This window comes from Pomacea canaliculata, linkage group LG2 (assembly GCF_003073045.1).
Source record: "Pomacea canaliculata isolate SZHN2017 linkage group LG2, ASM307304v1, whole genome shotgun sequence".
NCBI lineage: Eukaryota > Metazoa > Mollusca > Gastropoda > Architaenioglossa > Ampullariidae > Pomacea > Pomacea canaliculata.
In genome coordinates, this window is record NC_037591.1 from 8,753,916 (window position 1) to 8,875,811 (window position 121,896).

General features: G+C 39.3%; 6 protein-coding genes and 1 long non-coding RNA gene across 22 annotated transcripts; 4 read left to right on the plus strand and 3 right to left on the minus strand.

The window, feature by feature from the left end:
* The first annotated feature begins 45,761 nt into the window (after nt 1-45,761).
* Nucleotides 45,762-77,872, plus strand: LOC112556965 (myc box-dependent-interacting protein 1-like). 6 transcript variants are annotated; one of them, XM_025226476.1, is made up of 16 exons: nt 45,762-45,898; nt 49,734-49,814; nt 50,221-50,275; nt 54,810-54,904; nt 55,813-55,908; nt 56,249-56,356; nt 56,652-56,737; nt 56,981-57,056; nt 57,291-57,391; nt 57,660-57,677; nt 60,289-60,318; nt 62,274-62,380; nt 63,050-63,123; nt 69,914-70,096; nt 70,334-70,435; nt 71,416-77,872. In XM_025226476.1, exons 1-16 carry the CDS (start codon nt 45,830-45,832, stop codon nt 71,494-71,496), a joined length of 1,362 nt encoding a protein of 453 aa, XP_025082261.1. In that variant the 5' UTR covers nt 45,762-45,829; the 3' UTR covers nt 71,497-77,872. The 6 variants fall into 6 exon arrangements, with proteins under 6 accessions (XP_025082261.1, XP_025082263.1, XP_025082262.1 ...); XM_025226478.1 differs by lacking the exon at nt 60,289-60,318; XM_025226477.1 differs by lacking the exon at nt 57,660-57,677.
* A 617-nt stretch (nt 77,873-78,489) lies between these two features.
* On the minus strand, nt 78,490-87,374 carry LOC112556966 (T-complex protein 1 subunit epsilon-like). The gene is made up of 10 exons (XM_025226481.1): nt 87,146-87,374; nt 86,287-86,512; nt 85,806-86,004; nt 85,031-85,223; nt 84,342-84,491; nt 82,404-82,523; nt 81,781-81,966; nt 80,961-81,098; nt 80,414-80,594; nt 78,490-79,869 (listed from the first exon to the last, which is right to left on the minus strand). The coding sequence occupies exons 1-10, from the start codon at nt 87,245-87,247 to the stop codon at nt 79,748-79,750; spliced, it is 1,617 nt and encodes a 538-aa protein (XP_025082266.1). The 5' UTR covers nt 87,248-87,374; the 3' UTR covers nt 78,490-79,747.
* Nucleotides 87,375-87,400: 26 nt separating this feature from the next.
* LOC112556969 (testis-expressed protein 49-like) lies at nt 87,401-90,224 on the plus strand. The gene is made up of 3 exons (XM_025226483.1): nt 87,401-87,881; nt 88,296-88,431; nt 89,024-90,224. The coding sequence occupies exons 1-3, from the start codon at nt 87,632-87,634 to the stop codon at nt 89,070-89,072; spliced, it is 435 nt and encodes a 144-aa protein (XP_025082268.1). The 5' UTR covers nt 87,401-87,631; the 3' UTR covers nt 89,073-90,224.
* Nucleotides 90,130-92,516, minus strand: LOC112556970. Its single transcript, XR_003097877.1, has 3 exons — nt 92,406-92,516; nt 91,208-91,265; nt 90,130-90,285 (listed from the first exon to the last, which is right to left on the minus strand). It is a non-coding gene; the product is annotated as an uncharacterized LOC112556970 (long non-coding RNA).
* Nucleotides 92,517-92,653: 137 nt separating this feature from the next.
* Nucleotides 92,654-99,803, plus strand: LOC112556968. The gene is made up of 10 exons (XM_025226482.1): nt 92,654-92,902; nt 93,226-93,465; nt 94,301-94,434; nt 95,110-95,236; nt 95,647-95,796; nt 96,114-96,347; nt 96,865-97,005; nt 97,421-97,507; nt 97,831-97,914; nt 98,241-99,803. The coding sequence occupies exons 1-9, from the start codon at nt 92,791-92,793 to the stop codon at nt 97,881-97,883; spliced, it is 1,278 nt and encodes a 425-aa protein (XP_025082267.1). The 5' UTR covers nt 92,654-92,790; the 3' UTR covers nt 97,884-97,914; nt 98,241-99,803.
* A 2,835-nt stretch (nt 99,804-102,638) lies between these two features.
* Nucleotides 102,639-108,061, plus strand: LOC112556971 (heterogeneous nuclear ribonucleoprotein A3 homolog 1-like). 8 transcript variants are annotated; one of them, XM_025226485.1, is made up of 11 exons: nt 102,639-102,662; nt 103,094-103,317; nt 103,466-103,586; nt 103,724-103,934; nt 104,056-104,130; nt 105,242-105,313; nt 105,682-105,753; nt 106,454-106,546; nt 106,841-106,942; nt 107,084-107,193; nt 107,493-108,061. In XM_025226485.1, the coding sequence occupies exons 1-10, from the start codon at nt 102,654-102,656 to the stop codon at nt 107,149-107,151; spliced, it is 1,047 nt and encodes a 348-aa protein (XP_025082270.1). In that variant the 5' UTR covers nt 102,639-102,653; the 3' UTR covers nt 107,152-107,193; nt 107,493-108,061. The 8 variants fall into 8 exon arrangements, with proteins under 8 accessions (XP_025082270.1, XP_025082271.1, XP_025082272.1 ...); XM_025226486.1 differs by having other exon boundaries at nt 107,087-107,193; XM_025226487.1 differs by having other exon boundaries at nt 106,454-106,525.
* Nucleotides 108,062-112,780: 4,719 nt separating this feature from the next.
* LOC112556972 (heterogeneous nuclear ribonucleoprotein A2 homolog 1-like) lies at nt 112,781-121,588 on the minus strand. Of its 4 annotated transcripts, XM_025226493.1 has the most exons (10): nt 121,496-121,588; nt 120,255-120,448; nt 119,900-120,021; nt 119,404-119,599; nt 118,961-119,035; nt 117,617-117,718; nt 115,708-115,812; nt 115,458-115,526; nt 114,628-114,700; nt 112,781-114,192 (listed from the first exon to the last, which is right to left on the minus strand). In XM_025226493.1, exons 3-9 carry the CDS (start codon nt 119,909-119,911, stop codon nt 114,663-114,665), a joined length of 597 nt encoding a protein of 198 aa, XP_025082278.1. In that variant the 5' UTR covers nt 119,912-120,021; nt 120,255-120,448; nt 121,496-121,588; the 3' UTR covers nt 112,781-114,192; nt 114,628-114,662. The 4 variants fall into 4 exon arrangements, with proteins under 4 accessions (XP_025082278.1, XP_025082281.1, XP_025082282.1 ...); XM_025226496.1 differs by lacking the exon at nt 117,617-117,718; XM_025226497.1 differs by lacking the exon at nt 115,708-115,812.
* Nucleotides 121,589-121,896: the final 308 nt, after the last annotated feature.

A 121,896-nucleotide genomic window follows, 5' to 3' on the forward strand; every position in this document is an offset into this window, starting at 1 on the left:
TTTGCTTTTATTTTCCTGACGGTTATTTAGGCTCCACCTACTCATCATAAGTTTTTATTCTTGTTTGTTGGGGCTGTTTCATGATCAGCCCACACAGTTATTCAGACAACAAAAGTTTCAGACGCTCTGACTATTTTTTTTTAATTATTATTTATTATTATTTTCCTTTCCGGCCACATCAGTCAACAAATTGAAATTACTGAATGTTTCCTCCATTTCGACCTTTCAACCTAGGCTAAAACTAAATCCTTTAATGACTGGTGTAAACAATAATTTATTTAATAAATATACACCTAAATCAACCTGGAGAGAAAGGTATTAAGATGAAAGAAATAAAGAGTAAGTTAAAAGGGAGACAAAATTTAATCTCTGTTCCGATGAATATAAAGGGAGCGGAGAGAAATTATGCAAAAGCAATATACTTTGATCTCTGCATCCTCTTCCCACGTCGCGTGAAAACAATAAAACTATTTTCCCACCCACTTCCCCTTGCTTCAATCCCTCAGTATCTCCTCTACTCGTTACCTCCCTCATGCCACCTCTTTTTAAAAGAGATTTATTTGTTATTTCGATGCGTCATATCCTATTGATCTACTTGCTTGTGTTTTTCTAAGCTTTTCTGATTTTTCTTGTTTGTGAAGATTTCTGTATTTTTGCAGGCTGGTGAGAATGCATGGGTGTGCGCTTAAATAATATATATGTATATCAAGACTGGTTGTTCTGCTCACTAATCACTGTGAATGTCATGCGCCATGTGTTATTCATGAGCACGTGGTCCATTGATAAATTTGATTTTTAGGATGGAGTCATCCCCCGACTGGCATTAAATGATTACACTTTCAGATAGATAGATATTTAGATAGATATATATATTTAGATAGATAGATAGTTAGATAGATGGATGAATGGATAGACAGATAGATATTTAGATAGATATATAAATATTTAGATAGATAGATATTTTTTTCTTGCTAGTTCTTCGACAAATCGTTGACATCTGCTTGCTTTCAGGCATGGTCTCATGTTTTACTGCAACACTTTCCTAGCATCTTAGATGAAAGGAAGATAAAAGAGGTGCGAGACGAGTTATACCGATGCTAAATAACACATCCACCCTGCAAAATCAGGGTGCTTTTATAATCAGTCGTCACAAAACTGTTAAAACCAAACTGAAAGTTGTCTAAGCACAGACTACGATGAGCCTGCAACTCGTCTCCACACAGTAAGTGCTACAGAGAACTGCTACTGAATGTCTCTCAGACTTTTGATTTTTCTCCTCAAGCTGCTGAGATAAAAGCCTCGTGGCTTCCGGTATCTGTTTGCTGCTTCTCTGTTTTGCAACTTTCATCGAGAGATTTCCTCTGTGAAAATACACAGGTGGCTGATTTTCTTTGGAAGACGATTTGAGCTTTAAAGTCTTCAGAATTGAGGACGTGGGAGATTACATTTCTTTGCTGCTTTGTGTTCTCGTGAAGAACAGTGATGTTTGTTGTTGTTTTTTAATCTTTGAGATAACCTACATAGATGTAGGATACAAAAGATCGTTTAATTAATTACTGAGCCCAAAAAATGAGTTATGCCCACGTCAGTTGTCCTGTGGTTTATCAATGACTTATTCTTAATGTTTCTGGTTGCTGATTACATGCCGGCCTGTTTGTCTTCCTGTCTTCCTGTCTGTCTTCCTGCCTTCCTGTCCGTTTGTCTGTCGTGTTTTACATGTTGTTTTACATTTCAAGTATGCTGAAGCTTTCGTCATGTTATAACGACTGTTATTCATGGACAGTAACGTGTCAGATGTTTCTCATTCCGCCTCCATGCCTATATTTCTGTCATTCCTTTTTTCATTCTTTTTTTTTTTCGCTGTCACTTTTTCATTCTTTCTGTTTCTCTATCTGTCTCCCGTTTACATTCCTTATTTCGTTTTCATTCCTGCTTTTATTCGGCTTTTTTCCTGTCTTTGCATGTGTTCCATTTTCTTAATTATTATTGGGTTTTTTTTTCTTTGTATTTTCTTTCTTTGTATTTTTTTTTTTTCGTTTTTTTTTTTTTTTTTTGCAATAATTTTTTTTCTTCATTTAATTCAGTCCCCTTTTTTACTTCTTTCTTTTCCATCTTTTCTTTCTTTTAATGTCTTTCATCTCTTGATTTGACACACTCTTTCTCTCTCTTTCCTTGCTTGGATCATGAGATACGTGGGTACCACAAACTCAACTGTGCCAACCGCATGTGAACTCGACGCCGTAGACAAGCGAAGGAGGCTGTGTTCAGAAAAGATGCACAATCCACAGGGGGCACGATCAATTTAGATTAGCATGCCGATCATCGCAGCACATTTCCTTCTTCTAGGTTCTGGTCATGAAGAATACATTGCATCGACTCATCATTTCTAGGCTTTGGCCGCTGTTTGTCAGCCTGAAAGATACCTCGGCATTTGATGGAGACGTCGTTGTCCTCTGTCTGAGACCTTGCTTCATTTATATTTGCATTCGCATTCTAAGTTTTTCTTCTTCGTCTTCATCATCTTTATCTTCATCTTCATCTTCATCTTTATTATCTTTCATCTTCATTCATCTTCATCTTTATCATCTTCATCTTCCTCTTCATCTTCCTCTTCATCTTCCTTCATCTTCATCATCTTCATCTTCATCACCTTCCTCTTCATCTTCGTCTTCATCATCTTCATCTTCATCATCTTCTTCGTCTTCTTCTTCTTTGATTAGTTTCATTTGATATAAAGTGACAATGTTGTAGAACCCTCTGTATTTATAACCCTGAATATTTTAGACTATTTATATTTCTGATTCAAATAATAGCACAAGGTTCAAAATTGTTAAATACTCGTCACACTCTGCAACTACTTTTGAAATCCACACCGTACATCTCTCGGCAAACTTTTCTCGAGCGTTTAGTACAGTGAGTTTGATGGTGCTTTAAACTGTATTTAGAGAAACTGTTTAAAGAGAAAGCGAGAGATATAGATAAAGAGAGAAGACAAGCTAGACTCTAGCCACGAACTTGTATTGCTGGACTGCTGGCAGACGATTTTTTTCAGTTAACTACTAAAACGAGGCAGGAGTGTACAAAGTTTCCGGTTTAGTCATTGCTTAGGCTCGCCGAGACTAACAGCGGAGAACTTCGTAAGAAGCGAAGCGTTGGTCTCGGCAGACAGACAGCAGTCCACCTATACACGTCTGTGCTCTAGCTGAGTAAAGGGAAAGGGAGCAACCTTCGACAATGAACACTTTCGAAATTTTCAGCAGCAAACCATTAAACCAAGAGGTTTCTCGAGCATTTTTATCCCTGTGCGTGTGCTGGTCTTTAAAACCTGTATTTGCAGCTCGTAAAGCTTGGAGAAGAGAGGACAGGCCCAGACAAGCTATAGAAAGGAGTAATTAACCAAAATTATTTAATTAAAAAGGATTGACTGTCACAGACCATGGTTATCGTCACTGGTTGGTTGAAAACCGGAAGTGCTCGTCTAACCAGCACTAGTTGCCGTGTCTTACTAAAAGTACAAATGTTTATCTCCGTCAGCCGGGAGTAGTAGCGGCGGAGCACCTTCCCCAGCAACGATGACCACAGTGGGCGGATCATCCAGTGCAAGACGATACATTGTCGTCATGGTAGATAATTCCGGGAGTAGGTGTCTGTAGTTGTGTGACATGTGGATATATTCGATGACTCCACAAACTCATTCGGGATGCTTCGAAATGTAAGTCTTGATTAATTTTATCTTGATGACAGTATTTGGACCTAGTTCCAAAGGTAACCATCATCAGGGTGTGCTTTCACGTTTGTGACATTTTGTCACACTTTGCCAGCTAAGAAAACGCTCTCATCTTTAGTTTTCTTTCGGGTCGTTGGGTTTCTTTTTTGTTTTTAGTTTGTTTGTTTCTTTCTTTCTTTCTTTCTTTCTTTCTTTTGTTGTTGTTGTTTTGTTTTGTTTTTTTTTTTGTTTTTTTTTGGGGGGGGGGTTGGTTGGTTGTGATAAAATCAAATGTTAAAACGTTCTCGAGCGCATAATATGTAATAAGTCGCAGTTCATCGCTTAGGGGAGTAGAGGGTATATCGTTGCCCCTGTGTAATGGGAAAATCAAGAGAGAGTTGGTGCCTTTCTCGTAAAGCGGTGTCCTAACCCACGCAAATTTCGCTTTACCCCTAGGTCTGTAAGTTCTAAAGGATGGGGCAAAAAATACCCTGGGATGAAGTAGCATAAAGCTAAATCCGCGGGGTCTGGACACCGGCATCGTGCACAAGATGCTTTCCTTGATTTCCCCATTTAACCCCAAGACGAGTTACTCTCACTTCAAAAGATATCGTGATTTCTTTTAAGTCCTATCAGATTTCATTTTAAGAATAAACTGGTGTGTTAAAGGTTAATTCGAGCTAAAAATAAAACTTCAAAGCTCCTGCACGTTAACAAACAAAGTTTTATTATTAGTTTATTCCAAAAATGAGTTGTGGCTGATTAACTATTTTTAAATATGTATGTGGATTGACAATAAATTATAACTTCTTCCGCTAATAAAAGCCGGAGCAAATGTAAGAGTTTTGCTCATATGCTAATAAGGTGTTGCTCAGTCAGTGCACAGACTTTTTTACGATATTCGAATATCTGTTGGGTTTTTTTAACAAGAAACAAAGTTTTTTCACTCAAATTTCCGGAATCAGCATCTCATGATGAATTAAGATCATTCGTTAGAAAGTAATTTTGTACTCGGGTTGGCCTTTAAATAGACAGCTAGACTTCTACAAAGTATTATCAAACTTCACCCTTAACCAGGCATTTTTGCCGTTATCAGTTGCAAATATTTTTAACAAATAAAATAGTTTGCAGCATTATTTATTGAAGAATTTATGTTAAGTCTTTGGTTTTTCAGCTTGTTTGTATTTTTCGTTTTGCCTTTGATAGACTTTCTAAATCATTCTTAGAACGACCATATTAAAAATTTATGGCGCAATCACTGTAGAGGATTTGCAAGGATGCGTTTGCGAGGAAATACAAGAAATATCTGACAGTGCTGTAGTTAGATAGAATAAAATATCTCTGGTGGGTTTCATGGCAGTCTCTCCCACCGACCCACTCCAAGAAAAAGTGTCTTATTTCTACGAATCCGCCATCATGTCTGGGCAGAGAATTTCACAGCAACCTTAGGAAGTAACCCCTATCAATCATCAGAATTTAATTCCAATTTCACTGCGGGCCATCAGTCAACCCGCCATCTGTCGACTTCGCCATTGTCCGGCCTTTCCTTCTTCCGGTACAACAGAGAGGAGTCCAGAGATTAATGGCGGACCTCAATATCTAGGACAGGCCCATGAAGCAGCTTCGGCTGATGTCAAGCGGGCAGCACTTGCTGGATGGCATAGTCATCTCATCAGTTGTCGAGGGATGCTCTGCATGGTTTTGCTTCACAGACATGCACGTGCTTCATTTCTGTCCCTGAGGATCCACAGACGTCACAATAGTGTCAGCCTCGTCTTCAAAAGACGAAACGAAAATTCTCATGCCCTAGGCATTGCATCCAGCTTCTAAAAGCTGCAGAACAACAAAGAATCACTAAATTAGAGAAAGTTTTAAAGTATTTCACTTTTATTAATGAATGCTCTGTTTCGTGGTTCACTTTCAGTTTCTTGTCAGACACTAGGATCGGGACAAGATTGATAACGACTAACGACAAGAGCAATGATAGGACAATGGCAAGCACAAGAATAACAAGGACATGGACAAAGACAATAATAATGACACAAGACAAGAAATATAAGGACCATAAATAGTGTCAGGACAAATAAAATATACCTCAGCAGTTTTGTTATCCAATCATTCTCGGCTCCTCTGCGATCTGGCCTCAGACACCGACTTCGCTCTCACTCATGACAATGACGGTTACAGTTTTTTATTTACGGTAGGTAATAAAGTAAGGTCGATCCAACAAGCCAAATCACCCATTAACAGTTCCTCGGCGTTCCTTGAAATTGGCTTGTCGCTGTTTGTGTGGCTTTTCTTGCTCACCATTCTGTGTCCATCCCATCTGCGCGATGTTAGAAGGGTTAGACCCGTTGTTTACATTTAATCTGTCGCAGAAAAAAGGGCCACGCCAGCGCCAGGCCAATGGAGCTAACTGGATCCCGCGTCGACCAGACAATTACAGTGTCCAGTCGATAAGTCGTGGTCACGTATGTGTCTGTCATGTCCGGGGTCCGTGGACGGCCGACCCCCTACAGCCTCACGTCCAGCTGTCATTAGTGGTCAACAGCCAGAACCCTTGGTCTCGTGGTGAGTCCGCTGTCCTGCTCTACCCCACCCATCACAGTTCCCACACACTCTTCCTTTTTTGTTTTTTTTTGGGAAGTGTGAAACACCCTCCCATGAAGATATTTTCAAGAAACTGGGGCAATTTCGTGACCTTATTCGGATTCTCAAGCTTTACAAGAATAATACGGATTTTTTTTTTCCTTCAAACCCTCAAATATTATCTTGGTTTACTCTCGGAGACAGTAGTTAGGACACAGATGTACATCCGTACTTCCACTGTTGCTTTACCTTCGCTAAATACCTCAAACCGTAGCCATGGCCGTAAACCGTACGTACGACTAGGGCGAGTAGTTCACCAGCTTCGAGCTCAAAATAACTCTGAGATAAAGTTACCTCGGTTTTATGGCTGCAGCCCCAGGTCATCATGGTCACGTGATAACGCAGCTGCCGCCACAGTCTTATCGATATCATGCTTGCGTCTCAAAAACGGCCACCAGGCCAATCAGAGGTTGTGATACAGTACAGGTATCCCCTCACCTTTCGAAAGATCGTTATATGCCACTTGGCTTTTATGAAATACATTAATAACTGTTTTTGCCAATAGAAAAAAAAATGCAAAGAGGATTTTCGCTTTTATGAAATAAGACAAAACAAAACAAAAAAATCCTTCCCATTTATAAAATTTCCCTCTTCGCTTCTCGCCATCGTGGCGAACCTATGGTGTTAGTATCTAATGGTCTTTCAAAGAAAAATAAAAGCAAAGTTCAGGTGGTGCTTTAAGGGTCTTTGACAGAGGCCTCATCACCGTGCGGTGTGCACAGTCAGCGCAGACAGGCTCTTCTTGGCTCTAGACCAATGTCAAGGAGGCTATGGAGGGTGAGGGCTTCACTCGAGGAAATGGAGTGGTGGGTAGGTGAGGGCAGCAAGGAGCTGAGGAGACAAGGGGGATGAGGTGTGGGGTGGGGGAGTGAGTAGCCATCATGCCTCTCTTAGGCCGTCGACAGAAGGACGCGGATGAGGCCAGACTCTGACAGCCAGCCCCGCTGATGAGGCCAAGTTTTGTGCCTGAAGTTTACTAAGTAGTTCGCTCGAAACTTGATGACTGATGGCGGTCCTCGCGTCTAAGATGGCTGCTGTTACAATTGTTTGTTTGTTTGTTTGTTTTTTGTTTTGTTTTGTTTTTTTTTTGTTTTGTTTTGTTTTGTTTTGTTTTGGTTTGGTTTGTTTTGTTTTGTTTTGTTTTGTTTTGTTAGCGTCCTTCAACCTTGGTCTGGTCATCAGTATTATCTTTGAGGTAACTTGCAACTTGAATTTGCTGAACAGACGACGGCACATAAGAAAACGGACGAGACACTTCTCTCTCTCTCTTCACGAGCAATGCGTTAATCACGTTGATCACGTGACCTGAATTTATTCAACTATTTGCCAATTAAGTTCATGTTTGTGATTAGGAAATTGACTGATTTTAGTCTTGACTCGCCTTGACAATATAAGAATTATGACTGCTAGGATACGCCGTAGTGAGTGACAATTAACTCACAGTACAGACTACGTCTTTACGTTCTGGAGTGATGAACATACAGGCTTCACGTAAGCGTGTCATGAAGTGTTACCTGTTATGTCACAAAAAACACAAACAGAAAATGCTCAAACTGTTAACATGCTCAAACATAAAATGTTCAAACTCAAAACCTTTAAGCATAAAATAAGCAATATAACAAAGATGTAAATAGTAAAGACTGTCTTGTGAGATTTTCTCGGCATAATCAGACAAAATAAATAAAATGCATATTTTCTTTTGTCACTTCCCTTTATCTCAAAATAATGCAAAAGATTATTTTGAGTGTTGTGAGACTTAATAATTTATTGATGTTTTCGTCTTTTTATTTGGCAGTTGGCCATTTTCTTTGTGCTCTCTTTGCGATGAACTTAAAGAACTTGACTGTCCATAAGAGCTATTTGAGGCGTCTGCAGGGATTTCTAGGTTTTCAGTGCATTTTGTATTTTCTGGGGGTTTTTTTTTTGGCTTTTGTTGTTTCCTTCTTTTGTGCTCGTGTTTGCTGACATTTAAAATTATTTAAAGACTCCTGAAGTATAAGGTAAGGAAATTTTGATATTTGGGGAAAACATGCGTCTTACATGACTGAAATTTTTCATAATGCATTTAGTAGTAGAATTTGCTTGGTTAATCCGATTTCATATTATTGTTAGTAGTGTGATGTTTGAAAAAAAAATTAGCTGTGAACAAAATTCTAAGTAGAAGCTGTGAAACAATGGAAGGGTGCCATCAACGGAATCTTCAAATATACCATTAATATGTTGTTTTTTTGTTTTTTGTTGGGTTTTTTTTGTCTATTTATTTTCCTTTCTCTTTCTTTCTCTGTCCCTAATCTCTACAACGCCATGTAGGATCCATCTTCTTTTGTTCCTTTTTTTATGTTCTCACTGACACCTCGCAGGATTACATACGACCCTTTTGATGAGTTTTGTATTAGAGCGATATCGCGAAAAATTAATGAGCTCCGCAGCCTTAAAAGATTTGTTTTTAATTTTAAATTATTTTCATCTTTGCTTGTTTTAATGTTTTGTCTGGCGGGTCTGGGGAGCTTGATTCTCTGGTCATTATGACATGTCTGCTTTATCAGCTCTGTTCAGAATGTTTTAAAAACATAAAATATTCACAATGGTGAGTAATCATTCAGGCTCAAAGTTTCACACGAAAATGTCATAAACAGAAACACACGTGAAAGAAAGAGCATCCAACAAAAGAAACAGTGGAAAATGAATCATGAACTCCCCGCTGATCTCCCGAAACTACGGATGTATTTTGGGCGCAATAAAGAACAACCAAATAGAAGATGGCTGAACCAAGGGACATGATTCATGTTTTCCACCTTCTTAAATGTGTTTTTTTTCCAAAGGTTGCTCTCATGCGAAAATTAAAAGTTTGTCAATTTTCAGGAGGGAAGGTGAGTTTTATGATAACAAGCAAGAACTGACTCTCTTTCCAATGATTGATACCTTCCGGTTGACAGACAAAGGTAAATCAACTTCCTAAATGTGTATATCAGGTGTAAAATTAGTAATAGCGAAATGAGAGCTTTTTAAAACAAATTCTACTTGACCTCAACAATTAGCCTATATTTAGTAATCATTCTGTTATAATTCCAACTACCTTTTAATATTGATGAACAAGAGAAAAAACGGAAAAAAATATTCCTTTACAATAGTATTCGTGTAAATCTAAACTATACTGGTGCTTCCTTTATTTTACGAATGCAATGAAGTAAAACTAAATATCCCATTTTATTGTTTTATGTAGAATAATATTGAAAGAAACTGTACCTTTGAACAAAGATGTATCCAAAGGATAATGGGTAGATGTATTTAGAATAACATGCTGTCACTCGGCATTCTAAAAACCCTACTCCACACATTTAAAGAATTTGAGAATGCTTTTGATTTTATGTGGCATAAAAAGACTTCGATACATGCCAAAGACCTAGTTTAAGTCATCGAAACAATCTACAAATGCTTCAGCTGTGCAATTCTCATAAACATTTTACTTACAGCATTCTGAGAGTACCTCATGGCTGTCACCTTTCGCTCGTCTTCTTCAACACCCTTCTTTAAAACCAAAACCTGTGGGACATTACCTCATCCGAACCACTATCTCAGTAGGCTCCAAACATCCTGCAATTCGTTAATCGATCGATGTGTTTGACGGCAGCAAGAAAGAACTCTAGTAATTAACTAACAAACTCATCACAAGTAAGCGCACGTAAAACAGGGGCGAGCTCACATAGGAGCAGCCATGGTTAGAGGCACGTTTGACACTCAAGCAAACATCACCATGAGAAGAAACACTGGAGCAAGTGGAAGCTTTCAAATCTATATCTATATCTATATCTATATCTATATCTATATCTATATCTATATCTATATCTATATCTATATCTATATCTATATCTATATCTATATCTATATCTATATCTATATCTATATCTATATCTATATCTATATCTATATCTGGTGCTATTGAGTGCTACAACTGCACTTGGTATGCTGATGACTCCCTGTGGTTGTAAATGTCATCTTGATCCTTTGTTACTGTGACTTTTTTATACTTGGATCACAGTTTCTTCCGTTAATTTTCGTCACCGTTGGAGGCCACAAACAGTTCGCAGAATGAAAGCATCTGTCTTGTTGATGAACGACGCGAAGGACTTGCAAATAACACGCTGAGATTGTCTTCGCCTTCCATTTTCCCCGGCAGCTACCCCTGGAGGGTCTTCGCACCGAACATGGTTCGAGAACAGCCTGTTTGTCACCATGAAACGTCATTTCCTGAATACTGAACAGATTCAGCAGCTGACATAGCTCACCATCCGGGGCTGTCTTGAGCCTTGGTGAGCAGTTCCTACATGAGACGACCGGTCCACCCATTCAAGTCGACCCCATCACCAAGAAACCCCAAAGAACGGTCATTTGTTTAGCTTTCCAAACAGATATATCTGCTTTTTTTCAAATTATTGTAACTTTTGAGGGAAAAGGAATTGGTCTGTTGTCTTTACTCTTAAAAACTTTTTTTCGAAAATGTCTGTCATCGCGGTCCACACAAGCTTGGTAATGGTGGTCGTGATGTGTACAGTTAGTTTAGAGGAACAAGAGACACATTTTCTGGTGCTGCATTTTATTTATTTCTAACGGTCGTCAAACGATGACGACAGGCAGTCCAAACAGTGCCCATTAGGAGCAGACAGGCCACCAAATAGCTTCCATTCCCTATTTTTCTCTGCTGTCTGGGTGCAGCTGCAAGGAGGAGGATGCGGAGCGTTACTCGCTGTCCGCACGCGATGTCAAAAGTGACAAAGTTTTTCCAGGGGCAATGCTGGGCGCGCACAGAATAGAAAAATTTGCTTCATACAGGACCGAAGAGTCAAAACAAACGATCAAATTCCTGAACAATGTGAATAAAGTAAAATATTGCTAAATATTTTTAGGGCTATGAGAGTGTTTTGAAACTCTTTGGTCATTGGATGCTTCTGATTTTGTGCTATAAATAAGATTCATCTATTTGCCTATGATATTCCGGGTTCATGGAGATAAAGTTTACCTACTATTCTAAAATGTATTATAACACAGTTCCACAATATGTTTTACTGCTTGCCTGCAACGGTTCCCAGGAAATATATGATATAAGCAAGGATTATACTAAGAAAGGCCTTCGCTTGGCTTTGAGTTGATGTTTCAGAAATCAATTACCACAGAAATCAGTTTCCACAATATGAGACAGCCCGCCATTGTCCTTTTTGTATAGATGCCTTCGAGGATGAAGTAAATATCTTATTTTTCTGCCCTCTGGAAGATGAGAGATAAATATGGCCAAGAACTCAATGATGGTCAGCAGGACCTAAAAAGTGGTATGCAGTACAAATGAGAATAAAATTATGTAGTTTAGTCTTTTTATATTTTTTAAACTGAAAAGAGGTTGGTATTAATTGGTTGGTGTGACTTACTGGCCATGTCTGTGCTGGCTTTTATGTTGTGTATGTGTGTGATCATTTATTTATGGATCATGATAATGTGAAGTACCTATACATACATGCGTTTATATGTTAGTTTTAATTGTTATTGTTTATAATTAGATTGTTTTCTAAGATGTGTAGTTACAGTGACAGATGCTCACACACTTGCTCGAGCTGTGCTAAATAAATAAAGAATCAATCAGTCTCTCTCATTCATTCATTCGTCGCTTGACTGATACTTGGGAGGGGGGAGGTAACCACACAGACTGGCAGCTGACAAGGCCCGCCACTCAAGACTATTTTTGGGTGATAGTGAGCAGACCACCGGGACGACCAGCTAGTTTTTCCTCTGACCACCGCGACAGCTACCTCCCTCTACAATATCCAGAAGGATAGATTGTCACAGAGATTTCCTCAACCTTGCGAGCTCAAATTAAAAGCGAATTCGGGGGATGTCTAAGCGGTCCTTTGCCCTCAGCTTTAAATTCAGGCTCGTTAAGGCAAGATTATGATCGCAGCCTGTGTCAGCGCCTGAAAATTTTCTTTTGGTTCTTGTTTATTTTAGATTGAAAGCATCTAAGAAGCAGGATGAAGTCGATTTAGTTATGGGCAAAAGCATCTGACGTGCCAAGCTGTTGTCCTCGATGTCTTGTGGGAATGTAGGGTGAGTTGATTTGCTAAATTGGGTTGATTGCTCTGGGCAAGCTCTAAGAGTCGTTTGATTCACAAAGGCCTAATTTAACCAGCGTGTCTGTTCATTGTTTCTAGGAGTACGAGCTGACATTTCCGTTCCCAGTCACCAAGTACAACGAGGCTGCCTTTATCGCCTTGTTTAACTGTTCGTAAAACTCATCCAATCTCTCTCACTCTCTCTCTGTCTCTCACATATGCAGAAAACACACGCAGGCACGTACGCAGACACGCACGCACACCCAAACACACACACACACCACACCTCGGCCTCAAGAAAGGTCCGTTGGCGTTGAAGAAAACTGAAGACGTGTCGGCTGTTGACCAAGTCCTCCGTTCACACTGATGTCGTGCCGAGAATGTCCTGCAAATATCTTTGTTCCACTATTTCGTACATTCATGAAACATATGCAACCAGTGTCATTGACACACACTCACACCCATAATCCTTTATCCAATCAACAATTAGCCAGTGAGGACAGGAGGAAGACCACTCACCACCTTGATCGTTGGCTAGTCCTAATCCCGTGAGGAGATGAAAGACTAATTCTCTTCACGTTTCATGGTGGTATCAGTCCCTCCAGCCAGGTGAGAAGAGCCTCGGATGTTAACTTCCTGTTCGACCGTCAATCGCAGCCATCGAGATGGTCCAGCGGCTCCAGAGATGATTAACACCTTTGCTGGGCAGCTGTTCACGCTCGACTCACCTTAGCCAATTAATGGAGCCTACCTCATACAGCGCTTCGCGAAAATCCTGTACACAAATCCCTTGTAATAATGTAAGTGGTCTCTGGCTGGGGACTCGTCCGACAGTTTCAGTCTAGACTTAAATTGTGTACATATAACAATTTGCATGTAATAGTGCGAACAGTAGTCGTCTGTGAGTTTTGATTGGGTGTGACTGGCATTTGTCGAGTAAGTGGCGGCCATCATCAGGTCAATTCCTAGTGTAATGCCACTTGGCAAATAAATAAATTCTTTTCTTCTTGAGTTCTCCTGTTGAGAGAATGATTTTACAGTTCATTTTGCGGCACTGATCGCCCAAGTGTAGTTTATTTCTTTATACTCTTAGTGGACTTCCATTCCTACCTACAAATGCATCAACTGTATTACAAATACTGTGGGCATTGAGGGGAGATAAAACAACCATGGAGGTTAAGATTAGGTCCCTTTGCTCCTTTATGGTTGCCTTTTCATGTGCCTTTGATCCAGTTGGCCTCTGATGGACTTCTCCTCCCTACAACCTTAGTTGTTAAATATCTCAAATGTGCGCATAATAGATGTTTAATCGTATAAGCATGGTTCAGAATGAAAAATAGTTGGTATTGAATTTATAACCACGTGGATAATTGAAGCAGCCAAAATTTAATTTCTATTTTTTAAACATTTAGGACAGGGGTGTCAAACACCCGGCCCGCGGGCCAGATCCGGCCCGCCAGGAAATTTTCCCTGGCCCGCGAATGAATTTTAGTAAATCATTGTTGATGGCCCGGCGACAAGTAGAAGGTAAACAACAGAAAGAGAGACAGCAAGAGATGGGATGAGTTTAGTGAAGTTTGTACAGACCACCAACAGTGCACTGGTCAAGTTACCATCGCTCCTGTTGATGACCAGAAGGGATGGTGAAGGCGGGGCCCATAAATCTGACCTTTGACACGCGACACCCTGGCCTAAATACGGGCCGTGGGTCGAAGATTTTTAGTACCTGTTAACTTCCCTGAATCGGTCCGAGATCAAAGGTGACTAGGGAAAACCCACGTGTATGATGAAGCAGCTCATCCTTAGACTAGTAGAAACTCATCACTTTCTGACTCTAAGTTGTGAGAAGCAAACTTGTGGAGATCAAGTTGGTGGGAGTATAGCCTCTCCAAGGACTTATATATATATACCATCTGGAATTACATGTGCGAACTGTGCATGAACTGTGAATTATACACGTGGACTGTGGATGATAAGTGCCAACTGTGGAATACCGACTGTCCAGTTCCTGCGTCGTCAAGAGGGAATGACTGTCGCCAGGGAGATAAGTATCCGAGTATAAACAGCAAGCCACGGTGTAGAAATAATTGCTGCTTGTGTATTGACGATTTGTGTCTTTTTTGCCTAATTCTATCTTCTTTTACATACATATACTGATGCAACAACATCACATGTCATAGCAAATAGTACAGAGCAGAGCAGAGCACGCGATTATTTATTTTATTAATTGAAAGCTGTGTGTAGTGTGCGAACTTAACGCTAGTCGTATGTACTGGTGCGCCATCTGGTGGGGAACAAAGGCAGATGATCAGAGCTAAGCAGGTGTTGTGACTTTTCTAAAGACTTTTACTTAATGTAAAAGATCGAGAACATTACACTGTGTAGTGAAGGGATTTTTGTAATTTCAATAGCAATCAAATTTTAACTAAAGGCTAGCCGTTAAAATGGGAGGCTGAATACATGTTTACTAATATCAGCGGTAAACCAGCGTGTCTACTTTGTGGAGATACAATAGCTGTGACCAAAGTATATAATCTTAGACGGCACTACGAGACTAAACATGAGAACAAGTTGAAAAGCCTGAATGCAGAACAGAAGCTAAAGAAAGTGTAATGAGTGACTGAAGGCAAAGTACGACTGTGTGGGGGTGCACAGTTCACTCATTCCCTCCCACAAACGATGCCCAGCTTCGTCTAATGCGGCTCGAATCTTGAGCATGTTTGGCAGCACATATTTGTGTGAGCAACTTTTGTCTGTGATGAAGATCAACAAAACATCACACAGGAGTCGTCTGACTGATGTACACTTGCAGTCCATCCTGAGAATCGCCACAACACAGAAAATTACTCAACACAAACTTGTTGTCAAGAAAAGATGTGAAACGTCCAGACAAAATAAATTAAAAAGAAAAACTGCTAAGCTTGGTTTGTATGATTTGTTTACACAAAATTAATAACAAAAAGTTCATTTTTGGTGTTCAATAAAAAGTTATCGGACTTAACTAATAACCTTCGGCCCGGCACCTTGTGTACGATGTGAGATTTGGCCCGCTGGTCAATTGAGTTTGACACCCCTGATTTAGGAGCTCACGATGACTAATGTATTCGTGAACCATTTTCATGCGAGTTTTGTCAATTTCTGAATAATAATAACACCTTGTGGGTAAAGAATACATATAAAGTTGAGAGGCATTAAAACATGGTTATTCTACAAACAATCTATCAGACACCACAACTGAATGTTTGATGTTCGAAGAAGTAGACAAACTGTCGATAATTTGTTTCACAGTAATTCATAATAATGGTCGCCATTTCCTTGCTCCAAAGTGACCAAAATAAATCCACTCCATGATGTGGATATCTACTGTTATTCGGTATACCCTGATCTGGGTAACTTGGACACAAAATGAACTTTTATCTCTTCCTGAAAGCATCACTTCGATCTCAACCTTCTGAATTAAATTAGCCTTGTGGTTGACAAAAGGCTTACATTGCTAAGCAATAAGCACCAGAATTTTTGGGGTTTTTTTCAGGGTGGAGGAGTTTTTTAAGCGGAGGAGGTGGATTTTTTTCTCCAGCTGCTCTCTATAAGTATTTTTTTTTCTCCATTAAATGCGATGCTCACTGTGATTTCGCAGAAGAAAACTCTTCTGGGTCGGGCAGCAGCAAAATAATTCTCGTTTATCCTTCGGCCATTGTCAGTCAGTTGCATATGTCGCAAGAAAAAAATTGCGAAATACTTTTTTCTAATTTTTTTTTTATATGTTAGATGGGTTTTTTGAAGGGACGTGACTGCCAAACTTTCATAACGAGTAACTTTCTTCAAAACAAAATTCTTTGAAAGCTTTAACTCTTTCAGAGAAATCAATGACGGACTAACGCTAGAACAAACATTTGAACATGTAATTATTGTTTGAGTTTCAGTATGCCACACATATGATCAACTCATTTCAAGCTGCTGTATCATTCATCTAAAATGCTTAATTAGCGCTCAGCTAAAATTTTTTTTTAAAAAAAACTAAATATATCCACAACAATTTTACACCTATGACTTTTAAAATAAAATTTTTAATTGCAATGAAAATTGAACCCATGACTACAGGATCATCGCAATATTAAGGCAACAAATAAGCTAGAGAATTATATAAATATCTGTAAGTCTCCTAACTGGGTGGGAATAGGAAAGTCATCATCGTGCAAAACATACGACGGGTGCAGTATCTTGTTACAGACGAATTTCCTGACGATCGCCCTTTGCAGCAATATTTTGTGCCTGAAACAACCCACATTTTGGACACACACAGTGTTTGTGATGAGGACGACCCTTTGACCTTCCACGATGTTGCTGTCGTCTGTTCTTTCAGCAGAAGGAAGCCCAGCAAGTGGTCGTGTTATGCCCTTTTGTAAGATGTAGATAAACTAGTTTTGGGCAGCTAATTGTTTTGTGTATTATACTTGATTTCTTTTAAACAAGACATTTTAAGAAACGACACCAGTTCTGTTCCTGTAATATACTTCTCGTCTTTTAATACAATTATTTCCAATACAGTTCTCTTCTATGACATTAAAAAAAAATAAACACATGTTAAATTAATATTTCCAGTCCATGGGAGCAACTTAACGAAGGAATGTTCACAATCGTCTTTGTGTATTTTTTGGATTAAATGATAATCAAATGAAGGATACGCTAGACGCGAATAGTCCGACCCATTGTCTGCATCAATGACAGACGATGCAGCCAAGCGGAAGTGACGTCCACCATACATCAGTGACAGAGTTAGCTTATTCTCTTTGTCTCTCTCTCTCTCATACCCTTCTTTCTCTCTCTTGTTCTGTCTTGACATGTTATATTGTTTATATATTGCTGTTATTAACCTGGTACGGGAAACTAACGAATCCAGTTGTCAGGGTTGATAGATGGACAATAAAGAATTTGTCTTGAGTCTCTCATATATTACAATACATGAAACTATGGCCTTCCAATATAAATATAACTACATGATGATCATACACCCACGCACCCCACCTACCCACACACACACACACATACACGCACACCTTTCCAAACTCCTGCCCCACCCTTGCTTCCTCTCTTAACTCCTTCTTCTGTTTCCGATCGACTAGCTTCAATAATGGTCCTGTTCAATACACAGCAGGTGGTATCAAAATAAGGAAAAAATTGATGGAACTAGCATAACCATTTCCATTGTCATCACAGTGTGAAATGATTAATCCTTCTCTTCTTTGTGTTTCTTTTGTCTATCATCATCTTAATTTTTCTTTTTTTTTGTTTATCATCTACGTAGCTTACTAGCTAGCTAGCCCTCATCCTTCCTTCCTCTTTATTTTCTTGGGTATTTTTCTTTTCATATATTTTTTTTTCATTTTTCCTCAGGACCATATCATCGAGACAACACAGTCAGCCTCATTCTTCAATTTGCCGACTCGTGGTGAGTTATTACATCGAGGTTCCGTCACCATGATGCAAACGCACCGATGCGAAATTCGACCCCTTGATATATTTTGTCTTTCACGGTGGTGGGGTCCGTTACAGAAGTTGTCTTCTTTTAGTCGTCTGCTCTGAGGGGTGGCCGTGGTAAAATGGCAGAGGTTGCAGACATCTCCGACTCAATCTAATTGTATTAAGCAAACGAACGTCGGGAGGATGAGAAAAGGTTACACCCTGGCCCCCCTCAAATAAAACTCTTTTCCATCTTCAGCTCCAGCAGCCTGGTGGGAATGCAAGGATACAACTTATGATGGCCAGATTCACAGAAGTGGTGTGCCGACGATTAAAAGACTGATGGAAACATCCTTATGTTCCTGGCCTGATGAGTGTTAGCTGACCGCATGATGGAGAGTGTCTTGCTTCGCTCGGATGAGTGAACGGATTGTACGAGGGTCGGGAGGGTAAGAGGTGAACTCTTGTTTATACAAGGATCGTGTATACCATGGACGAATTTTCCAAGGTGGCCTTTTGAGAAGGAGATTTCGAATTTGCTATCTACTCCAAGAGGAAGAGTAGACGATGCGAATTCGAACTCCCTTGTTGAGGGAGGTACAAAAGCTCGAGCTTTACGGTCTGTCGGTTTAACGGACTTAAACCTCGTGTAGGAAGAGGGTAGTAAAGGTCGACAACCTTTGCCAAAAACAAATAAATAAGACAACTAAGCAGCAAAAAAAGTGGCAGGAATACCTTTGACATTAAGAGTTTTAGCTCGGTCGTTTTACCAACTTTATTACTTTGAAAGCCGAGGTCTTACAGTCTAGCACTCCGCCAGAAGTGTAAGCGGTTGGTCTCGGCAGACCTCCAGCACTTTAGTTTATAAATTATCAGTTGTCTATGAATTGGGATGTTAAGAAACTAGTATTAACTCAGAGCTGTGGAAGTAGCATTCCTTGTGAGTTTTTTTTTTCTATTAGTGTTTATGTATGTTTGTGTACGCACAAAGATTGTCGTACAAAATCGAGAAAATATCCAGAGTCTGACCTCTGTGAACTGCTTGTTTCCGCAAACATCTCATTGTTATTGCAAAGTTTCTGGGTTAAGAAAATTGCCAACAGCTTTTTTAATCTCCTCACTTTCTGTTTTTCCAGCAGTTTCTGGGCGTTTTCCGGATGTGCATGTGACAGATTAATTTTCTGCTGTCCTTACATGTGGTTTGTGCATGATACAAATGTAAACAACTTTTTTTTTTTTTTGCAAACGAGATATTTTGTTGAACATCACAGCGATAAAGGATGCGGCTAACAGACAGATGCTGAGCCGCCCTTCTTTTGCACGTGCACGGAATCATTAATTCTGCGGATCCCACGCTTGGAATGTTTGCTTCCGGGTACAGTGTGTCCAGTGCAGACGATCACGAGACAGATGACTGAGCAGTGAGGTGTGTGACAAAATTTTTGCTTTTTTAAAAAGATTTGTCCAGGGGGGTGGGGTTGATATAAAAAAACGCATTAATCACACTTTTAAAACACAAAATTAATTTTTTTTAATAAACAAAAATTATCCTACAAATACCATGTTTATTACTATTCTTGCTGAGTCTGTTATCTTGCAAACACTGCTCCAAGTGCACGGAAGTAGTATGGTCCTGAACAGTTGATAGCCCTGCGTTAAATTTTCTGTTTTAAAAAAAATCAGGAATCTATGAAATGGCAAGTTAGTAACTTATACACGCACGATCAGGGCTTTATTAATCAACACAATCACTAACCTCGGTTAATAAATGTAAGGACTTTTAATAATTGATAATAGAAACTAAGTACCGCAGGATTTCTTTGTGTTTGCACAACATACTTAAATAACATACGGAAGTATTCCTCTTAATACTAATAAAATGTGTCCTTTTTTTCATTTTTGCATGAAGTGATAAAGCCTGGTCAAAAAATTGTAATAAAAGTAGGATTTTTATGTTTTTTTACATATATCTATATAAATACATGATTTGGAAGAAAATCACAGTAACGTTTAAAGGCAATAGGAAAACATCACTACAGTCAGTTTCTGCAAGGATTTGTTCTTATAATAAAAATATTTATTGTTTGACAGCTTTGTGGATGTTAATTAACGAACCACTTGCAGCAATAATGAAAGTAATTTGTACACTTATAGCGATCGGAGCGCCAAGTGTTATTTCGGAGGTCTGCAACTCGCATCTTTAACCTACGTTTCTCCAAGCCTGGCAAAGATGCTGAAGCTTTCATTGCAAACATTTGTTTTGCTCGTCACAGACATTTTTATGCTCTCACTAACTTTCATACCCACGATGTAATGATGGGATCTAGCTGATTTATCTGAAATCCTGACACAAAATGTCGACCGCATACTGTTGGCATTGCTGTCAGCACGATATTTCTTCTTCGTATCCCTTGCAACCGCAATTTTTGTCTTTTCAGTTTTTCGGCATCTGCCATTTAAAAAAAGCGAATAATACCAGCTTTTCTCTATTACCTTTTTTTCCATTTACAGTTCCGACGGTTTATAACACAACAGTGATCTTTCCCAGCTCGTCATTGGCAACTGAGGGTTGACGGTCTGAAACCCCGACTTCCGCTTTCCCCACCAACGAGTGTGTACAATGCAAGTGCTGAGTAATTGACGAAATACCCTCATTAGATTAAAGAGTGGTTCATCCTGGAATCGATCTCCCAAGTGAGAGAGGGAGGGGATGAGTGACGAGGAAACCTAGCGTCCATCCCTGTGAACAAAGTGTCACGTGTAGAGGACGTACCCTGGAATGCCATCTGAATCCAAGACGATCCCATTGAACCAGCGACAAGAATTGTTGACCACTGCGCTACCGGGACACCTCTGAGCATAAATTCAGTTGTAGTGCAGTGGTGAAGGTTGTTGCTGTCGCTCTCCACCTTATGGACATAATGGCTTTCCAATATGTTCACGTCTGCCATCAAAGTCCTCTTCAGACACCATAAAACAGTCGTGTTTGTCCATGATCAACGTATTCACGAAACTACAAAAAAAGGAAAATTCTAGTATTACAAGCTAGGTTCCAATAAAATACCAGTAAATTCACGCCTGCAGATTCCTTCCTTCCTGTGTGTAGTAAAGGGTAGCTCAATCAAAGTCAAAGGACAAAGCATGCAATTTGGGAGACCAGCAAGAAGGGCTTTGAAAGCAGTTAAGTTCTGGATAAACATCGCTCGTTATTCAGATAAATAACCAGCACTTATTAACTACATGCTGAGCAAAATATGTGCATGGTGTATTTACAGGTTTTTTGAAAGAAAAATATTTCTTTTGATACTTTTATGTGATGCAGTTGAAGTTATCTAGAATGTATATCATTGGCCTTATGAAGAGCTGTGTTGGTTGGGTTGGTTGGTTTCTACAACAATAAGTGAAGTCGAGAGAACATCGATGAATGTCGAATACTTTATGAACTCCTCCTTCTCCCCTTATCATTCAGATGAGGTACTACACCCAGAGAGACATGCGCATGCCTCGAAAGGCCAAGATTTAAGGAACTAATGGGGTTCAAACTTTTTTAATGAGTGAGTAAAATGTAAATGTAAATCAATTATCCACTCAAGCCCCCACCCCATACACACATTCTGTTCTTGAGGTATGCACCTACAATCATCACAAAAGGTTTCAAGATAAATGTCAGGAAAGTACATGGATGATCATATGATGCAGGGGCTTCAGCAAAGTACGGGGACCATATGTTAATTGGGCGTCTCTGTGTACAAAGGGGACAACAGTCTTGCTGACCACTTTCTTTACCTGATTTTTACAGCAATTTATCTCAAAAACAGAAGGAAATCTTAACCAGTTTTGGGGAAACAGAAGTGCACTAGGCTTTACTCAATCATAATAAAAAATAATTTCCTCCTGACTAGTTCTTTAACGACCTTGCCTGTAATAAAGACGGAAACGTCCACACACTACCCGACCGCCTCTGCCTTGTACTCTGTGTCCATATCATCTCTTAAATGTAATAAAACCTGGACAGGAGTGAGGTTAGCACTCTAGGCCGAACATGGAAAATGTTTACGATCCAACTTCTAGAGGGTCAGGTCCTCCTCGGAGCTCTGTCTCAGGACTGACTGGTCGGAGTGTCTACAAGCCGAGAAATCGTCAAGCACACACTAACAGACCGCTCGTTCATTACTGCAGTCTTAGCTGTTTAAACCCCCGGGTAGTTGAACTAGAAGACAGTGGAAAGAAACCGGATATGCTAATGTGCGCATGCGCGCAAGGAGGAGACGCGACCTATTGTTGTACGGCGTCAGCGGTTGGCTGAAACTGTCACGTGACGGCAGACCTGACGTCAGCCAGACTTGACTTGAGGGTGCAGTCTTGACACAGGGCGTGATGATGGCGCTTTTCTCCTGAGAAGGGTTGTCCCACAGGGACCCGCCCCTGCACTTCCCCTCGCACACCCTTGATGAGTTGTGATCCGGTTAAAGTCTGCGCAGCCTGTCGAGCTGCTGAACTTTGGCTTTACTTTTCCCATCATTATCTGTCTTTTCTTCTCCTTTTCCTTTCTTTCTGTCGTTTATAAGCTCGCAGCGTATTACTCCTCTCAACATGTTTCTTCTACTTTGTTAAGAATTCCTCTAATTTTTCATTTATCTTACTCTCTTTCGTTGGTTTGCTTGCTTTTTTTTTTTTTTTTTTTTTTTTTTTGTTCTTCCTTAACTCTTTGTCTTTGATTTTTCCCTGCCAGCCTTTCTTGTTTCCGTCCATGGCACATTGCCGATCTTCCACACCATCTGTCTTCATCAGAGATTTCCTGTTGTCTCCCTTGGAGAAGGATCTTGGCCGGAGAGAGTTATCTCCTCAGCTAGCTCATTCAAACGCCAGTTGTTTCCTCCCTGCGGGGACAAGGAGGAGAGGTTCATTCACACCAATACTTCGTCTTTATGTGCTTATAAACACGCCACCCATCCCCCAGCGATTTGATGGTAGAAATGTGAAAGCAATGTGTCAAGATGGCGACTAACTGTCTTCACTGTTGTAAGATGAGAATGCAAGAATGTCCGAGGTTTGAGCTGTATTATTGCCAGTCTCGACTACTGCATCAAATATTTCGTACAAAAAGATGGTAAGATAGACTCGTGATAATACAAAAGCAATAAAAAAACCGTTTCCTCCAAAAGACACCTGCATGTCAGGATTTGCCGTGTCCTCAGACAACTTGCAGCCCGGCATCCACTCAAGCTGTTCATGCACCACCCACGGGCAAAGGAATAGGTAGAGGGAAAAAAGCGGGCTAACGCGGTTGTCGATCACCAGAATATTGTAAAGAAACTTGATTTTAGACATCAGGTCGATCAAGAGCAAACTATCAAGCGCCTCTTGTTTGCCGGAGGAGAAAGAAAAGTGGACGCCGTGGCATAATGGCTCTGGAAATAGCATGTCAATTCATTTTGCTTGTTTGCAGCGGAAAGTCCTCGTCGGGTCTCGGCGAGGTTAGTAAAGTGATGCACACTTTTCTTCTAAAAGACTACACTGCACTGTCTTGTAGCCTGAAACAAAACACATTACCCTTTACCCCCAATATCAAAAATATTTTCTACATACTTTGTGACTTACCTAACATCAGAGTTCTGGTCAGGGTGTGCACTCAAAAAAAAAAACCGGAGAGAAATTATTAAGTGATACTAAACTTAAAACAAAGTGACATTTTTTTCAGTGGGAATGTCGGTAAAGATGTCGATCAAGAGGAAGCAGGGATGAAATGAAAATGATGAACGCTGCACGTGCGCGGTCAGGCGTAGGTCACGTGCAGGTCGTGCGACTGCATGACGCTCAGCTGACACAGAAAGGGAAAATGTCGGCTGCAGAGCCTCAAAGCACGCTTTATCTGTGGACTGAAGTGGGACTGAGTTCTTCCAGACAAGAAGAGTTCTCTTGACATCATCTTCTTACTATTCGCATGTCGTCCGTCCCAGGAAATGAGAATTTTATTTTATTTTATTACATTTGCTTTGTTTATTTTTGGGGATTTTATTTGTTTTGTTTTGTTTTGTTTTGTTTTGTTTTTTTTGTTTTTTTTGTTTTTTTTTGTTTTGTTTTGTTTTTTTGTTTTGTTTTTAGTCTATTTGGTTTTGGTATGTGAGAGAGAGAGATGCGACAGGATATTTTTAATGATTCAGGACCAATTTTATAAGGGGTACAACATATATACAGGATATAATGAATATATTTAATCATGCTCAATATTATTTCATTTATGTTATGTAATGCACATGGTATTGAATACAGACATACATGTGAATGAGAACGTATGTGTGAATGTGTGTCCAAGCACAAGCAGGGAGGACAAAAGCTTTCTCCGTTAGTACCCAGGGTAATGGACTATCTAGTCACTGCCATCCCTCCAGAGACCGACACTGCTGCCCTCTACAACAATAACTCAACGTCAAGAACGATGAAATATGAGCGACAACCACAAGGGTGGCAGTAAAGTGTGCGATGGGACAGACCTAGAGCCCTCAGGAAGAACTATATACTACGATACCCTAACTTGCTTCCCACGGAAAGTCAGTCGCTAAGCTGAATACGAAACTGAGGGATGTCGCGATATCAGTGTCTCTTCTATTTTCCAACATCTATGTGGTTTTTCCTTCCTCAAAATCCCCCTACCACCCCTTTACAATATTGTTCTGACCCACTCACAGCCTCCTCGAGATGGTGGCCATAAGAAGAAAAGCTGGACTGTGACAACACGTGCTGAGGTTTTTGTTTTCATTCGAGATAAACATTACAGAAACATGGCGGCCTTACACACAGGCCAATCCCAGTGTGCTAGTAAAAACGGTTCCTTTGCTAACTAGATGTTTCTAGGAGGAAACGGCTTGAACGCCAGCAGCTATTATTTCAACTATTTTTGACATTTCTTGCCTTGAATCTTTGATTGTGTACAATGAAGGGCTGAAAACTATCTGATCCATTGTAGTTTCATTCAACTCTTTCCTTTAAAAATAAATACATTGAGTGATGAGGATCTGTGAAACCCATAAGGAATCTCAGCCGAAACAAAACACAAAAAACTACAGTCAGGCAGACGTTCGTTAACTTGTAACTCGAAGAACCGTTCATAAGAATCTGGAGATGGTCACGTGACTTTTTCCTAGCTCTGCAATATGCTTTACTTTGATAGTACTACCTGTGACTGCGCCACCTACTAAACTTATATCCCTTCTTTCTCAACCAAATATCTTAACTGTACTTTTTTTTCTGCTTGCTGCGCCTACGAAGTTGTCCCCCTTCTAATGAAGATAGTTCTGGGTCCATCCAGCAAAGAGCAGACAACCACACTGCAATTATTCTTAACGAATCCAGAGACCTGAGGAGCGGCTGATAGAGAAGTTAGGAGAAGATTCTGAGTGCACTCACTGACCTTCTAGCATCTGACAAGAACTGAAAGTTCTGCAGGTTGTTCTTCAAGGGGACATAACATCCACGCTGTCTTGAATTTTACAGCATGGCTGCTTCTTATTAGCGCTCAGCTCACAAAAGTTTTCTTTTTAAACACTAATAAGAAATAATAGCAGAAAACAGAAGAAAGGAAAAAACAGGAAGTCTCAAACAAACAGGACGCAGAAAAATCCCGTTAACACTTTAACAGTTACATCTCTTCAATTTGAAGAAGCAAGGAACATTCTGGCAAATGTCCATTTGAACTCAACGTACAGAAAAAATAAGTCCATTTATATTTCAATTGTTGTTAAAGTTTATTTCCAGCTTTCAGCTTGTTTACTTCATCGCTTTTTTTCCTTACATGACAACTTTAGTATCTTGACTTTATTTGCTGTTATCTTTTTACGACCTTTTCTTTGTGGAATCCAACTGAAATGAACATCATATCTTATCTTTTAGTGCTTCTCACTTTGCTAAATTCCTTTTATTCTCTTCAGTTACTGTTCATGTCCTTTTAATCATCGTTGTCGCCATTTTGATCGTTATCTTTGTCTCTATTCTTATAAAGGTCTATACGGTGCAAAATCTTTTCCTTTTTAAATTACTGGATTTGGTAATTTATATACTGCATGAATAAGACAGTTTAAACTCTTGTTGTTAAAATTATTTGTTTTAATAAAAATAGCTGGTAATGTTTTATTTCACGACTACAAAAATTCTTTAATTCTGTGTTATTGTCTGTGAGTTTTATTAGCACGAAACAGTGATTGGCAATACAACTGGCATTTCCATTGTTTTGAGCAGTATATATTTCTAGTCTGTATTTCTAGGTTGTATTTTGTTTACTGAAAGTTCGGGAAACGATGTCTTGTAAAAGAGTTCGGACAAGTCATTTGAAAATAATTCTGCAGTGTAATAGACCTTTAAGAGCTTTATTTTTGTCTCTGTCTTCTCATTATTCCAGTCATTTTTTCTTTATCTCGTCTTCTCATAACTCTCCAGCAAAGGCGCATGGATCTTGACAGAAACACAGTTTTTTGAGTAAACAGGATGTAGTTGTTTGTTGCCTGACTCTATAAAAGGATCATCTTTTTTTATTTTTTTTTTGTTCCTCGTGGATTTAATTTAATTTTTTTAATTAATCTAATTTGGTGCCACTAGTTTTCATTCGTTTCTTCTTGTTGCTTCATAGAAGTTCTGCAAGTTTCGATGAGCTTATTACAACCTTTATTGGGAAAGAAAATAATTTTTAAAATATAAAAAGTAAGACACAATAATTAACCTTACATTCCACAAGGCAGTCCCACCTTTAGTTTCCATTTTCTTGTTTTGCGGATATTTTTAGGATCATTGAGCTCATTGTTCATCGGGTTTATGCGTTGTATGGAATGATCTTCATTATCCTCCTCATTATTATTTATAGTAATAGTAGTATCTAGAAGATATTGAGTTAAAGAAACACAAAAATCTGAAATTCTGCATTTTATAAATGTGGATATCCCTTATATTTGGTACAATAGCTTATCGAGGCATTTTTTTCAAAGTTCTTTATAGCTTTCTTTCGAAATCCGAAAAAGAAATTATTAATTTGGAAATGTAATCACTTTCCGTAAAACCATCGGGCAGCCTGGCAGAAAGCTATTTTACAGAAGAAAGGCATTTTGCAATCATTCAGTGCCGACCAGGACCTCTGCTGGTTCTATTGAACATTCTGCAACTCGATTCACATCGTGTCTTTTCAATTTTTCCTCCATTCCATCTTCGTTGGCATAGTATGTCAGTGGCGAGGTTCCCGCGGGATTATTTAGTTTTGACGGGAACACAGAGTAAGGTGTTAATAATACTTTCCCATAATTCCTGCTGTACAGCATGATCATCTTTTCAGCATCGTCTGAAACGTTGTCGATCACATCTCAACAGCCGTGAGTTCAAAGTTAACTAATCCTCGAGTGCGCATGTCAGCAATACAGTAAGACATCATTTAATGTCTTTTTGTTATAACATTGAATAAAATTTTATTCCCTGGGTGGACCAGCTTCTGTGCTCGTCAGAGTACTTTCCTCTTTATTGGGTTTTTATTTAAAAGTTTGATAATTTTTTTTCGACGATAGGAACTTAACTCTTGTTTACATAAATATTGTCATATTGTCAAATTGGTTTCATCACATGACATCCAGATTAAAAGTCGAGGTTTTAAAATCTGTAAACCTTCATTAAGGACTTTTTGTAAGAAATCGGTTCAGTGTTCAGAAGGACAAATCAGAGTAGGAAACTTTTCTAAAGCAATTTTGTCGCTCAAGACGATTGCAATTATTTTTTTTTTTTATTTTTAAACATATAATTATAGAATATAGTTATTATAATGATCGCATTGGTGGGTATGGGATTAATGCGGTATCGGATGGACATCAAAGGTAGGACGACAGGAAGGAAGGATTGGGTGGGACAATAATGTTAACGGATTCTGTCTTTCCCAATTTTAAGAAGGCTTTCTACCTGGCACGTCTCAAAATTCTCAAGTAAATAACAAAGGCACGTGCAACACGAACGAAATATTTTGTCATCATTCTTCTTTTCCATTGTCACGAGTTATTTTGTTCAAGAAAAAATTTGAACTTCGGTGTTATAAACCTGGTATTTGATGATTAACATTATCACCGATCTTCTTTTACTTTGGATATTTAAGAGATGGACGTGTGCTTTATTACTTTCCTTTCCCTGTTCCTGCTCTGATCTGCTCATCAAGACTGGATAATAGGGGGACATTAGTACTCGAGCTGCAGAACTCAATCCCTTTCTCTTCAAAATGGTGGACATGTTCGCGAGTTTGACACGAAAGCATCAACTGATTGGTGCATCACATTCCCATTACGATGTCGTGAGAAACGTTTGAAACGACATCGTAACGGTGCATATGGTTATTATTGGATTTTACTGTAACATAACCATGGCAGAGAAACCATAAAATAGCTTCCTGGGGGAGTCCTACATCCAGTACGCACCAGTCCACCACATCCCATTGTCTAACGGACATATTGTCATCAATGTGTACATGTGTATTGATGCTTATAATTGTTTGCCTGCATTGCGAGGGTTCATAAAGACTCAACAGGCGCGCACACACACATACAAACGCACACACACACACACACACACGAACACACACACACATGCGTACTTTATCCACCCACATGAAATTCTGGCTTCATGGCGCACTTTCAACAAGAGTTCCCGTCTTCCTATTCAGCCAAGAATGATTTTCTGCCAGCTTTTCTCTTCTTGCACCCTCGCCCATCTTCCCTTCGCATTTTTCTTCTCATTTTTTTTTCTAAGCACACAGAAACAAGACACTTTTGTCGCATTTTTGTAGTTGCCAAAAACATTGTAGCTGTGCAGTGTAAAAGAATTTTCCAGATACCGAGCTGACAGAACGGTTTAACGACCAGCCTGGAAAGTATGTATGTTATCAAACTCAGAGCGACTCATCCTCTAAACCTCCAACCACCACCCACAACACCCTCCTCCGACCCTTCTTTACTCTATCATAAAAGAATTTCCTTTGAAGCTGACTTTTCCGACGCCTTGTTGAGCTTGTGGTGTTGTCACGTGCGCCCGTCCATCCACCCGGCCGTCCAGCAAAAACTTAGAAGATGAAACGATGTCCACGTTGAAGACGACAGAGAGAGAGAGACATCAGACAGAACTAGTCTTTGTCACCAGAACTAGAAAGAAGATTTAAAACAGAGAGAGATTTTACTAGAAATTTCAACCCTGCTTATTGTGCCTCAAGGAGAAGGCAGGGTGAATAAATCTGGTTAAGTACAAGTTCGCATCTCAACTAATTGTTCTTTTTTTCTCTCTCTCCTTTCTTCCAGCCTACCCAACCAGGATTATTCCAACGTTCGCTTTGTAAGTTCTTTGCTGAGCTAAAACCATTGGCGTGTAAGAGAGATAACTTAGGTGTTGCTCAGTATTACCATTTTTTTTCTTTCAATCATGTGTGTGTGTGTGTAAATGTCAAACAATAGATGGGAGAAATTATTCCTGTGGATGGTGTCCGCCTCTGGAGGAAGCCTCTAGTGAGAAATTCAACCCTCGTTATGTTTTCATGCCAAGTGAACTCAGAAGGGTGAGCTTTCAAGTGCCTCCCTGTGTGAGTATGGAGATAATGATGGGATGCATTAATGAAACTAAATCCTTTATTTAATAACGGCTCGAGCTTGATGCTTCTCTCCATTAGTGTTCGCGATGATTCTACTCCACTTTCACTGATAAACATGCATCTCCGGCAGTCACATGACCCCTTGTTGACCAAATAACGCCAGAACTCAAAACTTGGGCTGATGACTGAGTTGACAAAAATAATGTAGAATGCTGACAAGGGTTGTCTTCTGATAGTTGTGCACACAGACACGGCTGGTCATTTAACTCATCTCAGCTGATCACTTGCATGCTGATACACGTGTACATCCATAAAAGTATACACGAACACACACACACGCACAATCACACGCGCGTGCGCACCCATTCACATATGTACGCACGATTTTTTTATTTTATCTCATTCCTTTTTATGTCTCTTTCTTTCTTTCTCTCTTACTTTATTCCTGTTTCTCTTCCTCTTTTTCTTTCTTTTTAATTTCTTTTTTATTTCTCTCTTTCTGTTTCTTACTTGCATTTTTATTTCTCTTTTTTCTTTATCTGTCTCTTTTTCCCTTTTTGTCTCTTTTCTTATCTTTCTTTCTCTCGATTTATATCCTGTTTCTCTTTTCCTTTTCTGTCTCTTTCTCTGTATGTTTCTCTCTCTCTTTCTCTTTCTCTTCTTCCCTTTTATATCTCTACGATGTAGCTAGATATTTTCGTGTCGTCTATGGCTTGTGTTTCTCTCCACCAATTTTCTCTCTCCTTCTCTCATTTTGTTCTGTAGCAAAAATAGATATTCGTGCTATCAATCTGGGGTTTCCGGGTAAAGACATCGAAAAGTCTGTTGATGAAACAATATTTTAGACACGTCCACCTCACAATCCCTTGTTAGAGAAATATTACATGTACGAGACGGGAAAATGTCTTCAGAAACGAGGGCAGTCGCACATTTATCTTGTGTATGACACTTAGGGATGACTTATACTGCCTCCCTCTGTGCCATTCTCTCCTTTCTCTCTCTCTCTGTCTGCATCTTTCTCTACATCTCTCTCTGTATCTCTCTCTCTGTATCTCTCCATCATTCTCTACATTCTCTCTCTCTCTCTCTGCATCTCTCTCTTCTTTCTCTTAGTTTCCATTTCTCTGCCTATCTTTTCTTCACTTTTACGTTTTCATTCTTTCTTTCTGTATTATTATGAAATAACTGTTCTCAGTTTCAACATCCATGTTGTTTGACCAGTAACAGTCGTTTCCAAACCGTCAGTTGTAAAGGTCACAAGATCTCTTTCAATCCCCTGATTAACTTTTGTTAAGAAAGCGAGAAATGGCAGCAAGACGAAGAAAAAATATATCCTCTTCAGTACTCTCCTTCCTGGGCCAGGTTACATGAATGTTCATATTTTTTCAAAACATAAAAGCGCCCGCAAATTCGTTCGAATTTCTATTCGTTTCGCAAAAACAAGATAAAGCGACTTCTCATTTTATGATTCTCACAATGGCTTTCTTATGAGAAAAATTACAATCCTAATTCCTATATAAAATAAATAAAATATTTAACTTTCTGAATGAAGACTGCTGTCAAAATTGCCGGATTCCAGTTTCTGTAAGTTCACTGCATGCGACCTGCAGTTCGTGTCCCAGCTTTTCACACGTTTACTTAACTTTCAGAAAATACATCTTCGGAGGCCTTTCCTGTTAGGATTGTATCCAGCGACCGTATTAGGCTCGTGCCCTTTGCCATTTCCTCCCTTTATCACCCTTTTGAAATTCTCCTGGAAATGATGGATGATCGGATTTGCTTGGGACTTGTCACATCCGGGTTAGCTTGGGGATCCAAGACTGCACATCATTGTCTTTCCTTGCGGTCGTTAGTGTTAGTCGGTGTCTGGAAAGGGTTCCACTGCATCGGTTGAAGAAAAGATTGAAGAAAAGCAGCAGATAATGCTGGTGGAGGCAGCATGAATCGGGAATCGGGGTTCGTGATGCAGATGCCGAGGCTGACTTGTCTCCGGGGCTCAAACACTGAAAGGAAAAACTATGAGACTTAAGGATCTCTTAAAGGTCTAGTAGGGAGCATTTTTTCTGATGATTGAATAAAGTTCAGTGCAGCATACTATTAGGTCAACAACACAGACATCGGAAATTTATGTTTATGTTGTGAAACCAAATGGGAGAGATGGATACATTTAATAAGGGTATCTCTGAGTTTAACTTCTTTTGCTGCAAAGGGATGTTTGTAGATGTATCTCAAGAACAGAATTTATTCACCTAGATGTGTGTAAATGGCATCATGAACTGAGCTTTATTAAATCATTAGAAAAAACATTGCACCCTGTCCTTTAAAACTAAAATGCAATCATCACCTTATGGTATGGGGTGGATTTTATTTGACAAAGCCTGATATTGTGGCTATTTGTTTGTGTTTTAAGAAACTAAAGCTATATCGTGGCAAGCCGATGTTATGGAATAAAATGTACCTAGCCCTATGTTATAGAGTGGATAGTCAGTAACATGGTCTAGTGTTAGAAAACTGATCGTCATTGGCTTAGTCTATGTTATAGAGAGATGAATTGTCACTGGCATGGCTGACATTGCTCTGTGTTGAAGAGGAAGGACTATCAGTGACATCATATATATATATGGCTGTTACTTATAACTGCTAGTCACTGTCATAGCTCTGTGTTGAAGAAGGAAAGTATCATGGACATCATATCTATATATATGGCTATGTCACTTATAACTGCTCGTTACTGGCGTAGCCCTAAGTTACGAGTAGTATTGTCATTGACACAGGGGCGAGAATGAATAAACAAGGGCCAAGAGGAGTCAGACAAGACAGACGAAGAACCGTGCAGACAAACAGACATGGCGATTAATAGCTTCAGTTAGATAAAGGTCCAGTCATCTGCTACACGATAGTTGTATTTTCTCTAGCACTAGACATTCCTAAGGTGCCGGGATGTCTCCTGGCCGGATTAACATGAACCTTCAAGGTGTTAAAGGACTACTGGGGCGCAACATATTTTTTGTAATGATTGGATAAACCTCAGAGTGTGAGATACTATTTTTCCACATCTGGATCCGCTGAAAGAGGTCAGAAGGGTCTGATTAATGTGTGTGCGTGCTTCCATGTTCTGTCTTTGGTTCCATTTCTTGTAATCCTGACCTAGTTCTAACTTAGACATTTTGCCCCTACCCCCTAGTAAAAGGAAAACCACACAACACAAAGTCTATAGCGTAAAACCTCCAAGCTGTTTCATTTCATAGTTGCTGTTTGTTCATTTTGTTGTTGTTTGGTTTTTGGTTTTGTTTTTTTTTTTTGTTTTTTTTTTTTAGTTTAGTTTATTTTTCTTGTCATTGAATTTTAGTTTGGCTTAGCATCGCTTTGTTTCCTTTATTGTGGTTTAATTTGGGGTGGGTTTTTTTTCGTTTAGTTTCGTTTGGTTTGGTTTACTTTAGTTAGTTTCGCTTAATTGGGTTTAGTTTTACTTTTGGTTTGTTTTGTTCAGTATGATTTAGTTTCGTTTGATTTTCTTTCGTTTTCGTTTTGTTCTGTTTTTTTAGGGGTGGCACCTACGTGGGCACTAGCTGCCAACTCTTTTCTGTGTAGACAAACGTGTCATCAAGAAAACCGAGAAACACGATGAACTAATATTATTCCTGGCTTCTAATCTCTGTCAGAAACTGTTGGTGAGTTATGTTTGCATGTTCCTTGATGTTCTCTTAGTATGGGAATAGCAGCTCGTCAAAATTCATGACTTCCTAAGCCTTCCTTATTTCCTGTACTTCCTTTCGGTCGCCGACAATTAATCCATTAGTCAATAATATCTAAAGCCGGAAATTGGGTTGTAAGGTTTCGTTAAAAAGGAAGGCCAGATGGAGAAGCATCATGGGGTACAGAAGGAAGTGGCAATTATCTGGTAAGAACAGTATCAGGATTACAAGGCGTAGTTCAAAGACCTGGCATGTCCTCGGCCCTATTTGCCAGGCACGCATAGAGGATCTCTGAAAGGCTCTTTGATGACACAAAGGCCACATCTTTAAAGACAGAGACGTTGGACTGAAGTCCGCATGATTCCACCAAGAGAAAGTGTTTAACACTCTCACCTTCGCTTTTTTCCATTCCTCTGTGCTGCTCGACGCTTCTGACTGGGAGCGAGGCATAAACAGGTCAATTATCGGCAGCATCTCGATGGAAAAATCGATGACAGACATGACAGTGTCAATAACAGCGCTCACAGAATGACCTCAACAGATCGTCTGGAGGTTTAATTGTCTGCGACTGCCTGCATCTCTTCAGCGGAATGTTTTAAGTTTGCAATGCGATTCTGCATGAAATTTCAGACAGTCAGGGATTTTTTTTTTGTCTGAGACGACCACCCTCTTCTCCAGATTTTGCCGGTCCAGACGGGGAAGAGGAGATGAAGAATAATAACCATAATTTTAGTGGGAGTACGCATGCGCAAGTTGTGATCTGTTCATCCTGTTTGAAAGACGCCGTCCCGCTTTCCGAATGCGTCTGAAAATTGGGCTCGTGGGATCAACATTCTGTCAATCATCTTGACTGTGAGTGTCAATATTTCCACCGCGCCTAGGCAGAAATTAGCTGCCATCGGAGTTTACTTGCCTCCCCTTTGAACTTCTCAAATTATTTCTATGAACGCATTACAGGTTCAGGTGAGAGGGCGCTGCATTCAGTTCAAAAGAAAAAGATAAAAATCGGGACGTCCTCGATTTTTTGAAGTTCTATTGCTTCTGAATCGATATTTTGTATTATTATTTTGTGATGAAAACTGTTTGAAATTTTACCCAGCAAACATTCTTTTATTCCGGAGCATGTGAGAGGACCAGCTGAGTTAAGGGATGAGATCGTTGTGGCTGTTAACCACGCAGCTCAAGACAGTGGTCCAGTGGCCAGGTTGTTATCACCAAGATGGCGAGAGTTCGGATCGGGTATCCGACCCGCATCATTTCCTTCCTAGCTGGATTAGCTCGCTCCCAGTCTTGTAGCCTCTGCTGCTGACTCGGGGTAAAAACACCAACAAGCAGCCAATCACAGCCAGCACCACTCTGAATTGCGCAAGAGCCATTTTACAGCGGCTGTTAACTTCACGTGCCGGCGCACGCACCCTTTGCATTAAACATGATTGACAATCTTGCAGTCGGGCTCTGCGGGCATTAAACTGTAATGAAGCTAACCCCTTCCACCCTTCCTCCCTCACACACACACACCCATCCTCCCATAGTGTCAACTTCTTCACTTTTGTTAGAAATAGAACAGTTGTTTGTGATGCTGGAGACACCATTACGCCGGAGCATGAAGGACAAGAAGCACCACAGGAGCATTGCATCGTCTTGAAATATGGGAGGACAAGCGAAAACAAACCCCGAATATTTTCGCAACCATGGTGTGTGTGTGTGTGTGTGTGTGTCTGTTGGCGTGTATGTCTGTGTGTGTGTGGTTTCTGTCTCTGCACGTCTGTGTCCAATCCACTCCTTCCTGTCTGCCAGCCACTACCTCTTCCTGTGTCCACTTCTGGGTCAACCCCACTCCAAGGTACTCGAAGGACGGTCTTGTGTCAGGTAATATGGCCGAACCAGAAGACTAGCTTGCGCCGATATACTTTTGAGAGAAGAGGATCTTGGTGTCCACGAGGATGACGACCAGATTCCTTTCTTTTACTCTTACAAGATTGTATTATTCTACCTGCAATGTTTATTAGTGTCTATTATTTTCTACATGGCGATTAACACATTATCAGTCATCCTCATATTTACTGTAAGGTGCCACCCCAACATCCTTACTCTACCCAAGTCCGAGTTTCAATAATTGGGTCACAGTTGAACGGGAAAGTGGGCTGTAATGTCAAGAAGCCAACCAGAACTCACTAAATATTTCTTGACAAAGTCAAAGAGCAGCGAAACTGGATGCAAATCTGATTAAAACACTGAATTTGTTTTGTAGCCCAGGTTTCCTACTGTCTTCCCTGCGCCTTCTTCCTAATACCATCGCAGACATATTAATGCCGCTACTGACAGGAGACGAAAGGGTTTTCCAAAATTCCCAGCTCCTCCACAGCCAGGCTGCTTAAGGGTGGAAGTCAATAATGCCATTCACGACCCGCTGATCCCGCTGAAGACGGTTGAAGTTAAAGGCCCACCAGAGGGCTCTTTTCAAATGATTGGCCAAAGCTCAGAACGGACTGCTTTCCCAAACTCTGAGTAAATACTCCCGTCTGGTTTGGAGGTCGAATCTACTTACCCTCGGAAAGATTTGCCTGTAATACTTCTCAAAAGCTTGTAATCTTATGGAGAAATGTTGTAATCTTCTTTTATTATGTTTGATCCGCCACATCAAACAAACATAATATTTTGGCCTTTAGCCGTAATTCCTGTAACTCTAAGGATTTCCGGTGGGATTTGCCATCAAAGGTAAACAGGTCTGCAAGGTACAGGTCTGCAAACATACGGGCACAGAAGAAGGCCAGAAAACCTGAATAGGTTACCAAGGTACACGGATACGCATGCGCTGTCAGAGGCTATGGTAGAAGGATGGCTATTAACGAGAAGACCGTTGATGATGTCACTACTGCGCCTCTTTCTGAGCTTGGCAATGTTTGTAGCTTGTATCTTGATTACGGGAAGTGTTCACCCAAATTATCTTCTACCAATCTCAACCTCGTAATTTGAGTTTTTTTAAAAAATTGCGCTTTTGTAAGTCTTTAATTCGTTCACAGACCTTACTTTTTACTCTCTGTCCTTCACGTGCAGTCACTTGTTGGATTCAGCATCCGTTTCCAACTCTTGCTACTCTGCCACATTTCTCCCAGCTCCTACCTTCCGTTCCCCATTCCTCTGGCTGTCATGTCAGCATGGAGTGCTTTTCCTGTCGTCTGCACCTTCCTGCCTCCATCTTGTTGCAACCGTTCAAACTCCTGTCGTCCATCGTTGGCGGCATTGCTGGGGGGAGACAATGAGTGCTGTCTGTGCGTTGAAATACGTCAAGATCATTGCACTTCCTGTTTTTGTTCGATATTCTGATTATTTCGTGGGTTGGCAGATGTAGGCCACATGTCAACCTTAGTAACCATATCATCTCTGTTAATCTTTTCATAAAAGATGTGTTATAAGTTTTTATGGAGTATATGCTAACAATGTATCCAAACCATGTTACAATCACTGGACATCACAAAAATAACATTATTAAAACATTTAAACAATTTTTAATGCAGTGTACATCTGCTAGTGTTTATATCATGGTGGGTTCGTAGAGTAAATATTCTGGGAGGAGAGATCGTGGATATTTAAAGTTGGTTTGATGCTGTAGGCCTGCTTTCTAGGGAACATTATCTTTGTGGCTTTACCGGTCAGCAGACGGTCCTTCCAGACCCTTCGCTCTTCCCATCCTCCAAAGCTGCAAAGCGGAGGTGGGGCGGCAAGCCTAATCCCGTCTGATCTGAACAGCTACTTGCACGTGACTCTGAACCTCTAGAACAATCTGAACACAGCTGACGAGGCGCCGTCTACAGGCGGGAACTGTGTCCACTGGGAGGCTTTGCTTCTTCTGGCTTTTGTGTCCACGTCTTCTGCTGTCTCCGTCTTGACGGGAGAGCTCTGAAAGAAACGAAGAAAGAGAAGGACAAGGACGGCGTGTGGGTAGTCAATGCTCCCGGAGGTACATAAAATCAAAATCAGTTTGTGTCTAAACGATGAATAAACATCTGGTCCACGTCCGCGCTACAAACAAAGCTATTACACAGCAGTTTATGAAAGAGTTCGGGGTACACTAAACTTGTTTACACGATAGTTGCCATAGCTACGTGTTAGTCGGGAAAGAAACAAGTGCGTCCGTCTAGGCCAAAGCACTTCGGTTCCAGGGAACTCTGTCTGTTTTTTTTCTGTATGAGTTTGTCTGGGCTGACGACCTGTATCCTGGCTTTGGTTTTTCCCATTTTTATTACCGATTGTATCTGCCCATTAGGCTTGAGTCATCTTTGGTGAATTGAAGGCCGAAGACAGAAACTCAAGAAACTCCATGCACATTAAGTCAGCACTCAAGTACTTAGCCTGAAGCTTTCCGTTCTTGATGTTTAAATAATTGTTCCTCTCTCTTCTTTCTTTCTTTCTTTCCCCAAAGTTTGAAGATGAAGAGGCAGTTTGGTAATTTTGAAAGCACGAAGAACCACTGCACTGTTCTTCGAAGTAAAAATTTTTTGTCCTAATAAGTTCCATAATTTTTTATTTTTTTCCTCCATCCCTCTCTCCCAACTTTTTTTCATTCTTTAGCATTAGATCCTACTTTCCTCTGACTCTTCAAACAACAGGCAAACGTGGTTGCAGCTAATTGGAGCGGACTACTTGACACAAGTAAAGAAAGACGTGGCTGGGGACTGTCGCCGACTGCTGGCTTGTGTCGCTAATGATCGAGTCTTGCCTTGTATGCTTAACTTTTTTATGCAAGGACAGGAAAAAAAAGCTCTGAGGCTGGGAAGAGGTTGTGAGGCGGTCTGGGTACAGCAGTGCTGACCGTTTTTTAGATGGCTGCGCACTAATCTGATCTGCATCCTGGAAGTGCTGGCACGAAGAACTCACGAGGGCATCTGGCGTCGTCTGATTATCACCTGGGGGGACAAGTTCTGAGAACTTCACATCACCGCCTGTTGGCCTTTTTCAGGGGGTGTATGACACCCATAGGCCATGATCTGACCAGTTTACTGTCAACCAAAACGATTGCTTAATCTTGGAAAAACTATACATCATTTAAAGATTTTCTTCCTTTTCACTTATTTCAACTGTGTACAACAGCCTTTAGGTTATAGTCTGACCATTTGCAGAACAAGTTTAACCATCTTCGATCAAAATTCAATGAACTTTGCAGATGACTATTGCCCACGTTCGTTATCACAGTGACGAGAAACTTCGAGAGAAATCTTTCAAGGCAGAGATAAACTATATTTTAAACCTGTGACATTCAAACAAGTCGCACCGTGTGCAGCAAGCTTTTAGGACGACGACATTACAAAGGCATCTAATCACAAACACACATTTCAGGAAAAGAAAAACACATCCATAAAGACTTGATGGACATTGCCACCCAGTCTTTATTTCTGCCTTAAAAGCTTCCTGTAATAATCTTTCATTTACAGCAAACATCAATAACATTGTATCGCATTTCCTGAGGATTGGTATTTGTTAAAAAACCTTCTCTTCGTCCTAACTCGTCAGTCGTGATATTTTCGTGCAGCCTTTGTCTCCATTACAAGTAAGATTTTATTGTCACAAAAATAAGGTTTCATTGGTTTCATCCGCCAGGAAAGTCAGATTTATACTGATTAGATAGTCTTTTCTGAAGCAAAAAGGTTAAAAGTCGTCTTCGAGACAACTTTAATAGTGAATGAATGAGTTGATAAATGAATGAACGAATCGTTTATGTTTCCATCTGAAAGACATTTACGGTGATGCAGTTTTTTTTTAATTAATTCTAGAAATATTAGATTGACAAAAAGCTGGCTTTATGAAATTTTGTTACAAGAATCTTCTAAAATGGAACTATTTGTTTAGGAAGGTGGGGTGTATGTATCTGAAGAATAAACAGATTCATTTCATCATACTGTTTACTTTTATTTGTTCTTTGCCGTGCCATTCTGATGATCCAAATTAAATTGCCTTTTAATGTAGAACAATGCTGAGAAACCCTTTTACTGCTTTTTTCCTGTTAATTTTGTTCAAATTTGTGTTTCCTGGCTACCCACATCACTGTTGTCCAAATTACTTCCAAAGTTTTCATCCAATTCTACATATTTTCTACAAGACATTTCAATTTATTTTATTCGCAGTAATGAGAAAAAAACTTTTTGTCAGAACCACTATTGCACAAGCAAAATATTAGAAAACAGTATGTGGGCAATAAAATCAAATAAAGAAAAGCAAAAAATACAGAAAAAAATCGTTTCTGAAAATAGGAATGGGAAAATTTAACTATCTTCATCGAACACTCACTGGCAATGGTCCTGTCGGGATTGTAAGATTGTTTGATTATCTGGAGATGAGCCGAAAAAAGGTTAACAGGTCAGAAACCCAGCAGCCCTCTTCACGAAGAGTTTTTTAAACTAAATTATTTTGTGGGTGTCAGATCGTTAATCAAGCCGAGTTTGAAATCCCACACGGATCTCTTATCTCAAGAAATGATGCTCTTGGGGCCACGGAATCCCCAAATTTCGAATATGAACACCAGCAAGCCTATTACACGACATCTTTCTGCCTTTCACATCCTCAAGCTTTCACCAAAAAAACTTTCAGATTTTCCATCAATCTTCCGCTAAAACTAGAACCAGTAATGACAAACATTCCTTTTTTTACTATTGTAATTGCAGACCATCACGTGATACTTTTTTCGGAGTAAACGTACACGTGGTTCCTTTGGCCTAAGTGGTGCAGTGGACCAAGAACAAAAATATGCAAACACTGTAAAGACTTTTACTTTGATGGCTTGCTTTCATGTCCAGAGATGCGAAGATGCAAGAATTTAAGCCGGTCAAACCAGGGTATTCGCACCCACAACTAAATCGAAACAAGATCGTTGACCTCTCTGAAAGTACGGCATACTGACATACTGACCTGATTTCTTTGACGGGTAGCCAGTGCAAGATTATTAAAAAAAAATGAGGTCAGTATTGTTAGATGTGTCTGAAGCCAGAGGATGTAATGGCAGGTGCTTCAATTTTCACAGTAACAGATTGAATGAACAAGAAGACTTGAGCTGACCATACTTTATCGTTCATCGTAGTGACTTGTTTTCAAGTTAAGTGACTCAGGTATTTTACACTTTATAATTTTTTTTTATTTTTTTAGTTGACGGTAGTTCTTCATTAGGCAATTCTGATGCCAGTTTGTCTTTTTTTTCTTGTAACGACTATAACTATTATTGAGAATAAATTGCTTAAGGTTTCTTTTTGGGGAGTTGCTTTTCGATGTGTTTTGCGCTCTTTTGTTTTACTATACTTTTTTATAGAACTTTTTTAAAGCGATCTGTTATGTAGTGTAAAATTAGTCTACAAATATCGCCTTATTATTTATTAAACTTAACCCGTATTTCATTTCAGAACACAATCGCCACCTACAACGGGGGCGCCCGGTAGTGTATGTTAAAACACTCGCTTGTCGCCACTGCAGTGAGATGTCTAGGGTTCAGATCTTGTTTCGCGCAACTCTCTGTAGTTGATTTTTCTGGTACTCTGGTTTCCACCCCCTCCCTCATCGCAGTTCTTTTGGGAGAGAAATTATTTTTACCGCTGTCACAAAAATATAATTGGACATAAGTTTATGATCGGTCGTCCTTCACTGACTTCAACCTTCAGTCTTTAATGAAAACTTTCGTTATGTTTATTTATGTCAGTTGATGGATGCTAGAAATAAAATCACTAATCATTTCTTGCAATGCGTTAATGAGAGCATTGTTTTGTAAACTTGCCAAGAACTCTGAGCATAATTTCATTGTGGGTAGCTTACTTCCAGATAAGTGGCCCAATGTGTCCAGAACACTAAGCCATGTGCCGGTCCTTGAGAACTTTTCTCCATGACATGGCGCTGGTGTGTGGTTTGCGTCTGTCTCCACGGATCGTAGCCTGCTGACCCATTGTCAGCTCTCAAAGCAGCTAACCAGGCTACAGTTACCACCATCGCTCCTTTTAACCTCTTTTGCACCTTGGTTTACCAGTGTGGGGATAATGACCCCAGCTCCGCCCTTTTGCATCTGCACATGACAACCCAACTTCCTTTCATCCACATCTCTCGCCATTTCCCTGAATATGCTAATCCTCCCTCTACCCCAACCCTCTCACCACCACAAACTTATTTCTGCCATAAAAGCAGCTTTTGTAAATTTAAGGTAGCAGGTCGTGGTCGATTTAGAAACCAAACCGCACCAGATGTGTGTTCCTGGCTGCGGGTGTTCTAACAAGGTCCCGTGGGAGAGATGTCACAAGGGCAAACACGTTTTCTCTACATGGCTGCTCTTCTGAGGGATGAACAAGGACCGCCCCCGCCTTCCTGAATGGGACCCACAAGGTTCGCTATATTTTCTATTCGTGCTGTCGTTGGGTCAAGATGATTGCGGTGCTTGAGTGGGAGAGTGCGTCTGTCTGGTGATGATTTTGCACTGGGAGGAAGGTAGGGCGGGTAGGGAGTTGCGGGTAGAAAATGCGATGAGGAAGTGGGAGGTATAGAGATGGAGTTGAGCATTATCTTAATTTAAAAAAATTAATGATTTTTGTTAGCTTTCTCGCTATAGCAGTTACAGAAAAAAGTCCGTTTAAAGAAAGTCACTATCGTGAATTTTCCACACACACATTGGAGAGCGAAGTAAGGCTTTATATGTATATGTACATTTATTTTACATTATTATCAGCCATGCGTTCGCACCTATAATTAAGATTCTCCCGCATTTTGTCAGAACCCTTTCTCCCCACCCGAAACCTAGTTTGCGATGTGTTCGAACCAGCGTTTTTCTTCCTCGTAAATGAACCTGGAGTTGAGGTTAATCGTTGATCATCCTGAACCAGGTTCAGACAGGACGGAGAACCCAATTAAGAAAAGGTTTTCGATCGTTATGATGATAATGTTTCATCAGAGAACTGGATGGAGTGGATTGGGAGAGCGGGGATGTATAAGGGAGTAACATCAGGCAGTGCCAGACAATACTCAGACAAAAGGACCGGCTGACAGTCAACCACTTTCTATCACCTCCCCAGTGACCGAAGCACACAGCTCTCTTGTAGATTCTCCCTCTTCTTGGGTATTCTTTTAACGACGCCCAGAGACTCGTGTGACTAATACTCAAGCCAGTACCGACACACGCCCTGCTCGTCAAACAAGAGCGTTCCGTGATGAACGTCCTCGCGCGCCGTTAAGTAACGACAGTCTGGAAGTGGCTTCTCTCTCTTTGCTCAACACCCGACTGATGCATTCAGTAAACAAGTCACAGCACGCTCGGCAAACATGGTCGACAGCCTGGTAAGCCCACTCGCCGAGTGTTCCGACATCTTTGAATGCTGACCACTGGTCAATGGGCCGCGGTCCTGCTACAGACCCTTGCTTCGCGTGCTAACCAAATCGAATCTTGTTCCACCACCCTGTAGTTAGTTATACACGAGTTGTGGTCAGTAGCCTTTTTCATGTTGGGTGGGAAGTGCTTCCACCTACAGGCGATTTTGCACTGTGGAGGGAGGGAATCCTGGGTCTTGGGGTGTATAGGGGTGGGGATGAAAGGGGTGAGGAGAGAAGGGCATGTTTATAGGGAGAGGTTACTGTTCTGTGATGCAGCAGGTGTTGGTGACTGTAGTTGGTGTCCTGATGATGACTGTAGTTGGTGTCCTGCTGATGACTGTAGTTGGTGTCCTGTTTGTAATTGGTGTCCTGTTGATGACTAGTTGGTGTCCTGCTGATGACTGTAGTTGGTGTCCTGCTGGTGACTGTAGTTGGTGTCCTGCTGATGACTGTAGTTGGTGTCCTGCTGGTGACTGTAGTTGGTATCCTGCTGGTGACTGTAGTTGGTGTCCTGCTGATGACTGTAGTTGTATTTACCTGTATTGTTTATTATGTAACTAAATTTCTCTAATTTTTTTACATTTATTTGTTTATTTAGCCTGCCTCAATGGCGGAGTATGCTAGTATTCTAGAACTAATTTGTTTTTAAAGCAACTAATTAATAGCATCACAGAAATTCCGCACCTTCGACACAAACTAAGATGAGTACATTTATATTGGTTTCCATTTAATGACATTGGCTTCGATGTTCACTTCATGCATGAAAGTTCGAGACTCTTTGGGGATAATTGTTAACGTAAAATGTTCATCTCAGTAAATCGCTGCAAGCAACTGTTTCACTCTTGCAAATGTCTGGGTTAATTCATCCATTATGTTCTTCAATCATCGCAGAGTGCCTTCGTTAATGCTGAACATCCGTGCGGAGAGCTATAGAGCCGTTTCCTTCTCCTGCATTATCTCTTCCTCCCACGACCACTCGGCCACTCATTTGTCCGTGGCCATTACAGCGCAGACCGATTAAGTTTTGCTCGGCCGTTCTGGCAATGTACATCTCGTTCGGAGACATAATGACAAAGCTGTCTTTGATTGTCTTTTGGTGAATCAATGTAGATGAACTACAGCTCGTAAAGCAACCCAGGCATTGGGTTTCTTTCTCTCACTCTGTGTGTGTGAGTGTGTGGTCCTACTGAATAAAATATTTGATTCTCTATCATCGTCGTCGTCATCATCGTCATCAATCGTCATCATCATCATCATCATCATCATCATCTGTTTGATAGTTATGTTCACATCTCCTCTGAACGTTAGTTCAAAGCAATTGCTCTGCAAGAAGGTACTTTTAAAGTCATTTATCTTTATCCTCTTTAAATTTTGTTGCGTCAACGCTTCCTATAAGCTTTTTAATTATTATTATTTTTCTAGAATAAGCGTCGACTTCAGGTACCCGGGAGATTTTTGTTGACGGGGAGCCTGGGGAAGCCAAGTCGCGATGTTTGACGTCGCGGAATGGAGGAAGGGAAACAACTCTTGTTTACTGCCTATAATGTACATTGCACGATTATGTCCTCTTAATTAGCCGCCAAATCTGAACTGGTGTAATTTCGGCATTTGTTCAATTTGTACACCTTTTATTCTGATTGGTATATTTATGTATATTTTTGAAGAGATCATTTATTCTGAATATACGCAAACACACATAAATATATTCTTCTGTTGTGTGGGACAGTTGCATGTCATAACGTATCTGCATAGCTCGATCAGTACTATTTCAGTTGAAGTCTCCCGTATACCTGTTGCACGTATAAGCGCTTTGATTCTTCCATCCGCTCTACTCTGTTTCTGTGACACTACCCCAAATAAAGGGATGTGAAAAGTATAACGGAACGGGCTAAAGACATTTCTTCCTCGTGACGTTTCCTCCATGTCCTTCGATCCCGGCTGGAAAGAAGCTGGGAAAATTTTAAAAGAAAATGAAGACAAAAATGCGAAGATCTCCACAGGTTGTATATACATACATGCTAGTGTTAAAAGAAAAAGTTTAGAACAGTGACTTACAGAAGGGGCGGTTGAAGCTCGTGGCGGCCTTGGGAAAAAAAGAATCGGTGGCCCCTTCGCCCGCCAAAGTCCATAAAACCAAGACGTGGCGGCGCCCGGGATATCTCATTAAGGCTGAACTTTTTAATACTACATACAGCTTACTGCTCAGACTCTATAAACGATAGTAAATAAAGTGGACTAATTAACAAGAAACACAAAAGAAATTCTCATGACTGTTATCTGCGAGGAAGTAGTTTTTAATGAGCGAGAGAGAAATGGTAATTCCGAAGGAATAATCCATGGCGGGAAACGTCCATGGTGGGATGGGACAGCACATTTGCCCATGACAAACGATCATCAAGGATTTAAATCTTTCTCTGAGTATCGAAAGTGGTTTTCAGTGTTGTCTGGGATGTTAATACATGGGAATCATGAAAGAATAAATTGCCATGACGGGATACGGATAGAAAAATATGTCCCATTGGTAATTAAGCGCGATGGGATCGAAGCCTCATGCAATCAAAAGCAAAAGTTGTACCACCTCTACGTGTGTGTACGCGGCCCTCAGGGTCTTCAGCACACGCTGATGGGTCTCATCATATATTATCGCAACAAAATGAAGACAAATCAGATGAAAGAATGATAACAGGCACGCACCCGCACACACATAATAACACACTACATTGTTTGCTTATTGTTCGAAACAAGAGTAATTCAAGTTGTTGCATATAGGTTTTGTCTGTACATAGATATCTCAACCTGCAGGCCTTGTATATAAGGTGACGTGAAGTAAACTCTCTGTGACCTCACACACAAATAAATATAACATTCGGGCATATTAAATAGGTGCATGTACGGTCACCAGAAGCCGGAACAAAAGCAACTGTATACTTTTAGTTAAAGTTCATTGAGTGTAAACTTTCATATAAAAATCATACCAAACTGGAAATGAAACCTGCTTCAGCTTTGTTTTCTTTCTGTCTTTCTTAATCGTACGCATTTCGAAGACGAGTTGACGGCTCGATAGTTGAATGATATTCGTATACGATCGTGCTGCAGCCACACCCCCTTCAATCAAAAATATATTTTAATTACTTTTTTAAAACACTAGATGTAATATTAGCTTTCTTTGCCAAAAAATTACAGAGTGAGAGTAGGAACGATATAAACTTCGCCTTGTCTTTGCATAGCGAGAAAATAAAGCATGAAAAAGTTGGAGCCAATCACAGCTGTCGACACAACGTGACAAACATTTCTTAACATGGCAGAAGCCAACAGAACGGGAATTTTAGCCAAGGCGCAGAAACGACTTTCTCGCACCAAAACAAAAGTGAGTTAATAGTATGGTTTATTCAAAATAATTACGTGAAATATGCTATGATGTGTCAGTGATAATATATCTTTTGTGTGCGTGATTTCTAGCTGTGTGCTAGTTCAAAACACGCAGGTGTTATCGTCTGACGGTTTGAAAGCGCTACGAAAGTAGTCTCAATGACAACAGTCAACGCTGGTGCCTCCCACTTCGGTTAGGGAAACATGAATCTATAGTGCGATCATGATGTACATCTTTTTGTCTATGAAATCGTGTCTTTTGACTCCATTATTCGCTGTGTATGACTGACTAGAATCGTCGTTTTTGTGCTACTTTATAGCTAGGAATACATCTTCACCACCTGGGATCACGATGAAGCGAAATTTGGAGTTATATCTCGGACTGCTGTCACAATATTACAGTTAAAACATAGGCTGACCCAAAATTAACACTTCTTTACTTAGGCTTGTAGGCTGTTAGCAAATTTCACTCTTGTCAACACTTAAGAAAGATTTAAATATTGGCACGTTATCAAGCATGCCAAATAGTTTCAGAGTATAATATAATATGAAACTATTTCCCCTGCTTTATATCTTGCAATATACATAGTATACCTTATTACTAATAAGCAATTTTTTATTTGAGACAAGAATATTGAGGTTCTTTCAACTAAGTCAACTTTGTAGCAATATTTCCTCTCACCTGAATGTAAAACTATAGTACACCTGCTATATCAAGTAACAAAACAGGTTCAGTCTTTATAAAGTTCACATCTTTAGGTAATAAACATATTTAATATGGTAGTCCAATGTGTGTATATTTCAAAGACTCTTATAATAAATTTCCTTGAAATTTTTTGTAAAGTGTTTTCATGGTAGTTTGGTTGGCAAGAAAGCAAAGAAAATGCATAAAGATGCTTTATTATTGATTGTCATTTATATAATATTTATATCATCATCACATTTTAAGCAGCAGCATTTTGCCAGCAGTGGAATGGTTCTTGGAAATTGCAGGCAAAATAGTCCACTAAAGTACAGTGACCCTGTGGATGTAGATAAGAAAACCTTTTTTGTTTAATGACAGTTTGAGATTTCCACAAGTATTTTCACCATTTTTTTATAAATCCTTCTTTTGTAAACAATACTCTGTTAATTTTTATTCTTTGTATTAATTTAGTGCTTTATATTTTAATAAACAGGTAGTGTAATTGTGTATCTGTGTTATTGCCATGACATATTCTTAATTTACATCTGAGCCAGAATATTAGGTTTTCTTTTGGGGTTAATTTCATATTTCAATTTAATGAAGAAGGGAAAAAAACCAGTTTTAGTCTGGTGATAAAATTTCGGATCCCTTGCAATGTTTTTATATTCCACTATGCTGCTGAGTCACATTCGTATGTACAAGAAAACAATTTCCGCTTTAGATTATTAGACTTTCTTCTCTTTGCATTAGGTAAATTATTCAGCTCCATAGGTGAAACTCTACAAGCTTTATCAATAAAAGCTTTGAAAGTTGGGTATGGGGGAGGATATGGACTTATTTTTATTTTAATATGTAGCCAGTGGCCAAAATTGTCAGCTAGTTGATGATAGTGAGGTGAATGTGCTGCTTCAAGTGTGTACCTTAACCAGTGATAGAGGTCACTGCTTGTTCATGGCAAGGCCGGATGATAAAGGCAGCTGTCATCAACTTATTGAAGCTGTTGTCAAAACAAAGTGTGTTTACCCCCAATTTTGTAGAATGAATCACAGCATCCACAATTCGTTTTTCTTTCCACCATCACAAGTATCTTACCTTTAAAAGGGTTCCCTTCAGACCTAAATAAATCTGAGAAAATTATCCTGAGTTGAATGGAATCTCTAGAACTGTTGACAGCCAAGTTAAGAAAATGTAAATGTTTTGGAAACTTTATTGTTGACTAAGTGCTGTCTGTTTGGGTACTCTTAAAAATCATTGTTTGCAACTGTTGCACAGAGCAATGCTAAATAGTTCATGATAAAGGCATGAATGTGTTGCTTCATATGTGTACTTGTGATAACAGGAATGAATAACTATGAAAGTCTCACTTTGCAGTGATGTGTAATCAATATCCAAATAAAAAATTGAAAAAAATTTCAGAATTGGACATCACCCTTGCAAGTGCTGTGTTATAACTAGATTAATACGCATGAATAAGGAAGCACTTGTTGTAACAGTTAAATATATGCTACAGTTTCTTCCATGTATTTTCTCTTCACTAAAAAATAAACTCAATGGGGCGCATACATCAGGGTTGAGAAACTGACAAGGAAATATACTGTATGTAAGCATGTCCTGTAGCACCACAATGTCATCTACTAGGTCTTTTTAGAAAATATATATGTTGTTGATTTCTTGCAAAACATTGTTTGATGGGAATTGCAGTAAAACATGAATTATTATGAGGGCTTACAAATGATCAGTGGCTGTAAGATAGCAGAGAATATTATAAGCACTACACACCAGCAATAACCCAGTTCACTTGGGTGTAAATATATTTTTATATATATTGCAAGTACATTTACAACCGGCGTGTCCAACCATACCTTCATAAATCAGAAAAGAGGCTCCCATCTCAAGCTGACTTGCTCCATAAGCACATTTTTTTTAACCATTAACCTTATATAACACAAGTCTGCATAGCTGAGGTTGTTTAGTGTTCCCTTTGTTTTTCAGTGAGGGCTAAATCCAGTTAAAAGATTTTTAACAGCTGATCATGAATGCTGTTTGGGTTTGTTTTAAATATTTTTTGTATCTGGGTGGCAGCTGATTTAGGAAAAGTGAGAGAGAGACAAATGGAGGGCAGGAGTAGCGTTATTTGAAGAAGTCACTAAAGGATTGAACTCAGCGAAGTGTCAAATACATCCTAGATTGTGTGAACAATAGCTTGGCAAAAAGCCCAACCCGGTAGTCCTTATCTCTCCTCTGGAGTAGTAGTTACACTTCCTTGGATTATATACACTAAGAAAATTGCACTGTTCAAATAGAAGCAAATGCTTGTCTTCAAGCAGAAAGAAGAAATTGCATGATTTGTTTGGAGTGGGGGGGTATGGGGAAAGAAGGACCAAGACATAGCTCAAAGGCTTTTTAAAGATAGAAAACTTTCTGTTTAAGTTGTTTTCTTTGTGGTGTAATGGAAGTCGATCACCTGTTAACTGCAGCTGCCATTGGGAATGAGTCTGCACCGTTAATAGCTGCAGCTATGCACTGAATGGATGATCTTGTAACTGATAATAGGTGCAACTGGGTATTCAGAGGATTTTGTTGCTGCTATTAACTATAGCAACACTTTTGTAGAGTATCTGCACTTGGGCACACACTTTTTTACCACTCTGGATTTTGAAGGCATACAGTTTAATTCACTAAGAGGCAAGAAAGAGTTTTTCAAACTGTGAAGCTTTTACTTGGTTTATTGGGTGTGGTCATGCAAGATTGACACTTTAAAAGCCATTACATTATGTGTGTTTTTCTCTTTCTTCTCTATGCATAAAATGCATTTCCCATAACACTTTATATAGATATATAGTTTTTAATAACTCCCTGTATATACAGAACACAGCACCTGGGGTATTGACTGCATAATACTGACCACTATAGTATCAGCGGGCAATAAACAAAAAGTCGTGGCAGCTAGAGTCAGTAGCTGAAGCCAGCTTGTTAATACCTTTTTTTGTTTTACATTGATGAAAGAGGAAGTGCACCTTTGTTTTTATTTGGTGGGAGAATTAAAATGTATGTTGTATGTGTTTTTAATATGTCGACTTATTTATGTCCTACGATTAACCTAAGATTTCACAAAGATGAGGAAATTAGAGTTGTGTATTTGTTACAGGTATTACAGACGTTTGGCAAAGCAGACAAGTCAACAGATGAATCATTCGATGAGTTGGTGCAGAAGACAGAAAAACAGCAGGTAACTATAAAGGAAAACGGTCATTGCTTTAATAATTTCCTATGTCCAGTTTATGGACTGCTATTTGTGTGTATGGAGGGAGGGGGCAAGGTCTTTTGCTGACCGCTTACAGATTTCATGGGCATTTTCTCAGCTTGAGTAGCAGACTGCATACAGCTACATTGAGATTGTTGGGTTGCAGCCATTCAGATCTGAAAGTAGCAGTGAAATGAAAGACCACAAATTTGTGACTATAATTTGCTGCGCAAGAAAAAAAGTCTGGTACATCAACAGAATGTGCTATAAACCTCATTGGGAGCATGTCAGCAAGGATGAATAAGGATAGTAAGTGAAGAGAGTTTACATTCTAATACCATGTGTCTCTGGCTAGTTGACAAAGGTGCAAAGCTTGGAATTTTATTTTCAGGAGGTGGCGCAGCACTTACAAAAGGAAATCAAAACGTATCTCCATTGCGTCAGAGGTGAGTGCTCTCTTGTATGTCAGACATTAAGCGCTTGATGTTTAGACTAGAGGGTGAGGTTGCTGTGAAATCATGATTGCAGAGGGATGAGAAAAGTCAGTTTACCTAATGAGACCTAGCCATGTATATTCTCTTAGTCAAAATCCTCCAGGCATTGGAGATAACCTCTGCATGCTCGAATAGATGATGCATCTACACATCCCACCATATCTGCAACTGCCAGGAAGAGAGCTTTCAATTTTTTTTTTGGTTATTTTTTGACTCTTGATCATCAGTTAAAGTAGTGGTGCAGACAGGTCAAAGGGGATTTGATTAAGCCAATAACTGCTGTTCATTTGAAAATAAATACTGAGATAAAAAGTAGGGTTATTTGTGAAAATGTAAAACTTGAAAGTAGATGTTGAAGAGTTGTTTAGCAAGCATCTGATTTACAGACTCAAAGCAGTTTTAAAATTAAGGCAAGAGCTTTTTTTCAGGTGTCACTCCATCCTCTAAAAAACCCCTTTCTTGTGCCACTGTTCATTTGGCTAGATGTTTCTAGTAAATGTTGAGAGATTTTTATGAAAATAAACTACTGTTTACAGATTTTCTTCATAAAAGACAGTCAGTTGAGTTTTTTGAAAAAGAGAATGTGGCTGCCAGATATATATTTTCTGAATTTCTTGAACAATAGTTTGGAAGATGACAAATCTGTAGGTGGTAAGTAGCCCTGTGTGAGTACTGTCACAATGACAGTATGAAAGGGGGAAAAGTAAAATAAGGACTGCCTTGGCCTGTCGCTGGAGCACAGCATGGTTAGAAAGAAAAAGTCACTTTGAAATTCAAAGTAACTTTGTAAGTTGACAGGTGCGTGATCCACCTTTAATCACAACAGACGACCTGCCGTGAAGGGCGCAGGCTGAAAATAAACTGTTCATGTATTCTTTCCGTTGACCCCCGTAAATATTTCCTTTATTACTAGTTCACCAAACCTTTAAATTCCCTTTCCGACCTCCCCAGCGAAACTCTGCACGCCATCGTCTGATTTAACTGTGTCCACACCCCTAGTTCACTGCACTCAGCAACCACCCGCATTCCCAGCGTCGACAAATTCGCTAACACATTAAATTTCATGTCTGTACGTGCGACCTTCTTTACGAACGCTGGGAGGAGCAGGAGGGAAGTAGGCGTCGACGTTTATCAGTTTAAAGTATCATTTGTTGCATCCCGTTTCCTCTTTCTCTCGGGTTGTGCATTCAGTGATCTTCCGCCAGGTTTTTAAGTAGAAATACAATTGGCGGATCGTATGTAGTGTGGACTGCGAAGGGCATTTTAGTGCGTGCATTCCTTTGTATGTGCGTGCATACAGTGTATACAGACGCCCTGCATGTTTGTGCCGTGATGCAGACCCACGTGCCACGCAACATGTGTTGAGCGTGATTAGTTTTCTCGTGAAAGAGGCGGGCATTCTGGAAGGGATTGGGGACTTTTCAGGCGTGTCCGGCGCAGAATGAAAATTCCGCGGAAATTAAAAAGCAGAAATGAAAACGTAGGTCCAGAGACTCGATGTGACTGCGTGGTTGCTGCTTTGGTGAGAAAGATGAGTTGCGAAATGTCCTGTTTGAGGAAGGAGAGAAGCTGGGGGTTGGAGGGGTCGTACTCACAAAGCAGATCGAAGTAGTGTTACCCGAGAGCTAGCCCGCAAACGCTGCGTGGTCCTTTAAATGGCAACAGGGCTTGTTAGGGCAGTAGGTGTTGATAGGTCAAGCAAAGTTTAGGATAGGGATTATAATGAACTACACCTCCAAACATGATGAGGTCATAAAAATCACATTGAGGCTGCAAGGGTACCATGATTACTTCAGGTAGAAGATAATTATAACACAGATGGGAAGACGGCATTTGAGGGAAGTAATACCATTGCTGGAAGATAAATCTCGGAACATTTGTCTTCTGTCCACAAGCTGTTGTGTTTGAGATAACGCTGTACTAGTCAGGTCGTGGGTGACGGCGAGCTATAGTCAAGACATGCATCAAACCGCAAAGGCAGTGAACTCGGCGCCCTATGATAGCATTTTTTTCCCCCTTATGCCCTCTAGATTTTATAGGGGAGGCTGCTGCAGGGTGGTTACTATTGCTTTTGCCGGGACACAGTAATTAAAGGAGTGTCCGGTTTGCCACTGCTTTTACGTTAGGCAGCAGCTTGTTCAGTCCTGTATACGCAGGTGTTATTTCATGACAGAAATGACTTTGGGTAAGAGTCATGCTGTGAAATCCCTACGACCATCAGTACTCTAGTGAAAAAACTTCACCACTGTAATGTGGTGGAGATTTTTTCCCGGTGGGGGGTGGGGTGTAGGAAGACTGATGGGCTCCTCAGAGAGAGAAAATGGCTGTTTTTTGACACAATTTCATGTAAGGCAGATCAGCTAGAATGTGGCAGCTTTCTGTCTGAATGCCAAGCTTTCATTGTTTGGACTCAGACCTAGACTTCATTCTACTATACTAGTATCACCATGCACATAATCGCAAAACATTAGAACTGATGCATACCAAGAATTCAGCATTCAACGCATTTGCTTAATTCAAATTCATTTTTTAAATGCCATTCAGGTAATATTAACACACTGCATGAGGCTACTGTTATCATGTGACCTTTAGTCATTCCACATTAACACAATAGCAATCAAAATTACTCAGTAAATTGCAAATGTCTAGTGAGTTAGTGCACCTTTTCAAGCCTCCAAGTGAGATTCTTTTAAAAAAGCACATCTGTAATCTCAAGAATGTTAAGGGCAATGTAACAACTTACTTTTCACACATGTTTGGTGATGCATTATTTTGTGTGATGCCAATAACCTGTATACACTCCCACCTTGATAGTTTACCGACCATTATCTTGCCCACCCCCACCTCTTATGTGGCAGAATAAATTACCCCTCCCCCCATCCCAGAGTTAATCTTGTTATGGATCATATATCCTCTTTAAATTGCCAACCTCTAATCTCATCTTACATTTAAGACAATGGATGGCTACAAGTTAAGGAGTTGTAAATGTAATTTGCAAAAGTGTTTTGCCGATTTATGAAGCTGTTACTGCAGTGATAAGATTATGATTTTCTGTCCCAAAGTTGTGGGTTTGATTCTTGTTGAATTGTTTTTCTTTCTGTGTATTTGTATTTATTTATTCTGGAGATCATTTGCAGTTTTTTTCACATTAACTCAAGAAGTATAGATTAGCTTTGGAGGTTTTGGTTAGATTTAGTGTTTGCTCTAAGATGATTCAGCAGATAAAACATATGCAAAGGTACATGCTTTTTGTGGAAAGTGAAACAGTTGTAGTTATATGCAAAATATGCCTCTAAGTGGTGGGCAAAGTTTTCTTTTGGTAGGCCAGTCTCAAAATTCTAAGATATGTGGCAGGCCCGGCATCTCCAAGATGGACAACACAGCAAACCTTAATAACGAATGCGACGTAAATGGTACATAAGGGTGTCACCTACTTAATTATGTTGTAAAGTGAAGCTGCTGAACCTTCACAATAAAACTTTTACAAGCTTTCCTTTGAAGGGCAACAACTTAATGCTCTCTGCGACAAACTCCACAGTATGTCAGCCGTGTTATTTGTACCCTGACTTTGTTTCATTAGAATTTTTACAGGGACTGCTTGAATTCGTAACCACTGTTAAATTAAATTTCAATCATATTAACCTAGAATGAATAAAAAGAAATGAAAACAAGTGCACCAGATTTTGGCAGTGGGCTGGTCCAAAGACATCCTCGGGTTAATACCAGGTATTTACCCACCCCTGCTCTATCCACTAGCTGGATGCCAAACTCTAAACTAAAATCCTAATATTTTCTAAGCATTCTTGCTGATTGCTGTCCATTAACCATAAAGCTAGCATCATACAGTGTACCAATCCTCAGCTGTGATACGAACTCTGAGTTTAAGTGCATGCTAGCTGTAGAAATCTATTTACTAAAGAAAATAAAGGCTAAACTGCCAGACATAAGTTAAGATTAGAAGCAGAAATCTCCACAAGAAAAGTCCCCACTAATAACAGAAACATTTGAAATTATTACCCATTTGCACACCATTACTAGATTTAACTTTTTTTTTTTTTAATGTGTAGTTTTCTTCTTGTATTCAATGTGCTTAACAGCAACATAGTTAAGATCTGTAAAACCCAACAGATGTTTTTCATTAAGAAACCTTTACAGATCATTTGTTAATGGTCAGTGTTTACAAACAAGCTTGAACATATGTAAAATATGCATCCATTTGTGTGCATTGATATTTTAAGTACAAACTGATAAATGTTAATTCTTAAATATTAGCTATTAATAAAACAATGTGTGGACTGAAGCAGTGCTTATGTTTCTGTTATTGGAAGCTGGAATGATGCTTAATGTGGTTATCATTGTTTATAATCAACAGGAGGATGGCATTTCCTCTAAAATGATAGACTGGCTGGTGAGCCTGAGACATAATTACAAACCTAAGCACAGTTTTCAGTGCCTTATATATATATATCATTTTTCTGGATGTTAGCACTAGGTCAAGCCAGCAAGTCTCTTGCCACAGCTGTCAGTCAGACTTATGAAGAGGAGTGGACTGATGCTGCTGAAGTCAAGAAATCTTTGGAGGTAACATTACCACATTGACCTCATTAATATTGTTCAGTCAGCTTTGTTCCTTCTTTCTCAGACAGGTAACATGTTCATGAACTTCAGGTAATGACCAGCATTATTTCCCTAATGTTTCACTTGGTTCCTATCTTTGTATGTGTGGATGTGTTTGAACATTTATAAGCATATATGCACATGTGTATTGTAAGAGGTATTAAATTCTACGTATTGTTCTCGTTTGAAAATGAGCAGCAATATTTTGATAACCTTTGATAATCTATTGATCCCAAGTTGTGGTGTTTCTTGCATTCGTAAAATGCAGAATCTTTTAGTTGTTTAACAGTACCACAGCAGCATCTACTGGAATTTTTTTTTAACTGATTAAGGCATGAAGTTAACCTGCCCATTAGGAAGCATTTGATGCAGGCAAAACCCTTTCCATCATCAGTGCTTTAGCCAGGCAACACAATTGTATTTAACATTGTGGTTGTTCGTAATGACAAAACAATCTGAAGTTTAGACTAACAAAATACTTGTACACCATCTAAAGTTTATTGGGGCTGGTGGCTATTTTAGTCAGTGGTAATGCTTGTAAAACAAACACACAAAATATTTAAAGGAAAATTAGGGGATCAATAGCCTGGTGGTTAGAGCAACAAGTCCAGTATTAAAGGAGTGCACAGTTTGATAAACTGCGTGATGTAGCGTACTTTTCCCCAGTTTACCAACTGTAGAGTACCTGATTCCTAAGAGAGATGTGGAAGATAAGGTAGCTCCCCTACCCTCCCAGGTAAGTGAGATGCCTCATTTCCTACAACCATTCACAAAACTGACTGACTGTACTGTTTACCTGTTTTTTATAGAAAAAAATAAAATGTCCCATTATGCCAGCAATAGTTTTACACTCCAGTTATCTTTTTGTTCAGTCAGTGGACCTGCTGTGGACTGACTACCAGCAAAATGTACACGAAAAGGTGTTGGATGTGCTGAACGATTATATTGCATCATTCCCTTCTCTGAAGGTATTTCTGTCATTATGCTTTTCATTGGAACATTTTTTTAAGAGGAAGCTATACTTTTTACATTTTAGACTGCTTTCAAACCTTATATTTTATGATAAGATTAATGGAGCAAAAAGCTGGTAACAATAGTTATTGTTTTTATGGAAACATTCTGAACTGTGTTGCAGCTCCCTTTCTCATAGAGACTTCGTGTGGTATTGCATTATGTATGCTTTCAGTCTGTGAAGAAAAATATAAATTGTATCTGGATTGTAGGCAGATTACGGGCTTAGCATTCAGGTGTTTCAGTACTCACAACAATAAACTGCATGAAACACTGGTTTATTATAATATTTTGAAGGCTCGGATAGCCAAACGTGGCAGGAAGATGGTTGACTATGACAACAGTCGCCACAATCTAGCTGTATTGCAAACTGCCAAAAAGACTGATGAAGCCAAAATAACCAAAGTAAGTGAAGTTTTCATTTTTTACTCTTTGAGTTCTTACCATTTTGTAACATGCAGTTAAAGCCATTAAGCTTTAAAGTTTATTTGAACACATATGTTTTCATAAACTCCATTATCTGTTTGGCAGCTGAGCAGGAAATCCTGAACTGTAAAGAGTTAATGTACAACATGGTGGTTAGATTTTTCATTGCTAGAAATTTCTGTCACTGTTTTCTATCTGTCATGGATGGAAATGTCACTGTTTAGTTCTTGTCATGCTGAGTTTTTTACTTTATCTGCCTTATTGAATTTTTCAGGCACAGGAAGATCTGAACGAGTCAAAGCGCATATATGAAGAACTACACAAAGAACTGTGTGCAGATCTCCCAGATTTCTACAACAGGTCACTCTGCTCACTTTCACGGGTCTACCCCCTTCCACTCTGTTTTAATTCCTTCCTGTTTTTATTGGTGATTTTTATTTCAATATTTGCTAAAAGATCTAATAAATGGACGAGCATTTATCTGGCCTTCTCAGCCCTTAAGATTAAGAAATTAGTAACTAATTTTATCCTCATGAATTTTAATTCTTCTTTTCGGAAAAATGTAACTTTTTTTTTTTTTTTCTTTTTTTTTTTAACTTTCAGTCGAATCACATTCTATGCTGACATATTCCAGAAGCTATTTGGACAAGAAAGCATCCTTCATTGTGAGCTAGCTACGGTAAGTCATTTAAAAACACACTTTCAAAAAAAAATAATCTTCAGGTGTCTTGAATTTTTATGAGTTATCCACAAAACCTCATTTTTGCACTTATTTATAATTAAGATGCCCACATATTGTTTCTTAAACCAGTCTTAGTGGTAAATAAAGTGACCACAAAAAACATATTTAATGTCTGTCTAATAGCAGCACCTCATAATTAAGGAGGCGGTTGTCTGGTATGCTGTTTTCCAGATATCAGACACGGTGAACACAATCAATGAAAAGTTGGCTACAGAATTTCTACATTTTGCGTACAAACCAAGACGGCCTCTTAGTCAGTCAGTTTCAGACAAGTAAGTCCATGCTTATTTTAACAAACTTTGTTTTATGTGTTTGTTGCATTAATTAGTTGCAGAAAGTTTTCGAACCCTACATTCTTGCATGCCCCTTGTCTTCTTTATAAATTTAAAGTATATTTTAATACGTCTGAGAGGTTGTCTTTATTTACCAGTCTTGAAAGATTATGTTCACTAAATGTTTTGAAGATGAGTGGTGTAGGATAATTGCTGCTATAGCTTTTTCACAAATAGCTTTTAACACAAATGCTATTTATTTGGGCAGATATTTATCATTGTACAGGTAACTTATTTTACTTCATCCTGCTTATTATCCCTGAAACATTTTGGATTTGATATTGTTTAAATCCTTTTTGTAAAAGTGAATGATGGTAAGAAAATATTTCAGTCAGAAGTAAAGTTTCCCCACACTCGTGCACACAAGGTTGTCAAAATACAAAAATTTGACTAGGTGTCTGTCATGAATACAAAGGTGCATACACTGCATTCATATGTGCTCTTTCAAACTATAGACAATGATTTGCCTTTGGGCTTCCCAAAATCTTATACTGAACCCAAAACAAAATCTTACTTTAAAAAAACTAATAAACATCATAAACAGGCTTTCTCCAAGCATTGGTTTCAACAACAACAACAAAAATTATCCAACCTCACGCTACAATATTCAACATGGGCCAAGTCTCTCACATTCAGAGCTCACATATGTATCCCCTAAGTAATTCCTGGAAATTACTTATTCAGTCAGTACTAAATATCAGTGAAAGTAAACAATAAGCTTTCCCTTACACTAACAATTATTTGATCAATTTTGTTTCATACATTAAATATAAACATTGTTGTCTTTTTGAAATTTTCAGTTAAAATCAATGAATTATACAAAGACTTGTACAGAAGTATATAATTTACAATTATGCCAACCATAAAATAAAATCGGTGCCTTTTCTACTAAATGAATATGAAATTACCTTAACTAAGCAAGGAATACTATTAAAATGGATACTTGGTGCACACATATTACCTTTCAAGCTGTCTACTCAGGAATGCTTTAACAATGATCATGTGTTAAAGAAGCACAGTGAACTCTAATAAGCTCTTTTTTGCCTGCACAGACTTCACATTCACTAGCTGTCAGTTCACACTCACACTAGCCACACACTCTAATGTACACAACCAATCTCAATTTTTTTCATTACTTTCCAAACCTTTGGGAAAGCAAATCCATACCCATCTCCAAACTCAATAAAACAAGCTTCTCAACAATAATCAATCTGGATTTAGACCCAAACACTCTTGCCTCACAGCACTAACATCTCTAGCAGGACAGTCATTATACTGCAGTCATCTTCATAGGCCTAGAAAAAGCTTTTGACACTATTGATCATAATCAGTTCTTTAAGTAATAGAACTTTACAAGTTTAGTAACTGCTCCATTCACTCCTTAAATCCTTTCTCTCAAAGAGATCTAGAGAGTCACAGTTAAAAACTAAATGATCAGTCTTATGTCCTCTTTGGTTGTTTGTCTACATAAATGACCATCCTTTTCATATCTCCCAGTCATGTGAAATGTTTGCCAACAGCACAATACATGCATGTCACAAACAAACTAAGCCACTGGCGGCTTTCCTACAACAGAGTGCTGATGAGCTTCAGTCCTGGATGGAAGAACTAAATCACATGGCACTCGCCCCATTAAATCAAAAGTTATGCTTATAACAACACAACTGAAGAGACAGAAGCTTAAATCCATCTAAGTACCCAACAAGCATCAGAAGTGCAAAGCCATAAACTTCTAGGTGTTACTATTGATAACAATTTGTCAAGGTCCTAACATATCCTAGCCATAAGCAAAACTATAGCACAGAAAAACTCTCCTCTGGAGAATGTTAAATCCTCTCACTCGGAAAGTGTTATACACAGCCTGTATTCAGTTGACCATTGATTAGCTTCAACTTTGTGGAACTCTGTTAGTGGTGCTTTGATAAGGCCTCCTATTAGCATTGAAAGAAGGACCATCAAATCAGTGTTACTCAAACCAAAAAAAATACAGCCTCATGATTTCCTGTCTCTAAGGATTCTGCCACTACTAACTAGATTAAAATTCATAAAAGGTATGTTGATCTTTAAAATACTAACAAGCAAAATGTCCTCTAGACTTTCTGCCATCTTTTTTGTCAAAATACAAAGTCTCTAAAGCTCATTATTCTTATACCGAAAATTGACCTATTTAAGACGAGCCTGAAATATTCTGGCAATGTTGTTTGGAACAGCCTTCCCTCATATCTACAGGGCACTGGTGGTGCTTGACCAATGTAAAGGTTGGCTGTCCTGGGTTCAGCTCTCCTCTCAGGCACTCTGCTCTTTCTGTGAATGTGGCATCTCTTTACAGGGCTGGATGCCTTGCCATGATATAGCCTTAGTTGCTGGCTAGGTGTAAAACACCAATCCCTTCCCCCATTTCTAACCCTTTGATTACCTACAGAGGCTTCCTACCCAATATAAACACCTTTTACTCGCTCTGACAAAACCAATGTGCTACATGTTGCTTGTGCTTTAGCCAAAAAAATACCCTTTGTATATTTCATAATTTTTTTTTTGCTACGATCTTATTGCCTTGTTTTGAATAATTTAGTGTTTTTATTTCTTCTGGTTAGACCAAGGGCTAGATGCAAAAGGCATCACTTTTGTTTGTTGTGTTATCCTCATAAAGATTTGTCATTTGTCAACCAAGGGCACTTGTCATGTCATTCTTATTGTCTTTGTCTTTGTCAAACTTCAGCTTGATCAAGTTGTGGTTTAGCTTGAAGCGTAAAAATGTTTCCTAAAAATATTATTTATCTTTGTTCTTTTTTTTTTTTTTTTTTTTTTTTTTTTTTTGTCATGGTATCACTTTTCAGTTCTCAAACAAGATTTTACGCAACTTTAAAGTGAGTCATCTTTTTTCTGAAGAAACTGTCACCTTTAGATATTATACATTTTTTCATTGTTTTTGTTAACAAGCTGATTCAATAAAAAAAATCTTAGCTAACAGCTTTTAAACCAACAGATCATCATATGATGATGGTGGCTAATGGGTTGCCAGCTGCTTTAATATTGAATGCTTGTTTCATATTTAAACAAACAAATCTGTTAATGTAGCACTGTTTGCCTAATTTAGATATTTTTATGCGAGTAGTATTTTTTTCTTATACTATTACTCAGCATAACTGTTAAACTTTTGTTATATTCTTATCCCCTTCTAGTAAGGTTAAGGATCCATCAGTGCCAATTGGGATTCTTTTTTAAACATCGTACGAGATATTCCTTGCATCAAGAACTTGTTGGAGAGCTACTTAGTATTTGAAATGCATTTTATTTGCCAGATTACTGGCACAAAACCTTCGCAAAGAGTGTTTTTTATTCCTTTGTTTCCTCCAGTTGAAAGCTTTTTTTTTTTTCTCTTCAATAAATATTTACATATGTACTGCATTGCCTGTTATTGTCCACCTTTCAGGGTAATGAGTTTGTTATAGTGTGTGTAGCAGCAACATGTTGTCTCTTGTGCATTGCATTGGAACTGTTCTTGTATAAATGATTTGACTCTGGGGTCTTAGTGCTATCTGTCATCTCTGACTTTGGTGTAGTAGAAACGGAATCATCCGTTTCAAAATGGAGTATGGATAGTAGTTTTTAAGAGTATGAATGATGAATAGCTGAATGACACCAGTAATGACAGAACGATGACTGTAATGACAGCAATAAAATGGTTGTCAAAATGATTGGAGTGTAAAAAGACTAGACTGTTAACGTTAAGTTGCCTTTATTAAAATAATTTTTTCATAAGAATTTATGAATGTGTATTTTTCTGACATTTATCTTTCCTAATAATTCAGTAGTGGCTTTAGCTTTCCACAAACAAAGCAGATTCATTTCTTTCATGTTCATAGAGTGATAAAATGTGTGCATTGGATTACTTTGGCTTATGCTAACAATTTCAGGTTATAGAGTTGGAGCAGGGTAATTTTTTTTATCAAAGAAATTTGAGGGCAGGAAGGTTTGTTCACTACAAAAATGTGTGTAATGAGAGGAAAGATTGATTACCGTTGCCATTTTGCCAGCACTTTATGGCACACTATAAATATGCAATAATTTTTCTGGTCAAGTTCATCTCTGGGGAGTCAGATACTTTTTGTTTATCGTCACCTTCTCCTTAGCCGTTAACAGCCTTCTCTATAGGTGGTACATCTTGTCATCTTTATTTCAAAATGAAAGAGTAGGAGGCAGAGACAGAAAAATGTTCTGTTTTATGATTGATAAGCTGGTTTTTGTTAAGCATTGCGATAATTTTTAAATGCCATGAAGTCTCCTTGTCAGTTGAGGAAGAAGGAGTTGTGTCATGAGTATAAACAAAATGCTCAAGATATCACTACTTATTATTTTTAAAATGATTGCCAACTCATTTTGATTTTTTTGCCATCCAAACTGTGTGATGCAGAGTGCCTGGTCATTTTATGTTAAATTTTCTACTTTGTTTTTATTAATGACTTCTTATTGTGCCAATCAGGTTTATGTACACATAAATGGATTGTTGTCTTATTGTGCATCGCTGCTGCAGACTACCTGCATCTGTCACAGATTATGCTATGTGCTTTTCACTGCTGTTTACCACCCTTGGGGACTTGCTGTTCTTTTGCACTGTGTGCCGCTAATATCACAACCATGTTGATTTTTTTTTGTTTTGTTTTGGGTTTTTTTTAACATGCAGATTAATTTCCCTTCCTACATAATAGCAACCCACCAGTGTTCTGTCTTGCCATGCACATACATTATAAGATAATCCAGTGTTTGGTCTTACCATCCACACATAACCTGCATACACACTATGTTTTTTATTAATTTGCAGCAGTGAGGAACAGGAGTTGAATGGTGAGTCAAGTCCAAAGCATCAGCCTTTGTCAGCTTCTGCCATTCAGAGCACACCAAGTAGACAACAGGACACAGTTTCCAAAGGTAAAGCTAATATGTATGTTATTCAGTGTCCTTGTTCTGTCCCATTTTGAGATTATTATTGCTAGTTATCTAGCTCAGCATTTTGGGATTTGTTATTTATTGTAGACTGATTTGTATTAAATATTTTGCCTTTGTTTACTGATATGCTATGGGGGAGAAAAGAGGAATAATTAGTTCTATGACCTTACCGTTGTAGATGTTAAAGCACTCAGTTATCTCGGGGCCAGCATTTGTGAGGGTGGTGCCCATCTCCTCTGCCCAACCTTCTATGGAGTCAGGTACCCACTCCAAGCTAGGTGACCTAAGAGAAGTGCACTGTGTGACATTGCTATAGAACTGGATAGTGTGTGCACCTTCTGCTTTCCATGGTGCTGTTGTAATGGCTAGACTATCCAATCCCACCTTAATAAGGAAAGAAGTGTGAACTGAGATTGGTCATGTTTGATAAGAAAGGAGGTGTGAACTGAGACATGTTTGAGCCTCAGTGACATGTTCTGAGATTATGTAGGTCATGATGGTCCAAGCATGCTGGTAACAATGCTAGCAGAGCAGCAGGATGCATCATGTCTCAGTAATTGCTATTTTTTGGTTGTGCAGTTAAAAGATTTGTTATAAAGTAAAAGCAGGGATAAATCTAGTTTGCTGAGTGTGCTTCTGATTTGCTTCCAGGTCACTTTTACAGCAACGAGGATGAAGCAAAGTCTCCAGTCAGAATAAATGGCAGTATTGATAACAAGGAAGAGGTAAGAATGGAGCATTGGCTTGAACTCCTTTAATCTGAAAATATATCTGGCAGTCTTAGATGGTGGAATTGTCTGTGCTATGCTGCTAGCAGTAGAGTCTGGAGTTGTCTGTACAGTGGACTGCAATGAGGTCCTAATAGTTCATGTAAAAAACATAAGGCTCAATTTTTTTTTCAGGTGGTGGCTGTGTGTGTGTGTTTGTGCAAATGCGTACATGTGCCCTTCCAAAGAGAAGTCTCAAGAGTTGTGAATAATAGTCTGTTGGAGCATGCTCATTGTCTTCACAGGGACAGCAGAGGATCAGCCCAACACTACTGGCTTGTAAACCAACTGCAGCTCCCCTCGATAGCACAACTTGTTCACTACCTGTGTCTGTTGCTCCCCCTTGGTGAGCAGCATCAAGAGTGTGAAAAAGAAACCCCCCTTGCCTCCACCTACCCATTCCACTTATGCTAATGTCTCTCTTGCTCAACCCCTCCCCTCTCATGATGCCTCTCTTGCTCAGCCCCTCCCCTCTCAACATATCACACAATGTGAGCAGTCACCACCTGTGCCATATGCAAATCCTGCTCAAGAAATGGCTACGTTAAAGTCTGAGCAAGTCAGTGAGCGGACTGAAGGTGCAGGTAACAGGACCTCTTCAGCTGCAGGTGATGGGACTTTTGTTCTTTCAACACACCAGGAAGAAGTTGACCAGGCTTTGAGTGAGGTGGTGCAGCCCAGCCCACCCGGCAACCTGATGCTGCCATCTTTGCGACCACCTCCAAACTTATCTTCCAGTTGTAGGGAAGGAAAAGTGTACAAGCCTTACAGTTCTGTTATGCCACAAGATACTGCCTCTAATGCTGCCACCCGAGGCATGGCAGACAGACAAAGCAAGAATATGTTTTCCAGTGTGAAGCTGCCCTCTGCAATTCCGACCAAAAAAGCTCACCACCAAATAAGCTAAACAATGCAAGTTATAAAGAGCCATTTCAAAATTACAGCAATGTAGTCTATGCTGACAAGCCATCTTCCTTTCCAAATAAAAAGCACTGGAAAGATGATAACACAAATGACATGCATGGTCCTAAAGAAAATATCGACAGTCACCAGGAGGTGCTCAACCCAAGACGCTGTGAGAGTCTGGATAAAGAAGGCAGTACCACCAGTTTAGTGCTGGATGTCTATGAGGATCTTTCCTTCAGCAGTCAAAATGAGCAGTATACAGGCCTTGAAGATAAAATGTCATTTACCTCCTTTGAGCTTTTGGAGCCACAAACACGCAACGATGTTTCCAGTGCTTTTGTGACTGTCTCATTTCAACCGGAAATATCTGAATGCCCTAAAGGCAGAATTTCTCCGTTGAAGCTTGATTTGCAGTCCTGTGAAACAGAAGATGAAAAAGGAACCATGCAGCGTTCAGTTGTTGTTTTGCAAGAGTTAGAAGTACAGGTAGTAGATTACACTGAACCACTTTATGAGACTTTTTATGGGGATGGTGAGGAAGCAATTAGACCTGATGACCCGTGTAAGGATAGCCAGTGCAAAATAATGCCAACCATTTCGTCTGATCTGTCAAATGGTTCTGGTGAATCAAATGGCCCTAACAAGGATGGTGGAAATACAGTGAAAACTGTCTGTGACGTTTATGAGTTGGTACTTGACAAGGCAGCAGTGCGCGAGAAGCAGACCCAAGATGATACACTGCCAATCACTTCAGTTGTCAACCTGTACAGCAGCAAGGAGACCCAGTCAACAGGACAAGAAGAGTCCAAGAAAACATCAAAAAATGCTCATAATATTACATCACAAGACATTATAAAGCCTGACAAATACTCCACCTCAGAAACAACTAAGCTGAACAAGCGAAAGGCAGAAGATTCAGATGGGCAGCATGAAGAAGGCAAAATGATAAATAGTTCAAATGCAGAGTCAAGAAAAAAGCAAAAGAGGCATGCAAAACTGAAGCTTCCAGATAACAGCAGTAGCAGCAGTGAACCTAGTTTGAGTAGTAGAGAAAAAGTTAAAGTGACATCAGAGAAAAAGTATATCTGCAAGAAGGCTGTCACCAAAGCTGGAAACAAGTTCAGGATCTGCTGGAAGAAGAACAGAAAATAGTAAGAAATCAGTAACAAATTCTAGGATGTTGCAAGGTAAGTCAAAGCATCTGGAAGGAGCTGAATCCACTGTTGGAAGATTAGAGATTCCTGTCCATCACTGTTTTCATGATGACAGCTCAGATCCTTCAGGATGCCAAGGTGCAAAGCTCATCAAAGGGAAAGACAACAGTTTGTATGCTGTGACTCAAAGTGGCAAGCCAGGTGTAGGTGAAAAGCAGACATTGGGGATGCACAGCCTACTGGATGCAGATAGAGCATCTGGTGACCAAGACAGTATCCTGAACCTGCCCTATACCCAAGTCACCTCATCGGAAGATGTATTAAATCCTGCCTATCAGAATATTTCAAAGGATCCACCCTTAAGCTCCCCAGACTGCAAGATTGATGACCTATTGTCTTGCTATAAGGAGCAGCTGAATGGTGGTCAAGTAGATCCTTATTTAGTCTGCAAAAGTCAGGCAGTGCATCTGACAAAACCACAGACTCAACACCACATCACAAGCAGATCAGACTTACCCATCCTTAAAGTCCATGTCCACGCACCATTCTCTCGTGTGAGGGAAACCAGCAATGCCTGTCATGAGGACATGAACACTGGTAATTCACATACTCTGATGGCTGCCTTCCTCCGGTGCCCAAACACTACAGAAGAGGCTTTTGGGGAGAGTCATGAAGAGGCTATACAAAGTGAGGGTGTGGAGAATTCAAAAAGTGTTTTACAGATGGAGAACAGACAAGGAGGTGACGGACAGTTCATAACCAGGCAGATGGCAAGTGCTATGTCAACAGAACAGCTGGCACATTTGATTAAAGACACAAAATCAGCTTGCAACTCAGAGGTCTTGGATGTTTCTGGACTAGGAAAAAATGTCTTCAATGATCAGACATTATTATATGCAGCAGTGATGACTTCAGAAAGTGCTGATTACCAAGCTTTTGAAATGTTACCTTCTGAAGTGAAGACCCATGCTAGAAGTGTCTTTCATACAACAGAGGATCAGCCAGCGTGTGTCTCTGCACACATAACACATGCAATCAGTACAGTCCACACATCAGATTTTGCACGTAATTCAGAAGGTGCAGGTGTACGAACGTTAAGCAACACTGCTGCTGCTGGCCAGGCACATCTATATGCAGCAGAAACAACTGTAGAGCACACTAATTACAGCGCTTTTGATATGTTACCTTCTGAAGTGAAGACCCATGCTAGAAGTGTCTATCATACACCAGAGGATCAACCAGCGTGTGTCTCTGCACACATAACACATGCAGTCAGTACAGTGCACACATCAGATTTTGCACATAATTCAGAAAATGCAGTTGTACAAAAGCTAACGGACAATTCTACTGCTGGCCAGGCACATCTGTATGCCGCAGAAACAACTGTAGAGCACACTAATTACAGCGCTTTTGATATGTTACCTTCTGTAGCACAGGCTCATTCCAGCTCTGCCACAATTTGTTCACATCATCTCCCCCTGTGTGCTTTCGCACATGCAGCACATGCTGTCTCCAGTGCAATGCCTGCTTGTGATTTCACTCATGGTTCAGAAGACACAAGTGTTCAAGAAGTCTGGAAAAATTTACCCAGTGAACAGACATTCTATGCAGCAGTTACTAGCATAGAGCCCATTACCTGTAGCATGTTTACTTTAGAGCCTCAGGCAAAGTGTGTGATAGCTCATGCACAAGAGGAGCAGTCAGTTTGTGCTTCGACATGCATCACACATGCTGTCCCTACTATGGTGCACACATCCAAACATTTTTCCAGTCTCACAACATGCACTTCTTCAGGCAGCCCTCAGCAAGCTGAACAAGATGGACAAGTTCAGAAAGGGAAGAGACTGTGCATTTTGTGAAAATAGTGACATGTGATGATGGCAGTGCTAACCAGATTGGGGGCACCCAGGCTCACCATCCAAATGTACATGATGGCAACGATGAAAGACAGTCTGGGCTGGAAGGCAAAGTCAAAACTACTGAGTTTCCAGTAAAAGTCAACATTGTGAGGTCAAGGGATCCATCACCTGGTACAGTGTCACCTCTAGCTGGCAATTTTGAAGGATCAGAATTTGAAATTTCAAAGGGAATTGCAGACATAACGTCTCAAGATGCAGGAGTTAAAACAGCAGAGGAAGACCCAGAAATGTGCTTTGGAGATTTCCAGGCAGAAACTCTTGAAAATGGAACTAGCCAACAAAAAGATTCAAAACCAGAAAGTTTTGAGCAGCCAAACATTCTGAAAGCAGGCCTCTCTGAAGCAGAGTATGTGAGAAGAGAGAATGTACAAGATGAGGCGAAGACAAAGGATGCAAAAAAGATTGTTGGAAGTCCTGATAATGTTGGCATGACTGGAGTTCTGGTGATGGTGGATGGTATAGGAGGAGGAGATGTTCCTATGGACAACAAAGGATTTTCACTGCAACAGTGCTCTCAGTGTTGTCACCATCAATTTTAATGTTTCCGAGCAGGACAGCAAATCATCCCAACCAGCCCAGACCCTAGTGATTGGGAACAGTTCTCCCACACCCACAGCCACTGTTGAGGAAGCAGATTTGCTGCATTTGACTCTTAAGCAAACTGAGTTTCTGGAAGGCCTTGACAGCTCAGAGATGCTGCCATCTTTGACAGACTTCAGTGCCCAGACTAATCAGAGCCACATGCAGACTACTGATTTTTTGCCACCAATATATGAAGATGATCTTGCCATTGCTAGAGACAATTTTGCTGTTGTTGATGATGCTATTGAAAAGATGCTGTTGCATGGAACAGTGAGAAGTAACAACACTGCTGATGACCTTGCCCCATCTTCTAATGACCAGAAAGTCCTGGGGAGTGCCTGTTGTGCCGAAACTAACTTTGCAAGCTCTTCATCACTTCCATCGTATGGAAAGGCAGATGGTACTTCATCTTGCTCTTTAGAGCACAGCAGCAGTCTTGCATCGCTGAGAGCAGCCACTGCATCTTTCAGTTTTGGGCAGGTAGAGGAAGACATAAACCAGGCAGCAGGGGAGAATGGTGTGGCCAGTGACAGTGCAATTGGCAGCCAGGGGGGCATAGACACCAGCAGCTACCACAGTCAAGTTCCCATGATTTGTGCCAATGATTTCAGCTCATCAGAATCTGGACAAGAGGGAGCAGCGCCTGCATCTGAAGTAGGAACATGCGACACTACCATCAGCAGCCAGGGATCTGCAGCAAGCTCCATGGACCTTATCAACAGCAGGAACGAGGACTTGGTGTATTCCTACCGCTTATCCTTCAACCAGGATGCTGTTTACACAGCATCTGCCATCCCAATTCCACTGAACACTACCAACAACTTCCACAGTAACAGGATTCTGCAGGGTAGAAGCAGTCTTCAGTTATCACCGCTTATATCCGAAACCAATGCTGTTGCTGCTTCACCCCTGTGCAACTCCATCTCTGATTTTGGTGCAGAAATCAACAATTCCATCCTTCCACCCATCACTCTTTTGGCGCAGCAGATAGTGAGGAATGCTTACCATCAGACTGCAATATCAAATATCACAGCCTCAGAAAATGGAAGAAACAAAGAATCTTGCAACCCTGCAGCAGACAAGGAAGAGCAAAAAAGTCCTGTCCTCACTGACATATCAGCTTACCATAAAGTAAGAAACCAGCCCCCTCTGCCAAACGATGTCAACACCGAGAACAATCAGGGAGACAGGGAGGGCACTGCGGCCAAGGGCGGGCAAGTAACAGACACAGGCAGCCTGTCAAAGCAAGGAACAAAGTTAGCACATTGGAATGCTGAAACCGTTACAGCTGGCTGTCTGCAGGTAGAAGATGCAGGCATAGCCACATGAGGCTTGCAAGAACTCAACAGAGTGGTTTTATGCTTTCAGTTGCATGTTCTTTAGAATATTGCTGTTCTTTCACATTCAGATTTTGTTGTATTGTACTGGCTTACAGAAAAAATTTGTGCATGTTTTCTAATCATGCCATTTTAGCAAGACGCTACTTCTACCATACAGTATATGTTAAAATGACCAATTAAAGGTTGACTTACAAAAAGTTTGAATGAATAAAATATAATGTTTGCAAACAAGTTATATTTTAAATCTTATAGACAGCTATTTATTTGATTTTGTTATTTCTGTTGTGGATGGTAAGCTTTTTATCCATTTGGTGGTTGTTGCTGTTCCAACAGGAATTTGTGTTTGGTTTCACCTGTTGAATTTTTAAATTCGAGTTAGTTGGCATACTTGATTTGAAAGATCATGAATTATTTAAGGTATAGATAAAGTGCTATCTCTTTTCTGTCATTCACTATACCATCACTGAGATTTTATGAAAATAAATGAAGCACTCAGTTGTACACCCTCAACATTAGCTGAGTTGTTTAACTGGCTCACATGTGAGCATATCTAGTTTTGTTATTGTACAGTATGTTAGTCAGAGAAGAACCACAGTGTCTTAAAAACTTACTTTGATTTTAAGATTCTTGTCCAAAGTAGCTACAGGTAGATGAGATGTCCTCAGTCATTGGCTGTCCTTTTTACCTTAGCTGGAGGTATTTAATCAGCTTGTACTACAGTAACATACTGTCACCATACTTTGGTCCATCTGCTTTAAAAGCTTATCAAGTGAAAACAATTGCTGTCATAGCTACCAGACTATCAGACTATTTTGCCATTACTTCCATTATTACTTCCATTATTTAGCCCACCGGAAAGACCAGGCAGTTGCCCCAACATAAAGACATTGATGATGAAGAGGAAGAGCGTGTACCTGAAAATAGCATCTACGAGGTGCCTGGAGGAGAAGAGGAGGAAGAAGCAGAAGCCTATCAAGACAACCCCTCAAACAGGCCTCTGTTTGAACCTCCACCTGATGCTTTGTATCAGGTGAGTTGTCTGGCTATCAGTGGATGAGCCATGCAGTTGAGCATGTCACAGTGTGCATAGCACAGATATCTTACAATGTGAGTAAACAAACACAATAGTGCAACTTCACTGTGGAGGCTCTAAAGTAAAAAAATGTTTCTACATGGTTCTAGCATGCATGCAGGAGACGATCTTTCAAAACAGATCCTCTAGGACTGGTCAATATTGCACTCATTATGTTCCATTTGGGATGTGCAGGTTGAAGCCACACATGCATATTATGGAGAGGATGAGGATGAACTGTCATTTGAAGCAGGAGATATTATTTATGTAATTCCATTTGAAAATGAAGATGAACAGGTGAGGAATGTCAGTTGGGTTCATTCATTTCATGATGGGTTATTTTATATCTATCAGCAGTGTACTAAAGAAGGAGTGCCCAGTATGCCTTAAGGGAGGGGCAACTAAAAATTTTGGGCCTATTTCTTTAACTACTTTAGCATAAAAAAGACACTTATTGAAACAGACTTTTATTCTGTAATATTTAATTATCATTTTACTTTTTTTCCAAACCATTAATTTGTATCTCAGCGTGGTTTTTAAATTAAGGCATCTTGATTTGTGATTTACAAAGCAAGCAAGTATTTTAACTGATGGTGCTGCAGTGCCCTTCACTGACACTTATACCCAAAACTGGATAGGCCAATCACAAAGAGGGGTGTGTGGGGAGAGAGATGCATGATGTAGTGTGTCCTGTATTTAAAAATAAAACCTTCCACAAAGTAAGTGACTTGCATCAGATAGGATATTGCTTGACAGGACTCCTATTTCGTAACCTACAGAACAAAGCTTGCAGATAACCCTATTACATCTGTGTGGTCTAACGGGACAGAATTCAGGGTGGAGTTTGGGTGTACGTGAATGTACAGATAGCTACATTCACAAACTTTGGATTTCCGTAGTTCTTGGAGGCCCTTGTTGTAAACCAAAACATAAAACATTACTGAAAATATCAGTTTTACCCTCAAATTTCCAGCAAACAATTTCTGAGGTCCTTTGCCAGCATGGTTAATATAACCTTTACCCAAACCTAATCCCAAATCCAAACTTCAGCCAAACAACTGACCACTAGGCAACTGTATTGCAATTTTATTCATGACTTCATAGGTGTGTATGCATGCACATCTATATATGCCTGTGTGCACTCATAGACACTGTGATCTTGATCTTTTACAATTTTGTTCAGCTCAACGAGTGCCTTTGGCTGAGATATTATGCTATATAAATTTTCACTTCTTATTATTATTATTACACTGAAATATTGACTTCCTGTTTGTCAGGATGAAGGATGGCAGATGGGAGTCAGACAGAAGGATGGCATAAAAGGTGTCTTCCCTGAAAATTTTACACGCCAATTGTAGAAAAGTTCTCAAACAGTGGGCAGAGCAAATCTGAAAACAATTCCAGACAGATCATCTTACCAAGGGAGCAAGTTGTCCTCATGGGGCTTCAAGTATTATTTTAAAAATAGTTGCTGCATGTGGTTCTATGAAACACCTATAGGTGTTTTTATATCTGTGGAGGCTGCCACTTTGTAGTGTGTTCATTTTTACTCATCTGTAAAAGATGAAAACAACTTCCCTGTACTGTCTATAGTATATGCAAGATAAAGAGAATAATGTTCTGCCTTACAGTGCTTTGCTCATTTCATACTCTGGACCTCATTGTCAAAGACTTCTGTAACCAAATTGTAGCCTTAAAAATTTCTTGATGGTACCTCATATAATTATTTAGCACTGGTCCTCTTGTATGGCTTTCTTCAACACTTTGTTGAATATTTGACTATATGGGGCAGATTTGTAGATGGCTATCGAACAAATGTATCCACCATAGTCATATATTCTATATTATGTGTGCATGTTAGAAGGCTGTTAACCCAGTTCAGTATTACTGAACCTTTTATACCCTACAGTCTCTTTGCAGACCTTTTTTAGTGCCTTACTGCATAATGAATGTTGAAATATATATGATGAAAATGTTTTTTGTTTTATGTTGTATATAAAAGTTACCTGTTGTATGTATTGTAGGAAAAATATTTAAAACTCTGCTTCCAGCTTGTAAGGTAGAATGTATTGAGGTGGAGAATCGTTCCAAATTCTTTTTCTTTATTTCCTTTTAAAGATATAAAGACCTGTCTATACTGCTGTTTCTGCTTTGTGCTTGTTTTGTTTTTTAAAAAACTTGCATTAGTTTCAGGTTGATGTGAACAGAATATGATACACTGAACTAGAACTCAATGTTACATTTAAAGCACATTTTTTAAAGTAAAACTGAAATTCAGTTTTAAAAACATGTTTTTCTTGTATTCTTTGTATTAAGTTACTTTGATGTTCATGTTAATAACTATTTAAAGTAGTTAAATCAAGCATCTATACACATTACCGAGGTAAGGCTGTTGTGGTGCAATGTTACATTCTTGTTTCTATTCACTTCATCATTCCAGAATGTTTGGGGGGGGTTTTTTAACCTCAGACTGATTCTGTTCTTGTTAAAGGTTTGAGAAAATAATGTATTACAATGCATTATTGTTTTTAAATACTCATTACAATGTTTTGTGGTTTTCTGATCTAGATGTATATATATATCCTTTAGCACGACTGCTATGCAATTGAACAATCTCATGGTGATGTCTCCTGGATGTGAAAACTCCCAAGCTTCCTTTTGATGGTTGTGTCAGTCTTAATGTTTCTTCCTGCATTAGGTTAGGCTTTGTCACTTTATGAATGTATGTGTGTTATTAAAAGGAACATAAGTAGTTTGGGAAACATTTTTAGCTGAGCCATCCACAAAATGTATCTTTGCAGCAATATGCTGGAGCAAAGTTATATGAAAATGCCTGTAAGCTTATTCAAAATTATAGACTCATGCCAGTCTGCATGATACATCAGCATGGATTATGCACATTTAACATCCTGTTCTTGAAGCAGTTAAGAATGTATTAACTAGGGGGAAATATACATATAAAAGGTGTGGGCGGTAACAGCTACTCAGGGTTTTATTTTACCTATAATAATTTGTACACCATAGCATATATCACGCTGTTTTGCTTCATGCTTTATGGTTCTGAGGTTGGGTAGGTACAGTGTAGGGCCATTTAGCCGCGGTCCAGTAATCCGAAAATTCAATTAAGCTTGGATCCCAATTTTTGGACACTATGGATCATACGGACCTGGACATGGCCTCTCAAACACTCGAGACAGGTGTTGACGGCTGTCATTTTGGCCTTTCGAATGTCCATGATTGACACTATCGCAGATTAAATATTTAAATTCTGGCTTATAATTTCAAAGAGGTATTTATTGAAGATTAGTCTTTTATTTATTAATAAACAATAAAATAACACGATGAAATTCAAATATTAGTCTGTTTTATCCACACTTGAGTGGCAACATTATGGAGGCCGCCATTACAACTGATTCATACCTTACAATGCTGCAAAGTTAAGAGAAAGGATTGTGATCAAAAAACATTTATGTTTTCATTATTGTAATTTATATTTATATAAAAATATTTAAGCCATGGTTAAGCAGTTTGGACCCCAATCACAGCGGCTTAATGGCCCTACATGGTATATATAGTGTACACTGGGAAAAAGTACAAAGCGGTTTTGAAGTTTTTAGTTTACCACCATAAGTCAAGTTTGGCAAAAGGCAAGATTATGAGTTTTACTAGATGACTGGCACATACCTGTACAATATATACCATACTCATATGATTCATATTAATGTTCAGAGAAACAGTATAAAACAGTATTCAGACATTTTCCCCTAAGTTTCAAATATTCAGCTTCAGATCTTCAAGTTATCTTTTGTCCTTTTCCAATGTATAAGATTGAGTTTAGTTCAAGATGTGACTGAGCATTGGGCACCTATCACCTCTTTCAACGTCCCTTCCATCTAGAAACTTTTTTTTTAAATAGAGTGGGTGGAAAGAAAAGTTAAAAACCTCAAGGAACATAGGTTTATAAGTCAAAACTATATTCCAGATGTGAACTTCATTGATGTTTCTGCTCTCGCTTGTTAGTAGCACCTCAGCAGTTCAGCATGTCATCAAGCTGTTAGTGGTGACTCTTAAGCAATGTCTTGAGTTTCTAGGATAATTTTTTATTCATTGCATCTTCCAATACCTTTTATCAGCATCACCCTAGTTTGCTTTTTCTATGTCCCTTTACTTCTTATACTTGACACATAATTTCTTGTACTTAACAAATAACTTCCTCCTCCCTTGCCACCAGTATAGTTTCAGCTCCTTTTTCATGAATTGCAGTGCATGTTTTATTCATTTATAAGTATTTTTGTTCCTATCCCAGTTCCTATCCTAGTCTGACTGTATCAGCCAAGCGCAATCTTTTAACCTAGTCTTTGATTTATAGGATTTTCTGATTGGTATGTACCCCAACACACCCTTACTGATAGGAGCATGACTAAATTATACAGATGTACCAGAACCTTTTTCTGTGCTTTTTAGAGTAAACTTGACCAGGATAGATTGTATTCAGTTTTCAAAAAAAAAAATCTCATATGGCAACTACAAAAAAAACCTGCACATCGTGCTGAAATTCCTTGGTGGTGGTTTGTGGGGTGGAAGGGGGTATATTGAGGATGTTAAGATAATATATTAAGCCTTAGACTACCGCCACATGAAGGGTTATTGTTTCAACCTAGATATAGGACATTATCATTTACACTTTTGGACAAGACCACGTAAGTCGATGGACCTGTTTAATTTGGATTACAATATGTTAATAGGGTTTTTTTTTTAAACATTGGCTGTTGTTAAGCAGAGAAATTCTCAGTACATGCTGTAGCACATTTTCAAGGAAGTTTGGGGGCTATATGTTTGTTAATAGCATAATTTAATAATTTCATTTCTTCCATTTTGAATTTATCCTTAGTGCACTTTTTTATGACTGACCTCAGCTTTACTAAGACAAGCACATCCAATGTATTTATCCAAACCAGCACAGAGCCTAATCCTACATGTACGCCAAGAAAACCCTTTCATTGATTCATTGTAAAGCCATTACTAAGCCAGCCATGCTCATTTCAACAATTCAAGCTAGTGTTAGTCATGAAGCCCATTTTGTTCATTAATCTTGAGCAAGTGTTAGGATTTGTTTGTGTACACATGTATGTAGCCACAAGAACCAAACTTAGCCAGTGAATCAGGTTTATCAAACTGCAAGTCTACATTTAGGTAATGTGTCCATTCCTACCCAGACATCTTTCATGCAATGAAATTTTTTCTTGAACAAGAAGAGGGCTTCTGATTTTGTGACAGGGTACTTCATGAGTTATCCATGCATTTGTGTGTTTCTATAGAGCAAGGAAAGGACTGATTGCTAAATGCAGTTTTACAGCCAACTTGCACATAACTGTTTTATTTACTTCCAAATGTCTGTGCCAGAAAATAAGGGCCAGTCACAGGTAACTGATCAGGGCACAAGTTTACAAATGCTGCTTGCAAAATAAGTTTTTTGTAATTTTCGTAGTGTACAGATTTGCAATTCAAATCGTAACTTTTTCTTGTTGCTTGGCTTACAAAACTGTGATTATACGTGCATGTCCTAGACCCTATATAAAATTGTTACTTTTTTTTAAATCTGCCCTTTCATGTGGCACTTTGTTGTCCTCCATACAAACTTACTGCATCATGTTGATTCATATAGACATTCCATGCATTTTTTCCAAGATGTGAGAGTGGCATGCTATCATGTGGTGAAAGTGTTGCATGTATAAATGGTGTATGCTTGTTACCCAACACTCCTAGGCAAATGGCGACCTAGAACTGGCTCTGGATCAGGATGTTATAAGTAACTAAAGGTCAAGATGGCAGTCACGAAATGGTGAAAGTGATCTTTTGACCTCCTGACATCAGTTCATGAAATGAGAAATTTGATGTCACAAGCATATATTTGTGCCCAAAAGCTGATTCAAACAATTCAAGTTTCAACATTTTTTTCATGTGTGTGAGTGATGAGTCAAATATTGATCAAATTCTAGCAGTAAATACATTTTCTTTCATCATAAATTGTTTTCTGTACAATGTTTTTGTTCAAAACAAAATTTGTATTCAAGATGTGTATGCACATACCGTAAATGTGGCTGAGGCATCATACTAAATACTTCACCACTTCAAGCATTTCAATCAAGATTAGGATGTGGGATGATATTTGCCTGTAGTTAATTTAGTTGCAGAATTTTTTTAGTATAAGCTCTTTTGGATTATTGTGACCATTCTGCAAGACATTTTGAAACAAGTTTTGATTGCCAAGTGAAAAAAGTATTTTCTCTTTCCTTCACCCATTCTAGCTTGTCATTCATCAAAAGCACAGCTTGAGTGAAGCAGTTACTTAATGCCTAGATTGCTGTAGCTACCAGGCTAAAGCAGTTTTCAGTTAGTATCCACATTGCCATCACCCCTCCTTTTTCTATTGTGATTGTTATTGAAGCAGCTGTCACTTCACCCTAGCCTGTTGATATTTATACAAGTGCAACTCATCTATACATTTCTTCCAGTGACATACTTTAGACCTACATAAACAGTATTGACATATTCATATTTTTTTCATTTTTGCAAGAGTTGGCTTCCAGTTTGACAATGCATATTGGGTTTTTCCCCCTCCATGGCTAAGATGTTTCATTTGAGATCTATTTGAAAGATCGTATTTCACTGTTGGCCAAAATTAAACAATATTTCATGTCCTCTGTCCAGTGCTCATAGTGTAAAAATACCAAAGGTAACTTTTCATTCATCAATCCAAATATCTTTAAGTGTATCTGCTCTGTTTCACTGCCATTTTCTTCATGGCGTTGACAGATTAGGGGTTTGCATGCTAGTGATCATAGCAAGATCAGAAATGAGAAGTATCTGGCATTTTGTCTTTTTAACACTTCTTGCACTTATCTCAGTCGCTGGATGGGAGGGCAAAAGCACAGACATAATGGCCAGCATCTCCCAACTATTTAGTTCAAGCAGTAGCATAGGAAGATGCTCGGCTTTGGGAGGCGAACTCCATGGTGACAATGATCCACCTTCTCATTCTTGTCCGCTCATCTTTTTTGAGGGAGCGGCTGCCGCCCCCTCTATGCCATGGTGTTCAAGCATAAATATCTGTTACTAAGTGTAAAATTCTGTGCTTATAAAAAAGTTTAACTTGTAAAACTGCACGGAAAACATTTGTCACCTGAAAATTCAGCCAAGTCCAGTTGAACATCAATTTGTACTTTCAGTGCATTTTCCTAACTGAATTTTCTATAGAAAGCAGACATCTAGTAAAAATATTCAAGTTGTTGAGAGTATATGCGAAGTTTGTAAACGTCAGGACTTGTTACATGAAGCGCATTTACCCAGCTGTTACTTTACCTAAGCAAGGTGAATCAACCACCTGCAAATAGCTTTAACCCCACACTCATGGCCTCAGGAGTAGGTCTAAGCCTAATCTTTATCTGGTAGTTCATAAGAGGTAGCCGACATTAGGATGTCAGATTATAATTCAGTTAACAGAAACACTTTTTCTAGACCTTCCAAATAACTGGACAGTTTTACCAATTTTTCTAGACCTAGCCAATAAGCTGTTCAAATGTAATGGTACAGAACTGGTAGATACCACAAAACTGAATGTCGCAATCAACACGGTGCCCTTGTTGGTCATTCTGTTTCTGAATAAAATATTTTTGGTGTACTTGTTTGAACATTATTTGGTCAAAATGAATAAACTTAACTTTCTGCACCTTCTTGCTTTATTTTTATGTTTCTCATTTTAGTTGTATTTTTCCATGCAACAAAATAATAAGGAAAATGCTTTTTTTTTCCCAGGAATTCCCACTGTGATGATTAGATAACTTCATAGTGGCTTATGAATCATGTCAGTCTAACCTGATAGTTCCTTTCCCAATTTTAGGGATTAACTGTCTTTTGACCTTGAATCATTATTACTTTCTCGTGGGCTTGAATCCTCCTTAGAGGAATGTAGACCTGGTCACCAACTGGGTTTCAAACATGTTTACCTTATATCTGATTGCAAAAGTAGTCCAGCATGTGTAAATTGTGGCATAATTGCAAATCTCTAGATTTTCTTGCCGGAGCTAAAGACTTCAGAAAACTGGTTTCTTTGCCAAAACTCTTTGCAAGGAAACTAGCCATTTTTAGTATGCACTCAGAGACTTTTTTGGGGACAATGATGTAAAACTGTGCTGCAATACAGGCATACATGATGCTTTGAGTAGTGTCGCAAGCCTTTAAATTCACAAGAAAAGCTTTGTGTTCACGTGTTCTAAATACATTCAGAACGTGTTACATTATCCTGTAACTGGGCTGCCCAAATGGAGAAAAAAACACTCTTAACAGAGGTATTTGCAAGGATGTCTGTAGTTTATTATCAGCAGTTCTAAATATAAATAACACTTCAGTGTGAAAGTCTTTATAAACCCCATTTCCTTACCTGTTCCCCCTGTACTTGACCTTTAAATAATTCTGCCAATAAAAAAATAACTGAAGCTCTTTGCAGTTAGACATTAAAGTAATGCTCTTTCATACCTTCTACTACTTGCTAGAAAATAAACACACTAAGTCCTAGTTACCAAGACTGGTTTTGGGCCAAGCTTCTCCCTAGCAAGGGGGTTGGTGCTTGTGCTACCATGGCATGCTCTTCCCAAAAACCTTACCATAAAATGATCAGAATGCATGGCATGACCTAAGTGTTCGACCTTCTACTGTTTTGGGGTTTTTTTCTCCATGACCCTGTTACCTTAAAGCAGGGTTGGGGAATCTTATTTACCAAGTTGGATATATAACATCATTTGCACGTTGTACAAAATTATCAACTTAAAATTATCCTGCTGTATTTGATCAAGCTGTGATTTCACCACTTTGTGCAACATATACACTCCCAGCCTAACTATAGCACTGTCCACCGAGTCGCCACAATACACGTCTTGTCCCATCAAGTACTTATTGACTCTCTGCTGGTCTCTTAAAATTTACATTCTTATTATAATTTACTTTGTATAAATTCACGTTGCTATGAAAACAGCTCCTAGATTTATTGAATTTGACATCTGCCACAGTTGCCTTGGCAGGGCAAGACCAAATGATTTTTATAGGCCTTAAAGGGCCCAGAGGTGGGAGGAGTGGAACTGTGTTTTACACGGAGCCAGCAACTAAGGCTACATTATAGCAACCAGGCCTGTAAACGGATGCCACATGCAGAAAAAGAACAGCATGTCAGAGATGAGAGCCGAATCCAGGACAGCCAACCATTGCTCCACCAGACCAACCCTGCATTAAAGGACCACCACTACCTCTCACTTCAAAAATTTAAGTTTCAAGTTTTTTATTTTTTTTTTAAACTACTCAATTACAACACATTTTTAAGCTGTGCACAAAACTGTGTCTCAGGGACATCATTTTTTGCACCATCACAATTAGCACATGTGGGGAACTTTCTGAATATGATTTTAACATGACAGCAGGGATGTGACACAAGATGCAAGCACACGACCCGCAAGATGCCAAACCACTTGGTGATTTCTTCAGCAGACAGACAAGGTCTACACGCATCTCACAGCACACGAGACTGGACCAGGCATACAATCTTAAGACAAAATTGTTCTACATTTCTGATGGAGCTCGAATGTCATCAATTTTGAGGATCATGCGCACTAGCTGAGTAGCAAGCAGGATCTGCTGCTTCTTTGCCATGAGAGTCTCAATCACATTTTGTTCTCGCATGTCTGAAACATAAAAAAAGTACATTCACTAAGTCATCTACCAGCAATAACAATAAGTCTTGTCAAAGAGATAATTCAACCTTCTAAATCTGATAAAAAGGGAGGAAAACCCTGCACAAAATGTGTGCCTGTTTGTACTATTTGTACCAGCCTCTTCAGGGTGACAGTCCCAAACACAGGGGGCCTGACAGAGGTTGAGACTGAGATTTTGTCTGCACAAGTTTTATCTGCCCAGCTATGTCCTAACTGGCAGAAGTTCAATATGCAAGAGTTTGACTACAACAAAAATGTTCTTTAATTCATCTACCTATAGAATAGACACAAAAATATGGACTAGCCTTCATAAGACTGCCTTACAACGCAATCTTAACACTCACACAGGCTTTCATAAAAATGGTCTATAAAGCGACTCCTACAAGTTCATGTCATTATTAGGTCAAATATTAAGAAATAAAAAAATAATGCAGAAAGAAGCTTAACACTAACTCATTTTTTTTTCTCAACAAAATACGTAATTTGAAAGCACAAACTGGCTTCCGACACATACCATTTGTTCCTTTGTTAAGACAGTCGATTCCTAGGCGTGGGTTGTTCTCCGTCACTTGACGAGACTTCACTGCTGCTAGTGTGTGAATAGGAGGGTGCCCACTGTTTTCAGCCAAAGCAAGTGGGATGGATTCCAGGGCTTCTGCAAATGCCCTTACTGCATACTGCTCTAGTGTTGAGATCTGCATCATGTAATATACAAGATAAACTTAGTGGAGCATTAGAGAAACATCTCACTAAAAACATTTTCAGGGCAGGTATGCCAAAATATTATCCTCCTCATTTGTGTTGTCTAATGTATCAGTCGGTTCAGAGTGACAGCCCCACAAGCTGAGGTCTGACAGAGGTTGAGACTGAAATGCTATCTGCATGTGTCTATTTCTACGCAGCCAGGGTTTGACTGGCAGAAGTTCTGCATGCATTTTAAAGACTCTTATATCACAATTTTAAAAAAATTGTGTATAATGATTTTGTCATCTATAACAAACTCCCAAAATTACTTATATTGATTGACCAAAACTATTCATAGCAAACAATCACAAACCAACCTGATCAGCAGCTTTTGCGACAGCTAAGGAAGCTGCAATCTCTGGAGCCCCACCACCATATACGACACGATCATCACGTATTAGGTTACGAATAACGCACAGGGCATCATGAATACTGCGTTTGGCCTCAGCAACAATCTGTGATCCATAAAAACAAGTCATTGCAGATTAAAAAAACATTTACTGCATAAAAGATTAGGCAAAGTAACACTAGAACCAAATGATTACAGGTTAAATGTTACGATGTGTTCACATTTAAACAGGGAAAGTGGTTAGAGGTCTAGCATCCGAACTGAAAGGCATGCCAATTCCCATGTAGCAAAGTAAATTTCCCCCAGTCAACCCAGCTGGTGGGTACGGATACCTGACCCGAGGGCTAGGGCTGGGGCTGGGAAGGGGGAAATTGGTGTTTTGGTCAAGCCAGCAACAAAGACTATAGCATGGCAAGGCAACCAGCCCTGAAAACATGCCACATGCTGAGAAATAACACCATGCCCAGAAGAGCTGAACCCCGGACAGCCAACCCTCAATGTATTGGTGACAGGCGCTAAGTGTTGTGCGACAGAACCATTGGAGGGTTGGGAAAGGTAAGACAGCATGTAAAAAGGAAAAAGAGATAGGCACTGCCTTCACATTAAACTGGCCCCTAGAAAAGTGAAGTCTCTTACTCCCCAAGGTCACGAGCCAACCTTTACTTCATTTTACCATTTAAATAATTCTCAATACCCAATGTTGTATGGCACATTCTTCTGATCTTGATTGAAAAATAAGCAAATCCCAGGCACGTACAAAATACCATAGCACAGACAAAAAAGCTTACCATCTTGTTGCCTCCTCGAATAAAAATTGTCACAGCACGGGAATTCTGGCACTCTTCAATCACTAGCATGCGCTCCTTGGTAGTGCCAAAGGCAAGCTCCCTCACAATGCCTGCTTTCCCTAGCTTTTCAGGTGTGAGCTCCTCAAATCGAGGAACAATACGGCCCCCAGTAGCAATAGCTATCAGCTGAAAAGAGCACAAGCAATAAACAATAAACTAACATTTGAAGGAATTTTTTATAGACAGTTCTCACACACACACAATTTTTTTAAGGGTCTAAGAAATTTCTTTAAGGTGACAAATGGCTCAATAGCAGCTTTGATCAAATAAGAGATGCATCAGATTCTGATAATCTTCTATATAATACATAAACTTTACATGTGTTTGTTAAAAATGTGTTTTGAAGATTTAAACACTTATCTCTCATTAGATCTAGTCTTACAGAGTGGAATGTCGCATGCTTTTTTCCTCAAAGTATTCACTATATATGTGAGCAAAGAATTCTATTTCCCAATGCCATCAAAATCCACAAACAGTGATGAACCTGCTACAAGATACTCTGTGTATCTCACAACTACCATCTACCCCTACAAATTCTACTACAGCATGGTAACAGCACTTACCTCAATCTCAGGACCCCCAACCCAGCGTACAGCAGGAAGCTCAGACTGCAGTAACAAGTGGTTTGCTTCATCATCAAAACCCCACTGACAGATCACAAGATTAGCTCCCTTGTCTTTCACCTTTCAGAAAAAGAGCAAATGTGAAAACTGGTTACTTCCACTACTTCTGGCTAGCTCTGTGTTGCTCAGGGACAGCTAGCTTTGCTAACTGCTCGATTTACTATATACAGTGTTCCCTCGCTACTTCGCGGTTCATATATCGCGGATTCACTACTTCGCGTTTTTTTTTGAGTGAAGTATCGATCGATATTTTCGCGCTGGGAATTATCGTTCTACAAAATACTATAGATATTTCAACAGGAAAAAGACGAAAAATGTAGCTATATTTGTATTTCTATTAAAATACCATGGGAATTTTGTAGATAAAAAGAAAGAAATAATTGTATAACAGAAATCCATTGCTATGCGTAAGCGACGAGCCATGATTGTTATCTCCCATCTCGCAGCCACTTAGCATCAGTTTTTTGGGTTTCTCTGAGTACAGTTATAATTTTTTTACACTAATTTGTTATTGTACTGTATTAATACCATGATTAATATATTACTTTACACTCACATGATATTGTTTTACATGTATATATTATTATTGCATGTATGTCCCTATTTCGCGGAAATTCGTTTATCGCGGCTGATCATAGCACCTATCCCCCGCGATAAACGAGGGAACACTGTACTATGCAACATACACCCCCCAAAAAAACCTTACAAAATCCCCTACTGCATGAAAACTTTCTCAAGAAAAGCATAATATGACCAAATGTCCTAGTCTTTTCATGACAGGCAAACATGCAGCACTGACAGAGGGTAAAGACCAAGTTTAATTTAGCATGGTGTCTGATCCACAAAGCCCACTTGGGGCTTGAAGAAATTCTCCATGCTCTTTTGTAACTCTATACTAACAAAACTCAACATCAGTTCTCAATACAAATCATTTCTAAACTATGGCCCAAGCAATAACCAAATGCATTTCAACCTCTATTCATTTTCAAATCTGTTACAAATTTTGTTTTCTTCTTAACTTATTAACCTGTGCTATAACAAATTTGAAGCTGCATTTTATTTTACGTTCATTGATCCATGCTGCCTTGACAAACACTAATAGGAAAAAAATTATGCCTAACAAATGGTTTTATGATGCACTGCTACATTTTTTAAATTGTCAATAAAAATCATTCTTGTTTTTAAGAAAAATACCTCTTTAAAAGGAATCTTTAAAGTCAAAATAAAAATTAATGCCCAATGTCCTAGTCTTTTTCATGACAGTCTGATATAGAGCACTGACAGAGGGTAAAGACCAAGTTTAGTTAATTTAGCATAGTGTCTGATCCACAAAGCCCACTTGGGGCTTGAAGAAATTCTCCATGCTCTTTCCTCACTCCATGCCAACAAAACTCAACATCAGTTCTCAATACCAATCATTTCTAAACTATGGCCCAAGCAATTACCAAATGCATTTCAACCTCTATTCATTTTTAAATCTGTTACAAATTTTTTTTTCTTCTTAACTTGCAGCACCTGTGCTATAACAAATTTGAAGCTGCATTTTATTTTACGTTCATTGATCCATGCTGCCTTGACAAACACTAATGGGAAAAAAATTATGCCTAACAAATGGTTTTATGATGCACTGCTACATTTTTAAATTGTAAATAAAAATTATTCTTGCTTTTAAGAAAAATACCTCTTTTAGAAGATGATTAAAAAAAAAATGTTTAAATATCCCAGTCTTTATCACGGAAATCTGATAAAAATTATACAACATAGACAGAGGGTAAAAGGCCAAATTAATTTAGCATAGTGTCTGATCCACAAAACCCATTTGAGACTTGAAATGCTCCATGCTCTTGCAACTAAAATACAGTAATATGAAATACTCACAATTTGTACCATCTCCTTAAATTTATCAAGCTCGTACTGACGCAGTTTTTTATAGTCCTCTACTGAGGTGACATCTAGCTTATGCTTTGTCTTCGGTTTGGGTGGCTCAAAAGGACAGGTTAGAATGGCAATCTTTGCATCTTTCACCACCTGAAAAAAAATGTTAAAAATATGAAAAAGATCTGACATCCAGAATATACCTTAAAGATTAACCTTAGGGCAGGAAAGAAATGGTAGCGCCTGTAGAGTAAGTAGAAGAGAACATGTGTGGCCTAACCTATTGGTTATGTTTAAACTAAATCCATCTGTCTCGCACAGCTCGAATTATTCCTTCTTGCTGGATAGCAATGAAGTCTTGCTGGAAGTAACAAGAAGTCTTCTAACTTTGCTGTTATCCAAAACAAAACAATTACCACTCAAGAGCCAAACCAATAGTGGTATATATGCAAATTCTGTGCTCTTTCTTCCTGCCTCAGATGTTATAGAGCTTTCACCGACTAAAATAGTGTGTATAGATAAAAGTGTCTGGTGTGTAGCTGCCATGAAAGTGAACCTATTCTTTCCCATCTTCAAGCTCATAACATCCACTGAACAGCTAGTTTTCTGCCCTTCTCCTCCTTCAAAAGTTCTGCACTACTATAGATACGGCTTGTAAAACTAGTCACTCACGTCACAGTTTCATCACCTACCTTAGGCATTTGTGGGTGACTCATGTCCTTGTCAACCACAACTCCCTTAACCAACATCGTGTCCTCCAGCTTGCCACCAACTTTCCCCTCAACTTTGATGAGTTCAAAATCAACATCACGTCGCTTCAAGTCTGCTACTGCCAGAATAGTATTTACTGCAATCTCTGCCATTTGGCGATGACAACGGTTCACACTGCAACATGTCATGCAAAAACAAACTTTACTGAACAATGTTTCAATGCTGTTGGTTGACTGCCCATGGTACTCCACTAAGGATGAATAACCAATTTCTGCATAACAGCTTACATGCACAATACATAGTGGCATAAATGTTGTAGACCCACATGCAACAATGCATAACACTGCATGGACAGGGATATTGTATTACCCCCTAATTTGCAAGGGAAAACTCATTCAATACAGACAAATTAATGCAAATGAGCTGTAGCTAAGAAGACTTTTGCATCTGCAGGTGCAAACTATTTAGGAAGAGCTAATGGCCTTGAACCCTTGATACCTGGGTTTAATAGTAGAACAGGAGACACGTGAAAGCTAGATACCATTCATGAACTGGTCTTCTTATCAATTTTTAGTAGTTGTCTCAGCAACATTTTGGGTGAAAGTAACTGAACAAAGAGCAACAGTATACACACGGAAGGACAGATAGCAAGTACACAGAGACAGGAGTGAGCAGGACAGCGATAAAACACTAATTTAAACATCTATGGCAGATGTTCTGCTAGACAATGTTAGGTTCCAAGGATAATAGACTTACATTTTTGAGCCCAGGGTGGTCATGGCTAACTGGATGAGTGGCTCTGGATTTTGGAGATTAACTTCAAATTTGTCACTAATCTCATTCAGTCTATCAACAGCAATCTTAGCTGCAATTTCATATCCATCAGCAATGCGAATAGGATGGATGCCACGATCTAGCAATTTTTCTGCATGCTCCAGCAATGCTCCAGCCAATACTGGAAAAAATAATTTTTAATGTGAATATTTTACCATTTTGATATAGCTGGCAATCACAATTTTACACTTGCAAAAGCCTGACATGGCATAGAAAAATGGATGGACTCACCTATTCACACTTTTATATAACTCCCCACCACACAAGTGGATTCACATAGTTATGCAGATCCCAGATTACATATATAAATACACACTGGCAAGCAGTCATTTGCCCAGTGCAAGGTACATTAACGTCAAAAATCACTATTCAGTTATATGGTCAAGAAATTCTGTAATCATACCAACAACACCAGTTGTTCCATCTCCAATCTCATCATCCTGAGACTTAGACAGCTGCACCATCAATTTTGCAATCTGGTGGTCAACATCCATCATGTCTAGGATAGTGGCACCATCGTTTGTCACTGTCACATCACCATCTGGAGATACCAGCATTTTGTCTAGTCCTTTAGGTCCTAAGGAAGTCTTCAGTATTCCAGCAACTGATTTTGCTGCCAGAATGTGGGACTGAAAAAGTCACAAAACTGCAGTTGCAGTATCATTAGGAAATATGACAACAGATTTGCTAGTGTTCCCTATTCCCCTAAAGCTTTTGTAAGATACATACATGTATAAATCAAATAGCATATAACAGAATCAGGGCTTCTGCTTACGCAAAACATTGCGTACAGTACGCATTAGAAGTTCGGAGGACCACTTCAATTTTCGTCAGTGGGGTCCCCTTCAAATTTGGGCGAAGAAAAGGGACCCCTTAAAAATCTGATGGGACCCCAAAGAATTTGGCCTTAGCAGAAGCCCTGAGAATGAAAATGTTATTTATGATTTCATGTAATATAATTATTGGGTCAATACCTTCGTTATAGATAATGCTCACCAGCTTATCACTGAAAAGGGTAAAAGACAATCAGAAAATGATTCGACATTTTCCGGAGATTCATGCAGTCTAATACCAGAAATGGTAATATTACTCTGTCCTATTATGGTACCCTTCTTAGATTTTACTTAGTGATTTAACGTGAAACTAACAGTGAAAGACGTGATATGGATAAGCTAAACGCATCTTGGAACCAAGTATACGCTTTGCTGGTGCTGTGTTATAATTTCTGTAACACCAAAGAACAAAATGGAAAATCTACCTACCTTATGAGCATCGATGCCGGTAAGGCGAGTTTTCCTGTCCTGGTCCCGAAGAATAATAAAAGGTCGCCCATATTCATCAAAGGCGATCTGTCCAAACGACATCGTGCTTAATTTTCGCAAGATGTCTCCAGCGCACTTAGATTATGAAGGATTGTCAAACACGATGTCATGTGCAAACCAGAATATTCCACAATGGCGAACACATTAACGTCGTTTCCGGTAGTCTCGCGTCTTACGAGACTTGGCTACAAACAACAGAGTGTCATAGCAACGGTGGACGCAAAGCATCCAGATTTTTGCACATTCGTGACATACTGTGCATTGTGATGAAGAACTAAACTAATCCCACATAAACTAAGTTCGTCTTTCATAACAACGAGTTAGTGTCGAGTAAGCTGTGAGCCAAACTTGTCCAGGCTGCTTGCAGTTTCTTCTGCTGAGTTGGACACAAGGTGAAACAGTTTTAAACATTAAGATCAGACCACGATGTCTTTCTTTGGACTCACTCATCTAGGCTTCCAGAATTCCTTAAGGGAATATTCGAAGGCTGCTAAAGAAGACCCATATCGTGGCTCACGCCAGTTTGATTATACAGCTTTACCGCCATTAAAAGACAAAAACCCACCGACACGCTCTGTGGTTCCAGTCGACCAGGTTTCAGGTTACGGTTCGGGTCATGAAGATTCGTATGTAGAACTTACAAGGATGCGCTTCAAACATCTCCGAAATCCAAGGCGTGAGTGATAAACACGTTTATGGTTTATTTATGGATATGCGATATGTTTAACAACAGAATTTTTTGCATGCTTTCCCGCATTCTCGACCCGTGACACTCAGAGATCTTGCTCATGACGTATAAATCTGCAATGTCAAGCCTCTCATTTGTCTCTGATGCAAATATATTGTCAGTAAAAATTTGTATTTTACAGAGTAAAAATGCTCATTATTTATTATTCTAACTTCATTTTAAAAAATACTTTTTCATACAGTTTACAGGCAAATTATCCTATTCTTAACCCTTAATGTCCGGGTACAATAAAGTTTTGCATTTTACTGATCTTGTGAGGAGACATACATGCCATAAAACTATTTTTCAGTAAAACCGTTCAGCACATTTTTATATGTTATTTTGTTTGACATGTTGATGCAGCACCAACGTATTTCTACTTCCATCCACCCACAACATCCTTAGAGGTAGGCTGGTGGAATAAAGACAGCCCTCTTTCTGTTTCTCGACCTTGGACACATGTTCAACGCAAACCTCAAATCTACAGTGAAATGACTAGGTGATTTTGTTTTATATCTATGTTTACATATAGTTTTAAATAGACTATTGTCAACCTTTTAAAAATAAAAACAAAGCTATTTGATTATTATTTAAGGTAACATTACATTAACCTTCAAATCAACACATAAGCTCAGAAGGAAGTGAAATTACAAATATGTTTTGGATGATCAATGCTATAATTTTCATCCTGCAAGTACAGGAAAATTGTTTCAGGTACTTGTAAAAGAATGTGAATATATGTATGAGGGAGAAAGAGTGTGGATTATACTCTCTCACACACACACACACACATGCACACAAACACATATGCTTTCTCTCTCTCTCAATGCACTCAGTATTGAATTTGTTTTGGACTTAACCAGTTTCCCCTTGTGTCACCTCACAGTTCACTGAAATTAAATCAAGTCTTAATTCTTACAGTTTTACTGTCCTGAAATACAGTTTACTAGTTTCTTAATGAAAAAGTGATTTATTTTTCAAAGACAAAATAAATTTGAGGAGAAATACCTGTATCAAATTCTCAAAGTCATGATTCATGTTAAATGCAAATGAGTAAAAAATTTTAATCTCTGTATTTTTTTTTTCAACAGATTTGTTGACACGATGGCTCTCACCAATAAAGATTTTAAGCTGTTTTGATGGCAGCACCAGAAAAACCAGCATTCTTCTGAAATCACTCTATCATATTACGGGTTATTTCTTCATAAGACTGTTCCATCTGAACTACATATATTTTAAGTAATACATTGTAATCATTAAGAATGCTTCCATAAAAGAGCTTACAAAAAAACAAACTTTTAATGTTCAGAGTGTTGTATTCAGCACATGTGGAAATTTGGCTGTGTATAATCTGACTATAGCATAACAAATTTTGATCTGTCATCAAAATGTTCCAGTACTTATAGTAAAAATTAGACAGGTTCCCACAAATGGTACATGTACTGTTAACATATTTTGATGTAAATCATAGCACACTGTGCAGATAGCCCATAACAACTAGCATGAGACAGTAAAGCTTAGTCATGTACATTTTAAATGAATATGCTTATTTCATTAAAAGTTCCTATTTTCCATAACTGGAGCAGATAATCCCACCATATTGATGAGACAGAAACCTTAAAAAATATATTTTCTTTATTGTGCACAGAAAGAGGTAATATATATGGCATCAGGCTGCAACAAAGGTAGGTCTAATGAACGTTTAACCCTAGCTGTTGCATTGTTGATGGCCTTTACATTGTCATTGCTCTAACATGCATATATATATATATGATATTACTCAAACAAGATTACAGTGAACCCCCACCACCCCAGAAGAAATGTGGGCAGATCATTTCCCCTGTTGAATGAGATTTCATTATATCAATGTACACATACAGCCTGATATTGCTTAAGTTGCAGGTTTTTCAAAGGAGTCTGATTTTTAATCAAGGTGTACAATACTGTGACAACTTTTTTTGTTTGCTTTGCTATTTTCACAATTTTTTTATTATTATTATTTGCTGAAATGCTTTTAATTTGCTACCTAAAAGATCTGCAGCTAGCATTCATTTATTCATGTTGCTGCTAAGTATGCAATGCTGCATGTGTGTGTGTTCTTCAGTGTGTGGTGCATAACCAGGCTTTTTTCCAAATATGTTTCTTTGTGTTACAAACCTTGTACAATGACTTTGTTTTCTGAAGGAGTTCCAGTTTCTTTTTGCTTAATGGAGTCACATAAGTGACTGGCATCCAAAAACTAAAAATTATCAAACTGTATCATTATAAAAAGTTATTAAAAAGAAGCAGGCAGCCTTTGCTTATCTTTTCTTGGTAATGCAGTTTGTGTTTGGGAAATGCACACATCTCAAATCTGCGACAGAAATGTTCAGACTGGTTCTTATATAACATTTTTTTTGTGTTGTCAAATTTGATTAAGAGGGTGATTAAGGATTAAGTAATCAACAACACGAACAAAACACCTTGACCACAATCGACCACCCACCACACAAAATTTAGAGACTAGCAAATCAATCATTGATCAAGCACCAAGTTGTACGATGATAGTGATGTAACGAGACCCAACGACCTAACGAGAATCAACGACTCTTCGAGGTCTGAACCGATGTCTCCTTATGGCATGCTTGACGAGAGTTGGGGGGACAGGGGAGTCTGCTATACCCGGGCCCGCGGCTGTGAAGGGGGCTCGGCTTTGGTCAGTGGATTTTTTTTCCTTCTTTCTTTAATGTTAAGGAACACCAAAGCATTGCACACGCAGATGTTGAGTTTCAAGTCTGTATAGTATACAATTTCCAGGCCCAATTTAGGCGGGCCTTGGGTGGGAAGCATAGTCCGGTATCATATTCTCGATGGTCGTGTTTGGAGTCGGAAGGCCGTGGGACACTAGAAGAACGTTCGTGCATTGAGATTGCTGGATTTATGTGCCACTAGGGGAGCCTGCACGCAAATCGGCATTGACAATGAAGAGGTAGGTATATGTTACTGATGTGTGGCCACTGTGAACCGAGAGGATGGGAGCCCGCCCCTACCCGCAGCCTCTGAGCGAGAGGTCAAAGGTGCTTTTTTTTAAAATAGTTACTTAAGGACAGTGAAACTTTCTCTTCCAGTTTCTCCATCACCAAACAAACAACTACATCGGGAAGAGGATGAAAAAGAGGAGGTTATCATGAGAAAGATAATTTAAGTTTAAGGTAGAGACTGTGTCCATGCGGTGGGTGGATGGGCGGGTATCTGTTTTTACAACAATTTACCTGTGAAGGACAAGAACAACTTACATCGTTTGTCTCCACCTGCTACGAAGTCATTGGAATAGCCCAGAGTGCTCTTCAGACTCTGTATAACAGACAGACACTTCTGAAAGTTTCTGAAATCCTTCATGATAGCATGCATGTTTTGCCAGGAAAAATGTTTCTACCTCCCATCGGGCCGCCGGTTCTGTGGACCTGCATGCATGCCTGCATACCTGTGTACCTGTATTCTGTGTACCTGCATGCATGACCACCTGAATGTTACTGTATGCGAATGAACTATAAATGTTTGAGTCTGTTTGGTGGATATGGGTATGTTGTGGTATTGTTTTGTGTCCTCACCTCAAGCTGCCCCGAACAGTCCCCTGAGATAAATAAAGTGTTGTTTAATTTTATTCACGTTTCTGGTTTTCCTGTTTTAGCAGCGATATATGGCAAATCTGAAAATAATCTGATCGTCGGCAAAGCTGTTGGGACATTGCATATTTTCAAAAAGAGGGTTTCCCACGTCATTTAAAATATATAATTATTATTCTGAACTGGGGAATGGTGGCAGAGCAGGTCTACCCGGAATACGTTCTTCGTTTAGGCATCAACCAGAAGAGACTATTGCTTTTTAGTTATGAGACAATGTCGGTGTCGTCGTAACAAGTACATAACAAATCGCCAGAAGATCACTGCCAGCTACAATATACCCCCTTTAGATGATTTGCAGGAGGGCGTGATGGTTAAATGGTTGGAGGGTGCTAATTTTCCGTGACATGCATGGTGCAAAATTCGAAGAAACTTTGTAATGAGCGTATCTTTGTTTGAAGTTTGCTTTATACCAGATGAGATTCGTGTCAATCTTCATGCCGAATTGACTGAATACTAATTAGGAGAGAAGTAGAAATATATTTTATGTTTATCGTCTACTGAACTAGAAACGACAAAGAAAATTCTGGGGCTGTTTCCTATATCTGAACCTAACGAAATGCTTATTTGTGAAGTTGAGAATGAAAGGGAGGGGATGGTTGCAAAGAATGGAGTAGTTAGAATAACAAGTTACATCTCGCTGAGAGAAACCATCAACAAACTGTCATCAGTCTCTCGACCTGATGACCACCAACTCTGCATGTGTGTGTGTGAGAGCGTGCGTGCGTGTAACCCGTAGAGTGATGCGACTGCATATATTTATCTTCCACAGCTGCTATATTTGCTTACATACGCGATGAAGCTACAATACCTTTCATTGAAATTTGAATGGTTCATACATGAAATGAACAATTCAGTTGAATCTCTTCTTTGTGTGTGTTCGTCATGATCCACTGCTCGAATGTACAAACAGTAATTTAAAACTTTTTTTCAAACCCTAATAATATCGTACATGAGTAACTGGAGCTGTGCTTCAGACATTTGCTACACGTTTTGCTTGGCATTAACCTCATTATACTTAAGCGAACAAGAGCTCCACTTGAGGAGGCTGAAGGGGCTGCTGCTGCTGCTGACCTATCCCTAGTGAAAAGTTCGGTAGTTCGCCTGCTGACCTTCGCTACTTCCGACCAAACTGCTGCGACGGTGCCACCAAGCAGTCGACGTGTGTGACCAGGTCACACTAAGAGGGTGATGTTATGGCGCTGTCGTTGATGTGCACGATGGTGTCACATCACACACTTTTGGTGTCGGGCTTTCTGCTGTTGGTGACGTCACACAGTACTCGGGGAGTGATGGCATCTTTTTCAGGTACTTAATCATAGTCAATTATTATTTGTTCTATCACCAGAGAAGACATTATTATTACACGTATTTTAAAGTTCATGTAAAAAATATAATCAAAATATTCGAGAATATGTCCGATAAAGTATTGCCTTCATATCTCAGCTTTCAGCTTCTACGCAATTTTCCTAACACCAGTTAAGTTGAAATGACATTGTTGTATGTAACCCTTGCTCCCACCATCTCAGAGCAGACAATAAGACACATCTTCGTTATAATGTACACTCATATACAATAATGTATTGTATTGTCATCCGTTTCGCAAAGTATGATGTTCGAGGTTTTGACAGATTTGTGGCGAAAACCCAATGCCTACCCCAAAAACTTCGACCACATCACCATGTACGTCACTCAAGAGAAGGTGGCGTTCACAGGAGAAAAAGCGCTAACGAGCGGTTGTGGCGCCGATGGACGACCGTACAAGTACCGGGGCGCCAGTCACTTACCAGCGCTCCGCGAAGTGTTGGGTAACAGCAAAACCGCGGTTTGGATCGGTGCGGTGACTGCCACTACCCCCTGGAAGTGGGGAGGTATTCCACAGTATATAGACTAGTTCTGGAAAGCTCTGTGCAAAGAAGTGTGAATGTTTGTAGTCATGTAACCGAGCTAAAAACTGCTGAATGGAACCTGCGAGGGTACTAGCTATATTAACACTCACCTGTTGGTCACCCCTAAATGCCGTATAAACTTAAACATTGAAAGATTGACACCAAACTCCTGAGTTATCAAATGAAAGAACTAAATCAGGTCAAGAAAACAAAACGCATGTTTGTTTGACAGCTGATTAAAAATACGAAATTTCAGTGCAAGGCATCGTATACAGAAACCAAAGACTTACAGAAGTCTGTAACATAATCAGCATCGTTTTACGAATTCCAGTATAGCGACACGTCAGCTTTAAGCAGAGCCAGCCAGGGTCTATCTAAAAGCTTCAGTTCACATACAAAGATGGGAGAGATAATCTGTATTTGCGTGTTTGTGTACGTGCGTGTGTGTGGAAACGAGAAAATTAGGGAGAGAGCAATTGAAAGAAAGAAAGAGACAAATGATCCTGAAATGGAGACCTGTGAAAGTTTTTGTATAATATTACGATTTCAGTTTTGCTAATGCACGTACCTTATCTGCTTATGCTTTCTCTTCTTCCTTTTCCTTTTATTCCTTCCGACAGTTTCATTTCTCAGTTTCATTGCCGTCTTTCTGTCGATGTTTTTTTTCTAATTACTTGTTCTTTCTTTCCTTTTCTATCAGGCATTCCCTCGATAACTCATTTATCTTCTGTTTGTCCTCACTTCTTGGTTGCATTCCATCCACATATACTTTCCTTTGTTCCTTGCTTTCTTTTTTTCTTTGTTTTTTTTTTTGCAGATAACACTTCTCTGTACCAGCTGTTGGGACTCACTGTTAGTGAGCGCTACAAGAAGAATGCCTTTCGAGTTCCAGGCAACAACGTCTTTCTTTGTTCTCTAAACTGTCCACAACCATCGTTTATCTTGCTTCAGGTACCAATAAACCCAGAGTGTGTAGATTTGTGACCTCTTAAAAACTGTCGCAATAAATCATTTACAAATCTTAACCACAGCCGTTAAACATCTCTTTGTACCTCACGCCCCGTCAAAGACAACTTAGTTCTGCGTCTCCAATACGACATATGACAATTTAAATTTTGTAATTCTTTTCCGAACAGTAGGACACCACTCACTCATCCGAGCTATATCTCTTCCTATAAGTTTTTGTGAAGCGACGGAAAGATAAAGTTTAAATGGATTTTTATCTGGACATCTGTTGTTGAGATCTTTCTGTGAATGGAGATGTTTGTAGGTGGTACATGTATATTGCGAACCGAAGGATGTTTTTCACCCAGATTTGGGGTGATAGTATCTCAAAAAATAGTACCTTACCTAATCATGAAAAAAAATTACACTTCCGCTGGTCATTTAACTATATGAACTTAATTTCAAGATTGACTCTGGATAGCATTTTACATTTTTAAACTATTTACACTCAGCAAAATTGTTGTGAGCGGTCAGTTTCTTAGTTGAGAAGACACGGTCGTTAGCAGTTAATTCTTCTTATCCGAAATATAATTTAATATATTTATTTGCGTTCTCCAAATTCGCAACACCCATACCTTTAAGACAACGTTAATGTGTGTTTGTTAATGATCTTACATGTAGGGTATCTGGTGCACATGTTTAAACGTTCAACCGGAAACAAGACCTGCAGTGGGCCCGTTGCTTTTATGTCCCGGAACCTATGAAGAAATATGCGGCAGTCCGGGGGCGTTCTCTGTCTACTACACACGTGAGTGGTGATGCTATATAGCAAGATACATTTGTTCATTAACAAGATATTTAAGAGGGTGGTCCAGCAGTGTAGTGGGAGAATGTTTGGTCTGTTTACATGACTAGACACAAGATCAATTGATTTTTGAAATTTGTATATGAACCTTCTTTTAATTTTGATTTAAATAAACAATGGCGGGGTTGTTTTGTTTGTTTGTTTGTTTGTTTGTTTTGGGGGGGGTGTTTTGTTTTGGGGTGGGGTTTTTTTTTGTTGTTGTTTTTTTTGTTTGGGTTTTTGGGTGTTTTTGTTTTGTTGGGGGGTTTTTTGGTTTGTTTTTTTTTTTTTTGGTTTTGTTTGGTTTGTTTTTTTTTTTGTTTTGTTTTTTTTGCCATGAATGACCTGCAGGGTGCTGTTCTTTAACGTCGCAGAGCTGCCGGACGGAGTGCGCTGGGGCAGCCTGGTCACGGTGCAAAGTTCATGCGGTGTGAAGGCCTCCCTGTACAAACCTGGGTCACGCGGCCAGTTGCAGTTGCTGGCAGACGTAGACGAAACAGCTAAGAAAGGCTATATTTGTAATGGTAGGAAAACTGCACATTCGTTTCCTGATTAAAGGGTTGTAAAATAAGGTCTATTTTCATAAACAGGCAGTCTACATGACAGATTCCAGAAACCACAAACCTGCAAGAAACACGAGGAAAACCACGGACTTGGGAAAAGCTGATCCTTATACTTCGCAAGTTGTCCCTCTTTTAATCACAAACGAGTCACAGAAAGTAATCAACTATAAATCAATCCTAATAAATAAATGTATTTCCACAAACCTCTCTTTAAAAAAAAAAATAAGCATATATTTTGTAGGACTTTTTGCATACTTTGTGTGCTTCTCGTTTCTCAGGAACACTGCAAGAGGACGGAGAGGTCCCAGCCCATGAGCGTCATCTGTTGGTTTCTCGAGAGGACGCGGCAGGACTTTCGTGGCAGGACGCGAAAACAAAATGCGAGAGCGGGGCCAGGAACCTTTTGACCCTGAGGCCAAAGGTCGATCTCGCAGAACTTGCTGACGAGCTGCAGACGTCGCAGACCTACTGGGTGGCGCTCAGCCGCACCAACGTCTCCCTCTGGCTAGACGGTAAAGGAATTTAACAGATACTTTTTAAAAAATTGAGACTGCTATCGTGAAGTGTTATTTGTTTACATACTTCTGCAGTCAAGTGACTTCACTTATGCGTCTAACGTACAGGGCTAATTGTATGATGGTGGAACTTTAATTATAACTTGTGGGAAAGAGAATACAAACATGCTATCACGTGATGGACTTCCATTTCCACCAGTCACAAGGGAGGGAATTATTAACTATTGTCAGCTTGGGGTCTAGCTCTCTCAAGTCAACGAGCAGCGGCTTGAGGGCAGTATTTCTAAGGACACAATGGGGAAGAGGTGAGAAGCAAACTATTACTAAATTCCCTCGACCGAATGGGAAGTGGCTGTTAAATGAAGATGAAGTGCAGTCACTCTTTCGCATGGGCTGCTGCACCTGAGCCGCTGTAACTGCGTTTACGACTGAATTCACGAATAACTAAAATAGCTGACCAGCCACTCGGTTTGCATTGATTGATTGATTGATTGATTGATTGATTGATTGATAGGAAGTCACGTGACCGTGCCTGTCAGTTTCCGTCACGGCCATGGGCACCCTGCCTGCTTGACCCTGAGCTTGAAGGACGGGGAGCCGGAATTCTATTTCGAGAGCTGCGCTGGGGTGCAGCTGCAGGTTCTGTGCGAAAAAGGTACTGGTGTACAGCTGCGGTTTTGGTGCGAGAAATGTACTGGTGTGCAGCTGCAGTTACTGTGAGAAAGTTAATGGGATGCAGCTGCAGCTTTTTCGCGAAAGGTATTGGGATGCAAGTTCTGTGTGTAAAAGAGACTCAGGCACAGGTGTGCGTGGCTCAGAACTGATCTTACTATATCTTTTTCTGGGAATTTATCAAGATGGAAAATAAGTTTTTACTTTTTCCTGCGTGGAATTTATAGATATCTGTAAAGTTTAGGCAACTGATTCCACAGGCGTGACTTTATCCCTTCCCCCACCTCCCGCATACACACTTCCCAGCATAAACTTGGTTTTAAATAGATTCTCGACTCTTGTTTTTAAATCGAAATACTAAATTCTGATAAATTCTGGAACGTGTCGCGTGATTGCAGACACTGGCTCACGTGCGCTGACTTTTACTCATGATTCAGAGGGCAACCATGTCGTTATGGATAACTCTGCAACCAACAGCCCATCAAGTAAGTCCTGCTATAACATCTTTTCTCTGATCAAAGGTTATGGGCGATTTTCTAAGTTTGTGGAGACAGAAAATAAACTCACTTGCTCAGGAAAGTGACCAGGGTAGGGAATATAGGAGACCCTCCTACTCCCAAAACAAAACTAGGATTCTTATGAAAAGTGAACTGGAGAAAATGAGGAGAGCACACTGGACTGTTGTTCATCTTATTTTACATTAGAAGCTTCCACCTGGGAAACTCCGCTGATGTACTATTCCTCGCTGTCAAACCGAAATACAAAAAAAAAAAAAAAAAATTGCCAGATGCTAGTCGTTTGTGTGCAGTGTCCGACACCGAATGGTTCTGTGCGCTGTGCTGGCACTGCTGCTGTTGCTGACCGTAACATTGGCAACCGTCCTTTGGCACAGGTGAGGATCAAAACCAGCCTACTGTCAGCTGCAGCATTAAGGCTGGTGAATGGCACAAACATTAATTTGCCATTCAAAGTTTTAAAATTGACTTCATGCTGACACGATTTTTTGTCATTATCTTCATCACTATTATCTTCCTCTTCGCTATCACCGTCGTCGTCGTCGTCGTAATCATCATCATCATCGTCATCATTCTCTTGCTACCCCACTTTTTTATAATTTCTGTTACGTTTTGCGACTGGACTGGCCTGGAGAATGGTTTTCATATCTCCTCCCTCCTTTCCCTCCGCGCATGCGTTATATTCTGCCCGTTCTTTTACCAGAAACCGATGCCTTCCACCCAAACATGTCATCACACCTCACAATCGGTCGTCTAGGCCGGAACGCCTCCAGAAGACTCTCACGAACCATCCTGCACCGGGGACTCCAGACCCGAGCGCTGCCGAGAAGATCAGAACGACGCTGACCAGAAAGACCTGACTTTGCCTGTCACCGGCTCCTCCACGTGCAGCTCCTCAGCCCAGGGACGCTTACGGGTACGCAACTGTTAACAAAAGCAAGCAAACACAACGGTCGGTTCCACCCGGAAGTTCCATCCCTGACAGCAAGTCTCCATTATCGTTGTCGTTGACGTCGTATAACGGCGAAGCAGGCGTGGAGTACATGCAGGTGGTTTTCCCAGGGAGCCTCGATAAACAGCAGCATGCGCCTCCTCCTTCTCATACTCCTCAGCAGCAGCAGCAGCCGCCGCCCGAGCTGTCGCAGGGGCAGCGTCCCAGGGTCCATCACCAGTTCGGAGGATGCCTACAGCGTCTTGAGCTACCGTCGCGCCATCCAGCGGGCATGGACGGGCCTCAAGCGCACAGCGTATGCCCACGTGGTCGTGCGCAGGCCCAGAACGGAGCAGGCCACCTGCAAAATAGCGGGCAGGGCGGGCGTAGATAATGATGATGCAGGTGCGTATGATGAGGCACAGCCTGCATCTATACGGGTGCTGTGCATCGACAACTTGTACGACCACGCCGACCCCTTGAAACTCCCTGAAAGGGCCTCATACCCCAACACCAGTTCGAGATCTGTAAAGCTAAATAGGAAGTCAGAAACCCTGGTTTGACAAACATTTTAAAAACAATCAAATCCGCTCTGTTATCACACAACGTCCTGTTCTTTTATAGCCACTTTTTATTTTTATTTTCGAGACTGGAATGTGTAAAATTCAATAGGTCACGCATGTTTACAAATGTCTGCAAAGTCGACACATAACATACAAAAGATGAATGCCAAGAAAAGAACTGAATAAAGAGCGAAAAGAGAGTATACTTGTCGTGGAAGAGCGGTACACTGTTACTAGTATTTAATAATATATTATAATGGTGTTGTTATCTCGATATAAGCAGACTCGACTTGAAAGTCCTCTGTACGGTCTCCATTTCTTTCTCATGCAATCTCACCGCACTCTTAGTAGCCATTTTTTGGACCAAGACATCCTCTCGCTTCTGTTTCACAACACATACAAGTCATTAAATATGACAGATGTATAAACATAAAATCGTCATTAAGAGTTTCCATATTGTATTAGGCTGGTTTGACAGTATCTCACCTAAAATCTGAAACTTCTTTATTCTGGCCAAAATTTATATCGTTCAAAATGAATTCCGAGAGAAGCAATTGTTCTAGTCTGAATTATCTGGGCTGCTGTCACTCTCTTCATTTTGTTTCTTTTTTGGTAGGCTGATCAGTTCAAGTCCTCTTTTTGTGGTCAGTCTGCTAATGTCAAAACCCTTGTCTCTCGTTATTGCATCACCTCTCTTGAACAAATCAAGAAGTCTTGATTGAACAACAACTTATGATCATTGAATACTTCCCAACCACATATCAGATACAAATAAAAGGACACCACTAGTGTAATGCCTACCATTGCCTTCCCTGTCATATTTGCTTTGTAATGACTGTATGTCAGGCTCTGTAATGTGAGGGACTATGGCATCTGTGTGAAAAGCTCAGGGCAGTCTATTAGAATGCCACAGTTAGGGAAATGTGTGTGAAAAGCTTTGGGAATTGTGGCTTTCACTTGCACTTTGTTATCAAGTGAATCAGTGGAGTCAAGTTTGTGCACAAAAATGTTATCCACCCAGAAAACAGTTCACAACAAGTTTTACTAACACGGAATCTGTCTGCAAGGTTCTGTAACAAACCCAAATGCGTGCACGTATGTGATGTCTCTTTGCGACAGTGCGAATTACTGACAAGATGTAATAGTATATAATTGTGTATATCAGTGACAGTATTTATGTGACTGTGTTAGTGTCCGTGACAGTGGGAGAGAGATCCCAGCAAACACACTAAGATTGGCCCAAGCATGGTGTTTCATCAAACATCTCGTCATCAGAGGAGACTGTTCTGCTTGAAGTGAACTGCCACAGACTGACGCTTCAAGAAGTCAACGACTGCAGATCCGTGGCCGCCGTTTTCTCAAAAATGTATCATTTACTTGTCCCATATTGGCATATTAAGCAATTTTTTTATATTGTACTGCAAGGTACATATTCACTTACAGAATAACTGTCACCTATAACAAACATGGACCATGGGGCTGCTATTGTAGATGGTGAATGGGCTCTGGGTTACAGGTGTGAATTGTTGCCCATTTGTAAAGGTACGAACATTGCACTCAAACACAGATGTCAATCACATGAGGAATAAACTGAAAATGTTGAATATTATTATCCCTTATGAGTAAAGATGGGAAATAGATATATAAAGACAGATAGACGAAAGCAATAAAAATAATGTTTTAAAATTCAGTTTTCATTAAGTTTGCGTTATTTCCGCTGTTCATCTTTTGCTCCATTATTTTCCTCTCTATTTTATGGAAAACACATTCAATAGTCGGTCCTAACCCTGCTATATCATGTTACTCTCATTCTTGTTCATGTTATTTGGTTCCTCTTTGCGTTTTCTGTACTTGATTTTCTTTTTCATTAGTACTGCTGTTTATTCTTTTATAGATCATATGTTATTTGTTTTCTGTCCCTTGTTGCTGTCCATGCTTTTGTTCTTATAGGCGCTAAGAGCATGCTGCTTAGAAGCATGAGTATGCGCTTTACAAATTTTGCATTTATTATTCGCTTTAGTCTGTAAAAGAATGTCCTTCAGTTGACAAGTCATTACAATACCCCCCAACCCCAATAAAGAAAAAAGCTTTGATTCATCTGTACTTATTTAGATGGTAAATGAAGTTAAATGCATTTGAAAAGAGTAAAAACAACATATAGAAGCAATGGCCACAGTTCCACTATAAAGCAGGAACTGCCTGAATTCAGTTGCTTTCCACCTTTCAATTTCATTAAGACCACAATTCGTAGAAAACTCTCTAGGAATGTAGTCCGGCCTTTGACTGCTGAAGAGTATTTGAAATTTGTTTGCTTTCGTCAATCTCAAGCCTAATACCTTTGCTGATAGGATTTTTGTTACCAAAAGTCTTCTAGTGACACTAAATGCATGTAGCCCAGTGGAAACTGTGTGATCCTACCGACAGACAAATTGTCTTTGAAGCAGAGACAAATCATCCTCTCTCCCATTTAAAAGTCAATTTAGTTGTTGGTTTCTACATTTCTTTGAAGTCTAGGTCTTGCTCCAGACAGCAATCATTCATGCACGTCCAAGATGTAATTTCTTCGGTGTCTCCAGTATGCTAAGTAGGAAAATCTCATCTTTGCTAATAGTTCAGGAACTGTTCGATAAATATTTAAAATCTGGATAGTTTTACCTTGAAATTTTGTGACCAAACGTCAAGATCTGTAACTGAAGACGAGTGAGCGAGCGACTTTTTCCGCTGTTTCCATGGCGGAAACAGAAACTCGTGCGACAGTTTGCGCGAGTGAGCGTTCTTGATAATATACAATATATATATACACTTATTTTGTATTCTGTGAGACTCTGATAAGTATAAAACATATAATAAATTTATAAATTATTTAACAATCTACAAAATCATTATAATTACAAACACGCTCAGTGTACTTTTTTTTTTTTAAAAGAACGATGACTTGATAATCATGAATATTCATGAGGGAGAGTGACTCAATCTTGACGGCCACGATTAGTCGCGAATGTCGACGGTTGCGGTTTTGCCTATCTCTCCACTGCACGCGAGCACCGCTAACGTTTGCAAACGCTGGCGTTCGCATGGTGGATGCTTAGCAATGGGAAAACCAATGTTACAAGCGTTCACCAAGATGGCCGAATCTTGCGTGTTTGCTGGGTTGTCCTAGGCCTTAGAGTTTTGTTTTCCACTGTAATGCTTTCCTGTATATTTACTATAAATACTATCATTATGTATCACATAGGTATTGGTGTCTCCTTTTACCCAAAATGTTCACTGCAAATGTGATAGTTTTATAGAGCTTTCATCAATAGCACAACTCGGTAGCAGAACAACTTCGTTTCTTTCACATTGACATTCTCGCTTAGGATGAGTCATTCGTGTATTTCCGTAAACACTCACGGAAAAGTCAGCAATTAAAACCCCCTAGATATATAGTCATTTACATAAAAAAAGTAGATAAAGTGTCTAACTCATGTGTTCAAGAAAAAAAATCAAAATAAATTTTATTTTAAAATTTGCATCTGCTTTTCTATGCACGGCGTCAATGATCACGTGATCGTTCTTTTTCAACCTTAGCGTGCACTTAGTAAAGAGCGGGGATCTACTTTACTTCTCCTCAGACGATCACATGCCTGGAGTAAGTATATATTTGGTTTCTTTGTGGAAGGTTGTTGTCTTTATCGTGCATTTTTACATACGTTTAATGTTTGTTCAAGTAGCACAACCTAAGGTTTGAGTTTTTACGACGCAGCTTTTGTTCTGCGTTATGAATAGTTTGCCGGCTACGCCATCTTGGTTTCAAGCCAGAGTTTGAATTGTTTAATTAATCAGAGCGGGGTACCTCTAGATATTCATTATTCATGATCTTCATCAAAGATTTGCAAATAAATCGCTGCCTATCTGCTTGTATTGGTACTTTGTATTTCTCATTATCGCATATTCTGAAAATGTTATTGTAATGGCAAATTTAAATTCTTCACACCCAAACTGCAATGTGTAACAGTGATGTAGCTGCTCTAAAATGCAAATATATTTTCAGTATTTTTTTCCCTTGGACATTTGTTGCAGTTTCGTGGCGGAGGACGTGGTGGTGGTGGCGGTGGCGGCGGCGGTGGTGGTAGTCGCAGAGACTTTGGAGGTGGAGGGGACCAAGATCCAAATGCAGAACAGTTCAGAAAGCTGTTCATTGGCGGCCTCAGCTATGAAACTGATGAATCCAGCCTTCGTGCTCACTTTGAACAGTGGGGCGAAATTGTTGATTGTGTTGTCATGCGAGATCCAAACACCAAAAGGTATTCAAAACACAGCGATTCATTCCTCTTAGCATAATCTTTTTATATGCATGTGTGCAATGCAATTCACTGAAATGAGTACAAAAGAATGTTTCAAAATTTGATTTTTAGGAGCATTAATGTGGTTTTCTGTTGCTGCTGTTTTCAGGTCTCGTGGATTTGGCTTTATCACATACAAGGAAGCAGAGTCAATTGATCATGCTCAGGGAAACAGACCACATAAAGTTGACAACCGTGAAGTAGATACAAAGAGAGCCATGCCTAGAGAGGTAACAGCCCTAAAAAGAACAAATTTTAATGGCTTGTTTGGGTAGAATAGTTGTGTAAATTATTGTGCATTGAAGGAAGTGCATGTTTTCTTATGAGTTGCTATAATTTGTTAATGCTAATGCAACATGTCCAACAGGAATCTGGTCGACCTGAATTGCAGCAGTCTGTGAAGAAAATGTTTGTTGGAGGAGTCAAAGACGACACAACTGAAGACATGGTGCGGGAGACATTTGCTCCATTTGGGGAGATAACATCCATAGATCTCATCAAAGATAAAAGCACTGGAAAGACGCGAGGGTTTTGCTTCGTCACATTTGAAGACCATGACAGTGTGGACAAGTGTGTCTGTAAGTGTTTTCATTTCACTTAAATTAGCCATTATTTGTATTTAAGTGTATTTGAATGTGAATTTGTTAAAACCCAATATTGGTCTGAGGCAAGTGTTAATGCATACCTGTATGCTTGCAGTAAAAAAACGTCATGAATTGAACGGCCGCAGTGTGGAAGTAAAGAAAGCCCTGTCCAAGAATGACATGACGTTAGGTAAGCCCATGTTTCAGCGAACATGTGAATGCTAGATCCTGCTTAACTGTTTTAACATCATTTCTAGAAATTTTAAACACTTATTTTCATTGCATGACCTTTTCTAAATAGAAGTTGCAATACTAATGTAGGGGATGAAACTTTTGCTAGTAAAGGCGTGATGGGAGTTGTCCTTTGAAACTACGGTTTCAGTAATCCGATGATTTCAAATCAGAAGCTGAAAACTGGCTTATTTGCAGAAGTTTCATTGTCTTTCTACAGAGCTTGAAAAATTGAATACTGCCCATGCTCTGTTTTTCCACAAATTATAGAGAATTTTCGCCGTAAGGCCTTATAAGTCCTTATATTTGCCATGCAGTCCTCACACATGTCCTTACATTTTCCTTATGACCCTGACAAGTCCTTATATCAATAAAATATTACCACAGTTTTGTTGTTTTTCATGCCTCTTATAAATCCACAAATTTATTTTTCGGAGTCGACTTTGGCGCAAAAAGACGATTATTCACCTTGCCACCATTTTAATCACACGTCTGCCAGGTCTCGTTCACAACGAGAACTTACATTTCGCAATATTTTAGTCTTGACGGATGACCACATTTCTTTGTCTTCTTGATTCGAAAAATGCCGGAGAAGTGTTCTTTTCAGGAGAACTGGCTATAGGAAGAAAAATATAAAGATTTGTTGATAAAAGACTCTAAAATAAACATTGTGCACAACGTGCTGCCTGCAGAATATCTTTCATCGGTGGGCGAAAGTGTTTTGAAGAAGCACATGCTTACTGATAGACACAAAAAGCGCATGAAAGTATTTCTGGAAGACACATTTGTGTTACAGATTACTTTTGTAATCAAGAACCTCCCCAGATTATTTATTGCTAGAATAGTAATACATGTATTTCAGAACAGAGAGAAGACCAAAGATTCATAATACCTCTTTCCCACCGTACATGAGAAAAATTTTAGCATTGATGACTATCTCTTAGTGCCTCACAAATACATGAACGGTCCCTTGAAACCTTGCAAGATGTGAAGGTGATATATGATCTATTAATAAAATCTAAATTTTAAGGTTCTAGCTATTGACTTAAGTTTTATTTTTCTTAATATAGGTGGCGGTGGAGGCAGTTCTGGTGGAGGTGGTTCCCGTGGAGGCAGAGGAGGTGCAAGAGGTGGCGGTCGAGGTAAATGTTGATATGGATAACAGATATTAGACATAAATCTTTAAGGGCGTTAATCGGAGCTGGTGCGCACTGCCATTGAATTGGAGTGATATTGTCTGCTGCTGCTTATCAGTGTAGGGTTCCATTCAGAAGATTTACCCACCGTTACCTTACCCTAATCATGGAATTTATTGTAGTTTCCCCCAAAAGACCCACGCTTTGTCAGACACCAGTAGTTTTTGATACCTGTGATGGCATTGGTCATCCAGGATATAACAAATACACTGCCAAAACTAGGTATGTGTATTATGGGTACTGTGTTGAAGCTTATATTTACACGTGCAGAGTGGACCCACATTCACTTAGGCCCATTTCCTTTTGGTTTGTAGGTGGTCGTAATGATTATGGGGGCTATGGAGGAGGAGGTGGCAGCTATGGTGGTGGCAGCGATGGCTATGGTGGTAAGGATCACATAGCTATTGTAGTCTATGCAGAGTGTTGTGAGCTGCAGAATTCTGTCAAGGCTTGGGGCTGGATTCCTTTGGGAAAGTTATTTTCCATTACGTTTGCAGATTAAAACTTTTAGTTGACCACCTGGTTGGTAGAGCTCTCTTTTTTTAAAAAGTCTTAGAGATATGAGGCTGCACAAAAGTACATGGCCAGTTGCCTTGTATTTGCATGTGTAATAATACAGAGTCTAAGGGGGGTGAAAGTAGTGTTCACTATTAGAAAAAAGCCCGAATAGAGGTTGCTTCAAATTTGTTACATCAGCTGTAGTTAATGCACAGCTCTTAAGGGAAGGTTCCCTCCCTCAGAATCTTCTGTTGTCCTTAGGTTGTTGTTCTGTGATGATCTTGCACGATTTTTTTGACTGTTGTGATCTGTGATGGCATTTAAGGTTAAATGCTTAAAAACTTTATGGTGAAACAAAAACATTACCATAAATTTGTCATGTGGGTTTGTGCTGTAATTTCTGGTACAATTGTGGGGGAAAGTGTCATTCAAGTTGAGCATTGGGAAACCATGTCTTTTACATTTCTCAGTCTTAAAGTGCTTTCTTTGTGTTCAGACCACAAGATCAGTGTAGTCTGTGTTGTGATAAATGTACATATTTTTGATGGCTCACTAGATTGGTTTGTAAAAGCCTATTTTCAATTGCAGGTGGTGGCTACGGTGGTGGTGGCGGCTATGGAAATCAAGGCAACTATGGAGGTGGCTATGGAGATTATGGAGGTGGTTACAATAACCAGGGGGGTGGGTATTCAGGGCGTTCATGCTGTACATTGTTGATCCTTATTTCATGAGTAATGGTGCTTGGTAGGAAGAGTTAACTTAGCAGTCTGAAATGATAAATCTTGAGGTCATTTATTTATTCAGTTCACAAAATTTTTTGATTTTACCTTCTGGCTCAGATTCTCTGTTTATTTTATTTATCTATTTAGAAAAGGGCAGTTTTTTTCATGGAAGGTTTGTTTAGACCTAGGAGATCACAATCCATTCATTTTACAGTCATATTTATGCATTAATTTATTTATTCTGTCATTGCAGGTGGCTGGAACAGCAACTTTGGCTCCAACTATGGTGACAGTTATGGTGGTGGTGCAATGAGAAGTGGTGGATACGGAGCACGAGGCCAGGGACCCTATGGCAGTAAGTATTTTTATGTGATTTGTTTCAGGATGGCTTCATATATTCATCATACATAGATCGTCTTTCCAATACTGTAGGTTATCAGATCATAGTTGTTTGTTTGAATTTGAGAGTTTGGAAATCTTCAATCTATTGTTTCAGCTGGCTATGGTAGCGGTGGAAGTGGAGGTGGTGGAGGCTATGGTGGTGGTGGCTACAACAGGCGTTAAATTCAATTTAAAAAAAAAAACAGTGCTGTTGAGTGACATTTGGTAAGTAGTTTTATAATAGGATGCCACCAGGAGCTACACCGAACAGTTAGGGCAGTTTTGTCAGGTTGAATGCTGATTCACACAAGTAATTTGGTTAGATCCTGATGAGTTACGTCAGCTGAAGTAGTTAGATTGGGTTTTCCTTCTGCCGTAGTCATGCAAAAGGTGTCAAAATGCTTTAAGTAGGGTGGGTACATTTGGAGCGGTAATTGATAGTTGGCCTGATAATGTTCTTATAAATGTCATGAATACTTGGTAATAATGTGGTTCATGTATTGGTTGTCTTTCATTGTATCTAGGTAGGCTCAAATGAGTAAGAAGTACCTCGTGAAGATCATACAGGCAAGCAGGGAGGAAAACAGGCAGGCTTATGTAGCCTCAGGCCTAAGCTATAGCGAGAACGACAGCTGGCTGCCCAAGGCACCACTACTTCATTGAGCTGTAGGCAGGCAGGCCTAAGTGTAAAAGCCAGGCAGCATATGAGCTTAGTAAGCTACGACTGATTTCCTCCCAGGATATCCAGCAGGCCAATGTGGGTTGTGCCCATGAACTTTTGTGTATGAACAGTGAACTGCACTTGCTAGAGGATACCCTTACTTTGCCTACAGCAGCAGATATCAGGTCACCAGCAGCCGTGCAAATTCCTCGTATTTTTAGGAGTTCGCTCTGACATTCGTATGATCAGCTCGTTGTGACTTTTTGTTGAGTAGCTAATTGTCAACCTCACCCCTGCGCCACATTTATTATCATATTCCTTTCTTTTACTGCCATTTGTCATCTCGGTTTTAAGACGCCAAGGATTTGTATTTTAGTGCTTATCCAGTCATGTTCCTTTACGTCATTGAATAAACTTCGTTTTTATTCCTAGGTAAGCATCTTCGTGTATTTTATGTCTCGTAAATGTCCCTTTAGATTATCGTAGTTCCCTAGGTGCATGAGTTACTTGGAGCATCAAATTTTTGGTTACTTCTTGCTAGGGCTTCGCATCATAAAACCAAAATCAGTTTTCTTGCTTCTGAAATGGGATTGATTTAGTTTAAAGGCTACATAAAAATTTATCCTAGTTATCTCCTGATTAATACTACATCTGTTAGAATCCAATTTTTTCCCCATTCGTTTTTATTAGATTTCTAGCTATTGACATACACTTCAAAGTAAACTGAAGAGAAATCTGAAGAAACTTCTGTGGATTATTGGGAAACTAGATCTTAGGTGTAGGCTGTTAAGTGTCTTCCGTTGAAGGTGGGCTATTTGCATGATTGTATTGTACCGTATAAAGTCCGTTCTGTAAATGCAGTGTGTTAACAGACACCGTTTGATGTGGTTTTCTTCTGACGTGTTGTCTGTGCATATGTAGTCCTATGGTATTGGTGTTCAATATTATATGAACTCATTGGCCTAGGTAAGTTACGTATGTAAGCTGGCCATCACCTATAGAAGTAGCCAAGCTGCACAGGATAGCATGCTGTCTTCATTGGCAAATGCCTTAGACTGAAGGGCACCAGCACTACTGTTCTACCTCGAAATCTGGTCTAGGCCATGCAAAAAGATTTTGGTAAGGTTGGCTTTTCATGATTTTCTAGGTAGGTCTTCAGTTTCTGCCTAGTTTGCTACCCTAGTCTTTCCAGGATGTTCACCAAGGTGGGCATTGCATAGGTAGGGCCAGCTGCTGCGGTTTTTTTAAAAAGCATTAAGGTTATCTCCCCCAGAGTTCAAACATCTGTATACCTGGCTATTCAAAGCAGCTTGATACTTAAAACATGTCTAGCAAGCTTAGAAGTATAGGTTTACTCATTAATAGCACCTCGCTGGAAGTGAGAACCCCTTGCCTGCCTGTGAACCAACCTTTTTCTAATCATTCTCAGCTTTAGTCAGTCAGCTGTCAAAGTTTTTCAGTATGGGTGGTGGTGTGCTTGGCAGCATACTGCAGTTGTTTAAAGCAAGACACCTACAGTTTTACCTTTTCATTATTTAGGTAAAGGTTTTATACCGAGTATGTGTCAAAATCCGGCTGAGCTTTTGGCTTGTGAAAAGAAGTAGGTATTGGGTATATTTGTCAAAAACTGTCAAAGATGGGATTGATGAAAGTGGTCCTGAAGGCACCATTATTTATTTAACCTTTGGAATCAGACTTTCTGGAAATGTGGCAGGCAGAGGGTTAAGATAAGGGTTTTGACACTTGGATACTTTTAGTTCAAGCGTACTAATAATCTGAAAAAAAGGTAATGTACCTCGTCACTACAAATGTGGGAAGCTCTTTTTGAATTAATTGTAGACATTTCAGCTCTTATTATAAGCATTTTCCTATGATTTTGTGATTTTTCTTTTCAGAATTGCACACTGTGGTTTTCCAGAGAAATATAGTGGTAAGTTGCTGATCCACTGTAATACAGAGTTGCTTAATGTGCATGTTGAGATTAAGTAGTTCTGCAGGCTAGCTTTTGAGAAATCTGTAATGGGTCAAATAGCATCTTTTTTAAATTTGTATGGAATCGTAGAACACTAAGTAATTGTTTATTGTGATCCTAGATTGCTTTTAATAGGAGTAATGAAAATTTTTTTTCAGCATTCTTGACAAGTTGCTTGGAAGACTAGACTGAACTGGTGGCAGCATCCAGGAATGGAAAGCTGGTGGATCTTCTTCAGACTTGTCTTCAATAAAACAATTGATCTAAATTCAGTATTTGTCGTCTTTGTTGCGTGAGTTTTATGCAACCTGTTGAACTTCTCAGAACATGCACTTTTTAAGTACACATATGGTCAGTAGATGATGCTAGTAGTGAAATGCGGCGGCCCTATCAAGCTCTGCAAAAGTGAATGCTTGCATTCTATTTGTGACTGTGAGCTGTTGTGACTGCATGTCACCTTTAAAGGGGGAACTTCCCATGCGAAGGAAGGTAGGAGTACACGGACTGCTATTGGCCAGTCATCTCTACTACCCGGACAATAAACGGTAGAGATCACAGGTATTGCCGACTAGCTTGGCAATAAAGCTTCCTCACTCGACCAGTACTTGTGTAGGTCTGAAAGCTGAGGTGAAATTACTTCTATTCTAAACATACTGTCATGGTTAGGACTGAGTGTACTTCCACAAACAAAACTACAATATATGAAGGAGAGAAGGCAGCGCAAATGACGCAAACAAAGATAACTGAATTTTCAAACTTCATTTTTTTTATTGCTTTTTTTTTTCTTGTCTTTCTCTGTATCTCTTTATCTTTCTTTCCTCATAGGCGGGGATATCAATATCCGGTTTGTAGTCCGTGCTTACATGTACGATCTGTGTGCATCCCACTATAGTTTTGAGTGCGACGGGCATGTACGTGGCAGCTACTTTTGGGAAGTAATCTGTAAACGCACAATAACATCCGAGGCTGGAAGCAAGAGGGCAGAGCTTGTATATACACCGCTGTTAGTTTGGCTCTGGTGTGGTTTGTTGCAGTTTGGACAACCCAACAATAACGAGCAAGAGAGGGAAAATGAGCAACAGTAATAACAAAATAAAGTTTCAGCTGAAATTCATTTAATTTATTTGCACAACTTCAAACACCTTCCCCCTTCATCTCATGATTTACGTAACATTACAAGAAATTCAACGTTTCTTATTGGCAGGTGAAGTACAAGTGTGAAAACGAAATCAGCGGCTGGAGGCACTGTCATACAGATTGATATATAACAAACAAAATCACCTTATAACAATGGAAACACAAAATTTTACACTGCTAGTGATCCTACATTTGATATCACAGAATAACAAATATGTAAAGTGATAAAAATCCGTTATACGATCGAGTGGGTCTTGCAGTTTTAGACTGGAACGAACATGTCTATAGAGACAATACATTTGTCGGTGTAGAGCTGTACCCTGATTAAAACAATTTTAGTTTTGAAAGTGCAAACATGGATATAAATTATTATCTCATTTATCAACGATACATGTAGTTGGATTTTATTATTTAAATTATATTATTCATTTCAAACTCATCAGAACAACTGTTTCAGTTAACGTGTTTGTTCAACGACTATTCTCCAGACATCCTCTACTAGTTTATAAGTTGTTTTTTTTAAGTGCATTGTCCAAGTCGTCTCTGGTTGCGCTGAACACTTATTTTGTTGTAATTTGAAGTAGAATCATCAAGTTCATTCCAGTTTAAAACAGCGAGACCCATGCGGATGTCATGGTGCCTCGTGTTTGTAATGTGAGCACACTTAGGCAGATAGATCAGACACATATTAAAACTTTCAACATAAAATGTGTCCCTGGACAGCACGTACGTAGTCCTCTGGATGTTTTTATAAATGACATGGCCGAGAAAGTCGCTCACAAGCTTGACAGCACGGATCCGCTAGCACTATTAGAGATGGTAAATATTGTGATTGCCTGCATGAAGAGGCTTGCTTACACTTGTCATGGATGTTTTGGAAAGTGTGTCATACATCCATGCAACAATTAAGTGCCTTAGTCTCACAAGGTTGCCAACCCGATGTTTAATACACTAGTAAACATGATCCCTGACCGCCGCTGTCTTGTCACGGAGCTGAGGGCGCCACGTCTTGCCGAGGTTCGCTTTACTACCTTGCGACAGTTTTTTTTCATCCTAGCTTCTATACTTTTAGCAACGTTAATGTTTCTAACAGTCTTTATTTCTCTCTAACTTATTAATTGCCACGTTACAGTCGAGAACATCCTGCAGGGTATCAAACATGGACCGTGGGGCTGCTATTGTAGATGGTGAATGGGCTCGGTCTTACAGGTGTGAAGTGTTGCCCATTTGTAAAGGTACGAACATTGTACCCAAACACAGATGTATTTTTTGTCAGTCACCAGGAGAATAAACTGAAAATATTGAATGCTATCATCCCTTATGAGTAAAGAAAGATATAGAGATATAAAGACAGATAGACGAAAGCAAGAAAAATAAAGTTTTAAATTTCAGTTGTTTTTGTCATTTCCGCTGTTTATCTTTTTCTCCCTATTTTATGGAGAATACGTTCAATAGTCGGTCCTAACCCGGACAGTATGTTCAGTTGCAAACAGTTTCACTTCAGCTTTCTAAACGCCAACAGCAAGTACTCGGCCGAGAAAGACGTTTGATTGCTCGGGTTATTGCCTGTGATCCCCACCCTGACTCGGGGCCAGGGTAGCAATTAGGGAAAACTAACCGATTGTAAAAGTCAGCACCGTGTACTCCTACCTTCTCCTCGCACGGGCGAAAACATTTTAACAAATCTTTAGTGCAAAGTAAATCCTAACCAATGCATGGTTAGTATTAGAGCTACATAGCTAATTTACTAGGGCTTTCTCAGCCAAACACGTTAGATTTGGCTGCAGCTACATTTTTTTTTCATATTCACCATAAAAAGTGGATGTTGAACTTAGTATTTGTAAGCCAAGTTTTGCTGCATAATGGCAAACCCAGCAAAGTGGATTTAACAGATCATACATTTTGTACATGAAAATTAAATCACAAATGCTTCAAGCAACTAAAAGATTCATACGAAAATTGTGCAAGATGCTATATGCTAAACCAGTGCACAAATCTTTTAAGAACAACAGTCATACAAATAAGAAGAACAGAAAAAAAGCTTTTCTGTACATCACATCAACTTTAATAGATCCGTTGATGGAAATGATGACGCATGAATGATGTCGTTATTCACAATACCGACACAGTAACAACTTGAGTGTTGATGTAAAATAGAACATAGGCATCTCATTTCCCTGATGTACTTAACTGTCAATGCACAAAGAGTAAAATAACACTTAACCTAAGCTAACAGGTGTATAGTATAATGTGTATATATATTTATAATCCAGCCATCATTATAACCTACATAATCCCTTTTACAACATTTAAAAAAAAAAGGACTATAAAAAAATCCTTGGCTGCTAGACATGTATAACAAAATCACTCTTGACACCAGTACTCCAATAAACTAGACATCTGTATTTGAAAAAAAAAAAAGCTGGAAACGCGACAAGGGTGTAGTCTGTGTTTTTGTATCATTTGTTAAGAGACTTCTCCAAAGCGGCTCAGCATGAGCCTGGGTCCTAGCTTGTTCTGACAAAGGCTGGGAAGTGAGTGTAAAGAGCAGAAGCGACCCCCTCTGGTCCTTGACCAAAAGGCCAGGCCCACTTGGGCTAGCTGCCATCCCTCGCTGCCTTGCCTGTCTCCGTGTGTGCACAAAGCCAAGCACTGTTTTCTCAACAGCACATTGCTCTAGGCACACACAGTCTGCCATAGTTGTGCCTAAAATATTTTAAATTCCCTACAGCCCTGTAAGGCTTTCTATCCACCCCCACCAACTGTCCTGACTTCACCTGCTTTATTATCCCTCTAAACTAGTTCTGCCCCACTGCATCACCTAAAATTCTAGCTCTCACTTAGCCTGGCTTCAAACATGAGTATGGGATCAATGGATGTCCGTAAGCTTTTTAAATGTCTATACATGACAAAGTGGTCTTAGAAGTTAACAGAAAAATGAACATGCATTTTATTGGGTCCAACCAGTCTTGTTTCTTTTCAGCGTAAAAAAAATAAGGTGAATTCTTTAGTCTTTTTTTGAAATTTTGCCTGCTTTTAGAATTTGTTTTATCTTTACAAAGAAGTGAGGCTACGGTGCTTCTGTCGGAAATACCACAGAACCAGCACAGTGTGGGGCAGACACACACTTGGACCACGTTATTAGTTTTAGCAGCAGTGCAGTATCTCCATGCTACAGTTGGTGTGGGCAGGGCCCGCCAGGCCAGGCCAGACCGGGCTGGGCCAGCTGTAGACTCAACTGGAGCAGGGCCTGAGGTAGAACAAAGGGAGAGCAGTGTCTGTGGCAGGATATAGACCAATCACAAACAAGTGGCAGTCAGGCGCAGCAGTGTCTGGCTCGCACTCCCTACTTATGTGCACGCAGCCGCAAGGGACGATGACCGTCCCCTTGGTGACGTCTACAGACTTCTGAAGCTAGTATGCTGTTCTGCCTGCCTGGTTTGTGTGAGCCTGCCTGGAGACAAAGGTACAATCAGCATATCATATTTAAGACTGTGAAAGTTACCTGACAATCATGCACAAATATCACCTACCCAATGCAATCAAATATATTAACTTTCCTGAGGTAACATGCATCATATATTTACTCATGTAAAACACGTAAAAGAATAGCTTTAAAGAGTTTAAATTTATTACACAAGTTTGCAAGCTCAAAGAACTAGAACAGTGCCCAAAATACTAGGTGATTTTTTTTATAAATTCCAGATCAAATTCTCATGTCACACAGATTTCCTTTTGCTTAATTTCAGACCATTAAGTATATTTTATTTTACTCCAACCAAAGAAAGTGGATTTGCTGAGGTTTCAACTGCCACACACGTTACATTGTCACACTAGAAGATTATAAGCACTCTCCTTTGCCCATAATAGGATGAAAGATATGAAGTACCTTGAAGAAAGTCCCCATTCGATGGCTATGAATAATTATCGTCGATTGTAGCTGCCACCACCTCCATAGCCACCTACAGAGAGAAAGAGAACAAATTGAAACAGCAAATTAATAGAAATCAGTGCTGACAAACCCATTATGGAAATTGTATCTACTTCAAAAGATTAAAAAAAAGTATGTTCATTTAAAAAAAATTCTTTTACGTAATTTAACGTGGCAAAAACTATGAACACACTACAAGACAAAACATAAGACTACTTAGTAAGAAAGCCTAGTTTATTGCAACTAAGATCCTTCTTTTCATTTTAAATGGCTGTTTGTAGCACTCATTGCTTTTTATGAACAGAAGTACCTTGGCACTGTTCCTGCTCAAATAGTCCTGGTCAACTAATATTTTCAAAAGAATTGTTTTAATGCTAAACCATTTGTTTGACACCTGATAATTGTGCTCAAAGCCGACTGAAAGGCTACACTTATCCCTGATGCTTCAGAATAAAACAAAATGGAAGGTGCTACTTTGAGTGGCAGCTTCAAGCAAAGCAAAGACCTGTGCTTCCAGAATGGACTGGGTCAAGTGCCAAGGTACCACTGTACTTGACAATACCCAAAGTCACTTTAGAAATTTCATGATATAAGCTGCAACCCCCTGAGAACTTGACAATACACTCCCACCTGATGTCCCCTCAAAACCACTGCTTTTGTTTTACCTTTTCAGCATTATTCACTTCGAAGTATTTGATCTCTAAACATACTTGAACTGTGTCCTAGCCTTTGTGCTGGTTAAAGAGAGCAGAATATGAGAAAAAGAGCATAAATTGTTTGAAACATACCACCTCTCACGGGTCCCCCACCATAGTTGTTGTTGTACGCATTGTAGTTCTGATTTCCCCAGCCACCACCTACCAAACACAGAAATTCTGTTTGCAAAGATTATTTTACTACCCAAATTAAGCTTTGTCTTTACAGTTTGGGCAAAAATAACATATAAGGCAGACTGACTCAGCTTTTTCTATATTACATTTTTTAAAACTGGGTTTAAAAAAAAGAAAAAGACAACTACTAAAAATAAACCTAACTTACGCTCTCCTTGACCTCCATAGCCATAGTCCCCATAGCCACCACCTTGGTTCCAGCCTTGGCTACCATAACCCCCTTGACCACCATAGTTGCCACCACCATAACCACCTGATAACAAATCAGATCACAGGTAATAAATTAAAGAATTTTCCCTTTAAACTAGGTCATTGTTTTCTGCAATGATTCTACAAGTTGCCAAAACCAGGTCTGATGCCATAGGTCATCATTAAAAATATATACACACAGGGCTTCTGCTAAGGCTAAATTCTTTGGGGTCCCAGGGACCCCTTCTTCAGATTTTTAAGGGGTCCCTGTTCTTTGCCCAAATTTGAAGGAGACCCCATTGACGAAAATTGAAGGGGTCCTCCGAACTTTTAATGTGTACTGTATGCAATTTTTTGCGTAAGCAGAAGCCCTGATACATACACACTTTACTTAAATTATTTCAGAAAAATGATTAATTTCCTTATCTACTATGACTTCATCTTTAGGGATCGGCTGTATACAGCAAATATGACAGAACTGGCTTTTGTATGTGATGGCACTTCTGTAGTGTAAATAAGTCATGCCTCATCAGCTTGTTTCCTGGATTATATAGCTAGGGACCCAAATAAAAATAATGTCAGTGTTTACTGTCTGTAGTGAATAGAGACGTTAAAAAAACTGCACCAATAGTGGGTGGTCCAAATGTTGACAGTGAAGTGCAAGTAAGAATGATAAAGAGTCAGAAATGATCAAGAAGTTTTTTTCTCTAGATATGCTGATGTACTGCAAAGCAAGTAGAAGGGCTTTTAACTCCGCAGAGAAGATAGAGCTGGCTCACACATCACACTATTTGAGGATGAAATGGTAATTTCTAAGACATTTCAAAGGTTTTCAGTGAATATGAAGTAGCAGGTCATTCCATAGGAGAACCAGAGGTGGAATAGGAATGCAGACCAAATGTAAGAAGTCTGCTCTGAAAGTATCACCTTGAGAAAATTAATTAAATGTTTTTCAAGCTAGTTCTCAGAAACATGACACATGATATTTACATTTGCTATTTACTGCTTACTCCTTTTTGCAAACTATCATGGTATGCAAAATTTTTACAATGAAGACTGAAGCGGTTTACAAAAGCAAATCAGGCCTTGCCATATCCTCAACACCTACATTGAAAGCTAGCATCTTTGTCTACTCAAATATTTTAAGCTTTCAATATTTTTAATCATCTGCTTACAAAAGAAACGAGAGCCTGGCTGGAATCTGTCATCATTTGTAGAAAACAATATACATAGTAGCGCCTGTGCGATTTTTATCTTTATGAAGCTCTCAACTATTTCTCTTTGTAACCATGAGGAAAATGGTTTTGAAAAGCCAGAAGAGCCACACCTGAATAAGATCCATTTAGCACACATGGAAACTTGAACTTTAAAATAAAAGTAATGAAAATTGCCAATTTTCACTATGGTTACAATAATAATCCAAGAAAATTCAGTTTATTATTAAAATAAAAATCAATACATCCACGTGGGCTACCTGCTTTCATTGGAAACATCAGCAAAAACCTATCTCCTTAATTAGCAGCAAACAGACTAGCTAAAATATCTTAAAAATTGTTGGTAGAGTCGCCTTCACCAACAGATTTTTTGCTGGTGTCACCAACAAAGTCATCTTTAGGGAAATCGCTCAATGAGCCACTAATTTTTTGAAGAAAAAAAAAAAAAAATCACGAAATTGCTCAGAATAAATTAAAAATGGATCCATAACTGCAAGAAGACCTGAGAATAGAAACAAACTTTCTGACTGGTTGGTTTTTAACCGGATCAACCAACAGGAGAGATTTTCTTGGGTCATATAAGCAGAGCCACGATCGTGGCCTATTGAGCTAAGAGGGTTAAGGTTTCCAAGTTGCTATCTCTAAACAGCTTGCCTCTGCTGGGTCCATAGCCTCCGTAGCCACCACCTCCACCACCACCAAATCCTCCACTACCACCGTAATTTCCAGGACCATAGTTTCCATAGTCATTACGGCCTAGAACAGAAGTTAAAGCCAAATTAGGAGAGGAGATACCAAAAAGTCGACTAAAAAACGAAAACTGAATGTGTACAAATTCTTCTGCTGAACGATGCCTTTTTTTAGATTGAGAAAACAAGTACTATAAATGTAATCCTTAATCATGACACATTCATAAATCATGATAAGGTACTGTCATCATTAAGAACATATTTCTTATATGCTGACAAAAAAGTGCATTTACATAACTGCTGTCAGCATCAAGTTATGCAACATACCTAAAAATCCAAGAGTTCACAAACTTTAAAAACAAATTCAGACAGTTTTTAAAATTTAAAAATATTTTCTATCAAAGCTTAAAAATATGTTTAAAAACATTTCTGCAAGACATGCAGGCTCAAAACAGAATAACACTAAATACAAAATCGCAAGGGTCAAAATAATACCAAAGGTTTGACACTCATGTTTTTCAACTTCATGTTCTAGCTGTAATTTTATCTAATTCAGCTATATAGAATTCATATCACATTGGTAATTTGGTTGCAAAAAAGAGAGGGGGGGTGTCATTCAAATGTAAATTACTAGAAAGTGACCAGCTGTTAAGTTTAAACATGCATGTACTTCTTGTGCAGTCTCTTTTTCCACCAGGACTGTCATTTATAAATGAAATGTCCATAGCTTGGAAGGGAAATGTTATGAATATTTTGGAAGTTAACTTTTTGACAATGTGCCAAACTACATATTTCTCTTATGAAAGGTTATGTGTGATGTTGTATGCTAGTCCACAAAGACAGAAAGGAGTGGGTTGGGTAAGACCTCAATAAACAACAGTCTACCTAAGTCTGCAACTATTAAATAAGAGGCCAGATCAGAAGTATGCTTATGATGCTACATGCTACATCTACAAAGCAACCTCTACAACCACTACATTTACATAGTCCCTTACCAAATCCTCCTCCCCTGCCCATCAAGTTAGCTGAAAAAAAGCACGGGCAGGGTACCAGAAAACTTCCCATCTAGGATTCTGCATTAAGATATTATGGGCAAAACTTGTCCCTACTTTTGTCGCTAACAAATTTCTCAATGCTTAAGAGAAACAAATCACAATACTATCATATTTTTAATTTGAAAGTCGAAGACATTTCCTCTAAAGGGGCTTCAGATTATACTTTCAAGTCAAAACAGATTTCTATTTTTCTTTTTCAAGAAATTGCTAGGTTCTAGTGATAAGTTCTTGTTTTTAAAATACTTGCAACTTACCAAATCCAATTTCAGACTTGGAGAAAGCTTTTTTCACCTCTACACGACGACCATTCAGTTCATAATGCTTTTTCACTGGAAAAAAATTAATTTCAAAAACAATATAAGCAAAATGCCACAATCATTCTAGTAAACATGAAGTCCTAATTCAAACATTAATAATCATTCATGCAATAAATTTCAGTTTAAAATTAAAATTATTAGCTTTCTTCCAGGACAAGCTGCTGTCTTTCAACAGTCTCATGTATGCAACTATCAAGTTACTATAATTACTGCAAAACTACTATCTTTGTATATTATACTTGTCAGCCTTATGCTCCACTGGGGGTGAGAAGAAATAAGAGAAAAGAGAGAGATATCGTACTTGTATATATATAAAAAGACACATCTCCCTTTACTAAATTATAAAAAGCACTGTTAAACCATTTCCTATTGATACATACAAACATGTTTGTCGACTGTGTCAGCATCGGAAAATGTGACAAAGCAGAAGCCACGTGACTTTCCAGTTGTTTTGTCTTTGATCATTTCTACACTCTCGATGTCACCCCCAAAACATTCACGCACCATTTCTTCTGTGGTGTCATCTTTCAGCCCACCTACAAACATTTTTTGGACACTCTGTTGGTTGATGGGGTCCTGAAGCACAATTTTGTGAGGAAACTGAGATTAGGCAAACAAATATGTTATAAATGTTTAATAATAGTGGTGTTATTATCATAGTAAAGTTTGTTTGATTACAATTGAATAGAACACAGAAGAACATAAAATTATTTGAATACTATTATGCCTTATACATGGAATTACAAAGATTCTCAACATGCATAGATGTAAATTTTAAAAAATACCCCCCAAATTTCTCTCTCCCATGCACCTATACACATTTATAGATTAATCTACTGTATGGTATGCTACTGGATTATACAGTATTAAGCTTACATCACGAGGCATGGCCCGTTTTGTCTCTACTTCTCGACCATCAACCTTGTGGGGTCGGTTTTTCTGGGCTTCATCCAGTTGTGATGCTTCTTTATATGTGATGAAACCGAAACCCTCTTGATCTGCAGGTGTCAAAGTGAAATTGATAACATACAACAGTTTCCCCTCCTACCTTCTCATTCTTGTTTCCCACTCAAGAACATAAACAACATCCAACATAAAGCCTGAACATTCTTTTAAACCAAATTTAAAGTTAACACATCCTATTCATGAACAACACATGAAAATAAAGCAAGCTAGATGTGGCTGCCTTAAGTTGACAATGTTGAACTGGACTGAGGACATAGATTCTTACCTTTTTGTGTTTGGATCCCTCATCACAATACAGTCAGTAATTTCACCCCATTTTTCAAAATGTGCTCGAAGGCTCTTTTCATCAGTGTCATAGCTCAGTCCACCAATGAACAACTTTCGGAACTGCTCTGGATTTGGGCTGCTGGTGTCTTCATACCGCGGTCTTGTTGGGCGTGGGCCATACCCTTGCTGAAACTAAGAAATTAAATTCACAAAAATAATGAAAATCATTTATGTCTTTGTTATGAGATACATATATTGTCAGTTTCTTTAGAACTGTATCTTAATGAGAAATATTACTTCTAACAAATTATTCAACTTAAAAACTAATCTGACATAGTAACAAGAAGCTCCCCCTTCCCTGTTACTCAAAACTCTGTGCTGGTTCTGAATCTAATTCTTATTTATGTATATGTGTGCTCAATGTCTACAAGCATCCTTCACTTGTACTCATATAAAATGTAAAATAACCTCAGTCATAAGGGCATATCAAGTACTTCTTCAATATCATTTTCATATGGGAGTAGAAAACGATGTTAGTATCGTGAGTTGCCATGCAGTAGCCTAAGGTTTCCTGCAACGCTTGCAAATTATGAACGTCGAAATAAAGTGTTTAAAATAATTTCTGCACATTCTGTTTGTGATGTCCTTTTTTGTTTCTAAATGTACATTCTGTTAACATTACGAAACAAAAGTCGATCGCTGCTGTGCATACATCGTAAGCTGAACATCAATAAGGATCAATCACCGACAAAAACCATTTGACCGAGACTCTGTCGAGTGCTTTTTTCATTACTCTGGTGCACAAAAAGTGCAATTTTTTCATTTTAATAGGCCAAAGGTCACCATTTTATCTGCTTGTGGTATGACCTACTTCACTTAAAGAAAAATTGTCTTAACTAGTGATCTACCCAGTTTCTCACAATTACAAAGCCGATTAAGCATGAATGACAGAAACAGAATTTGTGTATGCAGCGTTCCGAAAAAAAATATTATATTTTGACTCGATCTAGCACTGGAGAAAAACCGGGAATCCATCCTCCATCAACCTTCTCTGACAATGGCCGACAGTGGTAAAGGAGAAAGAGAAAAACCGGTCGCCCAAGACATACAGTGGAATTGACCGCCTAAGGCAATCACGTTAAACAAACACTGCCCCGACTGATCTCGAGTGGAACGGCTTAAGTAATTGCTGTTACGTCATAAAAGTGTGATCATAGGAAATTCTCAAGGTACTCTTACCGGCATGGTTTTAAGCAACGTGACTTCCGAAGAGAGGACGAGGCGATCAGCGAGACGAGTTGGTCACGTGCCACTAAAGAATTTACATTGGCCAATCGTTTTCATTCTACAGGCCTCATGGGATTGACTTGGCAAAATGTATTCGCGGGCACGCTATCTATCGCGCCATGTGTAAACTTCGCTCTTTTTGCTGGAGTTGTCCGGTTTTATCAGAATATTGGAGTTTGGAAGAAGTTGCTAGGGAATATCAGGGAATGCTGGCTGGACAAACGTTTCTTTGAATCAGTGGAGTGTGGATTTAGCTTGGTGTTATCAATTTCAGTTTTGCTGTCAGTGAGGGTTGTGCCATGTGGCGCCAAAAGTCATAGCGAACGTCACTGATCGTTACACCAAAGGTTGCG

Excerpts from the sequence above, each read along its gene's own strand:
- LOC112556965 (XM_025226475.1), top strand. The coding sequence starts at position 67,616 with ATGTTCCTATGGACAACAAAGGATTTTCACTGCAACAGTGCTCTCAGT. Across the intron at positions 69,029-69,913 it reads TTACAGCTGGCTGTCTGCAG|CCCACCGGAAAGACCAGGCA; the intron begins GTAGAAGATGCA and ends TCCATTATTTAG. Across the intron at positions 70,436-71,415 it reads TTGAAAATGAAGATGAACAG|GATGAAGGATGGCAGATGGG; the intron begins GTGAGGAATGTC and ends CCTGTTTGTCAG.
- LOC112556966 (XM_025226481.1), bottom strand. The coding sequence starts at position 87,247 with ATGTCGTTTGGACAGATCGCCTTTGATGAATATGGGCGACCTTTTATT. Across the intron at positions 82,524-84,341 it reads TTAAGGAGATGGTACAAATT|GTGAAAGACAAGGGAGCTAA; the intron begins GTGAGTATTTCA and ends TTTTTCTGAAAG. Across the intron at positions 80,595-80,960 it reads TCGCAAAAGCTGCTGATCAG|ATCTCAACACTAGAGCAGTA; the intron begins GTTGGTTTGTGA and ends TACATGATGCAG.
- LOC112556969 (XM_025226483.1), top strand. The coding sequence starts at position 87,632 with ATGTCTTTCTTTGGACTCACTCATCTAGGCTTCCAGAATTCCTTAAGG. Across the intron at positions 87,882-88,295 it reads ACATCTCCGAAATCCAAGGC|CACCAACGTATTTCTACTTC; the intron begins GTGAGTGATAAA and ends ATGTTGATGCAG. Across the intron at positions 88,432-89,023 it reads ATCTACAGTGAAATGACTAG|ATTTGTTGACACGATGGCTC; the intron begins GTGATTTTGTTT and ends TTTTTTCAACAG.
- LOC112556968 (XM_025226482.1), top strand. The coding sequence starts at position 92,791 with ATGGCGCTGTCGTTGATGTGCACGATGGTGTCACATCACACACTTTTG. Across the intron at positions 93,466-94,300 it reads TACCCCCTGGAAGTGGGGAG|ATAACACTTCTCTGTACCAG; the intron begins GTATTCCACAGT and ends TTTTTTTTGCAG. Across the intron at positions 94,435-95,109 it reads CATCGTTTATCTTGCTTCAG|GGTATCTGGTGCACATGTTT; the intron begins GTACCAATAAAC and ends TCTTACATGTAG.
- LOC112556971 (XM_025226485.1), top strand. Across the intron at positions 103,318-103,465 it reads CGAGATCCAAACACCAAAAG|GTCTCGTGGATTTGGCTTTA; the intron begins GTATTCAAAACA and ends TGCTGTTTTCAG. Across the intron at positions 103,587-103,723 it reads AGAGAGCCATGCCTAGAGAG|GAATCTGGTCGACCTGAATT; the intron begins GTAACAGCCCTA and ends CATGTCCAACAG.
- LOC112556972 (XM_025226493.1), bottom strand. Across the intron at positions 115,527-115,707 it reads CTATGGAGGTCAAGGAGAGC|GTGGTGGCTGGGGAAATCAG; the intron begins GTAAGTTAGGTT and ends TGTGTTTGGTAG. Across the intron at positions 114,701-115,457 it reads TGGGGGACCCGTGAGAGGTG|GTGGCTATGGAGGTGGTGGC; the intron begins GTATGTTTCAAA and ends TTCTCTCTGTAG.